Raw genomic sequence first — 112,375 nt, 5'->3', positions numbered from 1 at the left:
TGAGAGAGGTGTTTTGGATGGCATCAAACTTTCTTGCATGAAGGTAACCTCTTGTTGGTGCTTTAATGTGGACATTTTCACAGCCTTAGAACTGTGAATTTGCAACTTAATAAATTTCCTTTTTAAAAAGTGCTCTCTTTTTTTTTTTGGTATATTGCATTCCAGCAGCTTTAACAAACTAATACATCCATGGACACAAAGGTGTCAAAAGAAAAAAACAAGACTTGGTCCCAGGTCTTCTAACCCCATGTCCGAAACTGAATTTTAGAACTCCTCATACTGTGGTTCATTTGTACACTTTCTGAGCACAGGAATCATGTATTCCCACTCTTTATGACCCCAATGTGATGCTGCCATGTAGAGTGCAAGTATCTGCTGATAGAATCCTTACAGTTCATTGGTCCATCGTATTGATGGCCCAGTAAGAAGCAGAATGCTGGAGCACTACAGTGAAGTTTTTTACAAAGAAGAGGAAGGCTAGAGGCTTTGAACTTCTATCTCCTTTTCCCTGATGCCTATGCCAATTGACAGCAACAAACAAAGAATTAGGCTAAGTTCCAACATTGGAATAATAGAATTATAATACTAGAAGAAAACATGGTATGATTAACTTCTAATTGGAAAATATACTGGTAATGCAACTTTTCTAGTAGCTTTCACCCTAGCAGTAACTAACATATAATCATGTGTAACAGGTCAGCTATAAAAAATAGGTTCAGGAATAGAACAGATGGAATTGCCTAAAAAGTGCATTTTGCTGGTAGCAAAGCAAATCAGCCACATCACAGAATGATTTACTACTGGGTACATCTCAAAGGTAATTTCCTTTAGTGATTTTAAAATTAAATTAAATTTATCCTTTTTTCAGAAATAGGTTGTATTTCATAATGGAAATCCATAAAAAATATTTACTAGGGTTTGCTGCACAGTTATGCTTCAACTCTTCAGAATACGAGAAAAATAAATTTTATGTTAGATAATCAGGGACCATTTCTTGAAAAGAGAGTTGTTTGGCACAATGTGTGTAGCGTGGTGAGTAACTGTAAACATGCTCTATGAGGCTTATAAACAGAATCTGTATTAACTATGATTTCTTCAAAAACCAAAATATGGACAAGGGAGCATAGCTGATAAATGGTAGAGCCACATTTTTTATTACCCTGTTAATTAAGATATTCTCTAATCTTGGGAGAGCATGACTCCTTTGGATTATCCAGGAGAGCTTACAAAGTAGTAAATCAACAAAAAAGTAAAACACGAATTCATAGACACCACGATCCTTGCCCACTTGATATAATTTGACTCTTTAGCAGCAACAAAATCCATACATGTATTTTATTCCTCATCTGATTCCCTCCCTTTTCCCAAATCTCACTTATTTCTCACTCAGCAAATCTGTGGCTCAACAGAAAAATGGAGGTAGAGGAAAGAGATGTAGCCAAGGCACCAGAAGTATTGACAAATCAAGGTCATGAAGAAAAGGCAACTGAATGTGGTCATTTCTGCCCTGAGACCAGCTGGGAAGGGCAGTAGAAGGAAAGTTACAGGGAGGTCATTGGATCCTAGGCTGTCCCTCCAGCTGTGGAAGGTCTCTCTGAGGATCGGCTCTCAGGACTCTTGGGTACCATTCCCTGAGCACTCTTGGGAAGCACATGAGAGCTAAGAGGTGGCAGACAGCCAGTACCAGGGGAACTTATTATGTATGTGACACATTTACCAGATTACATATGTTGTGGGACTCTTAGGAAAGTTTTCATGCTAGTAGAAACAGCAGTGGCTTATTGGTCAGGTTTTATTTTTTTTAATTTCTATTTTATACATTCGCTTCTGGGAAAACCATGGTTACAAAGCTCAAATGAGCTCTAGATAAGAGTCACTGGCTTGGATTTCAGCTCTCTCTATAATCAGGAACTCTCATCAGGATCCCTGCTTAGCACTAGAAGCTATTTTTCCCCCTTTGTCCGGAACTGACTGTAGTTTTTGTTGTATGGGATTCAGAAATGGGAGATCAAAGCTCAATACACAACAGGGGAGTTTCTAGAAGGCCAGGAGTCCACTGTGAGTGCCAAAACAAACCCGAGGCAAGATTTCATTCTAAAGGACAGCAGACCAGCCGACAGTTAAATATGCTGGGTGATCTCATCATTAGTTTCCCTGGCTCAGTCCCAGGGAAATTTTATTTATTTATTTATTTATTTAGGGAAGAACATCTTATTCTCACTATATACTTTTTTTTTTTATACTCACTCTTATCCATCTCATCAGATCTCACCAATTCTCTGTCAAGTTAATTTTTCCACACTTGGCAAAAATGAAATGTCTGCCTTCATTCCTTGGTAAACATGAACAATGCCTCTTGTACTCCTTTTTTTAAAATTTCCCATTCTTCTCTATTGAACCTGTGATAACTTTTAATTGTAGAAAATTATAAAATGAAAAAGATTATAACAAAAAATCATTAATATTTGCTGGTTCACTATCAGTTTCTGAGATATCAGAATGGGAAACATTAGCCAAATTTGAGTGTTTTGGGAAAACTCAAAATTTTGGATTAAATTATTATTAATAAAGCCAATATCCCAACTTCTTTTCTTCCTGTTTTCAACCACATTATATTTCATGAACATGTTTTGGGGATCAAGGTATGAATGGATGGTCCCCTATTTCATGCCATCCTACAAATTACCCTTTGTTAAATTGCCACTCTAGCTATCATTGGAAATACAATCAACATTGAGGTGTAAAGTGGCTCCCTACAGGTATGATAATTGGGCAAAAAGCCTCTTTCTCCAGAAATAGTTAGGACAGCTCTATCAATCTGCAAACAGGGTGGAAAGAACTTTACATTTCAACAGTCTGAGCTCCCTGTCAAAAATCAGGATGCCATCTTGGAGGAAGATGTGCAAGTAATCTTATTTTTCAGTAGAGAGGAAAATGTTCCAAGAGTTGAAAAGGGGAGGCAGGGGAAGGCAGCATTATAGAGAGGTGAATTTAGTTCATCCACTGGAGCAGCTAATAAGTAGCCAGGAACTGTCTGGGGCAATTTTGGGGGAGACATCTGTGACTGGACTCACATTGTACACCAGTGTGAAACAGGGGAAGAACCAAGACCACAGCACAGAACTGTAAATAAAGCCCCCACTTGTGGAGGCTGACAGACATCCCCCACTGGCACAGTGGGCTGTGTTGATGACACTTCCCATGGGAAGAAGCAGCAGTCTCTACTACACCCAAGGGAGTGTAGATCAACCAAGCTTCAGTTGCAGTTTTAATTAATACATTTGGACTGCTGAATATAAGCTCTGAGCATAGATAAGCCTGAGAAAGTGGGAAAGGAACCCTGAAGTCTCCCCTAGCAAACAGGAGGCAAGGATGTTGGGAAAGACAAACAAACAAACAAACAAACAAAGGTTTTTGGAGTTAGATGAGCTCAGAATACTGGAAAAGGGCTATACCCAAAGAAAAGGGGCACATAGAGCTGGGTACCAACTTGACTTGGGAAACTTGTGATCTGGGAACTGACTGAAAAAGAATATCCTTTTTTTCTTTCTTTCTTTTTTTAGACTATTCTAAGTAGCTCATTAGAGAAAGCCTCAGCCATTTTCAATTGTTAGCACTGACCCAGGCAAGGGCAGTTAAGATGAGTCTGAGAGACAAAGGAATGAGTCAAGTGAAGGAGACAATACCCTAAAGGGTATAACTTCCCCAGGAAAGGGGAGTAGGGTCCTGTTCTAGTTTGCTAGCTGCCAGAATGCAGCACAGCAGAGACATATTGGCTTTTAATAAAAGAAGATTTATTTCATTAGTTCTTCAGAGGAAAGGCAGCCAACTTTCAACTGAGGTTCTTTCTTACGTTGTAAGGCACAGGATGGTCTCTGCTGGCCTTCTCTCCAGGCCTCTGGGTTCCAACAACTTTCCCTGGGGTGATTTCTTTCTGCATCTCCAAAGGCCTGAGCTGAGCTGTGAGTGCTGAGATGAGGTATGCTGAGCTGCTTGGGCTGGGCTACGTTGAGCTCTCTCATTTAAGCACCAGCCAATTAAATCAAACATCATTCATTATAGCAGGCATGCCTCTTAGCCAACTGCAGATATAATGAGCAACAGGTGAGATTCATGTGCCATTGGCTCATGTCCACAGAAGCAGAACTAGGCACCTTCACCTGGCCAAATTAACAAACTGAATCTAACTACCACAGGCCCAGTGCAAGTGACAGCCCTCATTCAAATAATCCAGAAACCAGGGGCTGGAAACAGAAACAGCTTAACCTTGCCTTCCACCTTAGCTTCTGTATGAACCATGCACCTGGAAGAGACAGGGTCTGCTGAGAATTAAAGGCACCTCAACACTTTACACTGGTGGAGAGCTGTGGGCTGACAAGCACCAAGTGCTGGGGAGGATAGGAAAAGCAGAGCCTAGAGACCTCACAGGAAAGTCTGATAACTTACTGGGTCTCATCTTCAGGGAAACCCTCCTCCTGAAACTTGGGCCTGTCTTGTCTGGGAAAAACCTGATTGGGGGGTGATCATATCTTGGGGAAACCACCTCAAAAAGAATTCATATAGGCATGACAAGAACCAGGAAAACAAGAGCTGAGAAATTCTAATCAGTTAAACAGAAGCTATGCTAGAGGTTAGAATAAGTTGAACTGAATGGCAAAAGACAAATAGAGAACAAAGCCAACCAAAAAGAAAACCTAGGTAAAAGAGTGAAAACATCCCCCAGAATAAACAAATCAAAGAAATCAAATGCATAGACACCAACAAAAATTACAGGTCACTGTAGGAAAACTAAGATATGGCCAAGTCAAAGGAATAAACTAACACTTCAAATGAGGTACAGGAGTTGAAACAACTAATTAAAGATGTTCAAACAGACATGCTAAATAAAATGGAAAGTCAAATCAGAGTTGAGAGAAGTTATCTCAACACCTGGCCAAATTGACAAACTGTATCTAACTACCACAGGCCCAGTGCAAGTGACAGCCCTCATTGCAATAATCCAGAAACCAGGGGCTGGAAACAGAAACAGCTTAACCTTGCCTTCCACCTAGGCTTCTGTATTAACCATGCACCTGGAAGAGACAGGGTCTGCTGAGAATTAAAGGCACCTCAACACTTTACACTGGTGGAGAGCTGTGTAAAAAGCTGTGTGAGAGAAGTTATCACAAAAAAGTTGAAGGATATAAAGAAGATATTTGGTAACCATAAAGAAGAACTCAAAAGTCTGAAAAAACAAATGGCAGAACTTATGGGAATGAAAGCCACAATAAAAGGGATGGAAAACACAGTGGAAATTTGCAACAGGAAATTTAAAGAGGCATAAGAAAGTACTAGTGAACTAGAGGACAGGACATATGAAATAATACACACAACAGAACAGATAGGGAAAAGAATGGAAAAACATGAGCAAGGTCTCAGGGAATCAAAGACAACACAAAGTGCCTGAATGTACATGTTAGGCAGGCCCAAGAAGGAGAAGAGAAGGGAAAATGGGCAGAAAGAATAATGGAGGAAATAATCACTGAAAGTTTCACAACTCTTATGAAGTACATAAAATTACAAGTCCATGAAGAGCAGCATACCTCAAACAGAATAGATTCACATAAACCCACACCAAGACACTTACAAATCAGACTGTCAAATGTCAAAGACAAAGAGAGAATTCTGAAAGCAGCAAAAGAAAAATGACTAATTATATACAAGGGAACTTGATAAGACTATGTGCAGATTTCTCAGCAGAAACCATGAAGGCAAAAAGGTAGTGGTAAGATATATTTAAGACATTGAAAGAGAAAAACTGCCAAACAAGAATTCTATACCAGCAAAACTATTCTCCAAAAATGAGGAAGAGTTTAAAATATTTTCAAATAAACAGATGCTGAGAGAGTGTGTGAACAAGAGATCAGCTGTACAAGAAATACTAAAGGGAGCACTACAGGCAAACAGGAAAAGATGGAAAAGAGAGGTTTGGAGAGCAATGTAGAAATGAAAATGTTAATAAGGGTAAATTGTAGAAGAAAGTACTGCCTTTACAGCAATAGCATTAAATGTTAATGGGTTGAACTCCCCAATCAAAATGCACAGACTGGCAGAATGGATTATAAAACAGGATCCATCTATAGGCTGTCTACAGGAAATTCACTTTAGCCCTAAGGACACAAATAGGTTGACAGTGAATGGTTGGAAAAACATATTCCATGGAAACAAAAACCGGAAAAGAACAGGGGTAGCTGTACTAATATCACACAAATTAGACTTTAAGTGTAAATTAATTAAAAGAGACAAAGAAGGACAGTATGTATTAATGAAAGGGACGATTTATCAAGAAGACATAACGATCATAAATATTTATTCACCAAGCCAGAGTGCCCAAAATATGTGAAGGAATAACACTGAAGGGAGAAGTAAATACCTCTACAATAATAGTTCGAGACTTCAATACACCACTGTCATCAGTGGATAGAATATCTATACGAGGATGAATAAGGAAACAGAGATTTTAAATAGTATGATAAATGAATTAGACTTAACCAGACATTTAAAGAACATTGCACCCCTCAATAGCAGGATATGCATTTTTCTCAGGGGCCCTGGATCATTCTCCAGGATAGATCATGGGTCACAAAATGAATTATAAAAAAATTAAAAAGATTGAAAATTATACAAAACATTTTCACACATCACAATGCAATGAAGTTGGAACTCAACAGGCAGAATGCTGGGAAATTCACAACTACATGGAGGGTAAGCAAAACACTCTTAAACAGCAAGTGGGTCAAGGAAGAAATTAGAAGAGAAATCAGTAAATATCTCAAGGCAAATGGAAATGAACACACAGCATATTAAAACTTATGGGATGCAGCAAAAGCAGTGCTGAGAGGGAAATTTATTGCCCTAAACACCTATAATAATGAAGGAGAAAGAGTGAAAATTGAGAAATTAACTGTTCACCTGGGAGAGCTGGAGAAACACCAGCAAACTAAACCCAAAGCACACAGAAGGAAAGAAATAACAAAGATAACAAACATAAATGAAATTGAGAATATGAAAACAATAGAGAGAATTAAAAATACCAAAAGTTTGTTCTGATGAACCTTAGCTAGCCTGAAAAAGGAAAAAAACAGAGAGGATGCACATAAATAAAATCAGAAATGGGAGAGGGCCTATGACTACTGACCCTGCAGAAATAAAGGAGATAATGAGAGGATAGTATGAACAAGTACAAGCTAATAAACTGGACAATATAGATGACATGGACAACTTCCTAGAAAAGCGGGAACAACCAATAGTAACTAAAGAAATAAATTACCTCAGTAAACCAATCACAAAAGATTGAATCAGTCATCGAAAAGCTTCCAAAAAAAGTCCAGGACCAGATGACTTCATATATGAATTCCACCAAGCATTCAAGAAAGAGTTAGCATGAACCCTGTTGAGGGAAAGCTCATTCTATGAGTCTAACATCACCTTAACACTAAAGCCAGACAAAGAAACTACAAGAAAAATTTACAGACCTATCTCTTTAATGAATATGTATGCAAAATCCTCAACAAAATAATTGCATGTTGAATTCAGCAGCACATTAAAAGAATTATACACCATGACCAAGTGGGATTTATTTCAAGTATGCAAGGCTGGTTCACAACAAGAAAATCAATTAATGTAATACAGCACATCAGTATATCAAAGGGGAAAACACATCATCATCTCAATTGATGCATAAAAGGCATTTGAGAAATTTGACATCCTTTCTTGATGAAAACACTTCAAAGGATGGGAATAGAAGGAAACTTCCTCAACATGCTAAAGGGAATATATGGAAAAAAAACAACCCACAGCTAATATCACATTCAGTGAGGAAAGATGGAAACCCTTTCCTTTAAGGTCAGGAACAAGATAAGGATGCTGATTGTTGCCATTGTTTTCAGCATGGTGCTGAAAGCTCTACCTAGAGCAAATAGGCAAGAAAAAGAAGTAAAAGGCATCCAAACTGGAAGGGAATAAATAAAACTTTCACTGTTTCCAGATGACATGTTTCTATATGTAGGAAATCCTGAAAAATCCATAGCAAAGTTACTAGAGCTAATAAATGAATACAGCAAAGTGGCAAGGTACGAGGTTAACATGCAAAGATAAGCATGGTTCCAGTGCACTAGCAATGAGCAATCTGAAGAGGAAATCAAGAAAAAATCCCATATACAATAGCAACTAAAAGAATCAAATATTTAGGAATAAATGTAATCAATGCCACAAAAGACCCATACACAGAAAACTACAAAAATTGCTAAAAAAAAAAAAAAATCAAAGAAGACCTAAATAAATGGAAGGACATAGTATGTTCATGGACTGGCAGACTATATATAGTTAAGATGTCAATTCTATCCAAATTGATTTATAGGTTCAATGCAAAACCAATTAAAATCCCAACAATTTACTTTGCAGAAATAGAGAAACCAATAACCAAATTATTTGGAAGGACAGAGTGCCCTGAATGGATGAAAATATCTTGAGAAAGAGGAATACAGTGGGAGATCTCACACTATCTGACTTTAAAGCATATTACAAAACTACAGTGGTCAAAACAGCTTGGTGTTGGCATAAAGATAGATATATTGACCAATGGAATATGATTTGTTCAGAAATAGACTCTCTCATTTACGAACAATTATCTTTGATAAGGCAGTGAAGTTGACTCAACTGGGACAGACCAGCCTCTTTAATAAAACGTGCTTGAGAAACTAGATATCCATATACAAAAGAATGAGAGAGGATCTTATCTCATACTTTATATAAAAATTAAATCTAGGGAGATGCAACGGTGGAACGCTCAGCAGGCAGAATTCTCGCCTGTCATACCAGAGACTCAGGTTCTATTCCCGGTGCCTGCCTATGCAAAATAAATAAATAAATATATATATTATTTATATATGTATAAATATATATATGTATATATGTATATATGAACTCTAAATGGATCAAAGAACTAAGAACACAAAACTTTTAGAAGAAGATGTAGGGAAATACCTTAAAGAGCTTGTGATACGTGACAGGGTCTTAGACCTTAAACTCAAAGTGGGAACAATGAAAGAAGAAATAGATAAATGGTATCTCCTCAAAATTGAACATTTTGTGCATCAGAGGACTTTGTCAGGAAAATGAAAAGGGAGTCTACTCAACAAGAGACAAAATTTAGAAACAACGCAGCACATAAGAATCTAATATCCAGATTATATAAAGAGATCCTACAGCTCAACAACAAAGAGACAAACAACCCAATTTAAAGATGGGCAAAAGATATGGATGGGCACTTTTCAGAAGACATGCCAATGTCTCAAAAACATATGAAAAGCTCATTTTGGGGGGGCGGGGCAAGGGTAGCTCAGTGGTAGAATTCACTCCTGCCATGAGGGAGACCCAGGTTAGTTTCCCAGACCATGCACCTCCTCCCCCACTCAAAATATATATATATATATATATTTTTTTTTTCATATATATATATGAAAATATGCTCAACTTCACTGCTCAGTTGAAATGCGAATTTCAAATGCTCAGGGAAATACAAATCAAAATGACAATGAATATCATCTCACATCTACTAAAATTGTCATTATCAAAGAACAGAAAACTGCAAGTGCTGGAGAGGATGTGGAAAAAAGGGGCACATTTATTCACCGGTGGTAGGAATGTAGAATGATGCAATCTCTCTGGAAGGCAGTTTGTTGGTTTCTCGGGAAGCTAAGTATAGACTTACCATATGATCCAGCAATCCCATTACTAGGTATATATTCAAAGGGACTGAACATGGGGACATGAATGAAGTTTGCACACTGATGTTTACAGTGGCATTATTCATGATTGCCAAGAGATGAAAATAGCCCAAATGTCCATCAACAAATGAGTACATAAAGAAACTATGTATATACGTTCAATGGAATATTACAGCACTGAACAGAATAAAATCATGAAGCATTCAACAATGTGGATGAACACTGAGGACATTATGTTGAGTAAAATCAGCCAGAAACAAAAGGACAAATACTGTATACTCTCGCTAATATAAACTAACATTTCTGAACAAATGTTGAGAGTGAATTTGAGAACACAGGTTATTAGGAAATAGAAGATGGTAGAGATTGGGCACTTGATGCCGAAAGAGTACAGAATCTTCAACAGGATTAATTGTAAAGATCCATAAATAGATAGCACAATACTATGTCATGTCCAATAGCACAATATTGGACATACACTGAACAAATCTGAGTGTGAGTATGGTCGAACGAGGAAGGCTAGGGGCATGGATGACACCAGAAGGGATGATAGAAGACTGTGTACCTTAGTGAAAACTAAAGTGAACAATGATAGTGATTAAATGTACAAATATTATAAGGTTTTTACATGAGGGAGAACAAATGAATGTCAACGTTACAAGGTATTGAAAATGGGATGGTGTATGGAAAATTACATCCAAATTAGGGTCTAGAGTTAACAGTAACATGGCAATATGCTTCAATTAAATCTAACAAAGGCAATATGACAAAGATAAATGTCAATAAGAGGGGGATAAAAGGAAGGGGATGGATTTTTGCTGTTGTTATTGTTATTCTTCCTTTTTATTTTTTTCATTTCTTCTTTTTTTTTCCCTCTTCTTTCTTTGAGGAAGAAATAGAAATGTCCTCATGTAGATTGTGGTAGTGAGTGCATAATTATGTGATTATACCAGGAACCATTGAGTGTTTATTTAGGATGGATTGCATGGTGTGCGAATAAAACTGTTTAAAAAATAAACAGAAAGATACAACCTCTGGAGAAAATGTGGAGGAGATGTACCTTTTCACTGTTCGTAGGGAAGTAGAACGGTGCAGCCCCTCTGGAGGGCAGTGTGGTGATTCTGCAGGAGATTAAGTATAGGTTGCCATATGATCCTGCAACTCCATTATTAGGTATATACTTGGAAGAACTACAAGCAGGGACACAAAAGGACATTTGCACGCTGGTATTAACGGCAGCAGGATTCATGATTTGCAGTGTATGGAGGTGGCCTAAGGGTACATTGACAGCTGAATGGAAGGATGAACTGTGGTGCATACATGCAATGGAATATTGAGTGGCTGCAAGAAGGAATGAAGTTGTGAGGCATGCAAAGAGGTGAATGAACCTTGAGTACAACATGTTGAGTGAAATAGGCCAGAAATGAAGAGACAAATATTATAGCACTTCACTAATATGGATTAACCATAATGTGCAAACTCTGAGAATTGAATTTGAGAGTATGGGTTAAGGAAAGACTTACTATAAAGGTCCCTAGATTGTAAGCTCTTACAGAAGTCACATTTATTCCTAAATTGTAACAGTTATTTCTGAATTCTGAGATGCTTAGCTCTTTGTATATCATCTGGTTGTTCTCTAGAACGTTGGTTATCTGTGTGATGCCTGAGATTCAGAGCTAGAGTTCTGCAGCTATGAAAGTGAGCATTACCCATAAAGTAACTGTTTAAAAAGCTGAAAAAGAGATCAGACTTCAATTGGAGATATGAATGAATCAGCTGATCTAGTTAGAACTAAGGTTAATTAGACTACCTATTTATTAGGTCGATCCCTTGATCTTGAGGCTTGCCCCTTTGAAACTTATTCCTAGAAAGGAGAAGCTAAACCTACTTATGATTATGCCTAAGAGTCACTCCCAGAGAACCTCTTTTGCTGCTCAGATGTGGATTCTCTTTCAAAGCCAACTCTGCAGGTGAACTCACTGCCTTCCCCTCTACATGGGACATGACTCCTAGGGTGTAAATCTCCCTGTCAATGTGGGACTTGACTCCCAGGGATAAGCCTGAACTGGCATTGTGGGATTGAGAAAACTTTCTTGACCCAAAAGGGGAAGAGATATGAAACAAAATAAAGTTTCAGTGCTGAGAGATTTCAAATAGAGTTGAAAGGTCATGCTGGAGGTTATTCTTATGCATTATATAGATATCCCTTTTTAGTTTTTAGTGTACTAGAAAGAATATTTAGAAGGAAATATCTGAAACTGTTGAACTGTAATCCAGTAGCCTTGATTCTTGAAGATGATTGTGTAACTAACTATATAGCTTTTATGGTATAACCATGTGACTGTGAAAACCTTGTAACGGACATTCCCTTTATCCAGTGTTTGGATACATGAGTTAGAAAATAAAGGCAAAAATAAATAAATAATACGTGGGGACAAAGGGTATGGGATGCTCTAGGTGTCCTTTTTTATTTTATTCTTACTTTTTTATTTTTTGAAGTAATGAAAATGTTCAAAAATTGATTATGGTGATAAATGCACAATTGTGTGATGATTCTGTGAAGCATTGATCATATACTTTGGATGATTGATTGTATGGTATGTGAATAATGTGAATATATCTCAATAAAATTGCATAAAAAAAGAGCATACAAATTTTTGCAGATTATTTGAAAGCCAAGCCTTATAAAAAATCCATATTAATTTATATTCAAAGATTATTGCTGAAGTTCCAGGAATTCTAACCTACAGATAAGTTGGGGTCCTACCCATAATCTTGAGGTAAGAAGGTGGGGAAGGAAGGAGCTAAGAATACAATCTGAGGAACACAGATATGACCCCATTTATATTCTTTCCTATCCTGTCTGTCATGAAAATTCCTTTGGGTTATATAATATATATCACAGTCCTACATAGTGCTCTTTGGGTTATAATATGAGAGAAAGTTTGATTCTTTCACATAATTAGCCAATGTATGTTTGTTGAATGAGCAACAAATAAATGAATGTCATTAATTAATTCCTTGGTTAATAAGAGGGAGGAGCAGTCTTTCCCTATAGCTTGATCTTTCCAGCTCAGTTTAAGCAAACTCATTTTTTGTTCCCACAGCTGAATGTCAAAATTTCAACTCTGCCTTTTCTCAGTAATAGAAAGCATCTGGATTCCTTAGTAGACATTTTCTCCTTTAAATAAATAGATAATGCACATTAAAAATATTAAAATCACACAAAAAGTGTTGAAAACAAAAATCGAACAGAATCCTGCATGTATGAACATCTAGGAAAAAGGATAGCATTGCTTTTACCCACTGTATTGGTCCAGGCAGTTACAAAGTCCTTCCCAGTTTTCATGGGGAGGTGGGTATTGAGAGCAGCTGACTGTGAGGACAGCATGTGAGACGGCATATAGTATCACATCCCTCTTTGGAAAATACAATCTGCCACGCTAAATAAATATCTACTCTTGAATGATGCAGGCTGGTTGTCCTCAAGGGAAACAGGAAACAACATAAAAACTAGGCTAATCAAATTCATACTCCCTCTACCTGTTGTTTATATAAACCTGATCACCCTTTCTGGAATGCTTAAGTTCTTGGAGACATGAAAGGACAATATAAGCCTCTCCAAAAGGGAGATTCTAGATGTATTGCTAATTAGAAACTTGAGATTATTTTCATTTGAATTGAAAAATTAAGAGATGCACATTTAGTGTCTCTAACATCCAAGGATACGTTCTAGTGTTCTCCCTTTTCCTTTCCATATTTGCAACGTCTTTAATAATAAAAAAAAACCCGGTTTCTATTATTCTCAATACATTTGAACACTTGCTCAACTCTAAAATACACAGAAAATATTGTCAGAATTATTAACTCCTATCACAAGTGAAAAACAAGCCTACTAAATAGAGTTTCAAAATGTTTTGTGCATATTCCTGTGTGTCTTTTTTATGTAATTCAAATGGGCTGCATTCTAGGTACTGTTATGCTACTTGTTTTGCCCCTTAACAATATATTTTGGATGTATTTACAAATTAGTACATGAATATTAATCATATTCATTTGAAACACAGTATATTGTAGGGTAAAAATATAGAATAATTTACCTAACCAAACAAGACTAGCAATGCTTACGGATATTTATGCTGTTTACAGCTTTGGGCATTTACTGGGAGTATTAAAAGAATCACTATTCATATATAGTTGTGAATCTCTGTAGGCTACATTCTTGAAAGTGAAATTTCTTGGTCACTGATACCAGCATTTAAAAACTTAATAGCTATTGCCAAACCGAAACCAAACCAAGACACAACAATTTAACCACTCAGCAACACTGAGAGTGCTTCCTTACCCACATTTCCATCAACCATGCACCTTACCTACTCTTTAAATATTTGGCAAGTTGATGAGTAAAAATGATGCATCATGTTTCTTTGAATTTTCATATCTTTAATTATTAATGAGACAGTATATTTTCACATGCTTATCAGCCATTTATATTTCATTTGCTGTGAATGTCTACTTACATATCTTGTTTATTTTTCATGCTGGATTATTTGCTCTTTTCTTATTATAAGAGTTCAAGGATAAGAAAATAAAACCTTTTATCATATGCGTTGGAAATATTTTTCTTCCATTTGTCACTTTTTACTGGACTTTTGGGTTTGAAATTCATTAATATTATATTTGTAACTTAATATCAGTCTTTTTTGCTTGCACATTTTGTTTAAATGTATAAAAGGGTCTCCCTACTTAAGATTTTTTTTAATTACTTATGCTTTCTTCTAGACTTTTTCTATTTCCATTTTTCATTCATCTGGAATTTAATTCGTTAATAAGGAACAAAGTTGGATATACTTCCTAAAGCCATAAAGGATATACCTTTTTTATTCCCAATAACTAGCCTGTTTCAACAACATATGTTGGATAACAAAAATGACTCATAATGCTACTACCTTATGCTACCTTTTAACTTTTCCCCACATTATTTTTTTAGAATTGACTTAGTTACTCTCACAGTTAATAGTTGATGATATTTTCATTGGTTTCATAGTATATTCATAGAAATTTAAGAATCACTGTCTTTATTCTCTAAAATACCAAGGTTTTCTATGCAGAGCAAGAGTTAAAAGAAATTGTTTAGGTCTTTTTCTATTTTTCAGTAAATTTAAAAATATTCATATGTAGATAATGTACACTTCTTATTCCTAAGCATTTGATCTGGAATTAAAATGGAATATTTTCTCCCACTATATTTTCTAAAAGCTGTTGCTTTCATCACTTTCTATCTTTCCATCTCATTCCTAATGGTACTCTAACCCAAAAACTTCCTCAATTTATTAAGTCCTACAATCTATAACTATATTTTTCTATCATTTTCAGCATCTCTTATGCTGCTTTCAGCTTCCATCCTATTTTCCTTCCCTTCTCTAAGATTCAATATATTATCATTTTAGTTACTATCTTGCATTCACCTTTAATTTACATGCTCCTATCTCGCCCAGCTTAATACCAACCTTGATTAAATAAAATTTTCCCTTTTCACAGAGCACCCATGTAGCTGAATTTGACTCATGAAAAATACATTACTATGATGACCAGTCTTACTTGAAATTAATGACACTTAACATTGAGTTCTTTTTTTAAACATTTTTAATTGTAAAATATAACATATACACAAAGCAAAGAAAGAAAAAAGCAATAATTTTCAAAGCACATTTCAACAAGTAGTTACAGAACAGACCCCAAAGTTTGTCATGGGCTATGGTTCCGTCATAGATTTTTCCTTCTAGCTGCTCCCAAACACTGGAGGCTCTAAGGAATATGAATATAGTGACTCCGCAGTCATACTCATTTGTTAAATCCAATTTTTTCTGTTATACCTCCTCCTTCTCCTTTAATCATTCTCCCATTCTATAGAGATCTTTGGGCAATGTCTGTTTTGACTTTTTCATGTTGAGAAGGGATGTCCACACTAAAAAATAGGGGGAAATTAATTGATAATCCTGAAGAGGCTGATACCTCTGGGTTTCAGGATTTATCTGACCTAGAAACCCTCTGGGAATTATATGCTCCAGGAAGACAAACCTAGTGCATGCAACCTTTATAGAGTCTCAATTTGAGCCCTAAGTGTTCTTGAGTGACAAAAAGAGTGATGTTAACTGGGGTTTAGGAAACCATGACAATTAACACTATCTAACTGAAGCTTGTATAAGAACAGCCTCCAGAACATTCTCTTGACTCCATTTGATCTCTCTTGGCCACTGATGCCTTATTTTATTACACTTCTTTCCCCACTTGTGTCAAGAAGGCATTGTCAACGTCAGTGTCAGGGCCAGACTCATGCCCAGGAGTCAAGCCCCATGCTGTCAAGATTTTCACACCTGAATGGCTGTTCCACAGAGGGCGAAGGGAAATGATTTTCCTTGCAGAGTTGGGCTTAGAGAGAGAAAGAGAGAAAGAGAGAGAGAGAGAGAGAGAGAGAGAGAGAGAGAGAGAGAGAGAGAGAGAGAGAGAGAGAGAGAGAGAGAGAGAGAGAGAGAGAGAGGCCACATCTGAGCAACAAAGAGGCTTTCTGGAAGCAACTGTTACGCTTTGCTATAAGTAGTCATAGCTTCTCCTCCCTTCAATGATAAGTTTTGTAAGGACAAGCCTCAATATCTAAAGCTTGGCCTATTTTCTTGAGAGTCCCTAATGATTGGGAGGATATCTGGGATTTCCCAGATGGGAGATTTTAAATTTGGAAATTGTTTAAAGCCACAATAGGATTGTTTATTCAGCAATCAGTCCAATATCTCTCCTTGGATATGTGCTTGGCATCTCAAACCAAACATGTTCCAACATGAACTTGTCAACTTCCCATTCAAATCTATACTTTATCCTAAGCCATCATCACCTCTAACTTGCATCACAGCACCAATTTCAAGTTGGTTTCTCCCTGCTTCCCCTTTGGCTCCTGAGGTCAGTTTTCCATATAATAGCCAGAGTAAAGATTTTCATTTATAAATCCAATCAACGAATCTCTTTGCTCAGGTCTCTCTCTACCATGACTTCCCATGCCTTTTAGAATAAAATCCAAAGTTTTTACCTGGCTTATAAGACCCTGAGTCAGAGCTTCCCCTCTGCTATTGCACCCTGGCCACACTAGTTCTGTTTGCTGTTCCTTATATACAAGGTTACTACTTTCTCAGGACCTTTTCCTCCCTCCTATTTCAGACTGCAGCACACTTCCTCTGGGTTTTTGTATGGTTCACTCATTCCCTCACTTGACTTGTTTTTTAACTCCAATGTCACTTTCCCAGAAAAGCCTTTCCCGACCACCCTACTTAAAACAGGCACTGTTTCCTTTCTCCCAGGGTTGACTATCCCATTTCTTTTTTTTTCTCTTTGCTCAGATCACTTATTACCTCCCATAATATTCTATATTTACATATAGACTTTTATAGTGTCTATGTTTTTCTAGGAACATAAGTACTGTGGTAGCTGGAACATTGTTTCGTTCACTGCTTGTTGGTTCTATTAATATTTAGCAATTGCCTAGTATACAATTTTGCATCCCTTATTTTTGACCTCGTTATTTTATTCCAGAGAGTGATAAGTTGATATCACAGTGTTAACTAATGGGGAATGACACTGGTGGACATTTCTGTAGATGAAGTGGTTGGGGAAGGAATCTCTGAGGACTTCTCATTTTACTTAAGGTCTGAATGATAGAATGAATGAGAATAAATGAATGTGAATCTGGAGAAAGGTAACACTGGCAAAAGGTACAGTAAATACAAAAATCCTAAGGTAGGAACAAACTATGTTGATAAGTACTGGAGTATCAAGTAAGGGATTAATCACAGGAGATGAAGACTTAACAGCATGAGTTAATGAGGACATACAGAGTATTATAGGACACAATAAGGAAAGGGAATTTTATCCCAAGTGCAATGGGAATACATTGGACAGTTTCAATTAGAGGAGGGACATGAGCTGATTTCCCTTTCAATAGTTTGGAAAAGAACTGACTCAGCAATTGTAAGTTAGTTCAGTGGAAGAGTACGTTGATACCAGCTGCCGAGCTGTCCCTGCCTTTTTTCTAACAAGGCTATTTCTTCAAAAAGGCAGCTCCTATCATTACATGATCACTTAGATGTTCCCTGTTTCTCCTTTCTCATAAAAAATGCAAAATATGACAAAGTTGGGTTCCTTCTTCTAGAGCCATACCATATTCTATTCAGTCTAGTTAAACATAGCTGCAGGCCAATGCTAACTTGGGGGTTGTGTATTGCCACTTCTCTACTTGAAGATTTTGCCCCATATAATCCTATTTTGCTTTACACCACGTGGTACTACTAATATGTGTGTTCCTTGCACCCGTTTGCTTGATAGATTCATTGACTAGTTTGGGGAATGCATACTAAGTATCTTTAATGTGTTTTATTTGGAATGATATTAGACATCTAAAAGAAGTGTCAAAAGTAGGCAGCTAGTTATATAAGTCCGGATACAGAGCAAATCAAAGCTGGAATTACAGGTTTTGGATTTACCTTTATTCTCCCTCAGCAATTAGCCTAAATCAGCAAGAACCAACCTAAACAGATAATCATAGATAAAGCTGTCCAAGAGGCATCCCTCCACAAGAAAAGTCCAAGCTCCAGATAATTCTAGGCTATAAAATCATATGATATAAAGTCAGAGAATAATTCAACTAAACTTTTAAGGAATGGATGATTCCAATGCTCCTTAAAGATGTCCCAAGCTTAAGGAAAAAAGGGAAATCTTTTAAAAGTATTTCTTAACATGAACAGCACTGAAAGCAAAATCTGATTTGGTTAGCAAGCACATGCACATACTTAGATACCAACAGATTTCACAAATGAGTATCTCTGGAAATTGTAAGGATTAGTAAAGAAAAAACGTAAGTGCACTAAAATAATAGTACATCACGGCAAAGTGTAAGGTTGTATTGCATATGATCAAGAGGCAATACCTTGGAGCGAAAACTCTTGGAATTTGAATCCTTGCTTCACCACTCATGAGGTGTGTGATCTTGGGCCTACTATTAAAATTCCACTTGTCTCAGTTTCCTTTACTATAAAGTGGATATCACAGTATCCATACCTATAAAGTGGAAATAGTGACAGTATCTACCTCATAAGTAAAGATGAAATAAGATAATTCATGAGAAAAATGCCTGACATTCAATGGCATGCAGAAACTTTGATCTTTTCAAGATAGAAGAATTGTTGGGGCACCAGACCCAGGTGGCCCAACAGCTTTAGTTCCGGAATCTTTGTTTACCAAACTTCAGTTGAAATGCACAGTCAGCTGTTGCACTTCATTTCCTAGCAAGGTAGTTTTGTCAATGGAGTCATGGGTTTACCAAACACGTTTGCTAGCAGCTGGGCAACAACAGCTATCAGCAAACACCTGCTATTTATCTATAACCTGAGCAGCATTTCTATATGCTACCTCCCAGCATTTAAAGTGTATGATGCAAATTTCAAAGTTATACATTTCCTGGGATAAATCAAGTCATGGAATTACACTTATGATCCTAAAACAAAAAGTGTCAAAAGCGATGCCCATGATCCTACTGTGATTTATCCCGAGTTTCTCAACCTGTGGTGGGGCATCTTTACCACCAATGTTTTACCTCTGCTCCAACAATATGGCCTTGTCAAAAACACCTTCTTGTACCTAAATGCAGAAGAAACCTCCAGAGCCAGATCACACCTGTCCCCTGGTGAGATCCCAGCTGTAGCACAGCCATTTACATCATTGGAGGAGTAAGAGTGGCGAGAGCAGGGCCAGGCTGATTACATGGGAGCAGATTTCTTTGACAGCCTCAAGAGAAAACTTGACACTTATGTCCAGTGGAAGCACTGTCATTTTCCTGTGAGCACATCCACTTCGCAGGAACTTAAAATACTTACACTTAAAATACAGACATTAGTATCTAGAACAGGGTCAAGAAAGGTCTGTTACAGTTTCTAGAGGTTTTCACTAAAATTCATCAGATGAAGAGTTTTTGCAAGACAATGGGAGAACTGTGAGTTTTTTCTTTCGTTTGCTGGGGAGATGCAAATGTTCAAAGAGATGATCATGGTGATGAATACACAGCTATGCGATGATATCGTGAGCTATTGATTGTAACCATGTCAAGAATGTTTATATGTCAAGAATGTTTGTTTGTTGTTTATAATAAAAAATATTTTCTAAACAACAACAGAAAAAGACAACAGGTTGGAACTGGGCAAAAGGTGTAAAGCTAGCACAGCCCTTGGAACATGGACAGCGTTTCTGCCTTTAACCCTACACTTATTTATTTAATGTTTCAAAAATTCTCAATTAATGCTGATTGTCAATAAGTGTGTAAAGGGAAACTCAATATTAAACTATTAAGATGACTATATCAATGCTTAAAGTGTGATGAACCAGGCTCTATATTTATTTCCTTCAGACCAAACATGGCATCCATCCCTGGCATGCTTGTTGCACCTTTCACTACACATACAGTTTAGATTTACCCAAAGCTTCCATAATGATTTTAATTCTGCTTTCAGGTAAAGGAAGCACATATTAAACTGCTGAGTGATTTGAAAACCTATCAACAAATGGAGATAATCTATCATACTTCCTAGTTTTAGTATCTGAAGATATTTACCAGTTTTCTATGTATGGTGAGGTAGCATGTTAAAATGCTTTTGTTCAGTTTTGCATATTTGAGAATAGCAGTGTGTTCCATGAATGGTTACCGGCAGTGGCACCCTTTATGAAAAATAAGGACTTATTGCCATCAAGAAAAGCATTCAGTGTATGTTTGCTATTTATTATTCCATTAGTACAGATGGTTCTCAATTTTTAAATCTATTAACAAATTTCACCTGTAAATGAAAAGAGAAAAATATATGCTTTTATCTTCGGATTCTGAAAAAGACATCTAATAGAATGTAACATTCATTGTCCATCTTAAATACCAATAAAATAGGATTAGATATATAACTCTTAACATTATAAGAATATATGTATCTCCACTAAAAAAAATCAGTATCATCCTTTATAGGGAAAAATGCAAAATACTCCCAATAAAATAACAAAATGACAAAACACTGTCACCATTACCATTTGATTTTTCCAGATGTAGTGACCAGCACAATTAAGTCCAGGGAAAGAATTAAAAGGTATAAAATTGGAAAGGAAAGTTTAAAATTATAATCACTTCCAGTACTAGAATATCTGGAAAATCCAAAAGATTCCACTGAAAAACTCGACATATATTAAAATAATTCTATGTCAGATCTGGATACAAATTTATCATTGTCTTAGTTATATAGAAATAAAAAGCAGCTAATAACTATAATGGGAAAAATAATATGTTCCATAAGAAGCCACAAAAACTTGAGAAATGTGCAAAATCTGCAGTGAAATGGATTTCTGGTGCAGACAAAATGGCATAGACTTGTTTGTCCCTGATCGTCCTGCTATGGACAACCAGAAACCCTGGAAATAGTCCAAGAGGCAACCACAGGAGAACAGGGAAAGCCAGTGAGAGGAAGGTAAACCTGTTTGGAGCCTCAGAACTGAAGGATCAGGGCTGTAGCAGGGAATCTAAGTTCCCCACCCAAGGGATGAATGATACCCAGCTGGATGTTTCCTGAGCCCCAGTCTAGCACAGAAGGTGGCACAGCTGGGCTCATTCTGGGTAGAATGGAAGTCCTGGGTAGGTAGAACATCAGGTGCGCCCAGCACAGCAAGGGAATTTGGGCAGGGACCCCAGCTAGCAAAAAGAAGCCAGGAAAGATCTTCTCCTTCCTTGCAGGACCTATAGCTCCACTCCCCCTCTGAGAAATACTCGGGCAACTGGGCAGCATCCACAAAACAAGCCATCTATCCAGTCTCTTTTTTCCCCTGCAGGTCTTAGACTCCCCTCTCCACTGGGAAACATTCTGGCATTGGGTGGCGCCAGCAAGAGGAAACCTGACACAGTTAAGGGCTAGCTCAGCAAGTTGCTTTTGCACTTGGGCCTGAGCCATCCCTCACTGGCTGCCCTGCCTGGAAACCCCCTGCCACCCCTTCAGACAGCACCAGCTAAGGACAAGTGGGAGTCCCAGGAGAGCCAGATAAATTGAGCAGACCAAAGTTACATGCCCTGGAAATTCAACTGTCACTGGAACCACAACCCATAAATGTAGGCCAGGACCTGGATGCTACTCTAACTGCTAAAATAAAAGATTTAAATAGTACTCAGATTGTCGTAACATAAAAGTCAAAGCATCTAGGATACAAGCTAGAAATCAATAACAGAGAGACAAAAGGAAGACCTCAAAAACATGAAAATTAAACAGCATACTTCTAATTAATATGTGAGTCAACAGGAAATTTCAAAGTGAAAATATATAGAAAGGAATGAAAATAAATATACAACATACCAAAAAATGTGAATGCAGTGAAAGCAGTGTTGACAGAGAAATAAAATAGTACTAAATGCTAACATTAAAAAGGAGAAAAATCTCAATCAATAATTCAAGTTCCTACCCCAAGAAAATAGAAATAGAACAGCAAAATAAAACAAAATCAAGCACAAAGAAGGAAAAATAAAGATGAAAGCAGAGGTCAATTAAATTTAAATTGAAAATAATGGAAAAAACAAATGTAACAAAATAAGTTCTTTGAAAAAAATTTATAAAAGTAATAAACCTTTAGTAAGACTGGCAAATATAAAAAGAAAAAACAAATTACCAATATCAATCAATAAATAAGGATATCACTATAGATTCTACAGCTATTAAAAGGATAATAAGGAAATACTACCATCAGGTAGTTCATAAATGTGACAACATAAAATAAATAAACAAATTTCTAGAAAAACTACCAAAACTCAATCAGATAATCTGAATAATCTTATAACTAGTAGATAGGTAATAGATAATCCAAGCAGTTTTACAATTATTAAAGAAATCAAATACATAATTGAGTAATTCCTGTAAAAGAAATCTCCAGGTTCACTGGAGAATTCTACCAAACATTTAAAAAAGAATTAACACTAATTTTACATGATCCCTTCCAGAAAAGAGAAGAGAGAACTCATTTTATGAGGCCAGTCTTATCCTGATACCCAAACCAGACAAAGCCAGCGCAATTAAAAGAACACTACAGACCAGTACTTCTCATGAACTTATATGCAAAAATTCTCCAAAAAATGTTAGCAAACCAAGTCCAAAAACGCAAGAAGTCTACACCATGACCAAGTTGGATATATTCCAAGAATGCAAGTGCAGCCCAACATTCAAAAATCAAACAACAATATCCACTATGTTAACAGGCTAAAGGAGAAAAATTATATGATTGTATCAATTGACATAGACGAAGCATCTGACAAAATCCAATGCCCATTCATGACAAAAATTCTCAGCAAGTTAAGAATAGAGAATTACCTCAACTTGACAAGAGCATATCCAAATACCTACATCTGACATCATGCTTAATGATGAAAGACTGAATGCTTTCCCTTAAGACCAGAAAACAGAATAAAGACACAAAGAAAGGAAGAAAGGAAGAAAGAGAAGGAAAGAAAAGGCAAATGGATTTGAAAGGAAAAATAAAGCTGTTCCTATTTGCAGATTACTTGGCTTTCTACACAGAAAATCTGAAGGAATCTAAGCAAATTAAACACAAAATAAAAATTATCTGAGAACTAATGAATGAATTCAGTAAGTTCACAGTGTGCATCATCAACACACAAAAAGGAATAAAATTCAAACAATTAACACATAGAAACTGAAATAATAAAACACAATATCACTTAAAAGTGCTTCAAAGAAAATGAAATACACTTAATGAAACATACAGGATCTGGGTGGTACAATGGTGGCTCAGTGGCAGAATTCTCACCTGCCATGCTAGAGACCTGGGTTCGATTCCTGGTGCCTGCCCATGCAAAACAAAAACAAACAAAATACAGGATCTGCAGGCAGAAAATTACAAACTGCTGATGAAAGAAATCAAAGACATAAATAAATGGAGTTCCTTGATCTAAACTTCAGACTTCATATAAAAATCAACTCAAAATTTATCATGGACTTACATGTAAAATGTAAACATATAAAACTTTTAGAAAAAAAATTATAGAAAAATGTAAAGGCTCCTGATTCAATAGATCTGAAACACTGGAAAATAATACCATGTTCTTGAATAGGAAGAAAATTGACACCTTCTTGATATCACAAATTGACATCCTCCAAAAGTTAATTTATAAATGCAATGGGATCCCAATATAATACCAACATAATTTGGGGTTTATATAGTGTTATGAATTGACACAGACATAAAGACACACTCCACAAAGACACACTCAAATCCTAATCCTGGGTTCCGTGGATGTGAAAGCATTTGTAAATAAGATCTTCAAAAGTCTATTAGTTAAGATTAGACCAAATGAATCAGAGTGGGCTTTAATTTTTTTTTTTTTTTTTTTTTTTTTTACATGGGCAGGCACCGGTAATCGAACCCGGGTCCTCAGGCTTGGCAGGCAAGCATTCTTACCTGCTGAACCACTGTGGCCCCAGAGTGGGCTTTAATTCAATATGACTAGAGTTCTTACAAGGACAGGAAATCTAGACAGAGACACAGATGACTAAGCAGGAGATAGAAGGAGTCAAATGGTCATGTGATGGAGGCAGAAATTAAGTTAAGGATTGCCTGCAAGCCACCTCTAGAAATCTACAGATTTTCAGAGAAAGAACGGCCCTGCCAATACCTTGATTTTGGACTTTTAGCCTGCAAAACTATGAGATCATAAATTCTTATTGTTTAAGCCAACCAGTTACAGCAGCCCTGGTGCCTGGGTTGCAGGAGGAGGTAAATTAGACAAGCTGCTTCTAAAATTTATATGAAAAATGCAAACAGGCTAAAACTAGCCAAAAAAGTTTTCTGAAGAAATTGAGAGGTAAGTAGGAAAAGTCAACAATAAAGAAGTTAGCTAGGATATTTCTGAGTTTGAAAATAAAAAGCACAACAGGATGCTTTAAATTTTCTGGATACAAGTAGGGTGTTTTATAGAAAGAAGAAGGGATGGGGGTGAATGAAGTTTCTTAGTTGGCTGATGTACTTAAATTGCCCAATTTACAGAAGAGCAGGAACGCCAGAGCAGGGGACCTTAAATATGCTTGTTTTGTATACAGCGTTTCTACTCTTAAGTCTTTGCTTGGAGAAGAAGGGATATTCCAAATGCACAGATCCAGCTCAGCAAGGCAAACAGGCTAGTTGCCTTCCCACGTGGCAGACATCTTCTGTGAGTGGTCTTGTGGTAGTCAGGAACCATTTTGGAGAGAGTGTTTGTAGAATAAATACAGGGATAGAGGGCAGGGTGGAGACCCACATGCACTGCTTGTTCCTTTTAGGAAAAACTTTTGCTCGGTCCATCAGAATCTTGACCTACCCAATGACTGTAGTAGACATTCTTTCTGGGGCCTCAGGAAAAAGGATAACAGTCCCTTAAAAGGAGATGAAAATTTTAACCTACATGTAGGAGGAATTTGCTGCTGAAAGACATAAGAAGTGTCCTCTAGTCCAGGGAAATGAGAACATCTCTTAGGGAAATTTACTTACCATTGGAAAACCATAATTTATATATGGAATTCTTAAAAATGGGGAAGTCAGTTTATGGCAGAAGAGTTTTTTTTTTTGAAGGTGAAGGTCCTAAATGACAAATAAATGAAATGGTCTTTGAATTTCAGCAAAAATACAAAATAGAAAGAAATATCAGGATAATATTTGAAATAATAATCAAAGGTTTTCCCCCTCTCTTTTTTCATTGCTATTTTTTTTGCCCTGGTAAAGGATAAACAAAAGGATCCAGAAAAAAATAAATCAATTGACTATTTCAAAAGATTTTTTTAAAAGTCATAACTGAAACTTGTTTTGAAAGCTAAATCAGTTTTTTAACTTTAGCAAACTTTTTTTGAGAAGCTCCATTTAGTTGACAAAGAACGGTTTTGAATATCAAAAGCTTAAATATTAAAGTATTTTTATGTGAAATATACAACAAACTATAGAGTTGGGAAGAATTCTTGTTTTTCTAACAAAATAAATTGAAAGCATCCAGGTATGTGGAGAAGACAGTGTTAGGAGAAGAGAGCACTAGAGTGATATTAAGGAAGGGGTCCCCTACTCTTTCTCCTCCCCCAGCTAAGCCCTGGCTGTAGAGAAGGGAGGGCAAGAAGCTGGTAAAAGCAGAGTAGTCTGTCCCACACTTCTTGGAAGGACCACAAGCATCTTAGAAAATATCTGAATCCAAAGTGGTGCCAAAGTGGTAGAGCAGAAATGAGTGAGTGAGGCAACCAGGGGCATGGCTTGAGGACACCTCACTGAGTCCTGCGCACTCAACTACAAGATCAGTGATGCCGCATAATGTCCAGGCACCTTCAAGAAGTGGCTAAGTGAGGGTAATGGACCTAGAGTGGCCTCAAGGTGGTCAAAAGAAAGATATAAAGTGCAGATCCCCTGATTAAGGGAAGTGAGAGGCCCAGAGTCATCTCTATATATGCCAACAAGGATGGCTAGTGGGGGCCATGTATCTCCTTAGACTCCTTCATAGGCAGGAGAAAGTAGCCATGAATCATTCTCCTTTTCGTCCATGTTAGAAAAACTAGAAGCTTAGACCAGAGCTTGGTTCACCCCAAAGGATAATGCGGAGGGAGGGGAAGAAGGACCCTGAATTTCACTGTTTGTATTTATAAAATAAGTTCTTAATCATGGAAAGTACCTGAGCTTGTATGAGCTTTTCTCCATCAGGCGGACTGGAGTTCAGAATTCAAAAGCAGATAGAACAGCAGAATATTTTTACAGTTAGATTTTATATATCTGTATACATAACCTATAAACTTCACAACTTTCATTGTATTTGATATTTCTGTATTGTCAAAGTATTTTATAATGATATTACTGTGTAGTCATGTATTTCTTGTTCATACTTTATAAATAGCTCAATAATTACAAATGGCAATCATTTTTATTTATTCAACACGTATTTTATTCTCATAGATTGAGTAAAAATTCTCTCTTTTTTTTTTGGAGGGGAGAAACAGTAAATAATCCTGTTATTATTCCATTTCTAACTTAATTGCTTTAAGTTTATGGAAGTTTTCATGTCAAAATTCCTTACTATTAACTTTTCTCAGCCTTTTAGGAGAGTCAGGATTGAGTGGTATCCCCCACAAAAGGCATGCCCAGGTCCTGTGGGTGTGCTTTCATCTGTAAATAGGACCTCTGAAGATGTTATTAAAGTGTGCCCAGGCTGAAGGAGGGTGGGCCTTAATCCAGTACAGCTGAAGTCCTTATTGGCAAATGAAGTTGAACACAGGAGAAGCCATAGGGAGCAACCAGAAGATGATGTCAACAGAATGCAAGAGAGAGAGCAGAAAATGCCATCATGTACATCCCTGAGCAATGAAAAAGCTGAAAAACCCCAAAGATTGCTGTCGAACCAGACGGTACAGATCCTAGGAGGAAGTAAGCCTTCTAACCTCTGAAACCATGAGCTGATCAATTCCTGTTGTTAAATTAACCATGTACGGTATTTGTTTTTAGCAGCTGGGGAACCTAAGACAAGGAGCAATGAAGTTACCTAATATATCAAAAAGTGTTTTGCTGACTCTTTGCATTTCCATTTAATTCTCTTTCCTTTCTTTTGGGACCTGGGTTACAAGGGAAAGAGCCAATCCCATCAGAAAAAGCTTTGCTAAATTCTTTTGAGGCTCCCCTTATACTTCTGCCTTCTCCCCTACTCTCTTTCCACAAGAAGCTCCAGTATGGCTCTGCTTATTTTTCTTCCTTCTTAGCCAATTTATAAGACTTTTTTCAACAATCAACTCACTGAGCACTCTACTCTTCCTCTGAAAATAATCTCATATGTTGTCTATCCATTTCCCATTTCATTTCCCCCTTCATTTAAAAAGGAAACCCAAATGTGGGTGAATGGAAACTTGCTGTTGGTATCTTGAAAATATCCACTCTGGAAGATTTTTAGCACATTCCGAATGTTAAAAGGTATCTTTATTCTCCTTTACTTGTTTTATTGAGACAAAAAGCAATTAGATTTCTTCAGAATAACCTTTCTAATAACCCCTGTTCAGGCATCCAATTTCAGTGAAGAGAAGACTCAGTTGAGCAGTCATGATCTTACCATGGTTTATACTTCAGTCAAATGGGCTGGTCACTTTCAATTTAAGCTTGAGGCAAACACCAGGTCACATTTTGACCTTATTATCGTTACCTAGAAGTGGGCCAATGGATGTCTGTTTACAGAACTGTGGCATAACTGCAGATTCTATTGTAACAAAGAGGCTGAGAAAGTGAGAGTGCATTTTTGGAGGTTAGCCCCCACCTCCCCATCTGCCTGGTCCAGTTGTGATGTATGAGAACTTACCAATCACTTGGGGCCCTGGCTCTATAACTTTACCCATAAAATTCCATTTGGAAGATATGCACAACTGCTAGGTGGACATCTTCTTCTTAGGAAAGAGATTTCCTGCCCATCACTCTCCTTAGGGCATCCTGGACTTCTTTATTTCTCAGACTATATACAACAGGATTCAGTAGGGGGGTGATGACAGTGTAGGTCACTGAGATTAACTGGTCCTGGTCCTGGGTGTTCTCTGACTTGGGCTTGAAGTAAGCAATGGAGGCACAGCCATAGTGGACGATGACCACGGTGAGGTGGGAGGCACAGGTGGCAAAGGTCTTCTTCCGACCCTCAGCTGAGGCTATCTTGAGAATGGTGGAGATGATAAGGACATAGGAGATGAAAAGGAAAGCTGCAGGGGCTGTGATGGCCAGTAGGCTGATAATTAAGGTCAGGATATCATTGATGGCTGGGGCAGCACAGGCAAGGTCCAACACAGGTCGAACATCACAGAAGAAATGCTTTATCAATGAATCACAAAAGGCCAGTCTGAAAATAGCCACAGCCTGAACCAGTGAGAGGGAGAACCCTGTGGCACAGACGAAGGATGCCAGCATGGCGCAGTTCCTCCAGTTCATGATGATTGAGTAACGAAGTGGGTTGCAGATGGCCACATAGCGATCAAACCCCATTATTGCTAGTAGGAGGCAATTGGTGATGGCAAAGCCAAGGAAGAAAAAAAGCTGAGTCCCACATCCCTCCAGGGAGATGGAATGGCCCAGGCCTACAAGACTGGAGAGCATGCGTGGGATAATGACCAGGGAGTAGAAAGTCTCTGAGGTGGAAAGGACACTGAGAAAGAAGTACATGGGCGTGTGAAGATGATGGTCCACTCGGATAATGGTCACAATGATGACATTGCCAGCCAGAGTTAGCGTGTAAAGGGTTAGAAACACCACAAAGAGTGTGAGCTGATGTTCTTGGATATTGGAGAAACCCTGGAAAAGAAATTCTCTTACCTCTGTGTGGTTTGCTCTCTTCATTGGTGATCTCAGCTTTGAAAGACAAAGAAAAGGTCGACAGCATTTATTGATGTCAGAGGGCTACTCTGACCACTGGTGAGCACATTGTACAGAACAAAGATGTGACAGAGCAAAGACCCAGTTCAAAACTTCAGGAAATTCACTTTCTTTTTTTCAAGGAACAAGACAGGTAAGGCCTTCCAGCTGAAAATAAAGATACAGGAAGTTTCAGCAACATTATTTAAAGGTTTGAGGTAAAGTCTTCTTTTCATGTATACCTGGGAAATTTTTTTAAATCACCATGTGTGCCCCATAAAGTTGATCGCAAAACATTTCTTATGCCTAATCACACAGCCCACATGCTCAGATCCTAGTGTGATTAAGTTAGAAATTGTCAAAGAAGGATAACTCGAAAAATTGGAAATGTATGATAATCTAAACTATGATTCAAAGAACAAGTTATAATGGAAATGAGTAAATATTTAGAACAATAATGAAAAAATCACATAGCAAAATAGGTGCAATACATTTAGAACATTATTTGAGGGAAATTTATGATATATAATATTCTCAAATATATATTTAAAAAAGAAGGGGCTGACAATGAATTGAGTGCATAATCAACTTATTTTTATGAATTATTTTATTTAGAATTAATAAAAATGAAGTAAAAGGAAAAAATGATAAAATAAATATTAATGATATATTAAAAAGGGATAAAATTTTAAAAATGCAAAAAGGTAAATGTTTATAGACTTTAGGTAAACTGCTAGTGAAACTGACCAAGAAAAATGAGAAGGTTATAAATTTTACTCCGAATTCATAGAGACACAATCATAGTCATTTCAGATGCAAAAAGATGAAATGCAGCATTTTGAACAAATTTATCCCAATACATTTTAAAATTTCAATGAAATGGATATATTTCTACAAAAAAAAATCACTTACCAATATAGAAATCAAGAAGTAGAAAACTTGAAAAGTTCTGTAACTAGTTTAAGAAAAAGAAATATTAGTTTAAAAACCTACAAATAAACAAACCTCCAGGCCAAGAAAAGTATGCCAATAAGTGCTATAAAACATTCAAGAAAAATTTAATTCCCATCTCACACAAATTAATTTAGATAATAGAAAAGAGGGATTGTTTTGCAAATCACTTTATGAAGCTAGAATTATTATTATTGTTCTTATTGGCATAAAACAATAGAAGTTTATTCTCTCTTGGTTCTGGAGACCAGCAGTCAGAAATCAAGGTATTGGCAGGGCTGTCTCCTTCTGAGATCTCCAGGGAAGAGCCTGCTCCATACCACTCTCCTGGCTTCTGGTGGTGGCTGCCAGTCCTTGGTACACCTTGCCCCTATAACTCGAATCTCTTCCTCTGTCTTCACATGGCTTTCCTCTCTCTCGTGTTTCGTCTGTGTCTTCTTTTTATAAGGAAAACCCCCAATCATATTGACTTTGCAGCCCCTCCACTCCGCTCTAGTAGGACTTCCTCTTAATAAATTCCACCTGCTATGACCCTATTTTTAAATGAAGTCACATTCTGAGCACCAGGATTTAGAACATTGAGATATCTTTGTTTTTTCCCTTTTATTTTTTCATTTTTTATTTTTCAAAACTTTTTTATTGTGTAATATAACTTATATATAAAGCAAAAAGAGTAAAAATCAATAGTTTTCAAAGCACTCTTCAACAAGCAGTTACAGGATAGATCCCCGAGTTTGTCATGGACTTCTATACAATCATCTATTTCCTTCTAGCTGCTACAGAACATAGGGGGCTAGAAGGAATATATATATATAATTTTGTCATCACAGATTTTGTTTAACATTTGAATAGTCTATTTACTCAAATAAAGTGAAAAATATCGTGCTATTTTCAAAAGCTGTGAAAAGAAGCATTGATAAAATCAATGTCTGTTTATGAGAAGTATCCTTAGGAAACTAGAGATAAAAGATTTTCTTTTAGCTGATAAAGTATATGTACAGCATTTCTATAGTAAATATCATACTTAGTGGTGATATACTGAAAGATTCTATTTAAGATTAGGAACAAGATAAATGACTGCTTTAGCCACGTCTCTTCAACATTATATTGAATATTCAAAACAGCCAAGTAAGGCAAGGAGATATTGGAATTGAAAAGGAAGAAATAAAACTGACATCCATAACAGATGATATTACTGTGTACATAGAAGATCCAAACAAAGTGCATTTAAATCATTGGAATTGGGGTTTTGCAAGTTTTCCAGTAAAAAAAAAAATTCATATAAAATTAATTGTATTTCCATACTTCAACAAACTTATAGCAACTGAAATACAATAGCTTCAAAAATATAAAATGCCTAGAAATAAAGACCTTTATGGAAAAATTATAAAATTTTAATGAATTATACTAAAGAAGACTGAAATAAATGGAGAGATGCACCATGTTTATGAATTGGAAGACCTCATCTAATGAAGGATCTAATTAAGCCATAAATGATCTATAGATGCAATGCAATTCAATTGAAATTCCCAAAGGGCTGTTTTTGTTTGTTTGTTGGATTGGCAATTGACAACACAATGTATATGAAAGTTCAAAAATTCAAGAATAGCCAAGGCACTCTCAAAGAAGAAAAACAAGATGAGAGGATTTGCTCTTCAATTATCATTAGTTAATATAAGACTATAGTAATATTGATAAAGATGTGCTATTGATATAAGGAGAAACAATCACACCAACGTGAAAGATATTCCTCAAAAGAGCTGGTAGGAAAGATTATTGGAGAAAACACAGACTTGTCCATTAATAGTCCTGAAATAGATGGTCTTCCAAGTGGAAAAATGAAATTCTATCAGTTTGTACAATAAAAAATCAATTTCAAATAGATTAAAAACCTAATAGAAATGAACAAAAAAAACCCTATGAAATGTTTAGAAGACAAAACATGAGACTATTTTTAACTTTAGGTAGCAAAAAAATTCTGAAACAAGATATAAACAAATGAAAAAAATGATAAATGTTATCATTTATAATTAAACTTTACACAAAAAAAGAAATAAGAACAAGAAAAAAACAGGGAAAAGATATTTGCAACAGGACAACAGACAAAATACTAGTATTGAGACTACTTAATGACTTCTAAAAATCAAAAGAAAAAATCAGCTTACTATAATGATAGAAAGTATTTCATATGAAAGGAAGCATAAATGGCATAGGAACAAATGTAAAGATTTTTCATATCACTAGTAGTAAAGAAAAATAAGACCACAGACCACATATTAAAACCACAGACAAATCACACCCAACAGATGGAAAAATATATGATAGCCAAAGATATGGAGAAATGGAGCAATGGAGCTCCAGATCTCTACCCATGGGAGAGTAAGTTTACAATAATTTCGGAAAACAGTTTGACATTACCTGGTAAAGTTGAAAATGAACATATTCTATAGCTAGCAATTCCACCATTAGGTATCATATCCAGAAAAATTAAAGACACAAGTGCAAGGTGAAGAGACATGTAAAACAAAATTGTATCAACTTTGTTTATAATAGAAAATTTAAAAACCCAATGTTCTTCAAAAGTAGAAAGGATATTTATACTGAAGAAAATTCTCACATTGAAGTACTAGAGAGCATTAAATGAATTTATTATAGAGCAAGGGCGGGCAAAATACAGCCCATGGACTACCCATCTGTTTTTGTAAATAAATTTCATTGGCATATAGTCACATCCATTCATTTATGTGTTTTCTACGGGTGCTTTCACACTACAGCAGTAGAGTTGATTAGTTACAAGAGAGATCAAATGGCCCACAAAGAATAAGATGTTTACCAGGTTACCTGTTATACTTTCCTGGCTGCTAAAACAATTACCATGCAATAGGTGACTTTAAAAATGGGAATTCATTGACTCACGGTTTTGAAGCGAGGAGAAGTCCAAAATCAAAGCATCATCAAGGTAACGCTTTCACCCAGAATGCTCTGGGGTTTTGGGGCTGGCTCCTGGAAATCCTTAGTCCTTGGCTTTTCTGTCACATAGTAACACATATGGCAGCCTCTTCTGACTTCTCCTTTATCTTCTGGGTTCTACTGACTTCCAGCTTCTAGTTGCTTCTTGGACTTTCTCTCTCTCGGTAGCATTCCCTTTAGTAATAGAATTGAGACCCATCCTGATTCAGTTGGGCCAAATCTTATGTAAAGTAACCTTATTGAAAGGTTCTGTTTATGAGCTTCACACCCACAGAAGTAAATTAAGTTTAAGAGCATGCTTTTCCAGGTGCATTGCTCCAAGCCACTGCAGGGCATTTCCTAGAAAAATTTGCCGACCCATTGTCTCAATGCGCCAGGCTACTATGACAAACACACTAGGGTTGGCTTATACAAGCATTTTTTGTCTCACGGTTTCAGATGTTAGAGGTTCAAAATCAAGGTGCAAGCAAGGCTATGTCTCCAGTCATATGGTGATTTCTCTCTCCTTGTGTCTTCTGATTTCAGCTTCTGATTCTTCTCTGGCTTTCTCTAACTTCTTTTTATAAGGCCTCCAGACATACAGATTAAGGCCCACCCTGTTTGGCTTGGGTCACACCTTAACTAAAAACAACATCTTCAAAAAGTCCTGTTTATAAATTGAGATTAATTACATGTCTCTTGAAGAGGTACATAATTCATAATCTGCCACAACCCTATTATAGATCCTTAAAAGAATTAATTATGACTTCACAAATCAACATGAATGAATGTCAAAATCATCATCTTATAAAAGAAGCAAATCAGATACTCACACTGTTCCATTTATCTAACGTTCAAAAAAAGCCAGATTAAATCATGTATTTTTTAGAGAGAATCTGTTTTTAAAAGACCATGAAAATGTTTTATTTAAAATTCATGATAGTGACTATTTGACATTTGGTGAAGGGAGCAATATTTGAAAGGAGCATTTACAGCTTCTAGATTTATGTTGATCTTTTTCTTTAGCCTGGGGAGAGGGTAACTAGGTGTTTTAGTTTCCTAGCTGCTAAAATAAATACCATAGAATGGGTTGGCCTGACAAAGGGATGTTCTGGCTCTTGGTTTTAGAGCTCAAAATGCTTGCCTCCCCTCCGGGTTAGTATCTTCTGGCTGCCTGGCAACCTGGCTTTTCTGTCACGTGGCAATGCATGTGGTGACGTCTTCACCTTTCTCCTCTTGCTTCCATCAAAGTTTCCGGCTTCTGGCTGCTCTTGTGGCTTCTCTCTCCACCTGACTTTCACTCTGCTTATAAAGGACTCCATAAAACGGATTAAGGCCTGATTTAGTTGGGTCACCCTTAACTGAGGGGGCATCCGGAAGAGATCCTATTTATAATGGTTCTATACTCATCAGAATGGGGACCAAGAACTAGAACAAGAGCATGTCCAAACTGGGGTGCACAATTCAACCCATATCATTGGTATTTGTTTGGCTATTTTTCTTAAAATGTACATTAGTTTTCATGTATACCATATTTTAAAATAATTTTTTTATATATGTGTCTAGAAAAGTGTTCAGAATATTATTAAAATGAAAGAAATATTACAAAACAGCAAAGGTCATATGATCCCAATATTATGAAGAGATCAAAGGTATAGATCTATGTATATGCAAATATGCATGCATATTAAAAAGATATTGCTCTAGTTTGCTAGCTGCTGGAATGAAACCTACCAGAAATGGAATGGCTTTTGAAAAGGGGAATTTAATAAGTTGCAAGTTTACAGTTCTAAAGCTGTGAAAATGTCCAAGTAAGGCAAAGCTATAGAAATGTCCAAGCTAAGGCATCCAGGGAAAGATACCTGGGTTCAAGAAGGCTGATGAAGTTCAAGGTTTCTCTTTCAACTGGAAAGGCACATGGTGAACATGGCAAGATCTGCTACCTTTCTATGAAGGCTTTTTGTTCCATAAAACTCCTTCAGGGGTGTTTTCCTTCTTCATCTCCAAAGGTCTCTGGTTGTGTGGACTTTTGTGGTTCTTGTGGCTCTGATGTGATTCTCAAGCTTTTTCCAAAATGCCTCCTCTTTTAAAGGATTCCAGTAAAGTAATCAAGACTCTCCAGGAATGGTGAAGTCATATTTCCATCTAATCAAGGTTAATACCCACAATTGGGAGAGTCACATCTCTGTGGATATAATCTAATAAAGTTTCCAACCTATAGTGCTGAATAGGGATTGAAAGAAAAGCTTGCTCCCATGAGATTGGATTGGGATCAAAACATTGCTTTTCTAAGGTACATAATCCTTTCAGACCAGCACAGATATGCAAATGAATATATGAAACATCTGTAAACATCATACAATACTTTAAAATGTATATATTATGTAGTCTTTTAAAGTGATGCATATGGAAATTTGGCAGTTCAATGGAAAACAGTAAGTGAAAAAGGCAGAATATTAAAAAGTATGCAAAATGATCTCAACTACATAAAAATATGCATAGAGTAAAGGCTAAATGGAAATCATGGCTCTGTCTAGTATAATTATGGGGACATTCTTACTGTCCTGAATTTTTCAAAGGGTCCGTGATGAACATGTATTATTTATACAGTGGGCCTAGAGATTATTATTATTATTATTTTTTATTTTTTTTTTAACATGGGCAGGTACCGGGAATCGAACCCGGGTCCTCTGGCATGGCAGGCAAGCATTCTTGCCTGCTGAACCACCGTGGCCCGCCCTAGAGATTATTTTTTAAATATAGGTTCAAATTTCATTTTTTAAGTCTCTTCCATCGCCCTTCTTACCACCGTCTTTCCAATTAGGTGTCCCTCATGTGTTAGTTCACTTGACATTTCATTCATTCTGTTATGATATACTTTTCACATTTTTGTAATTATTTATCTGACTGTTCAACTAGACCATAAATTTTTTTATGACAAAGATCATACTTACTAATTTCCACATCCCTAGAAACTAGCCCAATTTTTGTCATGTCTTAGGCTTTGAAAACTGTGCATTATATGAACTAATGAATAAAGGAATGCCCTTAAGTACTTCTAGTCTGAAGGGGACTCATACCTCTGCCCCATATACACAGAAGCACTGCCTTGGGCACTTAGAAACCAGGACAAAGTATTCAAGTGAGAATCTAAACTTCAGAGCTACAGGGGAATGAGAGGCAGAAAACATGATCTCTGTCCTCTGGGACAATGCTGGCAGGTAGAAAATATGAAGCATCCAGGCAAGAAAGCATGACAAAAACTGGCATACAGATAGACCAGAAAGAAAAAAAATTTGCAGAACTTTAAGTGTCGCAGAAGCTGAGAGAGTGCCAGAGGGAAAGTACATGAAAGGATACTATAGGAAAACATAGACAGATGAACCAAATGTTGATATACTCTTAAAATCGTTAACAAGGGGCATAGACAATCGTGGGTTAATATTCAAATCCTCAATTTGCATATTAATGAACAGCTCTTTTCTCTAAAACGATGGTAGAAAATTTAACTGATTTTTTTTTCATTTTTCAGTTTCTTTTATTCTTCAAAGTAATAACACAACTACCACTAAAAATAACTTGATAGAGGGCGGGCCGCGGTGGCTCAGCGGGCAAAGTGCTTGCCTGCTATGCCGGAGGACCTCGGTTCGATTCCCGGCCCCACCCCATGTAACAAAAACGGAGAAACAGAATACAATAAAACAAGAAAATGTTTAAAAATGTTTCTCTTTCTTCCTTCCTTCCTTCCTTCTCTCTGTCTTTCCTTTAAAAAAAAAAAAAAAAAAAAAAAAAAAAATAACTTGATAGAAATGTGAGGAAATTTAATTCTAGAAAGGACAAAAAATTGCCTAATACTGCACATTTAGCTCATGGCAGAGGTAACCAGGAACCCAACTCTTTTTACTCTGTACTCTAAGTTCTTTGCTCTTGAAAAAGCTCAATACTGGGGAAGGAGATTCTTTCTGTTTTAGCTGAGATTCTGACCTATTATTAAATACACAGAAATTGATTAACTTTCTTTAGGAAAACACTGAAGAACAGAGATCAATCATCTCATTCTGGATTGGTTTGGGTGTCTCTGTGAGGAAGGAGAGGCGTGGATCTTATAAGTTTTACCCAATTTCCTTTTAGTTCCTAACATATCTATTAACATCTGGTGGGAGAGTGGGGCACAGAGGAAATGATGCTCAAGTCCAGCAAACATCTGTCTAGAATTCCTACTCCAGCCCATTTAACGTCCGTCCACATCGCACACACAGATTACGCCACGTGCACACTTTTCTGGAAGTAGTGATCCCTTTGTGTGGACATCGAGTGGGGTCAGGGCAAGGAACCTGATCCAGGTTAAGCATAGTAAACAAAGGAGACAGAGCAGCATATAGATCACCAAAGCTGATTGGAAAAAATAAAAAACTAGGCCCTTATACCCTAAATGGCTTAGGTAGTTGGAAATCTAAATGCAGGAGCTAACATCTGGTTAAAACATATTATGGACCAGCATTTTTAGACAGACTACATAATTTAAAGTTTAATAACTACTCTGCAAGCTCCCATTTCTTTAGGTGGAGAATTTGAGGCTCAGAGGGATAAATTACTTGTTGACCATAACATATCTAGTGACTGGCAAGGTCAGGTGTGAAAACACGGGTATGACTGTTTCCATACACGTCTGTTAAATTAAAACTCTACTGAATGAATATTTTGGCGACAAGGAAAAGAGACAACAGCCATGTGAAAAATGTCTGACCTTCCACCTTATTGACTGAAAAGATCCTGGGGACCTCAGAGGTGTATGACACCCCAGGGATTATAAAGTTTATCTTATTTATTACCTCTCCTCCATGACATTCAACAGATTCTTCCATTATTTATAAAGGAAACTTGTAAGAATACTGTATTTCATTTCACAGGCAACAGATCTCAATCAGCCTTTATGCAGAATGCAGAACAAGGATGAAACTCTATTGTTCAAGAAAATCATCAGAAAATGGAAAAGGGAGGAAACTTAGAAATTTAAAATCAATTATCTTCCTCTCCTTTTCTACCAACAAACACTTACTTCTCGAAAACTTGAAGAGCCGACCTTGGAGGAAAGAACTGAGAGAGTGCTGTCTCTAAAAGGCCTGCATGGGAAAATTTGAAAGCCTCAAGCCTGGAAGGTGATCATTTCTTGAGTGCCAGATGGAAGATCGGAGTGTGATGAGAATTCAAAATCCAGGGTTTTGACTCCACTGGCCTGGGAGGATGCACCTGCTGAGTTGAAAGCTTTTAAGACCCGGGTTCCAGGAACTTTTTCTGTTTATTCCTGAAAGAGTAGATCTGTCTGCTCCAGGACTCCAGGGACTTTCCTTTGCGAATCATTCTAGGCCACAAGGGGCAGCAGAGACAAAGTTTGAGACTCTATCCCAGGGGAACTTCTTAGAAATTTGAGCAATTAGTACAACAAAATGCTCTTAGCCTTTAGTGACTGACTTGTAGGAGCATCTTGTATCTTAGAAACTGAAATGAGTTTTGATAACAAACCAATCAACGCAGAAGAAATGTACGAACAAATATTGCTTTCTGTCTAAGGGTCATTCCTTCATTTATTTCATCAACAGGTGTTAATGAATATTTACTTAGGTGCCAGGAAATGTGCTGAGTATTGGAGATAAATAATGGCAAAAGCAAGTCATGATGTTTGCCCTCAAGGAGGAAAGCATGTACTGCTGTTGTTGCTCCATTGCGTACCATCATGCAAATTAGGAAAAAAAGCTTCTTCTGGAGGGGTACAGGCCATGTTCACACAGCTGGGTGAGCAGACAGTATAATTATGCAATTAGAAAAAGTTCATCCCCTTTTATGGACAGATTCAACACTATACTAGGATGCAAAGCTTGTCAAGTGGACTGTGGACTAGATTTCATCCCTCAATCCCCTTGATTGAGTATCCTTATATAGGGCACATCCTGCAGAATCTAACATATTTCAAACAAATAATGTCACAAATAAGCCTATTATTACAAATCAGGAAACCTACATACATTTTTGTGGATGGGTGTATGTATCAATCCTGTTTGTAATTCAGACTGATTCTTGAATCAATTATCTTCATATTTTAATCAGTTTTGGAAAATTCATGGATATCATTTCACCATGTATTGCTTCTCATCCATTTTACTTCTACTATCCTTCTGGAATTCTAATTATATATTTTTAGACCTTTCACTGAGTTCTATATGCTTCTTATGCTCTTTTCTATATATTGCATACTTTTGCTCCCTGTGTGTGCTTTATCCTGGGTAATGTCTACTGACGTGTTTTCTAATTCACTGATTTTCATCTCTGGTTATTTCTAACATGCTGTTAAAACATTCTATTCAGGTCTTAACTTTCATTATTGTATTTTTCTATTTTTTTTTAGTACTTGAGTTTTCATTTTATTATTTTTAAAACAGATTCCAAGTCTAAGCTGTAATTTCATAGTTTGTCATCTATTTTATTCAACATAACAATATTTGTAATAGTTTTCTATTGCTGCATAACAAATTGCAACCATTTATTAACTTTAAACAACACACATTTATTATTTCAGGGTCTCACAAGGCTGCAATCAAGGAGTTAGCTGGGCTGTATTCCTTTCTGGAACTCTGATGCTTAGGCAGTTGTTGTCAGAATTAAGTTCCTTGTGGTTGTAGGACTGAGATTCCATTTTTTTGCTGGCTGCCAGATGGGGTAAAGGTGCTTTCAGCTCCTTAGAGGATGCTCCCATTGCTTGCCTCATGGCCCCATCAGCAACAATCTGGAAACATGGCAGCTTGCTTTATCAAAGCCAGCAAGGGAGAGGTTGCCTTGTTTCATTCTGTTAAGAGGAACTGTTCTATAATGTAATGTAACCATGGGAATTACATCCCACATTTTGGTCATACAACAAAACCTAATCAATGGCGTGACATCCCATCCCATTTGCTACATTGTTTTGGTCAGATGTTAAGCCACGATTCCATCAGTACTCAAGAGGAGGGGATTATACATGAGTTTAACTCATTGGGGATCACCTTAAAATGTATATGTCATAGTCACATTTATTTTAAGACTGTGTCTGATTACATTAGTGATTTCACATGTCTTCTATTGAGTGGTACTTGTTCTTCTTAATTTTACTCTTTTTTTCTTTTCTCCTCAATGTGTTTGGTATATTTTTATTGCATCCTGAACACTCTATATCAAAAATTGAAAGATTTTCTGTAGAGGGACATATAGTGCATAATTTAGGATTAGGGAGACATAAATCTCTGTTACAACAATTAAATTCTGCCATAGTAACATGAAAACATAGAGACTATGTAAATGAAATGAGTGTGACGGCATTCCAAAAAGTTTATTTATGGTCGCTGAAATTTGAATTTTATGTAATTTTTACATGTCAAAAATGTAATTCTCCTTTTGATTTTTTCATCTATTTAAAAATGTAGAATCATTGTACAACAAGTAAGCTGGTTATAAATAGATAGTGGAATGGTAGACCAGCAGGCCATAGTTTGCTATGGATCTCCAAGGGTTAACCTAGTTCCATTTTTCCCTTTTACCTAAAGTGTAGATTTTCAGCATATGGAGACTGCCAGAAGCTCTGTTCAGTTCATTATTCTTTTGACCAAAAATTACAAACTACATATTGTAGTTCCTCAAGGAAATTGCAAAGAAGTGCATGTCAGATTAATATTTTGGCACATCTTTTTTTTCTGGAATCTAGTCCCTTCAAGTGTTCACAGATTTGGTAGCTTGTACCCACAGCTTATACTCATCCAATTACCCTAGAGACGGGAGAGAGCAAATTCTCTCTTCTAATTATATAGGAATGTGAACTATAGCATGATGAAAAGAACCTTGACAAAGAGTATCTTTTCTCAATTCTGTCTCTTGCTTAAACTCTCTTAGCCTCAGTTTCTTCATTTGTAAAATGGAGATAATAGTATTTGCTTCATAGTGTTTTCGTGAAATGATATAAAACAGTGTAAAGAATGCAAAGTGAGAGACAAAATCTGGTAGATATTCCTCTCACCATAACATCATTTTCATCACAGTATCATCAGATTCACAAATGAGAAAACAAGGGCCCATATAGGATAAGTGCCTTATCCAAACATTTTTAAGTGAGTGGCAGATATGAAATGAAAACTCAGGTAAACTGGTCAGTAGTCTAATGCTCTCTTTTACCATTACCAAATGCTTTCTTAGATTGCTACCACTAGCAGTATAATCACTGAGCACAATTTTAAATTAAATTGAATCTAACTAATACTTATTGAGAATTATTTTGTATCCAATTTAATGCTAACACAGCTTCTAGAGTGGGTCTACGTGGGTTTAAATACTGGTTTCCCACTGACCAGCTTAATGTCCTTAGGAAAATTACATAGTTTCTCTATGCCTCAGTTTTCTCTTTGAATAAATGAGTAGTATGATACTACCTAAATTAAAGGCTTATTTTTAGGATTAAATGAGTTAATTTATGCACATTGCATAGTTTAGTACCTAGCATGTGCTAAGCACATATACACATATAATAAAGTGTTATTGCATTTATAGTAGCAACTATAGGTACTTTGAAGAACAAAAGATGAATGAGAAAGAGTTTAAATGAGCTCACAATTAAGCTAGGAACATAAAATAAATGTGAAAAAAATGATTAAAGAGTTCCAAAATAACGTGACACAAGTGACAATTTTTACATATTTTAAAGCTACAGCAGCCAATCATTAATACCTCTGTGGGTTATGAGATAATGAGATGGATTTAGTACATGAAAGATGGTCTGGCAAAGTTGAAGCCTTGGGCCAAACTGAGCTTGGCAACCAAACTGAACGTAGGACATATGGCACACAGAGCAGAAATGAGAAAGATCAGATCAAAAGCATGAAAGTTGTTAGGAAAGAATGTAGGATTGGATTGGTTCTACCCAGAGATTTTAAACTGACTTCAAGTGTCAAGAAATCTGAAGGTCAGCCCTATGTGTCCCTGGCAGCAGAGGTCCATGCTTAAAACCTACTTAAAATTGCTGCTTCTATTTCTTCACTCATGAAGAACCATTCCATAAGGTTTTTAAGCTCCCCTCTCTTGGCATCACAGAAATGGAAGAAAAGTATGTATGGGTCTTAACAGAATGATTTGCCACCTTAATTAGGAAACACAACCTTTTTACTGCAGATATTGTCCCTAATACCCAAGCCAACCCCACCTTCCAAAGTGTTGTTCTAGGATTAGGAAATGAGCTTCTTCCATAATGAGGTCTCCAGGTACTGCGCTGTTTGCATTCTGTCTTTGTTTTTAATCACATGGGGATAGTCAGTGATGTTCTGGGGAGACCTGGGAGTTTGGAGTAGAAAACTTTGGCAACTGTTTTTTCCTGTCCTTCACTTTTAGTCTCAGACACTTGAAGATTGGGATCGGCATTATTTCCTTCCTCTCTTAGAAAGTTTTTGAGCAACTCATTCTGGGTGGTGTCTGAAGATTTGCCAATCAAAGGGGAATTCCAGTTGAGCCATACCTCTTCCCAGTGACCCTCAGGTAAGGAAATTCACAGTTGAAATAGCAATATTTTTACAAAATGATTTAACTTAAATAACTAGTGGATTTAAATAATGTCCAAGAAGGGCATTGCCAAAATTCTTGTAATATTTTATAACTATTAATAAAAATGCATAATCTATTGTTACAGACAGTCAAATTTTCATAGTGATGGATGTGAACTCTCTCAAAGACCCAAGAAACAGGCTACTTGGTTAGTTTCACTAACGTGGAATGTTTATTATAACGTACTCTTTTATCAACTAAACGGTGGGATTCTAGAGCAGAAAGAAGAACATGTTTTCTTGTGGTGTAAACTGTGCTTCCTAAGATTTCAGAAATGTAAACATGTACACTAATGTGGAGAAAAGAGACAGGAGACTTAAAAGGCCTCTAATCACATCCTATACCGAAGACTTTCAAGAATCTAAGCTCTTCCGTGAGGGCAGGGTTCATACCTTGCTCACCTTTGTTTCCTAGCACTAGGACATTGTTCATACTTTGTAACTATCCATTTGCAAAATTGAACTATTGAAGAAATGGTTTTGCTTGGATTTATTTTATTATATACAAGGGATCAGAAATAATTCCCAAAAAAATGGGGTAAATACGCATATTTCTTGATAGAAAAATGTAAGCAATATACTCTTCCAGGAATTAGGTAAAAGATAGGCCTTGTTTAACTTCTTTTTGTCTTTATTTGAAAGAGAGGAGGATAGTAAAAACTCCAAAGTCAAAGGCATTATCTGAATTTCAAGGTTAATGGCCATTTATAGTCTCCCTACTTTAAAGTAATCTCTCATCTTTCCCTTTTCGCCCACATTTCCTACATCCTAGATGAGAATTCTGTGCTGGGAAATAATTTCCCCAGTCCCTTCTCTATATACCCCTTTAATGCCGATTCTGTTGAAGATAGTCCCATATAATGGTGCTGTAGTAGATGCCTTTAGGGTGGGACTAATGGCCTGGAGAAGAAAAGACATAGAGAAATAACCTAAGCCATAGGCATTAGTACAATCTACTGGTGAATGAAGTGAAATTAAGTTATAAGAATATCCTAGATGAATTTCAGTGTGTGCAAGTGTAATAGAAACTGTGGGTTTTAAGGTGATGAGCTCCAAACTAGCAATTATAAACCGGAAAAGGATCTAGATGTCACTGCAGACTGTTTCTAAGTATATTAACTGAATGAGCTACTCTGACCCTAGGGAGAAATAAAATGCTAGGCATCTTCAAGAAGGGAATTAGAAGCAAAACTGAAAATCTTATCCTACCTAATCCAGATCTAAATTGGGAAAGTATGTGCAATAACACATGTTTCTGGTGAATGCACCTGAAGAATGATTTTAAAAGAACTAAAAAAAAAAAAAAAATTTCCATGTGAGCCACTGATAAAGAAATGGTAACATTTTATAAAATCAAGGCTGGGGGCCATGTAGGAGATCCAGCTTCGATTCCTGGCCCGTGGACTTCACAAACAAATAAAAAGAAACCAACAACAAAAAACAAACAAACAAAATTCAACAAATAGTGCTGCAATAACAAGATATGCACATGGAAAAAGAATGAAATGGGATCCTGCCATACAGCATACCAAAAAAAAAAAAAAAAATTTAAAGGCTGGGGTAATCAAAGGCTTGTTTACAAAACCTCAAATGCTAGACTGAAACTGCTTTCCACCCTGGTGGGAATGAAATATAAACAAGTTCATTTATGGGAAATAAAAAGGAGTGACTACTACTAATAAGTACCATTTATTAAGGCCTTCACTCTGTATCAAGTGCTATATCACAACCCTTCAAATACATTAACCTATTTGGTCCTCATAACAACCCTATGGGACATTACTGTGCTCAATTTACAAAAGAGGTTGAATATTATACTTAAAATTTTGAGGGGCTTTTGAAGGGCTTTGTGCAGGAGAGTTCCATGAACAGATTTTTAAAATAATGCTTTGACAACATTCAGGCTTAAGAACTGGATAGGGTACACCGAAATGAAAGAGGTTTTTTAGAATACTATGGCAGTGGTCCTAGGAATGATGATGCAGGTCCAAAGTTGGATGTTGGTAGGATGCAGGGAGAGGAGAGAACAGAGAGGAGAAAATTTCAGGAGCTATCTTTGGGGTGGAAAAGGGAAGGGAGGTAACTAAAATGACTTTCAGTTTTCTTAGTGGAGATGTTGGTTAAATATGGTAGGATTCATCAGGAGTAGATATGGGTTTAAGGGGCAAGGTTAAATCTGCCCTGGTATAGTCTCCTATGTTGGTTCCATATGCGTTAAGACAAACAGGTGGACCAGCTCATTTTTATCCCCAACGCAGCTCAAAATATGCACAAAATAGAACATATGGTACCTTTCTTAAATAAATTTTCTTTGTTCTCACACTATTCCCTACTTGAAGAGGCATTCTCAGATTCATTCAATTATTTTTCTTGCCTTTGGATAGAATTCAAATGGGAAATTAGCTACATGGTCATCTGCACTGTCTTATCAAACCATTTTTCATGATGTTAGAAGACATTTTTATTCAAGGTCTTCAGGAAGAAAAGTCAGTAGAAGGAAGGACTTTCTTTCCTAGTCTTTTATTATTTCAGGGGATGTGAAGCCTAGGACTCAGGGTTCTGGGGAGGAGAAGTCACTCTATGACTCTCACAGAGCATTTGGTGTTCTCAATGCATGCTGACAGTGTTGGGAGGATATCAGCAAATATCTTTTATTTTTCACTAGGTCATTTTTCCTCAATGAGTCCTTGGAAGCCTGATTCAAGAGTGTGTTGAAGAAGAACTGAAGAGCTAGGCACTTTCAATATTTCACTTGTTTTTCTCTTGACCTAGCCCACTTTTTTGATGGACAGGTAGTTGTTTCCATATATCTGCCTTTTAATTTGTCTCTACTTTCCATCATTTCTACCTTTGCCCTCAGTTTCAGTGTCCTGGGGTAGCGCTTCTATAGTATCAAAGAAGAGGGTGGGCCCAGTGATGACTCTGAGCAGTTGACCAGCATCTGTACATTGGTGGCTTCTGGGGAGTTGCTCAGAGGATGGACACATCCTTTATCAATGTTTCATGATTGGACCATCACCCTTCCCTCTCCTTTGTCCAGCTTTTAAAGATTGAGACCTTCTTCAATGCCAAAGCCAAACTCCACTGTGACTGAGTTCCTTTTAGAAGGTTTCTCCAGTTTTGGATGGCAGCATAGGCTAGTCCTCTTTACTGTCTTTCTAACTTTGTATATGCTGACACTTTCTGGTAATATCGTCATTGTAACTATCATCTGCCTAGACCGTCACCTCCACACCCCCATGTACTTCTTCCTGAGCTTGTTGTCTATCTCTGAAACTTGCTACACTGTGGCCATCATTCCCCGCATGCTGTCTGACCTCCTGAGTCCTCTCCAGCCCATTGTTATCCAAAGTTGTGCCACACAACTCTTTTTCTACCTCACCTTTGGCATCAACAACTGTTGCCTGCTCACAGCCATGGGGTATGACCGTTATGTGGCCATCTGTAACCCTCTAAGGTACTCAGTCATCATGGGCAAGAGGGCCTGTGTTCAGCTGGCATCCGGATCACTGGGAATTGGACTGGGCATGGCCATTGTCCAAGTAACATCTGTTTTTGGCCTTCCCTTCTGTGATGACTTTGTCATCTCCCACTTCTTCTGTGATGTCCGGCCCCTGCTGAAGCTGGCCTGTGCAGACACCATGGTCAATGAGATTGTCAACTTCATTGTCAGTGTCTGTGTTCTTGTCCTGCCCATGGGCCTGGTCTTCATCTCTTATGTCCTCATCATCACCACCATCCTTAAGATTGCTTCAGCTGATGGTAGGAAGAAAGCCTTTGCCACATGTGCTTCCCATATCACAGTGGTCATCATCCACTATGGTTGTGCCTCCATCATCTACCTCAAGCCCAAGTCCCAGAGTTCTCTGGGGCAGGACAGACTCATCTCAGTGACCTACACTGCCATCACTCCCCTGCTGAACCCTGTCGTCTACAGCCTGAGGAACAAGGAGGTCAAGGATGCTCTGTGCCGAGCTATGGGTAGAAAGCCACACTCTTGTTAGGGAAAGAGGTTGTGAAAGCTTTACTTTAAGTTAATAAATATGTATTGATTTTAATACTGTTTCAATACTTCATTTAAACTTTGGGAGCAAGAAGAATAGACCAGCTTGAACTGAGGAATCCATTTGGTCTAGTCGTGGTTCTCTTTGCCCTATTCCAGAAAGATTAGAAAATGGCTTGGCATATACGTAAGAATGTAATGGAAATATTCCCATGCCTGGATGTTTCACACTCACCTCATTCACACACATGCACATGGCTACACACAGTTTGAGAATCTTCTGAGTTATATGACACAAAATCCAATAGGCTTCTAAGAAGCTAGTGAGCAAAGGTTTTGGAAACCACCTCAGAAAGACTTTTTGCTTGTTAAAGGTGTAGGCATAATGTGATATCTTTTTAACAAATCAGTGAGAAGACACATGTATACGCTTTTCTGTGAACAACTGAAGGCTTTCTTGTAATCCATTTTCTTTAAAAAAATATTATTAAGGAATAATAAGATTTCTCACACACATACAGTCCATCCACAGTATATAATCAATGACTCATAATATCATCACATAGTTGTGTCTTCATCAGCATGATCATTTTAGAACATTTGCAGCACTCCAGAAAAAGAAACAAAAAGAAGAAAAAAACCCATACATCCCATATCCCTACTCCTCCCTTTCATTAACTACTAGTATTTCAAGCTACCCCAATTTTTTTACCCCTTATTCTCCCCTATTGTTTATTTTTTTTATCATTTTTTTTTCACTCATCTGTCCATAAAAGGAACATCAGACACAAGGTTTTCACAGTCACACCGTCACATTGTAAAAGCTATATAGTTATACAATCATCTTCAAGAATCAAAGCTATTGGAACAGAGTTCAATAGTTTCAGGCCCTTCCCTTTAGCCACTCCAATACACCATCAACTAAAAAGGGATATGTATATAATGTATCAGAATAACCTCCAGGATACCTTTCAATTCTGTTTGAAATCTCTCAGCCACTGAAATTTTATTTTGTCTTATTTTTCTCTTCTCCCTTTTGGCCAAGAGGGATTTCTCAATTCCATGGTGCCAGGCTCCAGTTCATCCTAGAAGTCTATCCCATGTTACTAGGAAGATTTACACGCCTGGGAGTCAGTCATGTCCTAGGTAGTGGGGGAGGGCAATGAGTTCACCTGCCAAGTTGGCTTAGTGAAAGAGGCCACATCTGAGCAACAAAAGAGGTCCTCTGGGGGTGATTCTTAGGTGTAATTTTCAGTAGACTTAGCTTCTCCTTTGCAGTAATAAGTTTCACAGGGGCAAACCCCAAGATCTAGGGCTCAGCCTATTAAATCTGTTGTCCCCACTGCTTGTGAGAATATCAGGAATTCCCAGATGGGGAAGTTAAATATCTCCTCCTTTCTCCCCAGCCCCCAAAGGGACTTTACAGATACTCTTTTATTCTCTGCCCCCATTACCCTGGGATATATTGGGGCATTACACTAATCTGGACAAATGAACAAGATCTCACACCCTATTCAAGATTACATGCAATTATGGTGTTCAAACTGACCATACAAGTTAAATGAGATAATGCGCTACCCAAAGTGTAAATTTTGTACCAAATAAACATCTTTCCCTTTGGTCTCACACACAAATTGAAGGTTTAAAATATCATATCATCCTTTTCACCTTGTATTCTGATTTACTTTAGTCCTATCCAGATCAGCTTTATTCAGGTCTCTAGTTGAAGTGTGATCACCTTTTCAACTTTTTTAACAGTTGCTGTATGGGGCACCGCTGACTTTCACAGCTTCAGTGTTCTAACTCTGAGTCTCAGGTGTCACATGAATACCCAAAGTTTCAAAGGACAACCAAATTACACACAAATAGTTCAACATCTAGAATTTATAAATAACAGTTGCAACTCCTGAATATATATGACTGCTGTAAGAGCTTGTAATCCATATTTCTGCTAATATCCCATTATAGCCTATGGGTATCTTCAAAAGGCTGGGCTCACACCTTTAAAGGGAATAGAACCACCTTAACTGATAATTCCTGCAAATAAAGAGTGCAAATGTAGGAAAACAACAAAGTACACCTACTGAGAGCATAGAGGTGGATTGTCCATAGTCCTGAGAATTCCAGGTGAGAAAACTCAGATAGCAAAGGAAAGCATACTGAAAAGTTAAAAACGTTTCCATCAGGAGTGAAAGTAAGGATGGAGGTTGGAAGGAGCCAAGCAAAAGTATAATTTCTGTACTAGGTCATGTTGATTACCTCTGAAGGAGTGTTATAACAGAAATACTTTAACTACAATCCTGAAAATATTTACCAATGAATAGAAACTTGAGGAGTGACTTAAGAATTTCCCAATAAGACCCTATGCTAAAAGGCTTAATTTTCTGAGCTTTCTTCTTGGGTATTTCCAACCTCAGAGCTCAGTTAAAGCAGCATTTCATTTCCGAGCGTCACAGAAGGTGAAAGTGTCTGCTCTGTGCAAGGAGGGATCCTCTCTCCTTCATCCTTCTGCTGTACTCTGGTCTTCTATACTGAGCAGCAAACATATCCTGACTTTCAGAACCCATCTAATCCCCCAAAATGACCCTACTGAGCAAGATATCACTTGTGAGGGAATCACGAAGCCTTCTGAGTTTTGAGGGTGAGAAAAGTTCGTGGAAATTTACAAATTCTCTAAATCAAGTTAACATGTCTCTCTTTGCAAAAAACACTGACATGTTAATTCTGATCAGGAATAAAAGATATCTTTGCCTTTGTGGCCAGATTTCCAGAAATGATAGTGCCAGTTCATTTCTCCAAGGATGGCCAAAGAACACATTATTTAATAAAAATTTTGCTTAGTAATTCTGCTCAATCTGGATAAAAGCTTTTGGGTCAAGTTCTGATGGCCAATGTCACAGTCCACTCTACCTGAAGTTGAACTTAGTAAAAGCCATGGTGGAGAGTGCAGATCACGGGGCTTCAGGGTCCAGTCACTCACTCCCTCAGCTGCTAGGATTGTCGTCAGCTGACAGTTCTCAGCTGAGTCCCTTTTTAGGAATTACCCTGCTGAAAACCACCTAACTCATGCCCCCTTCTCAGCGGCAGACTGCCTCTCATGGCTTGTCTATCGCAGGATAGACTGATCCCTTTGCCTCAATTTAGGACAATTCTGAAGGGTCCTTCCAGCTTCAAAGCTCTTATCTGTGAGATGGTCTGAAGTTTTTGTTGTGACCGTACCATAGTTCAACTCCTTCCTCTGTGCAATCCTAGATCCTTCACTCCCTCACAGAGAATGCTTCTACGAGCACTGCCCAATGCACCTTTTGTGCTCAACTAGTTTGTCTCAGAAGTCTTTTCCCCAAGGACCCAACCTTTTAGGAACTCATTTCTAGAACAGCAATGACACAATTCGGAGAGCTCAAAATTTTAACCTTGATATATTCTAGTGAAGGCAGAAGGTCAGGGGCTCCTATATTTTAATTTAAGAAAAATAGTTTCATCCTATCAATATTGAGCTATATTTACTATGACTCGATTTAGTCAGCAGCAGTTCAGTATTATTTTCTTGAGAACTAGTAAAAAATAAAATAAAAATTTGAATTTCTCTCAGAATCAGAAAGAAGCTATTCCCTTGTCTTTAAAAATTTCTCTATAAGCAATTTCAGTTTCATTGCAGCCTACTGCCATTAGCTTACAGTGAGATTGCTGACCACTCTCGGTGATATTTGAAAAATTGCAAATAACAAGAAAGACTGGAAGTGGATATATGTCATTCCAATTTTCATGAAGGAAATGAGTGTGGCTGCTGTAAATGATATATACACGTGAACTTGATAGTGACCCTGAGGACATTTATAGAGTGAAAGGTTTGCAGTGGGAATGTTGAGGAGGTTAATGAAGCACCAGATGGGGACTTGGCAACTGTGCAGAGGTAAGCAGGCAATCTAAGGCAGGGAGACAGCTCCACTCTGTGAAGTTATTCAGGAACACAGACTGGCAGGTGCCTCTGCATCCTTCAACAGAAGACTTTTACTTCTGGCTTCAGAGATGCTTGTGTTGTCACCAGTTACCATTTTATGAGGAGGAAATAACAGACGTTCTTTATGTATTCACGGCCTAATTTGTTGACAAGGTAGATCTTCTGTCTGAGTCTCTACTCTGGAAGTGGCCAAGGAAATTTGTCATTGGTTAGCCTTCAGTGCAGAACCACTGATTTGCTTTTCAGGCAGTCAACTCCTAGCTATTGGGACTTCATGACAATTGGTGGCAGCCAATTTGGAGCAGCAGTTACGAGAGAGAAAAATTTTCTCTAAGGACTGGCTGAGATAGATTTGTAAGAGATAGGATGTGACAGAGGAGGTGACAGGATGAGGCTGGGGGCGAGTTATTTCTATGCCAATCGTCCGTATAACATATATTCTCTCTTTTAGCATAGATGGAAAGTATTCTATGTATTTGAAGTAAAATGACACCTTTATATATACCATAGTTTGGGGATCCATGAAATACTTAAAAGCTAACTCTGTATCTGACATTCCCTCTGGAACAGAAGATGTATGAATACCAAGATGAAAATGAGTAGAAATGGTAGACAAGTCTGAGGCAGAGTGCAATATGTTGCCTCTTCTCTCTAGTGCTATATCTAAGCATCCAGTATGATTATCTTCATGGAGAGCAAAGACTGGGTCTCATACTAATGCCAAAGTCCCTAACTTTTTATAAATGTTTGCAGTTTACAGAGAATTTCTGAATATTCAGCCTCCTTCTTGATTCCTAGAAGAACCCTATGGGATAGACAAGATGACTATTATCATTCTCATTTTACAAATGAAATCCTAAGGCCCATGAAAGTGCAAGATGTTTTCCCAAATCCAACCTAGAAAATAGGAAAGCCAGAATTTGGATCCATGTCTTATTTATGGTTTTGCTTTCTCTAGTGGGTGGCATTATAAGGGCAGATGCAGTCTCATTCATTTCATGATAGAAGGCTGGGCTTCCAATCAGTGCTGTGAGGACATAAATTTGAAGGGAAAACAAACAAACTGAATATGCCTTAGTTTTTCTGTCTGAGATCTTATTCAGACTGGGACTCTTCTGTAGCGCTGAAGACTGATTACTCTTATTCACTGAAAAGCTTATAATTCAGGTGCTGTATAAGAAATATTCATGATATAAGTTTAGGAGATATTAGAGGGCTAAAACAATCAAAGAGGAATCCAAGACTGAACCTCATCACCAGGGTTGTATTGTCCAAGACTGTTGCAGATTTTGCCAAGAATCAGAGTTCAGGGTATCTAAGTTGAAGAGAGAGCACAGTTATCCACCTCACTAGCATCCTACCATTTCTTCTCATTCCTGCATAATCCTTACAATGGTCAAGAGAAGGCATTGCTAATCTCGAACATGGTTCTTGCTCCTGGAAGCAAAAAAGAAACTAGCAAGCCTTAAGAATTTAGCAGCACTGTGTGACATGGTTCCATACTTATTTTATTCAAATTGCCCTTCTCCTTTAACAGATGCTAATGCATACACTTATTCACTCTTTTATTTTTTCAATGGATTTTTATTAAGCGCTATTATATGCCATTTAACCAGTTTCAGTTGGTTTGATGAAGCAGTTCTGTAAAGCTTTGAGCATAGACCTTGCTATGTATGTTGTGAGCTATACTTGATAATGGAGAAGCAGCTGCTTATGATGGAAAGAAATTGCTGATGCAAATGTTTCTTGAGCAGTGGCATCAATTTTCTTTGGGGTCTGGCTTAGGACGTAGGTTCAGAACTTTGTTGCCTTTCCTAGTCTTCTTACTTTTCAATAGAAACGTGAACTGCTTCTGGGTCGAAATAAATAACCCTGAATCCACAATAAATAGAATCGCCACCAGCAATGGAATAAAAAATTTTAGCGAGTAGTGTGCGTTTGGACCTGCAGTGAAACAAAGATGCAACAAGAAACATAATTCATATTAGAAATTGGAAAGTGAGCTTCAGGGCTTCAACCTCCCTAGGAGAAGATCCCAACATAATTTTCCATCTTCTAGCATGACATGGAGTCCAAGAGTAAAGGAAAAGCACTCTTGAGTTTGGGTTCTTCAGTCTGTGCTCCTTGGAGCTTTAGGAAGCCCTGAGTATTTCCTCACAGCCTTTTCTAATGATTACTCCAGCCAGTCTACCCAAGGTGAGGAGGTCATAGGAAAGATGATCCCTTTCTCAGGGCTGGCAAAACCAGAATCCACATATGATCTGGGAGTGGGAAGGACACAGAGTGAGGGCAGGGGATCATCCTTGCCTTGTTTCTAAACCAATCAATCAACATTTCTTGCATGCCTCTTGGATGGAATGTAGATCTCAGACTAGGTCATCTTTAGGTTGCCTTCCAATTCTCCTATATTGTAGTTTTGTTATTCTATTTACAGATTCAATTTTTTTGGGGGGGGGTTATGATAATATTATAGAGCCCCAGAATGCCATAGCCAGAAGTCACTTACAGATTTAGACCAGTGGTTCTTGACACTGGCTGCACATTCTCCTCACCGGGATGAGCTTTTTAAAATACGGATGGTCCAAGTCTCACTCCAAACCAATTAAATCAGAATCTCAAGGGATGAGACACTGACATCAATTTTTTTTTTCTTTCTTTTCTTTTTGTGTTCCCACAGTGATTCTAATGGAGTCCAGACCAAACCGTTTATTTTATATAAGGGTACTGGAAGCCCACAGGCAATCAAAATGTACCAAAGTCTCAAACTAATTAATAGCGAACTGGCATTAGAATTGAATTCTAACGTCCGGTCTTGTCCTATTTTAGACATTAGTGCTAGCAAAGTCTGCCAAGCAAGAAGTCTAATTTTCTTCCCACAAGGAAAGTATTTTAAAGGCTCCATTTTGTCTCATATAAATTTTGAAAAGAATAGTGTTTTTCATAGGCCATGGAGGCAGTCACCAGCCTACCATTTCCTCTTCACATCCTATCCCTCATCCCCCAACCTGTAGGCACACAGCCTACTGCCTTGTTGATTTTCTTTCCAGTTCTCCTAAGCTGGAATGGACTCTTCAAGCTCTCCACAGCCTTTGTATCTTAAACTTTGAAACTCCATTTCAATTTGATAAGTATAAGTGTTCTTCCCAGGAGCAAGATGACTTTGAGACCAAAATCATTATCACCTTCTGTTATGCTTAAATAGCGCTTAATAATTTATGAAGCCATTTCACAAATATTACCTCATTTAATCTTGATGAAAATTCTGCAACGTATCAGGTAATACTATCACCATTTAATAAGTTAGGAATCTAAGACAGAGATTAAGAGACGTACCATCACCCCATTGCAATCGTTGCAAATCTAGTAGTCTTTTCCAAGGCATTTAGCTACTCCTATTCCATATACTGCAATCACTTCAGGCCCAGATGCCCTCTCTTCATTCCCCTGCTATGGACTCCTTCCCTTGCCTTTATTGACTCACCCATTACAGTAAGGACGAAGGGCTCAGAGATACGGTGTTTGCGGAAAACAGTGCCTTCGCAATGATAGGTGCCGTCGTCTATGAATGTGGCATGGGGAATGGAGATATTGTGGTTCTCATACCAGTACTTGAGTGCTTCGCCATTCTTGTAGTAGACCACTTTGAAGGCATCCCAGTTCTTCCAACTGTGGCACCTGATGAGAATGGGCTGACCCAATTTCGCCACTCTGGGAGAAGTCTGAAGGAGTAGCCAATCTAAAGAGCATTCATTAGATTATTTAACAATGAAGAAAAAGAGAGATAAATAGATAAAATGAAAGTGTCATGCATAGAGTGTAAAACCAAGGTTATCATTAATTTGTTTCTTTGCTCATGAAGTCAATAAAAAAAATCTCAAATATGGCCTGTTTTCCGTATGGATAAATCCTCCCTCCTCCTGAAAGGTCAGTTTGGGGACATAGAGTCTCTCTGACTCTTTTCCTTAGCCCACTTTAAAAACTGGAATTCCCTTCAGATACACTGTTGCTAATTCCAGCCACTGAAAGTGAAATAAACTTAACCTGCCTGGTGAGTCCTAGTCTAGGTTAAGGTAAATTTTGTCCTCTCTAACTTACTAGGAGCTTCTCAGTTGAATTGTTAAACTTCCTCTGAACATACATCACAACTTTAATGAATTGAATTATTTGTGTAACTATCTATTTAATGTATTCTCCCCCATTTGGCTCTGTGTTCTAGGGGGCAGGGGGCATGCCTGTTTCTTACATTATATGCTCAGTGACTAACACAACGCCTAAGAGTTGGTAGATGCTCAATAAATATTTGTCCATAATGAGTAAGGAAAAGATGAGAATCAGGTTTCATGGCTATTATCATTGTAAGAATTGAAAGGCATTCACAAAAGGGGAAATTTGAATGGAAACATGACTGGCTTGTGCAAGCATATTTTATTTAGGAGAAATCCTCAAGTAGTTCTCTAAACTCTACTTCAAGGAAATTCAGAAGATACTGTACACTGATGTTGCTTGCATTGAGAATTTCTATGGATGTTGAAATCTCTCTTTTCACTCAAGAGAGAAAAGTATAACAGTGACCTAGTTGTCCATATGAAATAATTGGTTTATTCATTCAGCATTTACTGCCTAACCCACACACTCACAAGCATGCTGTGTTCACTATTGGCAGTAGGAGAGTGATAAAGATGGAATAAACATAAGACTTGTTCTAACGTAACAGTAGAGGAGATGAGGAATATATACAGGTCTCCTTCCTAATGAAGAGTACAACCTAGTGCTCTGCTTATGCAAGTGGATTATATAGAGCAAGTCTTTAAATTAAGCTTTGACTCTGTTCCAAATATATAGCTCTTTGCAATTTCCACCTATCCAACATGCCATTTGACCACATGATATACAACTGCACATGTGCAGAAGAGATAGTCAGAGGAGAAATGGAGTAGAAGGGTAACGATGGGGTAATGACCAGAGTATTGAAAGAGGGCAGCAGGGCAGGCAGAAGGAGTAGAGGTGGAAGAAGAGGGAGGGATGGACTTAAGTCCCACACTGGTACCCCTAAACTTTGAAATGACCTATTTCCTCCCCATTTTCAAATGGGCCCTTCATCACATTTAGGAAAACCTAAATTTCCATAGCCCTGGAACTTACCACTGAAGACTTCCAGGCGTATAGATTCAGTCTGGCGAGAGTTGCTGTTCTCACACGTGTATACCCCACTGTCCTGGCTGCTGGCATTCACGATCTCCAAACTCGAAGTTGTCACTGCTGACAATTTACCATCGTGGTACCACCTAGTGGAGCCGGCTTCAGAGGACTTGTTTCCACCACATGTAAGGGTCACATTCTCTCCTCTAAAGATTCTACTCCATGGGGGATCCAAGGATATTATGGCTTAGAAAAGATCAAATTGTGGAAAGAAATATAGAGAAAAAAATCACTGAAAACTGCTAAGGCTCAAATGTACATACAGGTATATACCAATTGTTGGATAATTGTTGGTCAGTCTGCCCTTGTCCTGCTTCCCAAGGAAAAGATTAAAAGAGGGAAGAAAAAGTGTTATGACCTTAATAAACTCCCAAACTAGGTACACATGCAGAATATTAAAAATAAAGCAAATTTACCATTTGACTTAGGACAACTCACTTTAATTCTCTTGATTTCAATTTCAGTATCTGAAAATAAGGACTGTAATCTCTTTACAGTTGGAGACAATGTTTGCATGATCAACTACTGCCAAGGATTATAGCTTGTGCATAATAAGTGGTCATTAAATATTTATTGAGTGGATGAATGAATGAATAATGGATAAATGAAGGTATTGGACTAGATGACATGTAAGTTCTCTCCCAGTTCTAAATTGCTATGATTAACTGCATATGGAGTACAAAACATATGTCAATACTGGAGGGAAGTGAGAATCACTAAGAAGGTATTCTTGAATGGCTTCTAGGAGCAAAGGGATATGGCACAGATTTCAACAGAGGTCAAGGAAATGGCTAGATGGCAATAAGCAAGGGGTAATGTAGTTGGAAGAGAGCTAAATTTGGATCCAAGGAACCTGTTTTGGAATCCTGTCCCTTATTAGCTGTGTAACCTCCAACAAATCATTTAATCTTTCTAAGTTTCAGCATCCTCTTATAAAATAACAATAATGATTCTCACTTCCTGGAATTGCAGGAATTGAATGAGATTATGTGAAGGTGGCTGGGAGAGTGGATAAGATAATTACAGACATGGTTGTGGGGTGACTTGACCTGAAAGAATGAAATGATATGTGTGAAAAATTTCAAACAGGGGGAAAAACAAAGAAGACAAGATATAGTAGAAATGGGGAGCATATTGGGCTGGGAGGAGCAGACTCATAATCATTAGAAAACAGAAATAATGGGATGAAGGAAAACAGTTGAGGGGGAAGCAATGCCCAGATACATTGAAATGCTGAGGGAACAAGATAGAGGTCTCACTCACCTGCAAATATGCCATCTGGAGCTGCAAAAGTCCAGAGAAGATAAATTAGCCCGTCTTTAATGTCCATTCCCAGCTTCCTGGGACTCCTGAGACTACAATCTGGTGTGAGAATGACATCTACTTCCATGGAGTTTTAAGGGTCAGCCATCTTCTCAGGAATCTGACCCGGTGAAAGAAGGAGTGTCCCTCCTTCTTCTACATTACCCCAATACCACCACCCCCACCCTAAGAATACTGCCCTCTGGGTGATATCCAAGCAATTAGAAAGAACCAGGCTTTCAGTTTGGCTTTCCTCTTAGGGATTGCTCAGCCCAGCTTTCTCTGCTTTACATGTTTTCTCAGCTGCAGTCTCTGGTTTGTGCATATCCTAGAAAAAGTCGCCACCAAATGGTCAAAGCTCCTACCCCAGCTGCTCCCCAATTCCATTTTGCCCCCTCCAGGGGCAACTGAACCTCTACTCACAGAATAGCAGCAAAGCTGTCCACAGCAGAGCAGGGCCTCTCGTGGGAGCAGGCATCTCCTGTGTGGCACCCAGGGGCAAACTAGGCTGGGCCGATCTCTGGTTTTAAGATAGGCTTGAAACCAAAAAGGAGAAGGAAATGTTTTCTGAATCATATCTGGTTAACTCATCAGCTGCACCATGGTTTGTCTCTTTCTCCAGAGATAATATTCAGGTTGGTGCTAGATTGGGCAATTTTATTTTTACCTCCTTACTCCACTCCACATTCCACCTTCTTAAACATGCCTGGAATCTAGCAGGGAAGAAGTACAGTGCTAGGCACAGATTCACAGAGTTTACTTAAACTGTCAATCAATGTGCAGGTAATTATTTTGCAACTTAGAAAAGTGAGGTGCAGAGGAGAGTAGAATAAAACAATGCCAATTAATAAATGCCAGGCACTGTGCTAAATACTTAACATCTGATATTTCAATCATTTTTCACATTAATTATATGAAGGGGGTACCATATTTATCTATATTTTATAGATAGGAAAACTGGAGTTTAGAGAGGTTACATAACTGGCCTTAGGGTATCACTTAGTAATGACTAATTGGGGTACAAATAAACTTGAATATTGGAGTAAAATTCTTAATCATCATGACATAGTCTTTATGTATATTTAGGAGCATAGTCAGCAATTACTAAAATTCTTCTGGTGTTTTCCTGAGCTACCAACCCCTTTCATTACCTAATTTCCTGCTGATTGATTAGCACACAAATCCACACATTTCCATTTGAATCTCTAGTGATCCACCATTTGGCGGGCCAAAATGGAGAGATTTTTTGGGGATCCCCTTCTCTCCCATGATGCCCCCACCCAGCCTACAACACGGGAAGGCTGAGGTTGAACCATACTAACCGGGATCTAGGTCATAGGACGTATTTTATTGTGCTTCCCCATTTATGTCCATTTTTAACCTTTTAATCCTTCAGCATGATTACCCTTTTCCCTTCAAATCCACATCAGTTCTCTCCACCTCCAGGACCCATCTGACTGATTCATCTATATTTTAGCTCTAGATCAGGGTTAGTCACCTTCTTCTTAGATTTGTATTGAGGATGATACCGGAAATGGTAAGCCCATAAATATTTACAGTGATTTGCCATTTACGAAGTTTTTTCCACATGTGATATTACAGTTGATCCTCTCCAAAACTCCGAAGTAGGCAGAAAAAATAGGTTCAAACCAATCTCACAGTTGAAGTAGCTGAGGCACCATTTTATCATGCCATGACCATCCCCACAGACTGTTCAACTCAACCTGTTGAATTTAGCACAAAGTCATTTCACATAAATATCTAATCAGAGCTTCCAACATTCCATGGAATTACAGAGTATAGCACTAAAAAGACTTATAAATAGAATATTTCAGAAAAGAAAGATTAGTGGCTGGTCCCAGGTCATGCAATACTTTAGTGACAGATCTTTAAAGAGAACAGCAGTTATTTTGAAAAGTACAAGCTTTGGGTGTTTAGAGATTTGAGTTCAAGTATTCCTAAAAGTGGGTTTAAGGTTTACCTGTAAAATAGGGATAATAATGGCTCTAGATCATAGATTTATTATAATATTCAATGATATAAATCATGTATAAAAGGTATTTCACAGTATCTGGCATGTAAAAAATGCTCAATAAATATATCCTCTTTCTTCTTTGTTACCATTATTTATTAAAGGCTTTTAGGAGACACATGAATTTCAATGTGGTCAAAGCAATTGGCAAAGTATTTTGAATAACTTATTTGGTAACCATTGTCTTATTTCTGTATAATTTATCTAAGCAATCTCACTCTTCTCCATAGTCACCAAGAAGAAAGCATGATCAAAAAAGAACAGTACTCAAAAAGCTCTTTGATGGGGTGGGGGAAGAGAAGAAGAAAGAAGTGGGAGGATCTAGTTTTTGAAGTGCTGACAGAGGGTGATGCTGGAAGAAAGATAGGTTCACTTTGTTGATAGCTTGTCCAGGGCATTTATGGGATATTCTTTCTCCTAGGGTAGTGATTCCATAATCAAATCGTTCTTCAGAGATGGTCACTTTCCTGTGACTCAAGTAGTCTATTGTAAGACTACTTGACTACTTTCTCCTAGGTTTCCCCACTGTCTGTGTAGCCCCTACTTAGATGGGAGATGAGTGTGGCTCAGTGACAGGTAGTATTTTCTACTTTGGAGAATGCAAGTTTTGGGGTTGGAGAGAACGATTTCATTTGCTTCACCATACTAAAACTTTTGCTTCTATGTTCAGCACTGAAATGAAGGAAGTGTTTTGGTAGTAGTAATAGCAAAAATTTAGCAGAAACAACAAAAGCAGTTCATTAAAATTCTAAAAACAAACCAAATCACTACATCTTCTTGCCCCCCCAAAAATAAGAATAAATTTTTTAAAAATCAACGTGAAAAAGAATAGCTCACATCCATTATCCTATTGCATGCAACTAAAGGTATCCCCCCAAAACAAAACAATTCATAAGGAACAAATAATCACTAAAATCAAATAATATCTCCACCCCACCCTAGTACAAGTAGTTATATCTCTTTGTTGAACTCCACATTTCTTTTAGCTTATAAAAAATGTGCCCTTCAAATTTTATATTGACTTTCTGTACAGAGTATACTGTTAATTTCTTGTATCCAGTTTATCAACATCAGGAACATGTGCTCATTAAAATAACATGTTTCTTTATCTCACTTCTTAAAACAAGCTTTTGAAGAGGAGTACATGTGCATGCAGACATCAGAATGAAAGCATCACTTTCCTTAAATTTTGGCCTGGCATCTGTTCTCAGAAGTCTTAATCTGTATTTCACTTTGCAGCAATGGGGAAATAAAATCCAAATGACCATGCATAAGCTCTAGATCCCGTGGCCTGTGAGGTATTCTTGTAGCTGGATCCAGAGTTAGAAACTCTTGACAGGAATTTTTGTGTTTTATTGCAAAGCTGGAAAGAGAGGCTCAGAACTCAGCTCATAGGGTACCTGGGTCTTTGCATCCTTCACCAAAACTGGAAACAGAGGAAGGGCCAATCTGTTCACTTCTTCCTCTCTAAATTCTCCAAAAGCAGATGAGGTCCATGAATAATTGTATATAAAATGATGAAAGAGCTAAACACCAGTCTATATATGTATAGCTAATAAGTATCAATCTCTCCCTGAGGATCATCTACAAGGCTAACCCTTTAAGTTGGCACATCTAGTTTACTCCACCTACCAACTTTACGTGGTTGAAGAATGAGGAAGCTAAATCACAAAGAAGTTAAGTGACGTATCCAAGGACATACAGCTGGTAAGTAGAGTCAGATTTTAAATCAGGGCAATTTGGTTCAAGAGCTTACATACAAACTAATTCTCTCTGCATGTGTGAAAGGTGTCATTCATTCAATCTAAACATGTACTTGAAGCATACATGGATTCACAGACCCCTTGCAAAATTCCTTGGATTCCCAGGAGTCTACATATCACAAATAGGAAACACTTGGTCTAGTCCAATCACCCTATTCTACAAGTTCTTTTTCTTGATTTTAGGAGATAAGTTTTCAATCCACAGCCCCACAGTGTTGTTGCCACTGTTTGGAGATTGGTTATATGCATTCCATAGCTGTGCCTACAAAGAAGAAAGCCGTGTCTTCTCCCTCTGCATTATTAGAGCCAGGAGGGCATTGGCTCTATCTTCCATCTCCTGTCATCTTCAACAGGAAGAGTCTGCTCAGGAAAGAGCATTCAGTAGAGGGTAGATTTTTACAATAAAGTCAGTGACTTTTCATACTTTTTACTTCCTGGCATGGCCTGAATGGTTACCTACTTTGTTTGGGTGGATCCAAAAAGGAAAAAACGGAAAGTCCCAGGACTCCCAAAGTAAATGCAATTCAGAAAGAAACAAATAGGGGTTATGTAAACTGCAGACTTGGATGTGGACAGAAATTCTCCCTGCAAGAAATGAAAAATGAGACTTCAAGAAATGCGCCCAAGGCTGATTCCCTTCCATTTTTATAGACTAATTTCTCTCAAATGGAAGTAAAACTGGGTGGAATTTTCCCTAGAAATAGCAATCAAGTAGAGACTAGCTACAAAATATGTTCCCATCAACTGATTTTATAACAAAATTTGTTAATTTGCAAATCAGAGGTGATCATACTATTTGGACCTCACAACTGATACAGATAGAGCGAATAACTTATAGTCTGTATCTACCAGCCATACCAATTAAATGTTCTCAGTGAAAGCTAAGAAGTCAAAGGTCCTGCGTCAGTAAGATGGTCATTTCTCAGTGCGCATAAATTCTCAATAGACTTAGGAAAGATTCAGTAACTAGTGCTACCATTCTTGGGTATCCCCTTAAACCACAAAATGCAGAGAAAACCGTTGGGTAGGTAACCTAAAATTTTTCAGTGTTAGATATATTGACTGGGCATAAACTATGTTGCTTTACAGCGTAGATGTGGGCATCTGGGATATATGTCTTTGAGATGTTTTATCCAGCCACCTATACTTTCTAAATAAAGCATGGTTGCGATGTCATGTAGTGAAAGGAACAGTCTGAACTATGCAAATTGTAATGATCTTTGTCTTACAAATACCGTTTTCTGACCAAGAGACCCAAAGGGACTAAAACATGCCATCTAGCACACTAAGTAAGCTGAACTTCACTTCCGAATAGCAAGAACAGGATTATAAACCTGCTGAAGAAAATCCTCAGATCTCAAAAATTTTTTTTGAATGCCTGGGTATTATTTTACATTTAGAAAACTTAATGAGCAAAAATAAATGATTAGTTTCATCATGTTTCAAAGAGACTATGTGTAACATTAGTTTAGAGTCCAGGCTTTGAACAGGCAGCTGAGATTCTCAGCTTGGATGATTTATTGCCTTTGTGGTCCCAGGCAGGTTATTTAATCTCTCTGTGTCTCGGTGCCTCATTCATAAAATGAAGATAGTAACAGTACCTGCCTTCAGGTTGTAAGGAGTAAATGAGTTAATAGAGTGATGAGTTTGGAACAAAGCCTGTAAGTTATTATTGTTATTGTTATTGCTATTATTATCTTATAAAGTAAGATTTAGAAAAACAAATGGAAAGTCTACTGGTGGGTCCAGAAGGCAAACTGTGTCCTCAGAGGATGTAGCCTGGACCACAGAGAAGCAACTGTGCCCAGCGGGGCAGACCCAATTCACGCAGGAGAGGGAGCTGGAGCGTGCATTGCTCTATGGGTGTTCAGAGATCATTCCCTGGTGTGGTTCTAAACAGAGAAAATGCAGTCTTGCAGAGTCATCCTTCAAGCCAAATGTAGTGTAGGCTAGGTCTATTTTATGCTTCCTTATAGGATTACACAGTTAAAAAATGGAAACAACTTTCTCTTAAGGAATCCCTTTAGGCTGTTAGCAGATAAGGATAAGAGATCTTAGCCCAGCCAGGCACATTTGCATTTTAATAGGTAACTTTTGAAGCTCTAAAACTTCAAGACCCTGTGTGACCAGTGAGTTTTGGAGGGTGGGAGTGAGAATGGGTGGGAGTTGAGGGGATGGGGGAAGGGCAGGAAGTCACTCTGAACCTCTCAGATCACCCTCCTGAGTATGTTACCCTTAGTAGAAGGCATTTTTGAAGTGTGTTTGTGTGTGTGCGCACATGTGCATGTCACTGGGGGGTGGGATGGGAGGTGGTGGTACATGTGTGCTTGTCTCAGTGATGGGATGCAGAAGATATTTTTGGCATTTCAGTATGCAGCCAAACATTCCGCAATGCCAAGACTGCTTTGCATAATAAAGTATTGTCCTGTTTCTGCACAACTTTAGAATGTTCAGCCAGATATTTTATAATTATTTGAATCTTGAAAATGGTTTTGTCTTACAAATAAACAAAAAAGTAGTTTTTGCAACTTCTTTTATATACTGGAAATGACAGGAAAGAATCTATTGGGTATATCGGAGAAAGATTATTCTTTGCTTTTCCTAAGACAGTATCCTTCATTTGTTCACTATTTCAGAAAATCAGAAAAAACAACAGCTACAACATTGAAGATATTTGTGTCACCACCATCTCATTCTTATACCTGGCTGAATTTGTAGATGTCACATTTGTGGTGGACATATCACCTTATTAAAGATTGATTTCCTTTTATTTCTCCTTTTGGCAAAACTGGAATAATAGGCTTTTAAAATAATGTGTTTCTCCAGAAAATATATACAAACAGCCATCAAGCACGTGGAAAGACGCTGGACATCATAAGTTATTGAGGAAATGCAGATTAAAGCCAAAATGAGAAACCACTTTGCCCCTACTTGGTTGGCTGTTATCAAAAAAGGAAAGTGACAAGTGTTAGCAGGGAAGTGGAGAATTTATAATCCTCACGCAATGCTGATGGGAATGTAAAATGGAGAAACTGCTGTGGAAAAGTTTTGTTGTTCCTCAAAACTTAAATATAGATTTACCATATGATCCAGCAATTCCATGCATAGGCATATACCCCACATAATTGAAAAAAGGGATACAAATAGATACTTGTACACCAATATCCACAGCAGGCTTATTCACAATAGCCAAAAGGTGGAACCAATCCAAGTGTTCATCAACAGATGAATGGATAAACAAAATGAAGTACATCTTCCCAATTAAATATTATTTAGCTGTAAATTGGAATGAAGTTCTGATGCATGTTACTATGTGAGTGAACCTTGGAAACATTATTCTAAGTGAAATAAGCCAGCCACAAAAGGACAAATATTGTATGATTTCAATTATATGAATTATTTAAAACAGGCAAATTCACGTGTGTGTGTGAAATTGTAAGCTGAGCATTTAGTTCATATCAGATCTAGTGAAAATGGAAGTTCTCTCCTATCAGTAATATGCTCAATAATGCAAAATATAAAATTACAAATATATCCCTTTATGCTGGTCTGAATCTGTGGTGGACCCCAGAAAAGCCATGCCCTTTAATCCTCATTCAATATTGCTGGGTGGGAGCATTTTGATTGTTTCCATGAAGATGTGACCTGCTCAATTGTGGTGGTAACTTTTGATTAGATGATTTCCATGGAGGTGTGTCTCCACCCACTGGAGGTGGAGTTGCTTACGGGAATCCTTTAAAAGCGGAAACATTTTGGAGAGAGTCCCTTTTGGTAGAGCCCCGAGAAAGCCAGCAGACACCGCCATGTCCGCCATGTGCCCTTCCAGCTGAGAGAGAAACGTTGAACGTCGTTGGCCTTCTTGAACCAAGGTATCTTTCTCCAGATGCCTTGGATTGGACATTTCTATAGACTTGTAATTGGGACATTTTCTCAGCCTTGGAACTGTAAACTAGCATCTGATTAAATTCCCCTTTTAAAAAGCCATTCTGTTTCTGGTACATTGCATTCCGGCAGCTAGCAAACTAGAACACCCTTTAAATTGCATTTTTGAGGGGCGTCAAATAACATAAAATTTATCAGAATTCTTCCCTAGGTAGTATAGGGAGGTACTGCATTAAGGGTACAGAGTTTCTATTAGGAGAGATGAAAATATTTTGGAAATAGATAGATAGTGGTGATGGTTGCACAACATTTTAATGTAATTAACATCATTGAATTATACACTTAAACATGGTTAAAATGGCAAACTTTTTGTATATGTTTTGCTACAATTAAAAAAAAGTGTGTGCAGGTAAGAAAAGTGGATCTTTTTTCAGGGACCAGCAATTCACACATTTGGAAGATTCTCTTGAAGAACAATGAATAGTAAATTGTGAGTATGATATTTGGTATGAAAATTACTATTTGCTTAGAATGAGAAAATAAATTTTAAAAATGACAAATTTTAAAAGATGAAAAATGACATGAATATTATAAAATCCAGAAAAACAAAACAATTTGCTACTAGACACACCACTATAATACTTCTATTTTCCTAGTATTTTTGCTACGTGCTTTTTGCTTGCTTCTTCACGAGATATTGTAATATCATTTGCTATAGAAAAACTAGAACCATAATTCATTCTTTCTTGTAGCATTATGATCAGTGTTTATCTTTTATTACTGTTAGTTAGTATGCAAGATAATGCCAAGTTCAAATGAGATATACTCAATATTTGTAGTACTGCTACAGGTTTACTAGAAACACTGGAATTCTGATAAATTTTATGTTATTTGATGCCCCTCAAAAATGCAATTTAAAGGGATATATTTATAATTTAATATTTTGCATTACTGAGAATATTACTGATAGGAGAGAACTTCCATTTTCACTGGACCTGATATGAACTAAATCCTCAGCTTACAACTTCACACACATCTGATGACTGGAAAAATTTTCTGCAAGACTAGCTTCTGTCTCCCAATATTACAATCTAGGTTTCCTTCCTTATTGACAAATTCCCAGTACCAAGTACCGTAGGACATATTCAGACTGCAATAAGATCTGGGGCCTTCTCCCTTTGTGTCTTGAATCAGGAGAGTCAGCTCAGCCCATGGTGATACTTCCTGGAAGCTGTTTCTGTACTAGGATGGCTTACAATACCTTACTTATACCTGAAGTCCTTGAACCACATACATCTATTGTACTAGACCAGAGCTAAATTTCTCCTCAACCCAGTTCTCTTTAGCTGCATCCCCTAAACCATTTTCAGTTACTCTCATGTCGTGGATAAGAAAACAAATATGACAGAGGGAAGTTTGAATGGGAAAACACAGTGGTTTTGTCCAAATATGGTGAAAATATCTTATTTTTGTAATTATTACAGACCCATATAATCTCCTGGGGCCTAGGAGGGACGTGTGCATGTGAATAGTGATGACACTTAGCTTTTATTAACCTCCCCATAGCTCCATCTCTGTTAGGTAAGTTCATAAGTCATGGATTTCTTATGAAGACAGCAAAGAAAATATGGCAAAATGTATGTCATAAAATGGGTTCTGATAGGGTTGACTACCACTAGCCTAGATATTGAAAATGGGACAAAGGCCAAAGGAGGGGAAATCGAGATTCTGTGAATGAGCGGTTTCCAGAACAGGCAACATGAGTGGATTACCGTAGCGGTTCAAGAAAACAAGTAAATATTGAGTGTCTAAACAAAAATAAAGACACACAGTCTGACATATGGTTTGACCACTGGACTACTGAAATTTATTCAGTGCCATACAATTCAGGACATTTTGGTGCCATTCCTATTGGTCAGCATTTCTCATAAGCAGGAGTTTACAAACATTTTTCAGGGCCTACATTTGCAGCTTTTGTTTACAATTGTTTGTAATTTATAAAGGTGCCCAGTAACTGGCAAATTAAGTCAAAAAAGGTGCACCTATGACTGTAGGTTTCAGATTCTTCAAATAGGAAAACTGGAGGGAAAAAAATGAATCAGCACAAGGCCTATCGTAGAAAAGGCTGTAAGCATAAAGTAATACTCTTTATCACAATTAATACATAGTCACATTGCAGGAAGATATATGAAGAAAATTATTTTATTCATATGACCCAAGAGGCAACAATTAATTAGAAGGAAAGTATAGTAGAAAATTTGAAATAGTTTCTTATTCTTGATTATTAAACTGAATTTATACCAATTTAATACATATTTCAATAATGTCTCAATGCTAATCTTTACCAGAAAAAAAAGAGTACCATGCAGAATGATTAAGGGCCAGCTAATTGAAGTTAGCACTTAAACACGGTTGCTGGTAGAGTTTTATTTAAATATATGAACAAATAATCCTTGAAGTTATTAATGCCATTTTGCACATCATACATTTCCAAACAGGTAATCCCTCTGTATGAATTATTATGGCCAATTACGAGAATGTCTTAAAGGTAGATGCAGAGCTGATATTTGATCTTTCTAACATTAAACCCAACACCAAAAAATTTAGTTGCAAGTGCAGAGAAGGAAATTTATAGTCCTAAACATCTACATTAAAAAACGAAAAAGAGCTAAAGTCAAAGACCTAACTGCATACCAGGAGGAACTAGAAAAAGAACACCAAACTAATCCCAAAGTAAGCAGATTGAAAGAAATACCAAAGATTAGAACAGAAATAAATGAAGTCGAGAATAAAAAAACAATAGAATTAACAAGGCAAAATTTGGTCCTTTGAGAAGATGAAAAAAATGACAAACACTGAACTAGACTAACAGGGAAAAAAGAGAGAAGATGCAAATAAATGAAATTAGAAATAAGAGGGCGGACATTATTACTAAACCCACAGAAATAAAAAAAGATCATAAGAGGATACTATGAGCAACTGTATGTCAACAAATTAGGCAACCTACATGAAATGGACAAATTCCTAGAAACACATGAACAGCTTACAATAATTGGAGAAGACATTGAAGACCTCAACAGACCAATTACAAATAAAGAGATTGAATTGGTCATTAAAAATCTACCAAGAAAGAAAAGCCCAGGACCAGATGGCTTCACAGGTAAATTCTAACAATCATTCCAAGAATAAATACCAATCTTGCTCAAACTCTTCCAAAAAAAGTGAACAGAAGGGAACACTCCCAAACTCATTCTATGAGGCCAACCCTTGATACCAAAGCCAGATAAAGATTTTCCTGCAGTAAGAAAATAAAACTACAAACCAATTTATCTAATGAATATCGCTGCAAAAATCTTTAAGAAAATACTGGGAAATTGAATCCAAAGCATTAAATTAAATTATATACCATGACCAAGTGGGTTTTGCCCCAAATATGCAAGGTTGGTTCTATGTAAGAAAATCAATTAGGGTAATACACTACATTAACAAATTGTGGGGGAAAAACCACATGATCATCTCGATGCAGAAAAGGCCTCTGACAAAATCTGGCATACTTTCTTGATAAAACATTAAAAAAAAAATAGGTATAGACAGGAAATTTCTCAACATTGTCAAAGGGCATAACTGAAAAGCCCGCAGCTAACATTATACTCAATGGTGAAAGACTGAAAGCTTTGCCTCTAAGATTTGGAACACAACACAGGCATCCACTGTTACCGCTGTTATTCAGCATTATGTCAGAAGTTCTAACTAGAGCAGTTTAGACAAGAAAAAAAAGTGGCATGCAAATTGGAAAGGAATGAATAAAACTATTACTATTTGCAGATGACATGATTCTATATATAGAAAGCCCTGAAAATATGTAACAAAAGTATGAGAGCTAATAAACAAGTTCTCTAAAATGGTGGAATTCAAGATTAGCATGCAAAACTCAGTGTTTCTATACACTAATAATGTGCAATCTGAGGAGGAAATAAAGAAAAACAAATTTCGTTTACAATAGCAGTTGAAAGAATACAAAATCTAGGAATAAATCTAACCAAGGATGTAAAGGACTAATATGCAGAAACCTACAAAACATTGCTAAAAGAAATCAATGAAGACCTCAATAAATGGAAGGGCATACTGTGATCATAAATTGGAAAATGATATATCCTTAAGATGTCAATTCTACCCAAATTGATATACAGATTCAATGTAATATTAATAAAAATTCCAACAATATACTTTGCAGAAATGTAAAAGCCAATTATCAAAAGGGTAAGAGACCCTGAGTAGTCAAAAATATTGTCAAAAAGAAGAAGGAAGTGGGGGACTCAAACTTCCTGACTTTAAAGCATATTACCAAACTACAGTGGTCAAAACAGCATGGTACTGGCATAAAGATATATATATTGATCAATGGAATAAAACTGAGAGTTCAGAAATAGATCCTCGCATCTATGGCCAATTGATAACTGACAAGACAGCCAAATTCACTCAACTGGGATAGAGTAGTCTTTTCAATAAATGTTACTGGAGAACTGTATGTCCATATTCAAAAGAATGAAAGAGGACCCCTATCTCATGCCTTATATAAGAACTAACTTAAAATGGATTAAAAAAAACTAAATGTAAGAACCATGACCATAAAATTCTAGAAGAAAATGTAGGGAAACATATTCTAATCTTGAGGAACGCAATGTTTTCTTAGATTGTTACACTCAAAGAACAAGCAATGAAAGAAAAAATAGATAAACAGACTTTCTCAAAATCTAAAACTTTTGTACTTCAAAGGAAAAGACTTTGTCAAGAAAGTGAAAAGGTAACTTTCTCAACGGGAGAAAATATTTATAAATCATGTCTCCTATAAAAGTTTAATATCCAGAATATATAAAGAAACACTACAACTCAACAATGAAGAGAAAAAAACAATTTAAAAAAGGGCAAAAACTAAATAGACATTTTTCCAAAGAGGAAATACAACGGACTAAAAAGCACATGAAATGATGCTCAAATCACTAACTATTAGAAAAATGCAAATCAAAACCACGAGATATCATTTCATAGCTACTAGAATGGCCACCATTAAAACAAGAAGAAAACTGTAAGTGTGGAAGAGGATGTAGAGAAATAGGAACACTTATTCTCTGCTGGTGGGACTGTAAAATGGTGCACCCTCTAAGGAAGACAGTTTTACATTCCTTGGAAAGCCAAGTATAGAATTGCCTATGATCTGGTAATCCCGATATTAGGTATATACCCAGAAGAACTGAAAGCAGGGACTTGATCAGACATTTGCACAGTGATGTTCATAGTGGTATTATTCACAATTGTCAAAAGATGGAAGCAACCCAAGTGCCCACTAGCCAATGAATGGATAAACAAAATACAGTATATAGACACAATGAAATACTATCCAACTATAAGAAGGAATGAAATTCTGATGCATGAAACAACATGGATGAACTTTGAGGACATTATGTTGGGTGAAATAAACCAGACACAAAAGAACACATTGTCTGATCTTACTGATATGAACTGCTAAGAATAAGCAAATGCATAGAGTTTGAATCTAGAGTATAAGTTACCAGAGATAAGAATGGGGTAGAGAATGGGGAGTTGGTGCTTAATTTGTGCAGAATTTCTATTCAAGTAGATTATAAATGTTTGAAATGGATATTGGTGATGGTAGCACAGTATTGTAAGTCTCAGCACTGATTGTGTTTGTGAATGTGGTTGAAAGGGGAAGTTTTGGGTCGTGTATGTCACAAGAAGTAAAGTGAGAAGCAAAACCATGGGACTGTAACATTTGTGGATGATGCAATGTGGCTAGTAGTACAAGCATAAGAAGAGCACAAGTACAACCATAACAAAGTTCTTTCATGAATTTTAACAAATGCATGGCACTGTTGCAAGATGTTAATGATAAGGTGGTATATTGGGGAAAATATACCTAATGTAAGCTATGAACTCTAGTTAACAGTAATATTTTAATATTCTTTCATCAATTGTAGCAAAGGTTGCACACTCAAGCAACATGTCAATAATGGGGGGTATATAGGAATGTTGTATTTTGTACTTGACTTTTCTGAAAACCTACAATTTCTAAAATTTAAACAGTAACAATAATTTTTAAAAACATTATATTAAGTTAAAGAAACCATACACAAAGTACTACATATTGTATGATCCCATTTATATAAAATGCAGATATAAACAAATCTATAGAGACAAAATTAAATTAGTAGTTGTGTAGGGCTGGGGAAGGATAGAGAGATTGGAGGTAACTGTTAAAGAGTATGGGGCTGTGTGGGCCATGGTGGCTCAGCAGTAAGAGTGCTTGCCTGCCATGCCCAAGGATCCGGGTTTGATTCCCGGTGCCTGCCCATGTAAAAATAAATAAATAAATAATAAAGAGTATGGGGCTTTCCTTTTTGGAGTAATGAGAATGTTCTAAGATTGATTGTAGTGATGAATGCACAACTTTGAGGTTACTATGCTAAAAGCCATTGACTGTACACTTTGGTTGGGTTGTAGGGTATGCAAAAAAATCTCAATAAAACTGCTTTTGAGAAAAAGCAACCAATGCCAAGTTAATTCTAACCTTTCTAAATTACAAAAAGAAAAAAAATTAGTTTCAGCGCAAGGACATCATTGATCTTTTATATTTATTTCTTTGTTTAGCAAGTATTTATGTGCCAAACACTGCATTAGTTGCTGGAGATACAAAAGACATCCAGCTAGAGGAGACCTTTTCTCTCATGAATAAACATCCTTTTAGAGAATATGGTAAATAAACAACCAAACAGACGAGAAACAGTTCATGATTCAAGTTTGGGAAAAGTGGATACATTGTTACACAAAATCACAAGGGTAACCTATTTTAGAGAGGGTGGTTAAGGAAGGCCTTTCAACAAAAATGACATTTACACCGAGTCTTGAAACATGAGAAAAGGTGGACCAGACACAAAGCTGGGGTAAAAATATTTCAAACAATGGGAAGAGGAAGTTCAGAGACCCTATACAAGAAGGATTTTAGAGAATTCGAGGTGTTAAGAGAAGACCAGTATTACTGAAGCACACTGAGTCAGAATGACAACGGCATAAAAGAGATTGGAGATGTAGAAAGGGACCAGATTACCAGGATCTCATCCATCATGGTAAAGTGTCAGGATTTTATTTGAATGGTAAATAAAAACCATAAACTGCTTAAAGCGAGGGAGTGGACACACACATATACAGACACGCATATATATGTATATATATATATCACACACACGCATACATATATCTACATACATTTTTCTGTTGCCATGGGGAGTACAGATTGAATGAAAATTGTCAGGTGATTATGAGGTATGTGCACTAGCCTGATAAAATATGGTGATGGATTGACCTAAGGAGGTGGCAGTAGAGATAAATAGAAGTAGATGTGCTTGAGATATATATTGGAGATCATATCAGTAGGACTTAGATTGAAGGGTGAGGGAGGCTTAAAATATGGTTCCTAAATTTCTGGCTTCAATAATTGGGTAGATGGTGGTACCATACACAACACCGTGAAGATTGAAGAAGTACCAGATTTAGAAAGGAAATGTAAGTGTTCCAGTTTGGAAATGCTTTAGTTTGAAGTATGTTTTTGATAGCTAAGTGTTTATATTAAGGAGAAAAATTAATTACAAGACCTGGCAGATAAGAGGAAATGGCTGGACAAGAGACATAAATTTGATAGTCTTGGCATATGTTTAAAGATGTTGGTATAAGAAAAGGTCAGCTAAACAGAAGGTACCTAGAGAAAGAGAAGGACACAGTCCAGAGTCCTGAGGAATTTCAACATTTAAGCATTAGAGGAAACCCCTGTAAAAGAGATTAAAGGAAAGAGCCATTAATGTAGAGAGAATGTCAGAAGATGTTGTCATTGAAGATGAGAAGAGAGTGCAATTCTAGGGGAAATGGTTAATTATACTGAATCTTGAAAACAGGCCAGACAGATGAGAAAAGGTAAGTATTCTCTGGATCTGGCAATATGGAGGTCTTTAAGTCATTAACAAGAGCAATTTCAGTGGAGTGGTAGGTTGGAAGCCAGATTGAAGTGGGTTAAAAAGTGATTTTGAAGAAAGGAATCCAGAAAGTTTGTACAGACAGCTTTCTAAAATGTGTTGCAATGAGATGGTAATGGAGGACGATGTATGATTAAGGGAGGGCTTTTTAGAATGGAATAAGCTAGATAAGCTAACAAATATGTAGCTGATAGAAATAATTCAGTAGGCAGAGATAGAATAAGGGAAGAAAAAATTAGATAACTGAAAGAGTAAAGTCCTTGAATAGGCAAGAAAAGAGAAATGTTCTTCACTCATTAAATTCAATATTTATTGAGCATAACACATTTCTGCTATAACATGTTATATGCATTCACTAAAAAATAAGAACCTTGCATTCTGCAAGACATATACTGAAAATAACAAGTCTTATTGGAAAAAAAAATTGTTGTGGCAGATCATTCACAACCTATAACCAGAGTACTGACATAAACATGAGCATTTCTACTCGGTAAATTAAACAGCGAAAGAGGTATGTTAAATTTCTAATAAATGAATGAAACCAACAGTAGATATTAGACTTCATCCTTTTAAAAGGTAAAGGCTTGATGGAAGGAGAAAGCAAAGTGAAAATGCCCAAGAACCAGAGAAAACAATATGGCAAACACTTCCAAGTCAGAGGTGGTAAGGGTGGGGCAAGAAGAAAACGTTGACGTGAAAGGGCATTTTATAGGGTACTTTATTCCTCTCTGTGTTCCACTGTTTCAGTAAGATGTGTGCTCAGCTGCTGTTCCTTGGTAACGTGAAATATTAGTATACTAGGAAAAGTCATGCATGAACTAATTTCCAGGTTCAATTGACATTAATCTTCCACTTACCAATAGTTTACAGGGTGAGTTTGCATCTCACAAGCATGCCTTGTATCTGAGACACTGAAGTGTATTTCTTTACTTGTTAAGCAGCTACTGTGTGCCTAGTAGAATACCAAGCACTGTGTAGGATACAAAGAAGCAAAAACTGGAATTCATCACAGTCACATTTGATATAGACAAAACCTTGATTTCCACAGCAGAAATAATAAAGGAAAAAATTGGGTTGTGTTCCAATAGAATAATAACCAAATTAACAGCAACAATAATAATGGTTAACACTGATTGAGCACCTGCTCTATGCCAGGTGCTGTGCTTTATAACCATCACATGAAACCTCTGAAATAGAAACTGTTAACATTGGTGAAATCAGTTACTGAAGATTATACAACTAGTGAAAGGCAGAGGCAGAATTTAAAGCTGGAGGTCTGAATGGCCAGGCTTGTAATCATGGTGAAGGAAGGCATTGCACATGTTGACCCAATGCTTTTCCCACAGTTTTGGGATGATTGAACTATTCCCTCCACCTCTACTCACTGAGAACTGGTCATCATTATTTGCCTTAAAGTTTATGAGACATTACACTGGCAGAACATCACCTACTTGCTAGAGCTTTCAAGAAAAGGCAGGAAAAATGTGATAGAGCTGAGAGAGATGGGGACAGGAGATAGCCTACTATTTTTAAAATCATTTCATGTAGTGTATTAGTTAGGGTTCTCTACAGAAACAGAATCAATAGGGAACACTCGCAAATATAAAATATATAAAAGTGTCTCATGTGACTGCGGGAATGCAGAGTCCAAAATTTGCAGGGCAGGCTGTGAAGCCGACGATTACGATGGAGGGTCTGGACGAACTCCACAGAAGAGGCTCACCAGCCGAAGCAGACATAGAACCTGCCTTTTCTGAATCCTCCTTAAAAGGCTTCCCGTGATTAGATTAAGCATCACTCATTGCAGAAGACACTCCCCTTTGGCTGATTGCAAATGGAAGCAGCTGTGGATGCAGCTGATGTGATCATGATCTAATTCTATGAAATGTCCTCATCGCAACAGACAGGCCAGCACTTGCCCAACCAGACAAACAGGTACCACCACTTGGCCAAGTTGACGCATGTCCCTGACCATGACATGTAGCAAGACTAAGAGACTAAGTGAGTTAGGAGGGTTAGGAGGCAATACATGGAAGGCGACAGGAACTTAACCCACCTTGTCTATAACCACTCAAAAGGGCCACTCTTGGGGTTATAGGCACTCCCTTAACAAGAGGCTGAAGTAGGCCTTCTGCAGTGCGAGTTGAGGAAAGCAGAAATACCCTGAGCCTTAGATGGACAGGCCGTCCTTGGAGCTGTGTTGGTGGAAGAGTCATGGGTTCCTCTGAAAAATCCACAAAGTTACTTCCATAAGAGTGCCTACACTTTGATGACTGACAAGTGGGAATAAATAAGTTAATGCTAGACAGATACGGCAGCCAACATGAAGGGAACATCACTACCGTGTTACCTCCACTTATGAGATGGTATTCATGCACAGGAATAGCAGTTGCAACAAAGCAAGGAACTGAAAGCTAATACATCACGGGCAGTAGCATGTCCTTCTCTAGTTTCCCTTTTCTCCTCCCCAGCAAGAGAGGAACTGCTGTTGGAAAGAGAAAGGGGTATGGCAGTGTGGTCACCAGCCTTTACCGCCAAGCACATATCAAGCCACAGAGTCATGAGTTATCTTATGCATCTTATGGGGGAAGATGGAGGGGAATATAGGAGAGAATTTTAAATAAAATATAAAATTAAATTTTGTAAAGAACAGAATTGTGTTTCATAACCTAAATGCTACTGCTTTAGTAACACAAAGTGATTAAAAGCTTACAGAACTGGTCTGAAACGTTATTTAGGGAGTTGCCAACAAAAAGGGACCACAAGAGTTGTAACTATTGAAACAAATAGATAATTTCATATTTATCCTCATGATTGAGACCTGTCTCAAAAAATTGAGACTCCTGGTCTAGCATCCAGGTGTTTTCTGGCAATTAAGAGTATAAGAATGCAGGAAGATAACTACTCAGTTATTTGGACAAACTGGCCCAATGGTACTCAAAGAGCACTGTGATTCTTGCTGCCTGGCTGATGACTCTTTCATCCCTCTGTCTCGCCCACCAGGTGGATAGCTCAGGAGAGAAACCTCCCCTTCTGTGATTCTGTCACAAAACTGGCAGAGATGTAAGGGAAAGCAGCAGGAGGTGGTAATAGATTTGAAAGTGGAAGCCAAGGAAAGAAAGGAGTTGAAATCAGAGTACTGGGAAGATGGCAGAATTGGTGATAACCATGGGACATTAGTTAGAAGTGACTTGCAGGAGACACGTCCTGTTTTCAGTGGCTGTATCAGTTTTTATCAGAAGTGCCAAAGTAGGGAAAAATAGAGTACAATTTAAAAATAGGGGATGGATCTTAGCGATAATCAATTTAAGTGCCTTCATTTTATGAATTGGCAAGCCTGAAAGCCAGAACCTGGTTTATGTGAAGTTATGTAACTAATCTGTGGCAAATTGAGAACTGAATCATGGGGTTTTTTTGGGGGGGGTTAAAATTTGTGATTGAGACAAGGATGTGAAACCAAATTGGAGATACATTTTTAATATATTCATTCAGCACATGTTTATTAAGTCTCCAAAAGTTGCCCTTAGGACTGTACAATCCAATATGGGGAGAAACACGATAAAGAAATGAACAAAAGCATACAGTATAGTAACATCTGCTAGAAATAAAATTAAATCAGAATGATGAAGAATGAATAGGTGGTTAATTTAGATATTTAAGATAATCACATACTGAAATTATGATGCTGCCATAGAAGCTCCTTTAAAAACCCCACCTTCACTGAATCATCAGGTTGACTGACCGTCACCACACTCTGCAGAATGTAGACGGACAGATGCCCACCGTGTGCTGAATGAACACGGTATGTAAGCGCCTCTCTAGCAGAAACACTGGAAGATTGCAGGGTCATACAATAAAGACTAAAGAGAGTTTCAAAACAGAAAGTGGTTAGCCTTGTCAAAAGCATGAACTGTCAAGTAGGAGAAGAACCATGGACAGTCCAATAAATCTGGGAATTAGAAAACTTTGGTGTAGCCACCATGATCTACCATCTTTGTCCCAGCTATGCAAGCCCCAAATCTCAATGGTCAACTCACTAGCGTTGACCAGTTTCTGGCGTATTATCACTCATAAGATAACTCAGGGTACTACTTACTCATTTTTAATGGCAAATATACCAGATGAGCCATCTATATGTAGCTTTCACTTCCTGGTGGATGTATGCAATTAATATATCAAAATGCATATCAGAAGTTTACTTCTTGCTTCCATATCACATTGTCCTTACCTTATCATAGCATATATCACAATATATGAAAATTGCTTTTTTTCTTATCTGACTCCTTATCACATGGTCTCTGAAATCAATGACTATGTATACGCATCTTAACTTGGTGCTTAGTATAGTGTGGGGCAGGTTTACATCTTCAATGAATGTTTATTAGAGGGATGAATGAGCAACTAACTCGTTGATTACTCCTATCAAGATACTGAAACTTAGTAAATCATCCTTCCCTTTCTTTCTAATTCCTACCTTCCTTTTCCAGTTCTTTCTGAAAAACAAAAACTCTCTGACTCTTGAGAATACCAGAGACATGTCAGACAACTCTTTCTCTCCAATATTTTATTTCTAGCCTTTGTGGGAACCACCAATCTTCTCTTTTAATTTATACTTAGAAAAACCTGTGCCCAAGGCCTACTCCTGAATTAATTCCTATAGTAATTGGTATCATAGAATATTTTTTGGCAGCCCTCTTGAGACTATGTAAAATATGGGAAAGATGCGGGCTTCTAATGCCCTTTCTACTATTCTGACAAAAAGAATATTTAACCATGAATTTTATTCACTGGAAATTCAGGGTATTAATTAAGGAAGTAAATGACCTGCTTTCCAGAAATTCTAGTCCTTTGTGAATAAAAACTCTAGTCCTTTCAGAAACCATAAGTACTTTGATTCTCTATGGCACATCCCTGGCTATGTACTTGGTTGCAGGGATTATTTTGAAATTTGTTTACTCAGAATTCATGACCAAAATGAAAGAAAAATAGAAAAAAAGTCACAGATTCTTTCATTGTGCTTCACTCTTTTCTTGTGGTAATTTAATTAAAGGGTAAACATCATTTACCCTTTAATTCTAAAGCTTTTATTTATTTTTTTCTGCTTAGAAAATCACCTATGTATTTACTTCAGTCTGCAGGCATCCCCTGCAATCACATCCTGCCATCAAATTGCTGTTAATTATGAGCCACAAGTTTATTGAATATGTAGTCATGCAACATCAACAAATGAAAAGTGAACAATGTTTTTTTTTTTTTAGGGTAATTGAAAGCACGCTCGACTCAGAATTACAGTACTGGAGTTTCAATTACAAATCTACTCATTCCTCTGCCCTAATTGATGTGAAACACTTCTATACAAACGAATTCTAATGAAATAAGTTGATGAAATGACGGGATTAAGAAAACAATGTCTTGGGCACTATTTTGCAACCCTTAATAAAACACCGATTCATATAAAAGTCATCAATAGATGAAATGATTAGATAAAAGTCTGATGGAGTCACTTTAAATGGAGGCTGTCATCCATTTCATCATCCATGAAACATGGATTGATCTTACAATTGCTTAGGGTGGGACAACCAGACAATATGTGCCTTCTGATTAGGGTCATCAGATAAAATATAGAACACTAAGTTAAAGTTGAATTTCAAAAAAAACAAGTTTTAGTATAAGCATGCACTGTGCCACATTTGGGACACATACTAAAAAGTATTTGTTATCTAAAATTCAAATTTAACTTGATGTCATATTTGTATTTGCTAAATCTGACAATTTTATTCTTAATATATGTAATGCAAAATTCACATGCAGATACACAGACATGTATTTGCTAAATAACTTCCAATTTACAGGCTATACAGGGGATGGTATGACAAATTAAATGATACGAGTACGCAGACATCCAGAAGATTAGACCTTCTTTGTCTGTTTTCTTCAACATGTCAATGAAATGGAAAAAAAGATGGGTAGGGAAATGCTCTAGCCCAGTGGTTCTCAAAGGGGGGAAATTTTGCTTTCAGGAGACATTTTGCAATGTCTAGTGATATTTTTGGTTATCTCCATTGCAGTTCAGAGAAGAAGGAGGTAGCTATTGGTATCTAAGGGGTAAAGGCAAGGGATGCTGCTAAATACCTTACAATACACAGGGCCAGCCCCCTTCCCACCCCACACACACACACACACACACACACACACACACACATATCACAAAGATTTATTAGGCCCAAACTATCAACAGAATTACATCGAGAAACTTGAGTCTAGACGAAAAAAGACTTTGAAGACTTAACAACCAAATGCAATGTGTTTTGCTTATTTGAATACTAACTCAAACGAACTATACTATAATATGGTGCATCCTTATGATAGAAGACAAGGCAGATATTTACAAATGATATCATATACAAATGCTTAATAATATGGGAATATTATGGGAATAATATGCATTGTTTAAAGAAGAAACCAACTGGATTTATAGTTTGTATAGTCAATCTTATATTAAAAAGGAAAACAAGGCCACAAAAATAACAGAAAATTTATCCCATTTTTGCTATACACAGTGTCTCTGGCACTATGAATGCACAGAATCAAAATTAGAATATCATTTACTAAAATGTTAATAGTGTTGATTTCTCAGTTGGACATTAGTGGTGATTTCATTTTTTTTTCCTTTTCTGTGTTTTCTTTATTGAGCATTTTTGTAATCAGAGAAAAAATAAGGTCATTTTAGAATGAAAAATCTTAGTGTGGGTGGAAGATCCTTGTAAGGCTGGAGCAAAAATGGCTTCTGAAACATCTCCATCGTACAGAGATGGAGGGCTTTTGATTGAGAGGGCTGTGCGGAACCAGAAACAGAAACTAAACTTACTGGATTGCTGTTTCATTCTGATCCAGCAAGATCAGAGAAGTAACCAAAAGGAATATGAGGAAGGGGTCTGACGGGGCCTTCTGCAGTCTCCAAGCATGGGAGATGGGTCTTACTGTAGTAAAATGAGATGTGTGCCCAGTGAAAATTAAGGAAATTGCCTAGAGGCTAAGGATGGACAAGAGAAGCCCTGACCCTTATCACCAGTTGATGGTCCTGATCTGATTTATTTGAATAAGTTTCAGGAAGCAGTTGCTCTCTGATCCTCCGAAACTAAAATTTAAGTTCTTCCTTTCGTAAACTTATTCAGGATTCATGTTATTTTCTTGACTAAAACTTAATGCATTGTTAGTTTCTGAAGCCTTAACAATCCCCAACAGTCAGTAAATAAATGAAAGCATCTCTCCTCTGTCTGTTACACAAGTTTCTAATGGGGCTCTTGAGACCATGTTACGGTTCCATCTTCTTTACATTTTCGTGCCCAAGGGAAGTCCTTGGAGAGTAGGGTGAGAGGGATTGGCTCCTCTGTGGGAAAATAAATATCCAAAGCTCCTGAAATCTGGAGTTGTAAAAGACTGCTTTTTTTTTTTTCTTTTTTCCTGGATCACTTCTGGGACAAAGGAACTAATGCCACTGAACCACCAGGAAATGGCAAAAATCTGAATTTCTTTCTGATCATAAAGACAGTTGGATTCTCTTTGCTTTGGTTTTAGGATCCTTTTAAATGCCTCTTAGATACAAGGGCTTTCCATCTGCTTCCTCTGAATAGATTCAGCTCCTTCAATGCTTTTTAAAGATCACTGTCTGGAAAGTGCCTCCTTCTCCTTTCTCTTGTCAAGGTCAGAAGCGGTGAATGGCTATTGGAAGAAGTAAATGAAAATGGAATGCAATGTGATGTGTATTTTCCAAATCCTGCTCTTTCCCCTCTATGGTCTTTGCATTTAATTGGTTATATTGCTTCTCTACGTCCATTAATATTATATTTCTTCCTGCTCATCTTGCTGTGGTAATAGATTCAAGAACATGAAATTTAGCAAAGATGATCATGAACTTCAAGTATTTGAAATACTATCACATTGGAGAGGAAATGGAAGGTGGCATAATGTGGGGTGTGGGGTGTTACAGGGAGAGAGATATTGAAACAATAGAGAGTGGCATTTCCTAAGAATTAAAGTCATTCAAAATAGAATAGATGATAGTATATCTATCTAATGGAATAGTCAGTACCGTTGAAATTGAAAAGAATGAGATGGGTTTACATTACTGTTATGGAAAGTATTCAAGATAAAATACTAAATGAAAAAACTAGTTGTGAATTAGTATGTGCAGTCTAATTCCATTTCTACAAAATTGGAAAGATGGAAATATGCATGGTTGTACATAAAAATTTCTGGATAGAAATAAAAATATTTAAAAAAATAACATGAATCATGTTTACCTCTTGGTTAGAGAATATGAGGAATGGAGGAGAAAACTAAATTTTCTGTTTATACCCTTCTGTAAAGACCTTTTTTTCCCATGAACAGGCAGTACATCTGTAATTTTAAAAGCCCAGTTTCATTTTTAAAGAATAGTTAGTATATTATATATAAAAAAAGATGCTACTTTTAAGATAATGAATTTCCACTTATAGGAAGCACAGAAACAGAATTTGGGGAGCTATTTGTGAGGAGTGCCGTGCTTTTAAGATTACCTTCTAACTCTGAATTCCTAAGATTCATTATATTTAAAGGATTTGAAACTACCAAGACATGAGTTTTTCCATACTATTTCCAATTGGAGAGACTTGAGTAGTGAGAGGAATAAGATTAGTCCCTTGACTTACATTGGTTATCATGTTCATTCAGAGAATGATTTCTCTAAAGGAATTTTTGTATTTGTTTTAAGTGCAGAGAGAGAGCACTTTGACTAAAAATCTAGAATCCAAAGGAGTATAAAGTGGTGTAAAGTGTTGCTTTTCTTTAGCATAGATTTCATAGAAGGAGGAAACCGCTTTGTTTCAGCTTCCATCTTCCTCATGTACTGGAGTTATCAGGTTAGCAGGTTTTCGCCCTGTTGATGAGTGGTCACTTTCCTGAGGAGATAAGGGAAGAGATGGGGTTGTGGGAGTGCCCAAGCTCAATTCAATCTTTTCTGTTCTGTAATTTATTAGTGTTTCATTACCTTGAGTGTGGGTAGGACTGGTTTTCCAGTTACATAAGGCCTGAGTTCTATCATGTTTAGTAACGCAACAAGAATCTTATTTAAACAGAAGTAGTGAGAAACACTTGTCCATCTCATCTCCATAGAAAATTAACACGTCATTCCTTTCTTTGTCCAGTCCTTCTTTCCTTTTTATTTATTTTTATTCTTACAAAATGTATTCATTCTATTTTTTTCCACGTCAGTAAGCACTTTTTAAATTTGTAATGGCTTTATAGTTTCCATCAGTTGGATATGTGATTACCGAATCATTTCTTATTCATTTATATTGTTTCTAGATGTTGCCATTATAAATAATATTATAAAAACTTCATTATGCATACATCCTAATGCATATCCCTTTTAATCCTGTTAAAATAAATATTTGGAGGTGTAAATATTAAGCCAAATGGAATGCATGTGGTTGTGGCTGATCTAGTGATAATCTCATGTACTTATCGAGACAAATCATCCTTAAAAATTTCGAGTTGTAACTTGTCCCCCCAATGTAATTTCAATGGAATTGAGGAAAACGCCTCAATTCTTTTTAGTAAAAACAAATTGAAAGCACTTTCTTTCCCATATGTTTCATGGGCATGATTTTTCTCAGGCATTTGTGGTGTAGGACAAATAATACTTGACTTAGAATTAAAATATTTGGTCTATAACTTACTATTCGGGCAAATCATTGAACTCTGTGAGGCCTAGATTTCTAATCTGCAAGATGGTGATAATAATTGCCTAATACATGGGGTTATTACGATATTAAATAACATATTCAACAGCCCTTTACAAGCAAAAACATGCTACATTGATATAAGGCATTATGGTGATGATGATGATGATTTAACTTCTTTTGAAAATGAGAGTTTTCTGACCTCCAATAACTCCTCTGATAGAAAATGGAAGGCGAGATGTGCAAACTTATTTTCCTAAAGACATCTAGTTTCCATGATTCTGAAAAAAGTTGGAAAAGATACTTGAGTGTGTAGTAGAGACGTGAACTACCTAATAAAATTCACATCGAAGCACAAGCTAGAGAAGTACACAGGAATACTTATAATTTAGGAGCTTAAGCTATTGAGCAACACTTAGCACTTTAACAACACTATGGGAGGTTGGATTGATAGGTTGTATTTTGTCCTGAGAGGACTTCCTGAGACGAGGAGATTTGAGTCAAGTATTAAAGAAGGAGAAGGACAGGACTCGGTTAAAAAAATACAGCAAAGGGGTTTGATTTGGTGGTGGTGTCAAGTTTGCAGTTGTCGAGCGATTTCTGCAAAGGTGCAGACAAGTGGAATGGGGAGGGAGGAAACACTTGTGTGTATTTGGTGCTGAGGACATTGTCTTGTTTGGCAACCCAAAGGAATAATCTTTAAGAAGATAATTAAAATTGGCTCTAAAAAGAAGTGGTAAACAAAACATAGGATTAGATGAGGAATTTCTTTTACATTTTAACTGTACATTCCCCACTTCTTTAGCTTTTCAGCTTTCTAGTAACATTTATGTTTTTAACTCACTAAAAAACCTTTTCCTAATTTGTCCCAGGCAGCCTTCCTTCTATCTGTCCTACCTGTATGTATTCTTCTCTATCATTTTACATAAATATCCATACTGAAATCATTGCTCGATAATATTTTTCCTGTATGTTAACAGTGGTAGTAAACTTGGCATCTATCCAGGAGCAGTGCCCTTATTATGTCCTTCCGGACTTCTCCTGAATGGAGCACTGAGCACCACTGTGTTCTGATTGACTAATCTAGTTCTCCTTCTTTCAGAACTGGAGTTTACTTAATGAAGAGAGAGAACCACACGTTGGTGCATGAGTTTGTTTTTCAGGGTTTCTCCAGCTTCCATGAATACAAGCTCTTGCTTTTCATGGTGTTTCTTCCCTTGTACCTTTTAACCCTGGCTGGCAATGTCATCATTGTCACCATTATTAGCACTGATCGCTATCTTCACACCCCCATGTACTTCTTCCTTAGTATGCTCTCTGCTTCAGAGACTGTGTACACACTCGTTATTGTACCACGGATGCTCTCCAGCCTCCTGGGCCTGGGTCAGCCCATCTCTTTGGCTGGCTGCGCTACCCAAATGTTCTTCTTTATCACTTTGGCCATCAACAACTGCTTTCTGCTCACAGCAATGGGATATGATCGGTATGTAGCCATCTGCAACCCCTTGAGGTACACGGTCATCATGAACAAGAGAACGTGTGCCCAGCTGGTCTTGGGAGCCTGCAGCATTGGACTGCTTGTGGCCATAATTCAGATTTCCTCGGTGTTCAGGTTGCCCTTTTGTGACAGGGAGGTGGCCCATTATTTCTGTGACATCCGCCCAGTTATGAAACTCTCTTGTGTTGACACTACTCTCCATGACATCATTAACTTTTTCATCAGCTCGGTGGTTATTGTGGTGCCCATGGGTTCTGTTTTCATCTCTTATGTCCTCATCATCTCCACCATCCTCAAGATCGCCTCTGCTGAGGGTCAGAAGAAGGCCTTTGCCACCTGTGCCTCCCACCTCACCGTGGTCATCGTCCACTATGGCTGTGCCTCCATTGCCTACCTCAAGCCCAAGTCAGAGAACACCAGGGACCAGGATCAGCTGATTTCAGTGACTTACACTATTTTTACTCCTCTCCTTAATCCTGTTGTATATACTCTGAGGAACAGGGAAGTAAAGGATGCCCTTCACCGTGCTATTGGCAAAAAACCTCTTGCCTAGGATCTTTGGCAGATGGACATATAGTCCATTATAATCTGGGGTACTTTTTAAAGCTTTATATGAAGTGATAGGTTGAAAGATCAACATAAATGTCACATAGCTATTGAGTTCTAAAACTCCACAGAGAGTGTGGTAGGTGTCTAGCATGTTTGGTAACACAACTGAAGCTATCTTACCCACTTACCATTGCTTTCTCCTTTGGGCACTGACAAGAGTATCAGACCCCTGACATTACAGAAGAAATATCATTTTTACATATTCTCACCTGCATTGGAGACCCATAAAATGCATTCTCTGTAATTTTCTTGAGGCCCACATTAGAACTGTGCCCTTGTTGAATCTTGACTATAGGCGGTATGTTTGCATGGTTAGTAAGCAACTTGATTACATCCAACAAATGAATTTCACTGCAATTATATGCTTTTTATGGACTAATGCATATGCTATACTGTATCTATGAATAGGTATAGGTGTATCTGAAGACTTTTTAAAAATTAAATTTATTAATCTCACTTCCCAACTAAACTTGTCTATCTCAGAACTAGAAATTAGTTTCATTATTTTCATTCTTCTCTGTGTAGAACCTGACTTGTTGACCAATTTTTGCATTTACCCTCTTCACCTCTATATTGATGAACTCATTTTCTGTGAATAGTTGGGTGGCAAATTTAAGCCCCAGGTTTTAATATTTGTTTAAGGAAGAGACTGAGAGTCTCCTACTTTTCTATTAGCGTTGTCTTCTTAAGGGAAAGATTATCTTGATTTATGATAAAGTTTTAAGATGTTCAGATTATTTGTCCTGGGAAATAAAGAGGTAGAACTTGCCAAATGTCTTCCAGTCCACAAAGGATGTTTTGTCTGTTATCCTGCCTCAGGATAACCTTTATGTCTGTGTCCATAGAACTTTCCTTCTTCAGGCTTTTTCTCCCAACATGCTTCCATGTACTCATAGTTTGGGAATCCTGGAATCGGACTATGAGCTGGGACAGACATGGACAAGAGCATAAGATGACAGGGGTTCTGTGAAAGTGACCTCAGTGTTTGTTCCCAGTGTACAGAATATACTTGTCCATTTCATTCACAAAGAGAAGAAGTTCATCTTCATGGGACCAAATGCTGTATAAGAGGTTGTAAGAGTGGGTGAGGTCTGTGATGGTTTCAGGCAAAATGTGATTTTCTGCAGTGACTTATTCACCTTTCAGATTAGGAACACATAGGCATCTTCAGAGAAGTAAGCATCTTTCCTCTCAGGTTTGTGGAGAAAAGACAATGTGACAAAAGCTCAATCAACTCTCTTGATTGATTTGCTCTCATTGTGGACCCTACCTATACTGATGAATAGAAAGTATGTACAGCACACTGGAGTTCACCAAGTGCTTTTAAGTGCATTGTCTTAGTGATGGGATAAGCAAAATGTTCATGTTAAAAGAAAGGGTTTGCAACATCTGTTCTCCCAGAACGAGATATTCAAGATGTTCTATATCAACCCTTCCTATCTTCTTTGCAGATTTCATCACAATAGAACAGCAAACACCAGTGAAATACTGTTGACTCACTGACTATAATGGATAAAGCATGCAGCACCCCATGTTCTCCCATCCCTGGTCAAATTCTGAGGTTTCTCCCATGGGACACTTTAGGCTGGGATTAGATATAATTCTAATAGCTCTTCTTGAACTGTGACTTGGCCGTCTAAGACACTACTGATGCTCATGGTTAGCAGGAAGTCTGGAGTAATAGAGTAGTATGCTAACCACATGGCTCAGACCATATAACATCCTAACCTTTCCCTCCACTTACTTTTCACAGCTCCCGTATGCCAAATGAGTGCCAAATCTCTAGAGCCTGTTTCCCAGGCTGCAACCTCAAGAGCATGTAATTACTTATCATTGACTTATTTCCTCTTAAGACTTGTGAGAGAAGAGGATGGCTTAATCATTATAAGAGCATTTGTTTTTTTTTTCTTGCTTAGGAAAGCACATTTAACAAATACTATGGGTCTCAAAAATAAATTGGAGAATAATGGCTAAGTGAATCAATCAAGAGAGACATAGCCTGGAAGTACTATCAAGTTTTGAATTGTGTTAGCTTGGCTTCATAGTAGGAAATGGAAAAATGGCATGAACTTCAATTTTTATCAATATCAGTGTTTCTTAAGAAATGCACACCCTGGACAAAAAAATAGAAGCAGAGCACTTAGCTAAAGGGAGCTAAGAAAAAAATATAGATTTCAATAGTTACAGAGAGAGAATTTCAGCCAGTAGAAGAAGAATTATGAGGATGTGAAAGTAAACCATGCGTTTGTACCCTGTGATCTAATTATTTCCCTGTGTGTGGTCTGTAACCTTGTCAATCACATCTGAAGCAAAATAGCAAGGTTAGCCAGGGAGTAGAGTTTTGAATAACCTATAACTGATAGTGATAATGATAGAGACATGGGTGTTTTGAACTTTAAAAGATATGGTTGTCCTTAGGGGCAGTGATAGGGAATAAAAAGTATCAAATTAATAATGGCTTTTTACTGCTAATAAAAATAAACTTTTTTCAATATTTTACACAACACAAAGTACATTTTCCCTTTAAAAGATCTTGCCCAGTCTCCATGACAACTCTTCACAAGACAGATGTTGCTTTTAGACCCATTTTGTAGATGAGAAACCTGAGGCTCAGAATAGTTTGGCAACTTCACAAAGGTAATTAAATCAGTTTTGGGAAAACTAGTTATATGATTTTAAAATCTAAGTTCTTTCAAGCTTCTTATTTCCTCTCAGGTAGCCCAGATGAAGGCCTTGAGAAGACTCTGTCAGTGAAGATCCAGTCCATGTAATAACTTCTCTTTTTCTAACAAAAAACCCACATCCCTCCTTCTCTCAGATGAGAGGTAATGGTGTTACCAGGTGGCGAATAAAGCCAGCTCTCTCTTTTCCAGACCCGGGGCTTCTTTATGCCAGACAAATCCTTACTCATGCTCTCTGTTGTGCTTTTAAAAATATGTCCCAAAACAATTCCCCTCCCCTTGAGTTGGGCTGACTCTCATCTAATGAACTACAGCAGAAGGGAGGTTGCTAACGCCAAGATGATGTTATAAAAAGACTGTTACTTTGGTGCTGGCTGCTTTGTCTCTTATCGGGTCACTCATTCTGGAGGAAGCCAGTTTCCGTATGGTGGGCCGCACAATAAAATAGCCTAGTGACAAGCAACTAAGCTTGTTCACTCTCAAAAGCCAGTGAGAAACTGAAGTCTTCATCCAACCACCTTTGAAGAATGGAATCTTGTCAATCATATAAGTTAGCTTGGAAGCAGCTCCTCCCCAAGGTGAGCCTTCAGAGAAGACTGCAGTCCTGGTAGCTTGACTGCAACCTCATAAGAGCCCAAGTCACCGAGCTAAGTCACTCCCTAATTCTCCACACACAGAAAGTATGAGATAATAAATATTTTTTTGTATAAGCTCTTAAGTTTGAGGTGATTTTTTTTAATGCAGCAATAGATAATTTATATACCTCTTTCAAATTTATCTTCCTTACCCAAAACAGCAGCAGCAGCAACAACAACAAAAGTTGTTGCCCAAGGACTTGGAGAAAACCTCTTCCCAGCTAGACTCAGTTCCTGAGTTACACCTGATTGTGGCATGCGTCTGGAGAAAGTGGTGAGAAACGACACCTATTAGCTCCTCCACCTTGCTTTCCTTGAATCTTGGAAGTAGTGGGATGGTTAGCAGCAATCTTTGAAATGGAGTCTTACTCTTTGATTTCTTATATTTTATTTTAGAGGCAGAGCCTTTGTTGCAACAATGGAAGGCAAAGTTATAACTGGGGAATATTAACTGAACAAGGAAATGGTTTAAAAACTAATTCATTTACTTTCAGTCTATTGTTTCAGTTGTTGGGCTTTTCTCTTTGAACTGCTCTATTTTTTGCTGGAAAGTCCTATTCATGTCCCCCAAGACAATAGGCTCTATGTCCCCATGAAGTGACATTTTACTGTTTTATGTACATAAAGAAATTGTGGCAATATAGTCTTTCAAAATAATCATACTTGCGGACCTGCTGGAGAAAGCATTCCCACCTTGTGTTTATGGACTGAAATATCTTAGGAAACTTAAAACATTCACTGATTTGGGTGGCTGTGAAATTCAAGACAGATGTGAGTGAGAGAGATTGCCCTTAACTGGAGGCATAATGGGAATCTAGCTCTGTGATCTTGATGAAAAAGTTGCCAGGTTGTCTATAAAGGAGCTGAATAATAATAGATGTTGGGTATTAATAAGACACATTTCACCTGGAATCAGCTAGGAAATTGGGAGTTCAAAGAAGGTGTCTGTGAACTTAGGTAGAATGAGCCTATTTAGAGGGCATGGAATAGCTCGTGGATCCTAGGAATAAACTAGCTTATGTTATGACCTAAATTTATTATTTATAAGCCTATTCATAAACATTTTATCCCAACCTTTGTATCTCTGTCTCCAGTAAAAAATTTTAAGTCTGTTCTCCATTTTTTATTCATCATATGTTATTGGACTTGAAAATCTAAGAACATATAAGACATATTTGTTTTCCCTTGTAGCTTATTTCTAGCACCTATCACTGTGACTAATTTATGGTAAGAGCCCTAAAACTACATATGGAATTAATTAAATTGGGCGTTTCTGGGTTTATGATGTTAAAGGAAGTTATGTGTTGTGTCTCAACTGCAAACAACAAAAGCCACTGTTACGCTGTACTCAAGACTGCCTGAAATTCAGTTTTTAAAACAATAATCATTTATTTAATTCATGAGCCTATGGGTTGGTCATTTGGGGTTAGTAGCTTTCATGGTTAATTTTGTGGGTCAACTTTGTCTCATTACGGTGTCCAGGCATTTGGTCAAACAAACACTGATCTGATTGTCATTGTGAGGGAATGTTGTGGATTTAAATCATTAGTCAGTTGATTGTATCCACAATCAACAAGGAGAGCCTTCAGCAATAAGAGGAATCTCCTCTTCCAATCCATAAAGGGAGTCCTTAAAGGGAGAACTGAGATCTTCAGCAATCAGAAAGAAGAATTGCTATCTCTACGTTAGGCCAGCTTCTTCAGAGGAATACATTGCCATCTTTATCAGAATTCCCAACTTGCAGTTTCTCCTGGGGAATTCAATGTCATGACCAAGTTCCCAATTTGCAGACTACCCTATAGGGGTTTGTACTTGCCTATCCCCATGGTTGTGTGAGCTAATTCCTAGAGTCAATTTCTTAATAATATATCCTATCGGTTCTGTCTGTCTGGAGAATCCTGACTGATATTGTGTTCTTCTGGTGTCAGCTCAGTGATTAGCAGGAGGTCAGCTAGTTGATTTTGGCCAATAATAGCATATGAGTTTGAAATGGGATGCATTTAAGGTCTTTATCTTGTTTGTATAATTTTAAAATTCATCTAAATCAATCTCTTTCTCTCTCTCCTTTAATTCTGAAGCTACATCCATAAGCAATATATAATGCTAAAAATCTCTTCAGAATTTTGAAAATCATTTTTCATAGACTATTTTAGATGATATAAAATAAATAAACTAGTTTCCATAAAATATGGTACTTAAGACGAATATATTATAATTAAAGATCACATTTTTATTTAATTTGATTAAAGGCTTCAATAATATTCATACTATTACATTTAATAATTTGGCATATACTTTTAATAATTGCTCCATATTATTAAATAAAATTTAATTATGAAAGAACATACCTCATGGACAGATTCAAAAATGACATTATATATTTTCATTTTGCATTAAAATGGAGATTGAAGTTTAAATACTTGCTGCTACATCAGAAATAAATTAAAATTTCTTTGGTGATTTTGATATTTGTTTCTGAAATTTAGGGCAAATGCTTTTAAAATAAATTTATGCTTACTTTCCAAGTGCTTACTTTCAAAGATTTTTTTTTTAAGTGCTAAATACACCTTGATATACTATAGAATAGTATTTGTTAAATAAAATTTTTTTTTACAATCAACAGAGATAAATTTCAGAAGTAAAATATGTATGTATATTTTAAATGATACTGTATGTCATTTATAGATATGGTCATATATACTGAAGTATGAACAAGCAAGAGAATACACACAAACCTCAATAGAGTGGCTACCTTTGAGGAAAGAAGGAGTAAAGGGAAAGGGTGGGAGGGAGGTTCTAATTGTGTCCACAGATTTCATTACTTAAAAAAAGAGATAGGAAACCAGAATGACAAATTTGACATGGAGGATACGTGACTTTTGATATATAACTTTCCTCTACTTTTTTGTATATTTAATTTCTCATACTTATTTACTTTTAATTTTAAGGGTACATTTTCCAAGTGATCATTTTTAGTCTCCTCATTAACCTGTTATATTTCAACATAAATGTTCCCTTTATGAGCTTTAACTGTAACTGGTGGCTATTATGGCTATAAAAGAAACAATTGTATGACTAAGAATAAAAAGCAAGTAAAATGGTATAACGGTCAAAACCACCACCTGGTCTTGCAGTGATAAACTTCCTGAGTGGTGAGTCATGAGCAGGCGCTTCTGAGCACCACTGGCCACAGACATATTGAATTGATATTCATTTGGAGGTCTTAAGAAGATTTTGAGGGAACAAGGTCAAGAAATTGAGGGCCACCCCCTTATTTCCATTTCAAAGCTCACAGCTGACTCTGTAGTGAGGGACATCCCTTCTCTGATGAGACACTAGCTCTTCACGTTTCTACATTGTCCCAAGACCTGGAAACAGAAATGGTGTGTGACAGAGAAGCTGTGTTCTCATGAAAACACAGGACCGATTTCTTTCTCTGACATGCTCAGGCCTCCTCAAGAGAAAACTGGAACAGGGCAGTGAATATTTCTATTCATTTCTGTTTCTATTTATTGCTTAAACTTGATCCTCATCAGTTGGAGAAAAGATGCTACAGGAGTATCAGTCTTGACTACCCTTAAGACCCTGGGTAATTACATGGGAAAAATGCTGTATCTTAGGAAACACAACAGCTTTAGTTCAAAGATCCGGTTCCCCCTTTCTGTGTGAGCTTCAGAAAGTTGTACATTTCTGTGGGCTCATTTTCCTCATTTGTAAAACAGGGAATGGAGGGGGGAGGACTAGCTAATTCATAGGAGTTATAATAAAGATTGAGAGTAGTTATGGGAGCTGTTCTCTTTTTGCACGCAATAAATTTCCCCAAACAGCAGATTTTTTGGTTTTATTTCAAATGTGCATTCTAACCAGTATAAACTCTTCAGAGAAACAATAGCAAAGAAAAATAATAATTAGTAGAAAATTCTACTCATGATGATCTGGTTTTAGGAGGAAAAAAATGAGGAAAGAAGAGTTGGATTTGATTTCATGTGGAGAACAGAATTTTGTTATGATGACCTCATCTTAGGGAAGAGAGAAACAAAAACAGTCCCACCAGATATAGGTTCCTTGGTAAGTAACATTTTGCTTTAGTAAATTATTGATAATGTGTACTATTTGTCACAGCTGCCCAGAGAATGTTTCTATTTCTTCTATACTTCTTAAGCCAATTAAAGCAGGTGAGTGAATAATAATTATACTCACACCTCTAAATAGATCTTGAAAGCAAGAAAGCCCATGAGATGTGAGTCTCAGCTTCTGAAATGACATGTTTTGGGACATTGAACTAATGAGGATTTGGTTCTTTTCTTATGAACAGGTGACCAGGCTTGAGAAGGAAGAAACATGCAAAGAAGTGACATATATATCAATCAATTCAACTTTTCTTCTTCTTACCTAAATCATAATAGGGACTCAGAGAAAAAAAATCAGAGTCCAAAAGAAATTAATACCACTACATTTATTTATCATCAGCCACATCCAACTTAGGGAGAATTTTGAGACTTTGAACTATCCAGGCATGAAAGAATAAGGTAATAAACTGTTGATTACACAACTTTTGTTCAATACACTTAATAAATCTACATTTTTATTTCCCCGGAATTAAGTTGAATCAAACATATATGTTAGGGAGAAGTAGCCTACCATATAAAATCTTTAGAGTCACCATCATTGTAATAAGATAACCTTTTTAGCCTTATGTAAACTCCAGTATGCACTAAGCCTATGCAGAGATAATCAGAAGTCAACATATGGTCAACGTGAAAGTCAACATGAAGTTGGTAGGATAATTTTTACCTATCTCTTATCCACAAGCAGTGCTTAAATGCCCTAATTCTAGATAAATCCCACATGCCAATCTCACCAATGATTAAAGCATCTTGTTCTATAGCATCCAGAAAAAGGCAATAAATTCTTCCTTTATCAGCATAAAATTGAGGACCACAGTCTATTCATTGGGCGTAGACAGAGCATTGTCAAGTCTCCCTAGGCCCATCTTTTCTCTGTCAATGTCCATCAGCTAGAGTCAACCTCTGGCATAATAGAGCTCTGGGTGCGAAGGAAGTCTCAGGTGAGGAAGGGACAGCAGGCAGAGATCACTCTGGGATGGGTACTGTATTTCTTTGGAGGCAAGTTTGATGGAGCCAGTCCTTTGATGGAGAATTTTGGGAATTGTGTGCACTTGTCAAAGGAGACATGTGCTTCATCCTAAACTGGCCCTCAATATTCTTATTTGCTCTTGCAAATTTTAATTTTGACATAATTTCAGGCTTACAGAAAAGTTTCAGGAATAGTACAAAGACTTTCTATATACTTTTTACCTAGATTCCCAAATACTAATATTTTACTCTGTTACGCTCTCTCTCCATAAACATATACACACATACACACAAACACATATACATACACACATATCCATACACAGACACACACACACACATATGTATTATATATATGTTTTTTATCTACATCCATTTTTCTCTGAACCATTGGGAGTCACTTGCAGACATGATGCTCCTTTACCCCTCAATACTTTAGTGTGTATTTCTTAGAAATAGGGATATTCCCTTTTAACATACATTTTCAAGAGGGGTGATACAGCCCCCAAGGAGACAAAAATTGCTTCTTGGAGGCCAAAAAAATTATTAAACATTGCAATGACTTGTGGCCAAAGTTCAACTCTAACCTGTCAAAATCTTACTTTTTTAGTATTTAATTTGTTAGGGAGAAATTTAATTTAATTGATACATTAATTACTTTAATTTTCATCTCAGAAGGACAATAATGAAAAAAAAGTTTGAGCAATACCATCTTACATAATCAAAATCAGGAAATTAACATTATTATATTATCATTATTTAATCTACAGGCTTTTTTGTTTAGATTTCACCATTTATCACGTTAACATCTGTTATGGCAAAAGAAAATTTCAGATCATCTATTGCATACCATTGCCACATTTCTTGAGTCTTCTTTTATCCAGAAAAGATCTTCAGTCTTCCCTTGTGTTACATGACATCGGCATTTTGAAGAGTATAGGCTAGTTCTTTCTTAGAATGTTCCTTAGTGTAGGTTTATCTGATGTGTCCTCGTGATTAGATTCAGGCTTTGTGCTTTTGGCAGAGACACCACAGAAGTTATGTGCTCGGTCTCAGTGCTTTTTCATTCGCTGCCCTCTCAGCGAGAAGCACTGTTTCAGGCACTGGGAATACAGTAGAAAAGAAGAAAAGGTCTCTGTCCTTGAGAAGCTAACATTCTAGGCAAGAGTCTTCAAAGCACTAAGATAGGATTCCCATAGAAGGAAAGTCACAGGGGCAGTACTAGAAAAGCCTTGTTCTTTACAGCCTCAGGTGACTGAATAGAATCTGCTGGAAACAGGTTTAATTCCAATATAAAGGATTCCCTCTCACACAGGGTGCTGGATGCGAAGCAAGCGTCTCAGGGAGATGCTGTCAAGGGACAGTATTGTGTAATTCTCATCATTTGACCTCTGGTCGCAGAACCCTTTGTTTGGGAGCTGGCCTAATCTTTATGGACTTGAGAAAGTAAAAGTGCTATAAGCCTTATCTGCAAAATGGAAAATTAGTATTCACTTGAGTTTATCATAAAAATTCGATGTGGAAGGCATGAGAAGTTCTTAGCTACAGCACTTAACAAAGGGCTTTAAAACTGTTTATTATTATTCTTTTAAGAAAAAAGTTATTACTTAAGTTATTTTGCAAGAAGATGGCTCATTAAAGAAGACTTTTAAAAGCAGGGAAGCCACAGGGACAAGACTTGCACTAATATTAAGTTCTATTCCAATTATGAAATTTTTTAATTTGCATTTTTAAGAATTAATGAATGTCAGGGTTGCACACTAATAGTTTTCTATAAGTACAATGGGGCATCTGGATGCTGTGGATCAGGCGAGGTTGGCAGATGGCTTCTCCCTATTATAGCTAAGTTTCTGTATCTATCTGAGCTGTAGATGCCCTGTGAAGATCTTATAGGGTTGGGGTTCTGTGTAGTCTCAGAGGTGGATTTTCTTTGAAGCTAAGGAAGTTTAAGTTGCCATTTCAATTTGCACAGCCCTCTTTTAAAGGCCCATCTTTTCTCATTGTAAATACTCATTTTCACTTCATCAAAACCTGACTCCACACCTTGTTTAGATACCTATAGGGATAAACTGAAATAAAATTCTGGCCTACTAGTTAAATTGATGGGAACAAATTCTCGTTTTAGAATTTCATCTCAGACTTTCAGAATTTTGGGGTGTGAACATACAGCAAATAACACAAAATTACATTGGGAAAAGGCCATTTCAAGCAATTTTTCTCAACAGCCACATGTATCCTCTCTCTGAAGATGTTTTTTTCAATAATAAAATGTTTTTTTAGGCTATTTCATGTCATATCTCCCCCGTCCTTCCCTTCCTGCACACCCCTGTTCATTGAGGGCATATAGGCAAAGGGATTAAAACTTCTCTGCAAGGAAGAAATGGCATGGATTTTGGTGTCCCTCTGGCAGCTCTGTAACTAATTCTGTGTGACTCAGGGCACGCAGTTCATTTTAATATATTTTACATTCAAGCCATTAAAACACCTGTCTCTCCAATGCTAACCAACCTACTAGAACTTCCATTTCTTTTTCTTACGTCTACTTTTGTTTCTTTTCTTTTCTTTTCTCTTGTGGGTTTTCTATTATCTCACTTTTCAACAAGTGCTTTTGATCACAGCTACAGCTGTGTCCATGGCACCCTTCCTGCCATTGCCGACCACAGAGTATTGCCCTTTTTCTTCCCCTAAATAAGTCTCCTTGACCATCTCAATAAGATTGTCTCTTCGATCCAGACAGAGTTCCTATTCTTTGGGGTTTTCCTGATTCTTCATAGAGTTCCTATTCTTTGGGGTTTTCCTGATTCTTCATCCTAATTCAACCCTAATCAGGGATGTCTGTTGCCACCAATTCCCACCCGTGGAGATGCATACAAGATTTTGGTGATAACTACTTCTCCCAAATATCCAGATTCTCTTCCCCATTTTTTTTTTTTTGTTGTTGTTGCTGTTTGTTTGTTTCACGTGAGTTCATTGGCTTATTTGGGGGTAAGGAGCAGGGTCTATCTGAGCTGAGGTTGCTGTGGCCTAGCAATCTTACTGCTAATGGCTTGCAATCTGTGAGAACAAAATTCATACGATCTGTTGATGGAATAATCATTTTCCCCTTCAGGTTTGCAGTCAAGAAGTGGTTCCCATTGTGTGAGGTAGGTGGTGGGAGTGAGTGTGGATTCCTGTCTGTTAGTTTATATCATGAGAAGAGTAAAGTGTTAAGTGCTGGTGGTAAAATTGAGATAGTGTGTGTATTAAATTGGGATCTTAAATTTGCTGCCTTGAGAAAAGAGCTACTTTAAAATTTTCTTCCTGGAATTTCACATTTTGAAAAAGTTGTGTGTGTGTGTGTATGCGTGCCAAATTAATTTTGTTTCTTAAATAGTTCATGTCCTCATTAAAAAAAAAACAAAAACAAATGCAGGGCAGGCCACGGTGGCTCAGCAGGTAAGAGTGCTTGCCTGCCATGCCCGAGGACCTGGGTTCGATTCCCAGTGCCTGCCCATGTTAAAAAAAAAAAAAATGCAAAGGTTTCTGATCAAGCTTACCAAACCTAACTGAAATAATCCTAGGTAAAAGCAATGAAAGTTGACATCTGGTTAACTTATAATACCTAACAGAAGGTAAAAATACAAGGACGTTTGGGATATTGGAAATAATTTGCTTTGCTTTCCAGTGGGTAAAACCTCTAGATACTAATGGTGGAGTCAGAACTTAAAATGATTGCTATAGTGGGTGGAACGGTGTCCCCAAGAAAAGATATGTTGTCCACTTAGAATCTTAGAATATGGCCTTGTTTGGAATACAGATAAAATTAAGGTACGGATCTTGATATGATACCATTCTGTATTAGGGTTGACCCTAAATCCAGTGATGAGTGTCCTTACAAGGGACAGAAAAAAAGGCATAGACTCACCTAACAGAATAAGGCCATACGTAAGTGTTAGAGAAGTTAGAGATCAGAGTCATGCTGCCACAATACAAGGAACTCCAGGAGTCCCAAGAAGCTGGAAGAGGTAACGAAGTATTCTTTCCTAGACCCTTTGTAGGGAGCATGGCCCGACTGACAGCTTGAATTCAGGCTTCTACTCTCCAGACCTTTGAAAGAATAAATTTTTCCTGCAAGTTCCAGAAGCTGTTGGTGAGTTCGGGTGGGGTGGACGTGATATTGGACATAAAGACTCAGGTAAGAGGTCTGTGGATGTTAGATCCACACGGAGCTGAAAAAGTTTTTCTCTGGTCATGACTCTTTTCAAACCTTTCTCAGCACAACTGAGACACGAGTCAAACTTAAAGGCACTAGTAGAGAATTCTGAGAAAATCATAGCCGTGCTATTAACAACACTGAGATTTCGGATAGATAGGATATTTCCAGAGAATCTGGCCCAGTGTTGGCTAATAGCTTGATTTTATCCCTAGATTCAGCTGCTTAGACCCCCTCATGTTAGAACCTCTCCACTTCCCATGAGAATGTCAGGCCTTGTACCTTGGTAACAACCAGAAATACCCCAGTGATAAACATACCATAATTATCCTCTGAAGTTGATATTCCAGTGAATCTCACCATAAATCCAATACCCCAACTCCAAAGCCACTCTGGATCTAATCTACATTTTTTTCAATAAACTTTTCATTTTAGGACAATATTAGATTTACAGGAAAATTATAAAGATAGTACAGAGAGTCCCCATATACCCCGCACCTAGTTTCTCCTATTGTTGACATCTTAAATTAGTATGATACATCTGTTCAAAATGAATGAATGAATATTAATACACTATGATTAATGTATTCATACTTTATTTAGATTTCCTTGGTTTTTACTCAGTCCTTTTTCTATGCCAGGATTCCATAGCATTTGATCATAATTTGTCCTTAAGCTTCTCTTGGCTATGAACATTTTTAGACTTTATTTTTTATTATTTTATATTTATTATTTTTGAAAGCCTTTACAGTTTTGAGGAGTACTGATCAAGTATTTTGCAGGTTGTCCTTCAGTTGAGATTTGTCTGATGATTAGACTGGGGTTATAGGTTTAAGAGAGGAAAATTATAGAGGAAAACTGACATTCTCATCACATTATGTCAAGGGTACCTACTACTTATGTGATACTTTTTTATGTTAATCTCAATCACCTGGCTGAGTTTCTCCACTGTGAAGTTATTCTTTATTTTCTTTTCTATTTTTGTCATGTGCAGGCTCTGGGAATCGAACCCAGGTCTCCTGCATGACGGGTGAGAATTCTACCACTGAGCAACCCCTGGACTGCTGCCGTTATTCTTGTATCTTCCTTTCCATACTCTACACTTTGGAAAGAAGTCACTGTAAGGAGGGTATGGTTACACTCTATGTCCTGGATGGTGGAATATCTACATAAATTATTTGGAATTGTCCTTTATAGGGGATATGTCTCTTCTCTCTCATTTATTTATTCAATTATTTATTTATATCGGTATAGATTGGCAGATTATTTCTTTTATACTTGGGATGTTTATTTTATCACGCGGGGCTCTTTCACTTAGCTTTTGGGTTCCTTTGACATACATCTATCATTAAGTTCTTATTGGGTTTTGTTTTGTTTGAGCATGTCTTTACCTCTGGCACTACAAAATGCTCCAGGGTCTTCTTCAATATCTCCTGCTCCAGTACTAGAATCAGCCATTTCTCCAAAGAATCCTAGTTCCTTTTATTGGAGAATGATATTAGAAAACAAGATCTGAAGATCTGGGTGCTAAGTCTGCTTATTTCTACTGGGTGCCGTTGCTTCTAGGCCTCTCAGCTGACAGACCATATATGCATGTATGCCAACCAATGTTTATACCCATATCTATGAATATTTCTACATGTAAACATCTTACCTATGTTGTGAATTCATACTGACGACACTGATGTCTATAAGCAGTACATTACCATGTGTATAAGTCTAGCCCCCTCTCCTTGCTTATCTGTAAACTCTGACCATTAATTATCCATTTACTTAATTATTCAATTCTAGCATATTATTCAATTCCAGTGTATATGTATAACAGTATCAGAGTAATTAACCTATACTCGTGTAGAAAACAGCCTTATAAACTAGCCTACGATGCTTGTGGGCAGTTTCTTTTGCCTTTAGTCTAACAAACTACACTCATTTCCAAAATTACGTGGTCAAGATATTTCCCCTCTCCTTTACAGTGAGGTTATGTCCTACATTTGTAAGACGGAGGTAGTTTTTGGTCACATTCTGTGTCCCATCTTATCATTCCCTGACCTCCTATATGATTTTTTTTTTAATTTGCTTACATTAAGGATCATTCTTTATGCTGTAAAGTTCTACCAGTTTTGACAAACACATGATATCAACTATCTACCATTACAGTATCATGTAGAAAAATTTCACCACCCTAAAAAATTTCCTATTTTTCACCTACTTAGCTTTTCCATCTCGAACCATTGATCATTTTACCATCACTACAGTTTTAACTTTTCCAGAATGTCATATAATTGGAATTATACACTATATAGTCATCTCAGACTGGCTTCTTTCACTTAGTAATACATATTTAAAGTGCATACATGTCTTTTTATGGCTGGATCACTCATTTCTTTCTTATCACTAATAATATTCCATTGTATAGTTGCATCAAAGCTTACCAATTACTGATTGAAGGACATTTTGGGTGCTAAAAGCACTCACATGCAGGTTTTTTTTCAGATATAAGTTATCGAATCATTTGAGTAAATATCTAGGAGCACCATGGCTGGGTTGTATGATAAAATTACATTTAGCTTTGTAAGAACCTGCCAAACTGTCTTCTGCCAGCATTCGTACCAGCAATGAATGGCCTCTGTTACTTCACATCTTTGCCAACAATTGATATTGTCAGATTTGTTTGGATTATAGTCATTCTAATAGGGGTGTAGTGGTATCTCACTGTTGTTTTAATTATTTTATTAGAGAAATTGTAGGTTTACAGAATGATCACGCATAAAATACAGAATTCCCGTCCACCACTCCTCTGCCACACCTTGCATTGGTATGGAACTTTTGCTACAATTGATGATGGCATACTTTTAGAATTGTACTATTAATTAAAGTCCACGGTTTAACTTAATGTTCATTCTATAGTGCAGTTCCATGGGTTTTTACAAAATTGTTATTCTGTTACTATATATTTTCCCTTTTAATCACATTCAAATACGTATTTCAGTGCTATTAACTGTGTTCACAATGTTGTTTTAATTTGATTTTGAGGATATTTTTATATGCACATTTACCATCTGTTTATTTTTTCTTGGTGAGGTGGCTGTTCAGATCTTTGTCCATTTCTTAGTTGGATTGTTTGCTGTTTTAACAGTGAGCTTTAAATGTTCTTTGTCCAGTTTGGATACAAGTCCTTTATCAGATAAGTGTCTTGCAAATATTTCCTCATAGTCTGTGGCTTGTTTTTTATAATCTCTTAATTGCATCTTTCAATTTTTAGAAGTTTTTTATTTTAATGAAGTCCAACTTATCAATTTTTTTCTTTCATGGATTATTCTTTTGGTATTTTTATCTAAAAACTCATGGCCAAACCCAAGACCACCTAGGTTTTCTCTTCTGTTTCCTTCTGGAAGTTGATAGTTTTGCTTTTCTTAGATTTTTGTCTATGATCCATTTTCAGTAAATTTTTCGAAAGATGTAAGATATTGGTTTAGGTTCATTTGTCTGTATATGGAAATCCTTTTGTTCTAGGACCATTTGTTGAGAAGACTACCCTTTCTCCACTGAATTTCCTTTGCTCCTTTGTCAAAGATCAACTGACTGTATTTGTACGAGTCTCGAGGCTTTCTATTCTACTGCATTAATCTAAATGTGTGTTCTTTTGCTGAATTCATTTGTCTTGATCACTGCAGCTTTGTAGTAACCCTCAAATTTGAGTAGAGTGAGGCATCCAACTTCTTCAGTATTGTCTTGACTATATTATTTATTTTGCCTTTCCAAATAAATTGTAGAATCAGTTTGTCGATATCTACAAAATATCTTTTTAATTGGGAGTTTAATTGAGATTGTATTGAACGATTTTTTAAACATTTACCCTTCTTGGTGTTCTCTTGTATTCCTGAATCTGTGGTTTGATATGTGTCATTAATTTTGGAAATTTTTTGGCTCCTATTATTTCAAATATTTCTTCTGTTCCTTTCTCTTTGTTCTCTTTCTAGTTTTCTAACTACACATCTGTCACACCTTTTCAAATTGTTCCACAGTTCCTGCGCTTTCTCTCTTTCTCTGTGTGTGTGTGTGTGTGTGTGTTATAAGTTTGATTTTCTCTCTGCATTTCAGTTGGGAAGTTTCCGTTGCCTTATCTTCAAGCTCACTGATTCATTTCTCTTACATAGTCTGCCAAAGATCATCAAAGGCATTCATTTCTGTTACACTTTTCATTTTTTGTTTTTATTTCCAGGATTTCTTTTTATTATTTCTTAAAGTTTCCAGTTTTACTGACATTATCCAACTGTTCCTACATGTCGTTACTTTTCCCATTAAAGCACTTAGCATATTAATCATAATTATTTTAAATACTCTGCTGATAATTCCAAAACCTGTGCTTATGAGTCTGTTTCTGATGCTTACTTTGTCTCTTCAAACTGTGTTTTGTCTTTCCTTTTAGTGTGTCTTGTAAATTTTTATGGAAAGCCAGACATGATACATTTAGGTAAATGAAACCGAGGTAAATAGGTCTTTCATATGAAGTTTTATGTTAATTTGGCTAGGAGTTGGGCTGCGTTTAATATTTGCTATAGATGTAGGTGCCAGAGGCTCCAAATTCCTCTAGTGCCCTTGTTTTGGTCTCCTCCATTGATTGAATTTTCTTACGTATTCCCCACCAGAGAGTGTCTGCATTGTACAGCTATTTTAGCTGTAATTCACTGGAATTCTTATGTGGTGGTGGAAAAGTGGAGAGAAGGGGCCATGCTCATTCTTTTAGTAAGTCTGTGTTCTAGGGCTGTGATCTTTCCAGGTATTTCTTATTCTCCCTTTCCACCCTGAGGTAAGTCTGTACAGCTAGAGAAGCTTGAATGGGACAAATGCTCTTCCCTCAAGTGAGAAAAATACCTAGTAGAATCTTTACACTGGAAAGAAGACCTTTGCTGTGGAGAGCACGCTGGTATATTTCACCTTGGACTCTTCCCTTCCCTCCACCAGAGCCAAGGGGGAGTCTTTATCTACTTTTCACCATGAGAAGCCTATAGGGCTTCTTAGAGATAAAACCACAAGCGTGCCCCCCCACACACACACACCAAAAAAGCAGCCACCCCCAAAGAGATTTTCATTCTCTGGATAATCTACACTCAGCCTTTAGCAATTTATCAAAATTGTCATTTAAGTATTCCAGTTTTTGGCTCTAGCACCTTATGGTCCAGGTAAGTGGATCTGTCTGTGATTCTCTGGATTCACCAGTCTCTCCAGATTTGGGGGGTGATTTGTCCTATGAAATGATGCATCCAAGGAAAGCCATTTATTTTCAGCTTGTTCATCATTTTTTGTTGCAAGTATAGAAGTGATGACTTCCAAGCTCTTTACATGTCTGAACTGAAAGCCATCTAATCTAATTTTTAAATCTAATTTTAAAGACCAGTTTTTTAAAAGCATTCCCTGTAGGTCAGTACAGGCTGGCTAATTCTCAGACTGAACTCCAATTAGAATATCAGTTCTATACAAATAATATGATTATTTCAGAGATCCTCTTGGTATCTCTTTTTCCTTGAAGCTCCTTTGAAAAATTCCATCTCACACTGAGCATGCCTACATTGGAATCTACTTGATTATTGTCATGGGATGGCTGAACTGCCTCTTTAACTATCAACTCTTTTATGGGAGGGACAATATTTTATGCATTTATATCCCTGATTGTGCTGTGGTTCAAGTGGTAAGTATACTAGGCTTACAAGAAATATTCGGTTAAATGCTTAGGGTAGTTTAAGTATTATATATTGTTTTCTTTGATTTTAGAGTTAATGAGGCTCCATTTTGTTTTAAGAACAGAGATGTGCTCAGGCGACCACAGTGAATAGAAGTTTGCTCTAAGGATAGAGAGGAAGAGAAGGAGGAAAGGAAAAGCTTCCATAACCAAACATTCAGACCCCACAAATGCTGGAACATTATTCCTTATTAATTCAGGAAATCGTAATAAGCACATTCATTCCCAAATAGGTAAAATGAACCTGCTGCAGTTCTCCAAGGGCCCATGGAGGTGACTCATCTCCTCCAGTGCCACTTCTCCCTTCTCTACTTATTCTCTATGACTACTCTTTGCAGCCATTCATTCATTTATTAATTCATTTATTTACTAAAGAATTACTTAGCACCCACTGTGTGTTAGCACTTGGCAAGGTTTGGGGGATGAAGGGAAGACAATATATATGATACTGATCACAGAATTTACAACTCAAAAAGAGAGACAAGTAAAGAGGCAATTACAATATCATATGATGAATGCTATGATAAGGGAACAAGAAGATATAATGGGAGTACATGAAAGGAATATCTAATCTAGTCTAGAAGGTCAAGAAAACTTCCCAAAGAAACTACTTCCAAAATGGGAAATAAATGGAGAGGAAGAATTTGTTAGCAGGGTGATTGTGGCGAGTCTTTTCTCACAGACAAAGGAGCAGCATGTATACAGGTGTAGAGAGATGCCAGAGTGTAATTGGGAAACTGAAAGTAATTTAGTGTGACTACAGTGTGGAGTGTTCATGGAATACAGGGGAGAATATGGTGGAAATATAGAGAGATGATGTCTTGAAGACACACAGAGTCCAGATTAAGCCGTTTTAATCATGTCAATACGTGTGGATTTTATCCTAACATCACTGTGTCATTGAAGCACAGACACTGGAGGCTTTTAACCATGAAGACGACATGATCCAGCTGACACTTTGGAAATACCACCCTAACAGGGAAAGAAGGGGAACATGCCCTAACACATACTGCTCAATATTATTAAGCTGTTCCAATAATTCAGGTAAAAGATGGGAGAAAAGTTGTCCTGGTTCTGGTATGCAGTGGTGAATTTAAAAAGAAGAGAAGTGAACAGAAAGGAGAAGTATTTAGGAACAGAATGGTTAGGATTTGGGAGTGCTTGGGTTTGAGAGGTGAGAGGTGATTGCCCAGACTTTTTTTTTTTAACATGGGCAGGCACCGGGAACCGAACCTGGGTCTCCGGCATGGAAGGTGAGAACTCTGCCACAGAGTCACCATGGCCAGACTTTTGATGCTGAATTTTCATAAACTTCCCACCACCCACAGCCCTAATCTGTTGAGCTCAGGGTGGCAGGGTCATGGGGCACACAATGTAGCAGGAGTGGGCAAGTAACGCCTTAGAAGGAAACTGTGGCTGAGCCATTCATGCCATCTCATGAACTACTGAAAAATTCCTAACTTTTGGCTCCTGGGGTTGGGAAGGAACCCGAATATTCCAGGGAAAAAACATGTACAGTCTTCTCTGCACCAAGAACAAGGGAGAACTTTAGGATGAGGGCAAGCAAGAATCTTGTTGAAGATGGAAAAGGGTAGCAGGACTATGAATGGTCCCTAGCCAATACCCCCCTTTCCTGGAGATGATATGGATGAATGGGGAAAACTTGAGGTTCCCAAAGACGATTTTGTTTGCCAGTAGGCAGGTGTTCCTTCACAAAGAGTCCCTTGATAAACTGAGGTAATTAGCTTCTCCCTCTCCCAATCTAGAAGTCCTAATCTACAGCAGTTCCCAGGAGGAAATAAGAGTTACAGTGCTCTCCCCTGACAAGGGTATCCTAATACTCGAGTAATAAGTGCTCTCTTCCTGGTTTTTACACCCCCATTTGGACTGGCCAATGAAAGCTGTTTAAGTGCCACAATAGTACCTCCATTTTACCTCTGTTCATTCCAGAGGTTTCAGTCTAAACGAAAGTTTTCCGTAAACCTAATTATTATGTGGTTCCGAACGAATGCAACATCCACCAACAACAGCTATGCTGTTATTTTTATCTCCTGATGGGTCACAGTCCTATATTCTTGCGTTATTATGAAACTATTTCTGGTGAATAGGAAAAACAAAAGCAGCAACAAAGAATGCTATTTAAAATAAGGGCTGCCTTTTAAGTGGGGGTGGGGGGAGATTGTGGTTAGGATTGACGGTGTTAAGAGAAATGGAGTAGATGATCCCTTTGCTGGTCAGTTTAATAGGTTTTGGTGCAGCCAGTGTGGGCCTGAAACTAAGTTTAGGAGTATGGGCTGGAAAGAGACTTGTTCTGCATTATAGCATGAAATGAACTCAGAGTTTAAGGGTACAATTTGGGAGAGGAAAGAAGAAAAGATGCGAACGAAGTTGAGAGAAAGAGGATCCAATAAGAAAGTGTAATACCTGTGTTATGCACAGTGGGCCATAAACTTGAACCACTTTTCATGGAGTGTAGCTAAAATAGCTTTTAGGCCAGGATTAACCAATATTCATTTGTGTGCTGGTTTGAAACTCTTGTGTACCCCAGAAAAGCCATGCCTTTTTAATCCTAATCCAATTTTATGGGAGGAGACCTATTGTTTAGGGCGGGACCTTTTGATTGGATTCTTTCCATGGAGTTGTGGCCCTGTCCACTCAAGGTGGATCTTAATTAGTTTATTGAAATCCTTAAAGGAGCTCATGGAGAGAGAAAAAGAAAAATTTGGACACGGAGAGCAGACACAGATATTTGGAGATACTTGGAGAACCAACACAGAGAGCAGAGAAATGAAACCAATACACAGTTATTTGGAGATACTAAGCTAAGAGATGCAATCCAGAGTTTGCCCTGGGGATGCTAAATGAGGGCCCAAAGAGTTCAGGGTGAAAGCCACTGGAATCAGGGGCTGAAAGCAGTGAAAACTCAGGGCCAGCAGACGTCGCCACGTGCCTTCCCACGTGACTGAGGAACCTGGTTGCTGCCATTCCTCCGAGAAGGTGTTTGTCTTTTGAGGGCCTTAATTTGGACATTTTCACAGCCTTAGAATTGTAACTTGTAAATTAATAAATCCCCTTTAAAAAAGACAATCCATTTCTGATATATTGCATTCTGGCAGCTTTAGGAAAATGAAACAATTTGAAAGTGTGCATTTCCGCAATGACTTCTGAACCCCACTCTCCTCCCCATTATATCCTTAAACTTGTAGGGAAGAACAGTATACACCACATGTAAGAAGTTTTAAGCAGAAGAGAAGGGGTTCCACACCAGGGTGAATCCACCAGGGAGCTGGGCAGTATGTTATATATGTGTAGCAACCTATACCTGAAATAATAAAGTGGAAAGCAGAAGGAAATATGAGAATAGAGACCTCTGAGAATTCAAGGAAATCAGGAGGGAGGCATTGGATTTCCATGAGTTGAGAAAATGTGATCTTGAAAAGAAGGATTACCCTCACCATAAACTTTGTCTTAGCAGCTAGGGCTACCTCTAACACACGTATGTTGTGGAAAAGCACAAATGGAGGCGCACATATGTGTCTACATACGAAACAGTTATATAACAAGTGAAAAAAATTAATAAAGTAAAATGTTTTAAAATCTAACCTAGACAAATATCTCTTCATAATAACAAAACTGAAAAATATATATAAAGTAAGGTTTTTTTATGTGACTGAAAGCTGGCAAAACATCAAAGATGCCTGAAATGATCTGTCGTCGCATATGTCTGGGCATTCTGTTTATGGACTGGCTATGTTTGGAAAGGCAATAAAAAAAGACACTTACATAATTCATAAAATATATGTTTAGTCCATGAATTTTATTTTTTTGCTTTCATTTCAGAAAAGTCACTAATGATGTTGTTTTAATCAATACTTTCACATAATTTTTGTCTTTTTGAGAGCAATGCCAAATTAGATCATTTTCCTGAAATTATGGTGGTTCTTACATGGTTTTTATTAATTTCAATTTGTAGAAAATTTGCTCTTATCAGGGAGTAGCGATTGGAATTGACAAGGAAATTTTTTAAACAATATTTAAAGTTGGTAATGAAATGTGAATTTTATATATGTTCATACATTGTAATGGGATAAATACAATGAGTTATCCTTATCATCAAATATGTTACAAACTATTTAAATTTCATCATGCTGATTACTATCACTTATATCACAATTTTCACTATCTATTAAAGGAATATCAAGATCCGTACCATCTTACTTAAGTTCTTCTTTCAAAACTTTAAATGCAGGGATATCATAAAGAAAATTAAAAATGGCACTATGTAATTGCCTCTCTTTAATTGAGACTATACTATCATCTCTAATGATTTTTAAATAGTTTGTATAGTAATTAATCAAAATTTTCTACATGTGAATCTTTTCACTGTATGTCATGGGAATACTTTTTGTCTAATTTATTCTATTATTAGAATAATACTTGTTTTGTATATTTCACATGCAATTTCATTAGATTTTAGAAAAAAATTTTCCCTAAAACTATCATAATTTTTTCTTTAATCTTTAAAATGTTACTTGTTTGATGTTGTTGGTGTGAGGTTGGTAAGCATTTGCTAACGTTAATAAAAACTAACATTTCTTGCCGACTGACTGTGGATAGCACAAACTAAACTTATTTTCTGTTGAAGACCACCATTTACATTTTATTTAAGGATCTTCTCTCACTTCACTTACCTCTCCTGAACTTTACCTTGTTTACCCTAAATTTAATTGCTTTAACGACATTTAGTCAGCGTGCCTATCATGTGCACAAAAGTGGTTGTATGGTAAAGTTTAATGCACATTTCATCAAAATATCTTATCTTTGGTAGACCCAGAAAATATTATATGTAGTTACTGAATTATTCCAAAAAATATCATTTCTATTAGCACAAAATCATGTCTTCTAGTGACAAATGTAAACCATGTAACAGATATGGCAACAAAAATCCATTTGCCTTTTTGCCTACAATTCTGTAGACACATTAATTTGAATTAAATATTGTTTTGCTCAAAACATTCTTTTATGTCAGAAGGATGTGAGGGACATTTTCCAGAATCTTTACCTTATAAAAGCTCAAGAGATTTAGTTTTTCTCAGCCTTGAAATTTGACAATGTTGTAAATGTACTTTTCTTCATTTTTCCAATAGGCAAATCAAAAATGCATTTGGTGTTTTGAGATTGTACATTTGATTTGAGTAATTTTCTTTTTTGTTCTTATTGTTTGTATTAGGAGTTACATCTTCATTTAGTAAGGGATACAAAGAGTTCCAGGCATCTTATTTAACCTGTTCAATTTGTAGATTTGATTAGATTAATTTTCTTGTTTATGTGCATTAAATATAAATAACTTAATCTTTAATATAAGTTTGTAATGTTTGTAATGTCCCAATCACAAATTTTAAGTGAGACATGCACATTAGAAATGTGTTTACCTTCATTGTTTGAAGTTCTAAATAGTCTATTCTCTTTCCTATTAAATTTTTTTTCTCTTCACATTTACCTTTTAGGAGCTCATTTAAAAATTTTCTATTACGTTCTTGATTTGTACTCATTCTCATTGATTTAAATTTTTTTAATGTTTTCTCCTTGAAAGTGTGCATAATTTGAAGAGATTTTAATTAAAATGCTAATTAAAGTAAATATAAAAGATTTTAAAAATAAAATTATTTTTATGTATTTTCAAGGAAGTTTTTTAATGTTTTAATTTATTAGTACTAAAAGGCAAATATGACATAATAAATAACTATCAAACATTTAATTCAAAATTGATTTTGAAGTTGAAAATTTTATTTACTATTTTGAAGCACCACTGTTATTTAACATTGTGTTAGAAGTTCTAGCAGCAGCAATTATGTGAGAAATCCTTGGAAAATCCCAAGAAATCTACAGCAAAGCTACTTGAGCTAATAAATTCAGCAAGATGACAGTATATAAGATTAAAGTGCAAAAATCAGTAGTGTTTCTACACATTAGTAATGACCTAACTGAGGAAGCAATTAAGAAAACTTCCACTCACAACAGCAACTAAAAGAATCAAATATCTAGGAACAAACTAATCCAAGGATGTAAAGGACCTGTACACAGAAAACCGTAAAACATTGCTCTAAAGAAATCAAAGAAAACCTAAATAGGTGGAATGGCATTCCGTGTTCATAGTAGGAAGGGTAAATGTCAAAATGTCAATTCTACCCTAGTTTGATCCACAGATTCAATGCAATACCAATAAAAATTCGAACAACCTGCTTTACAGATTTGGAAAAGCCATTTATCAAATTTATTTGGAAGGGAAAGGGGTTGTGAATAGCCAAAAGCATTCTAAAAAGAGGAGGAAGGATTTATACTTCCTGATTTTAAAGCTTATTATAAAGTCACAGTGGTCATAACAGTATGGCATTGACACAAAGACATATTAATGAACGGAACAGAATTGAGAGTTCAGAAATAGACTCTCAGATGTATGGTCTATTGATTTTTTTTTTTTTTTTATACATGGGCAGGCACCGGGAATCGAACCTGGATCCTCTGGCATGGCAGGCAAGTGTTCTTGCCTGCTGAGCCACCATGGCCCACCCATGGCCTATTGATTTTTGACAAGACCCATAATTTATTGAACTGGGACCAGAATAGCCTCTTCAGCAAATGAGGCTACAAGAACTAGATATATACATCAAGGAATGAAAGAGGATGCCTACATCACTCATTGTACAAAAATTATCTCAAAGTGCATTAAAGACTTAAATACAAGAGCCAGCACCATAAAATCATAGAAGAAAATAGAGGGAGACATCTTCAAGACCTAGCGATAGGAGGTAGCCTCTTAGACCTTATACCCAGAACAAAAGCAGCAAAAGAAAAAAAGATAAATTGGAATTCCTCAAAATTGAACACTTCTGTGCTTCAAAGGACTTTGCCAAAAAAGTTGAAGAGGCAGCCAACTCAATGTGAGAGAATATTTGGAAACCACACATCTGATAAGGGCTTGATATCCAGTATATATAAAGAAATCCTACAACTCAACAACAAAATGACAAACAACCCAATTATAAAATAGGTTGTTTTATAAAAGATATGAATAGACATTTTTCCAAAGAGGAAATACAAATAGCTAAAAAGTACATGAAAAGATATTAGTCTTCATTAGCTATTAGAGAAATGCAAATCAAAACCACAATGAGATACCATATCACACCTAGAAGAATGACCACTATTGAACAAACAGGAAACTACAAATGTTGGAGAGGATGTGGGGAAATAGGCATGCTTATTCATTGCTGGTGGGAATGTACAATGGTATAGCTGCTATGGAAGACACTTTGGTGGTTCTTCAGAAAACTAAATACTGAGTTGCCTTACAACCTGCAACTCTGCTACTCGGAATATACCCAGAAAACCTAAAAGCAGTAGCACGAACAGACATTTGCACACCGATGTTCATAGCAGCATTATTCACAGTTGCTGAAAGATGGAAACAATTGAAGTGTTCATCAAAAGATGAGTAGATAAACAAAATACAATATATAAATTTGATAGAATACTATGCAGCAGTGAAAAGGAATGAAGTCCTGAAGCACGTAACAATGGCCTCATTTGCTGACAACTCAGGATATATTACTGAGTGAAAGAAGTCATACGCAAAAGGACAGATACTGTATGATTTCACTAATATGAACCACCTAGGGAATGTAAACTCAGAATCTTAGAACATAGAATATAGGGGACCTAGAGAAAAACAGTAGCTAGAAAAGGGGATTGGTTACCTAATATGTACAGAATTGTTAACAAGGTTGAACTTAAACGTTTGGGAATGTTACTGAGTTATTGGGATTGTAAGTGATAGTGCCATATTGAAGGTGAATTTGATTAGAAGGGGGTTGTTTAAAGTCATGTTTCACCAATTAATAGTACAAATAAAAATGAGTTTTGCATGAACTACTACAAATGTATGACACTTGTACAAAGAGTTAATAATAGAGGGGTACATGGGTAAAATTACCAATTGCATGCTATAGACTATATTTAACTTACTAGTACCACACAAATTCTAGGGGTAAATAATTGGGGGACGGGCTTAAGAGATATGGGTGTTTTGGGTTTTCTTGTGTGTGTGTGTATGTATTATTTTTCTCTTTGGAGCAATGAAAATTGTCTGAAATTGAGAATGATTTTGATTGCACAACGGAAGATACTGTGAGACATTGATTGTATACCTTGGATAGACAATATGGTATCTGAATATATCTCAAAAAATCTGCAGAAATAAATAAATTAATTAATGGAATGGTGCAGCCCCTGAGGAGGGCAGTGTGGCAGATCCACAGGAAGTTAAATATAGGGGTGCCATACAATCATGAAATCCCATTGCTGGGAATATACTCAGAAAAACTGAAAGCAGGGACACAAATAGACGTTTGCACACTGATGTTTCTGGTGGCATTATTCATTATTGGCAATGGATGGAGGTGACCAAGGGTCCATTGAGTGATAGTGGAAGGGAAAACTGTGGTGTATACATATGTTGGAATATTATATGGCTACAGAAAGGAATGAAATTGTGAGGTATGCAACGAGGTGAATTAACTTTGAGCACATTATGTTGAGCGAAATCAGTTAGTAACCAAAGGGTGAATATTGTATGGTCTCATTTAGAAAATACTTACAAGAAAATTGGTGTCCAGATTGTAAACTCTTAGAGCACTCATATTTACTCCTGAATTTTAATTGTTATTTCTGAATTCTCAGATTCTGTGCTGAGAATCTGTTTCTAACCTGGTAGTGCCCTGGAATTTTGGGTACCTTTGTGACCCCGGAGACTCAGAGATAGGATTCTGCAGCTCTTGAAAGTCAGCATTTTTCTGTACAGCAACCTTAAAGAAGCTGAAAAAGGGATCAGACTTTAATTAAAGATATGAATGAAACAGACTTTGTTTAGGACTAAGGCATATTAGAATACAGTTTAATGGATAAATATTTTCTGTATTTTTAAACTTCAACTTCTGTGTGAGATCAGAGGAAGAGATGTTTATTTGGTCCAAAATTTTAATTTTCTGTAGCATACTATCTACCTTAACCTGTCTGATCAGTTTATCTAAACAATCTAATTATTATTATTTTAGTTTTTTACTTTGGGAAGTACATGGTCCAGGAATCGAACCTAGGTCTCCCGCATGGCAGGTAAGAGTTCTACCACTGAATTACCTTGCACTGCCCAAACAATTTAATTATTAAACAACCTTGTTACATGCAGCTGAGAATGAGAGCTTGTTATTCTTTATAGGTTAATGTAATGCCCTGATGCAT

General features: G+C 37.0%; 4 protein-coding genes, 1 long non-coding RNA gene and 1 pseudogene across 5 annotated transcripts; 4 read left to right on the top strand and 2 right to left on the bottom strand.

Moving 5' to 3' along the window:
• Positions 1-19,745, top strand: part of LOC143680165 (glycogenin-1 pseudogene) — a 20,945-nt pseudogene extending 1,200 nt beyond the window's left edge.
• An 8,415-nt stretch (positions 19,746-28,160) lies between these two features.
• On the bottom strand, positions 28,161-29,195 carry LOC143678787 (olfactory receptor 10J1-like). Its single transcript, XM_077155721.1, has one exon. The coding sequence runs from the start codon at positions 29,193-29,195 to the stop codon at positions 28,263-28,265; it is 933 nt and encodes a 310-aa protein (XP_077011836.1). The 3' UTR covers positions 28,161-28,262.
• Positions 29,196-45,786: 16,591 nt separating this feature from the next.
• Positions 45,787-46,725, top strand: LOC143680164 (olfactory receptor 10J3-like). Its single transcript, XM_077156775.1, has one exon. It carries the CDS (start codon positions 45,787-45,789, stop codon positions 46,723-46,725), a length of 939 nt encoding a protein of 312 aa, XP_077012890.1.
• A 5,454-nt stretch (positions 46,726-52,179) lies between these two features.
• FCER1A (Fc epsilon receptor Ia) lies at positions 52,180-111,819 on the bottom strand. The gene is made up of 6 exons (XM_077155720.1): positions 111,736-111,819; positions 57,610-57,722; positions 57,148-57,168; positions 55,828-56,070; positions 54,167-54,421; positions 52,180-52,629 (listed from the first exon to the last, which is right to left on the bottom strand). The coding sequence occupies exons 2-6, from the start codon at positions 57,662-57,664 to the stop codon at positions 52,445-52,447; spliced, it is 759 nt and encodes a 252-aa protein (XP_077011835.1). The 5' UTR covers positions 57,665-57,722; positions 111,736-111,819; the 3' UTR covers positions 52,180-52,444.
• On the top strand, positions 83,746-84,678 carry LOC143678785 (olfactory receptor 10J1-like). The gene has a single exon (XM_077155719.1). The coding sequence runs from the start codon at positions 83,746-83,748 to the stop codon at positions 84,676-84,678; it is 933 nt and encodes a 310-aa protein (XP_077011834.1).
• LOC143678784 (uncharacterized) lies at positions 87,820-92,104 on the top strand. Its single transcript, XR_013173437.1, has 3 exons — positions 87,820-87,993; positions 88,212-88,324; positions 91,996-92,104. It is a non-coding gene; the product is annotated as an uncharacterized LOC143678784 (long non-coding RNA).
• Positions 111,820-112,375: the final 556 nt, after the last annotated feature.

The sequence above is a fragment of the Tamandua tetradactyla genome, chromosome 4, assembly GCF_023851605.1.
Source record: "Tamandua tetradactyla isolate mTamTet1 chromosome 4, mTamTet1.pri, whole genome shotgun sequence".
Taxonomy (NCBI): domain Eukaryota; kingdom Metazoa; phylum Chordata; class Mammalia; order Pilosa; family Myrmecophagidae; genus Tamandua; species Tamandua tetradactyla.
Note: the sequence above shows the minus strand (reverse complement) of the source record. Positions and strands in the feature narration are given on the sequence as shown.

Coding starts and splice junctions, on each gene's coding strand:
- FCER1A (XM_077155720.1), bottom strand. CDS start 57,664: ATGCCTGCTCCCACGAGAGGCCCTGCTCTGCTGTGGACAGCTTTGCTG. Junction 57,169..57,609: donor GACAGCTTTGCTGCTATTCT/GTGAGTAGAGGT, acceptor GGACTTTTGCAG/CTCCAGATGGCATATTTGCA. Junction 54,422..55,827: donor ACGCCTGGAAGTCTTCAGTG/GTAAGTTCCAGG, acceptor AATGCTCTTTAG/ATTGGCTACTCCTTCAGACT.
- LOC143678787 (XM_077155721.1), bottom strand. CDS start 29,195: ATGAAGAGAGCAAACCACACAGAGGTAAGAGAATTTCTTTTCCAGGGT.
- LOC143678785 (XM_077155719.1), top strand. CDS start 83,746: ATGAAGAGAGAGAACCACACGTTGGTGCATGAGTTTGTTTTTCAGGGT.
- LOC143680164 (XM_077156775.1), top strand. CDS start 45,787: ATGCCAAAGCCAAACTCCACTGTGACTGAGTTCCTTTTAGAAGGTTTC.